Source organism: Coloeus monedula (genome assembly GCF_965178545.1).
Source record: "Coloeus monedula genome assembly, chromosome: 1".
Lineage (NCBI taxonomy): Eukaryota > Metazoa > Chordata > Aves > Passeriformes > Corvidae > Coloeus > Coloeus monedula.
The window spans coordinates 153102735-153246913 of NC_138781.1; the positions used below are offsets into that span (position 1 = coordinate 153102735).

At 38.9% G+C, this 144179-nt stretch overlaps 1 protein-coding gene across 1 annotated transcript; it reads left to right on the top strand.

Annotated features, from left to right (window-relative positions):
• Positions 1-6021: 6021 nt before the first annotated feature.
• KHDRBS3 (KH RNA binding domain containing, signal transduction associated 3) lies at positions 6022-94523 on the top strand. The gene is made up of 9 exons (XM_082278455.1): positions 6022-6153; positions 33137-33255; positions 44396-44512; positions 46615-46761; positions 52922-53061; positions 63533-63725; positions 75703-75785; positions 90598-90656; positions 94009-94523. The coding sequence occupies exons 1-9, from the start codon at positions 6066-6068 to the stop codon at positions 94098-94100; spliced, it is 1038 nt and encodes a 345-aa protein (XP_082134581.1). The 5' UTR covers positions 6022-6065; the 3' UTR covers positions 94101-94523.
• The last annotated feature ends 49656 nt before the right edge of the window (positions 94524-144179 follow it).

A 144179-nucleotide genomic window follows, 5' to 3' on the forward strand; every position in this document is an offset into this window, starting at 1 on the left:
ACCATCACCAAATGGCCTCTATTATATAATAACTTTAATTTACTCTGACTCTCTGAGGATCTGAGCAGTCTGAATAATGTTATTTTCTGATATATTATCAGAAGAAAAGAAACTGTGGTTTTCATGCAGAATAATGAAAGAAATGGGCCATGGGTAAATCAGAAATGAAATATCGCAGAAAACAGTGGTATATAGGAGATATTAATGCAGCAGATTTATTTCAGGGTTGGAGTAGCTAATATCCTTCACCTTGGTTCCACCAGGTGACAAGGAAAATGGCATTGGTATTTTCAAAGATCAAGTATCCAGTAAACTCATACAAGCAGACAGAAAAACACAGATTGTAATTGTGAATGGAGTTCTGTTTCTTTTTCAAGAAAACATCACCATACAAAGATAAATGTTGTGAGACACATCATGGTCTTACCAAGACAACTGATAACTTATGGCTGATGAAGCCTTGGTAGTTAGGAAAGACAGTCTGTGAAAGACAAGTTTTTAATGGATTGAATATAAGAGGAAAAAATTAGCAACAAACAATTTCACTCTGTAAAAAGCTGTCTTAAGAACAAAAGAGAACATTCATTAGCACACAACACAATGTGCTAAAAGATGTGAAAGCAGGAAGAGGACAGGTGCAACAGAGATAAGGGTATACGGATTTGGCATCACCCACGTTCAGAGCAATAAAAGAGGCATGTGGGAGGACCAGATGCATCAAGGTTTGTAATACACATTGATTGTCCCAGCACTAGAGAAGGCAGTCACAAAGTACTCAAAGCAAACCACTTTTGTAAGCATACTAGGCAGGAATATAGGAAATTAAAGAGCATACAATTTTGCAAAAGCTCCTAGCAGAGGAATTTAGCAATAGTACAACATTCCTTTATAGCTACAATGTAAGGTCAAGAAAGGAGTACTAAAAAGTTATTTATATTCAAATATGACACAAGAGAAAAAGAATAACCAGAAAAAGTTTTTTGCCATGATAATATCTTTTGCATCATTGGAACTATAGGAAGTGTGTATTAGCAAGTACATAATAGAAATTACAAAATCTAGATTTTTAACAAATACTTGTACAAAGCAAATAACAGGCTATAAAATCATTGTGCCTTATTCAAAACAAGATTAGAAAAGACTCTTTTAATATGAAAAAATGCTTCAGAGCAGAGAATACAAAGTTCATCAAGATGCCTACAGGCACATCATATGACCGAGGCACATGTGTGTGCAGCTCCAGGACTGTGCACACTGCAACAACTGCCATTAGCAAAATGCCTACAGGAAAGAAAAAAACCCTTCAGATCATGGCATACATGAATATAGTGACAAAGGTGGTGAGTTCACTGCAATGTATTGCCTCAATTACTGCACTAGAAATGGGAGAGACTGTTCTGATACAGTGTGTTAGCCTTTAAGACCTAGAAAGAAAATAAAGTGGAATAAAGTGGATAAAATTTACCTGCTACAGATGATGTACTCATTTTGTTTTACAGGTCTTGTACATTCTATGTACTATGTTCTACCTTAACTTGCCTGATTACCTTGATTAGGTCCAAAAAGAGCCTAAACTTTGAACTATGAGGCAAAAGGTATAAAAGAGAAAGCTGGGAATTTTTAGAGAAAAGCTTTTGAAAACAATTTCTTATGGACATCTTGTATGACAGTATACTCTTATCTATTTTTTTTTTTTCATATTTTAAAACACATGCATGTTAAAAAAAAAAAGAAAAATAAAAAGCCAGAGGAGTATTGGAGAAAAGAGCACAATGTTACTTTCGTCATGCCTAATAGAACTTGGCAAGTAACACACTTATATTAGGGAAGCCAGAACCTACTTAGCAACATGCTAGTCAGAACTGTGGTGAGTCACATCAATCACTAGATGTGGTATTTGTGACAAACTATTTCCCAAACAGACCCTGCTTCTACAGGTCTTCAGCTATGTGCATTTTAATGAGTTGAAGTCTGAAATAAATAACGATTCTGTAACAGTCTGTTGTGGTTTGAGATTTAAGTCAGGAGCCCAGGAGTTAATCAGAGGAAAGAACTACATTAGAGGCATGTAAAGTCTACCACAGAATTGTAAATAACCCCAGCAGGATGACAGCCTGTGAGTGTGATGCCTTCTGTATCTGGAGTGAGGGTGCTGTGTCAACAGACTTGTCTTGATCGGGTGCCTTGTTGTAGATCCCAACCACAAGGTTGATTTTGCCTAAATTACCATCCACTCAGCTGGGTTCTTCTCCTGTGACCAGTGTTCCATCTATTCAATGATCACACCAAGCTGCCACTGACTGTGGTGCACTTGTATCCCACAAACCCAACCCTTCCCTGGGCAAAGCCCCGTGGGCAGCAGGTCTAGGGAGGGAATTCTGCCCCTCTGCTCTGCTCTCGTGAGAGCCCACCTGCAGTGCTTCATCCAGCTTTGGGGCCCACAGCACAGGAAAGACATGGATCTATTGGAGCAGGTCCAGAGGAGGCCACAAAGATGGTCAGAGGTCTGAAACACCTTGCCTTTGATGACAGGCTCAGTGAGTTGGGGCAGTTCAGCCTGCAGGAGAGAAGGCTCTGGGGAGACCTTATAGCAGCATTTTGGTACTTAAAGAAAAGAACAAACATTTTAGCAGAACATATTGTGATAAGACAATAATGGTTTTTAAGTAAAAGAGAGTAGACTCAGACTAGATTTAAAGAAGAAATTCTTTACAATGAGGCTAGACCAGGTTGCCCAGAGATGTGGTAGATGCCCCACCCCTGAAAACATTCAAGGTCAGTTTTGATGGGGCTCTGAGCTACCTGATCTAGTTGAAGATGTCCCTGCTCATTGCAGTGACAGAGTTAAACTGGATGACTTTTAAGGCCCCTTTCAACTCAAACCATTTGATGGGTCAATGGAAATGACAAATATTTAGCTGTAATTACAGTATTAGGAACAAAGACTTAATGGTGAAATTACTGCTTGTTACATTGATCCAACAAATAAATAAAATGTAAGTTCATTAATTTGTACAGAACCCATATTCCAGTGAGAGGACATAGCTCAGTTTCTGCCTCTTTACACATGGTCCCCTCACATCCTGTTGGCACAAGAAAATGAATCTCACTCCTGAGAGTGAAGATACCAACACAGCCTAATGGTTCTAACACATATGAGTATTAATTTTGGCACCTACAATTTTAGCTTATAGATATGCGGGCACACTGTCAGGTCAGATAACTGGTGCCTTAAAAGGAGCAATGGATATTAGTCTGACATGGTTCCTGACTGATGTCCACCTAACAAACCAACTTCCTGAGGCTACCACATGCATTAAACAGCAAAGCAGACGTGTACTGTTAGAGAGCAAACACATTTAAGTCATGAGTTTTAGAAGTTTAGAGTCATGGCTTTTCAATATTCATGAATCCTACAGCTAATACTTACTGGGCAGCTCCTTGAGCAAGCTGCTTTTCAAGCTTTGTATAGATTTTGGCAGTAAAAAAGCAATCAATCCTTAAGAAGATGGTGTTTCCTGCCTTTCCTGGACAGTAAAAATGATGCTCAGCAGACTTTTCCCAGCTAACCACATCCTGGGCTGCTTTCTAGGGCCCAATGCTCGTCATTTCCCATCCTTTCTGCCCTCCTCTTGTTTTATTGCATTGTAGTGAATTTCATTGGAGAAAACAATATCCTGCACTTGTTATGTGCAGGTTTGAGTTTGAACAATAGGGTACAATGTGGATAATTTTATAATTCCTATATTATTACAGACCTGGAGAGAACCAAGTCTTCAGACTTCCAGTAAGTCTTTCTCTGTTGAAAGCCAGAGGGAATTGGTATAATTTGGGAAGAAATACTGTGGTTTCTTGAAACACCAAATGTTTATTTAATCAGTTACCAGGGAAAATATGACTCTTTCCAAGAAAGGTACATTGTGTTTTACACAATTTGTAATAACAGAGCTACCTTTCTGTCTGAGGTCCGTGATGCTTTAGTGGGACTTTAAGTACATTTAGGCTTTAGCGGCAAACATAGGGATTATTTTGCTCCAGGTCATTCAATAAAGATTACACTCCTACACATTGTTCTGTGTCAGAGTTGTGTGTGCCTGCCTGTTTCACAACAGATGGCTGCATTTCAGTACTTTTATATAGAAGATGTATATGGAAGGTTGAAAAAAAACATTTGTTTTTAATTCAACTTCTTCCAGCTGCTTGTATGGTTTAGTTGTATCCATCAAGCTTGATGTCATGCAAGAGAATTTTTTAAATAGAACTTTGCAAATTTGTTTCTGCTCATTCTGGATCAAGATTTATTTGGAATGGTTGTACAGAGAGTGTACATCGAGTATGTTTCATGTTGTAGCATACCAGGCATTGTTTCATGGGATATTGCAATCTGTGAAATACAACAAGGAGTAAGATACCTTAAAATATGGTCTTTTGGTTTTCAGGGTGAAAGAGCACTTGCAGTTCTGAGAAGGGAGCCTTAACCTCTGCTTCCAGGCTTTGAGTGAGCATTTCTCATGCTGGTTTACCTTTTCAGAGCTTTTTTCCTCCCTGTATTGCAAGGATATCAGTAAGATACATTGCAGGTTTTTTTTTTCTAATACAAAAGTAAATGTATGGCTGTTCAATTTACAGATAGAAGAGTGTTTTCAGTGGCCTTTTAAGTCTAGATCATCAAAGTTTCTTACTGGATTTTCCAGTAAATGTTGATTTAAAATGCTACTTTACGGGTTCAGCTTCAGTGATTTAGTAATTTTCCTCTGCTTTGCCCTTGTGCTCTGTGACAGAGAAGAGCTGGTCTGGCTTCCTCCGGGCTTTTGTCACCCAAGATTCATTGATGAGACACCTAAGGACGAATAAGGAACCGATGTAAAGTCTCAAAGCTAAATATCAGAGTGAATCATGATCTAGTATAACAAATGCATCCCCTGAAAAAATAGGAAAATAGGCTAGAGCAAGGTCTTCTAAACTTTGCTTCTCTTTCCTGTTTTAGAACAGGGTGAACCCCAAATCCACTTACAGCCGCACATCAGGGCAACTCATCAGAAATATGGTTTTCTGACTGGTATTTATGAAGTGGCTTGTATTACTAGAGGTGCAAGTACAGAACGCGGGATAGAGGATACCGCTGTTTGGGGCAGTGGAAAAAAAAAAACAAACCCTTTGCACTCCTTTCAACACAGTACTTGTCTTTCTCCGCAAGCTCTGACAGGGACGAAGAGGACCCCGTCCTGGATCTCCAACCCCTCTCACAGATCCTACACCCCGGGGAAGGCCCCGAAGGGAATCGTGTGTCGGAAGGGTCGCTGTGGGGTAGGAGGGGGGTGTTCTACGATCCTCGCTGGCCCGCACACAGCGCCGCTCCCGGCACAGAGCCGCTCTGGGAGCGCTCCCTCAGACCGGCCCCGCACCGACCGCGGGGAGGCGGGGCCAGCAGCACCCACCAATGAGAAGCTGCAGTCCGGCACTGACTGACAGGCCACGCCATCCAATAGGAGCCTGCACTTTGGCAAGGGAGCGGCGCTAGGGGAGCTGTGCTGTCCCCGCCCATTGGAAGGGGTCGGGGTGGGGCATCGCTCCTGGGCGGGGCTCAGTGCCGGCGGGGGCGGGCTCTAAGGCCCGTATATAAGCCTGGCGCGGCGCAGCTCCCCCGGTCAGTCGGCGCAGCGTCGCCGCGAGGGTTGTGCGTGCTGCGGGTCTGTGCGCCGCGCCCGCCGCCACCGCCTTACGGTTCCCCTTTTATTGTGTGCGGGGCCGCCGTCCTGCGTGGGTCAGCGGCTCCCGGGACGCCTCTCTTCCCCCTTTCCTCCTTGTGCGCCTCCGCAGAGTGATTTCTCAGAGCCCCTTCCCCGCTGAGGGGGGGTGTCTCCCCGGCCCGCGCCCCTTTTCTCCCCGCTCCTGGCCGGGGGCTTGCGGCGCTTCCTTCTGGATGCGTCCCCGCAGCCCCGGGCGGGAGGCGGCCAGGGGGAAGCGCTGCCTCCGAGGATTTACCGCCGCCTGGGACTCGGACCTGCTCCTTCCCCGCGGGTGCGCCCGGCACCCCGGCTCCGTTGCCGCTCCGGGCCGCTGCCATGGACGAGAAGTACCTGCCCGAGCTGATGGCGGAGAAGGACTCGCTGGACCCGTCCTTCACCCACGCCTTGCGGCTGGTCAACCAAGGTGAGGGGCGGCGGGGCACAGCGGGGCGGAGCGGGGTCGCCTCATCCCGCGGTGGGGTCCGGCCGGAGTGAGCGGCGGCCACCGAGGGTGCTCAGCCGGAGGTTCACCCCTCCCATTGCACCGCTTGGAGGGGTTTGTTGTTCTCAGGCTGTCGGTGTTTGTCGGCGCCCGGCGCCTTCCCCTTTCTCTGCCGGGCAGCATCGCCCCGGGCAGCCGCGCACGCTGGATGCCTTCTCTCATTGCTCCTCTTCCATCGGTGTTTTCTCTGCTCGAGTTACAGATTATTCCGAGTTGAATGGCCGTGTAGGACCGCTGGGTCTGCTGTCCTCTGCTCGGGCTGCGCGTCATTTAAAACCCCAGAAGGTCTTGTGTTTTACCCCGTTTCTGAACAATGAACAGCCGATTGTTTACATGTGCGTGAGCCTTCTTAAGGATGAGCCGACTACCGATGTTCTTCCTGAGAAACTTTGGGCTCTGCAGCTAAAATATTAAGGAACCAACAATACATTTTAGTAAACCTTTAAAAAAGCCACAAAGCATATTTTGTTTTGCAATTATATAACTCCAACTAATAAATTACTCTCACCCCTTCTGCATCTGTCATGTCAGATGTGCTTTAAAGTGCTAGCTTTTTGTTTCAGTGATGCAATACTGGCTAGAAGAGTCATTCTGTGTGAATTAAAGTATGAATTACTGTACATTTGGAGATACAGTATAATTGGCAGGTGACTTTCAAGTACAGCTCTGGAGAGCTAAATGCTTGATCCAGTGCTTAGGATGCTGAAGTGAAATAAGTTATGAAGCGATCCTCTTAATATAACACAGTGACAGCTAAAATTATTTTCTGCTTCAATTGCAGTGATTACAAAGCTGTGCTTGATGTACTTTACATCCTATAACAGGAACAGGTTTAAATTGATGTGGCTTCTTCTAATGTGTTGTAGATTTTGATGTGTAATAGATGCAAATGCCCGTTGCAGAATCGGGAGAATTACTATTGTCTGAAATACTCTGGAGTTAGGGGTTGCTGTCACAGCTTCAGCTGTGGAATACATATGCCAAGTGCGTTGTAGCTGCATGTCCATGGGTGGTTGAGATTTTGCATATTTTTCCTAACTTTGAATCCATAAAAATGCCACTGTTGATAATGGGAAAAGGAGAATTATGTTAAAAACCAATTATTTGTTCTGTTTGCTGTAAATAAAAAAACTTAGAGAAATTCAACTTGATGGCTGCGTATAATGAAGTTCCTCTCTAGGTAGTGAAGAATCTTCTTGCATGTGTAAATTATTCCAGGGAGTTAGAGAAGTATGTGATTTACTATTTTGTAAACAGTGTTAAAGGAAGTATACCTGACTTTTTGACTTCTATGAAAATAGTGCTTTTTTGAATTTGATACTTTTTGAGGTTCTCATTGAAGTGAGAAATTGGAGGACTGAAACTTTTGCCTTTCATCATGGTATCTGCATGCATACATTCAGCTCAAAAAAACCATTGTCAGTGAAAAAACGTAAAAGTATGTGAATCTAATCTCTGTAGTCTAGTAGGTATCTTGATTTTTTTGTTTACTTTGAAAGTGAAGTGTCTCACATGTTAGAGATGGGAAAAAGAAAGATTGAGGGTGACTTACCAACTGGTTAACTCTAGTTGAAAATGGAAATTTGTATAATACCTATGTAAAATAGATACTTTAGTTGTAGAATCACCAAAAAGCCAAATAAAATGAAGTAACTGTGTAATACAGGTGGGAAATGTGACTTCAGGAGGGGGTGTTTTGCAAACCCATTCTGCCATGACACTAACTTTATCAGGGACTGTTGTTTTTTTTCCTCAATTGTAATAATTCTGTGCACTTAAGCGAATGGAAATTACTACTGGAAACATATATGTAATGGTTCTGGCTTGGATTTTGTGTACCACGTCCACTGAGTATTTTCTATGTTAGTTCATCTGGAGGCGAATGAAATCACTTGTCTAGTTTTTTTAACTGGATTTGTTTATCTTTTAATTTTAGAATGAAACAGGTTTCCAAGTTTGGCTTCTTTTTGGTGTCTTTGAGAATGTCTTAGCAGAGGTTTTAAGTGCTTTAAATAACCATCTTAATTATGTAATAGCATTTTGGTGTCTTAGTAGTATTAAATTTGCTATCTGTATTTACTTGAACTGAAATACTGTACATCAGCCAGATTTCTTCAGAAACTCAAGATTAATTTGTAAGAGTTGTATGGATGAAGCAGAATCTTTCTGAGATCCTGAAGTAATTCAGGTGTGTTTATTGCTCAGACAGAAGAGCCAAATTGCTAACAAATTCCCAGGCATATTGAAATTTGGTTTCTAGGGAAAATCCTGGGTCTAGACTTCTGAAATCTGGTAATTATAATTTTCAAATGGAAGTGGACAAATTTGCATATTGTGCTTATAATTACACATTTACACAAATTACATAATTTTAAATTTAAAAAGTGGAGCTTGACCTGCTTCAAGTTCCTGGGTAACATTTCAGTTAAAAAAGAACAGTGTGGAAGTAATTAAGGTGCTGTAGGAATACTTTATTGAGCAGTATTATTAACCTGTCTTTCTAAATTAAGATATGACAGAAATTTCTCTGCCTTGAAACCTTGTTTTGAAAGCACTAAAATCAAATATCAATATCCTTCAATGTTCCTGCATAGTATCTATAAGTGCTGATTTTTCTTGTTGAGAACTCTGCTCAAGGATTTGATGCTTTGTCTCCTTGGGACACAAATACAATACCCATTGGTTAAATATTGTTTTAAAGAGTCATTGAAACATTTAGCTGCTGCTTAAATTTTAGAACAGTGGGAGTCTTTTCCAGGAGACTAGACTTTATCCGCTTGATCTAATTAAGAAGATTTATTTGTATACCTGAAGATTAAGCCATCCTAAAAAGGGGATTTTTTTTTTGCCTGTAAACCATTAAACACGTTATAGATTGGAAACAGACTTATTTGCATGTGTAGTAAGATGACCATGCTAATAAGATTAATTTGTAGCTGGTACCAGACAGTGGGAACTGGAACATTTTGTCCAGTTATTAGCTTATAGTAAGTTCTGTAAATGAAGAACCTTGAGAAAGATGAGGTTCTGTGAAGAAGCAAGAGCTTAATACATTTGTATTTGTGTTTTTCCTATTTTCAACTCTCATGTGCTCATCTTTATACAAAATCTGAAAAATATTTCTGTCTGTGGAAGTGATGCTAGTCATGAAATCAAGCCTTATTTCGAAGGCTGACTTTGCAGTGGTGGTTGTATGTAAATGTTGGTAAATGTGCAAGTGTAGTGTTGATTGTCAGAACTTGGTTCACGAGTGATGCTCTAAAAATACTGAAAGACCTGTGAGAAAGTTACCTTTTTTCACATATATTTATAGTAGTGATTCAAGACGAGTGGTTAGTGAATGTTGAATGAAGTATGTGAAACTGCAGATGGAAGAAGCTAACTGTAAATAAAACATGTTGATACCAGACTCATTTTGTAACAGGGGAGACATGGAAGTGTGCTTGGCAGTTGCTTGGTTTGTGTAAAAATGTGTAGGTAATGAAAGTTAGGGCTGCTGAAATCCTTATGTCAGAAGGTGATGAGTCCTGCTGCAGTTGCTGAAAGACAACTCTCTTGTGCAGACTGGAGCTCTGGAATTCTTCCTTACAAGCTCATTTTGGTGTCTTTGAGATTTGGGGTAATGTCAGAAGTTGGCAAGGCTTCCTTTAAAATGTCAATGAGATGATGTACAGGAATAGCAAGCCTTCCTATCAGTAGATGGCTGTATGTGCTAACTGTATGTTGAATGGTCTCCCTGAGCCACATGTCTAGTAGTGATCAGCAGGAGCTTGCTGTTTGTGTCAAATTTTGCTTAGGAGTTCAATAATCAGAGCAGTATCTCCCTAAATTTCAGGGAGAATGGAGTGTGAGGAAGTGTACTCACTTTCTGCTTTGTAGAGGATACTAGTGGTCTAATTTTTTTTTTCAGCAGGTAAGGGATGGCTTTGTAAAAATGGTTGAAGTAGGAGCTTAGTAATAAATTAGGGTTCCATATATATTACTGACTTTTCATGCTTTAAGCTCAGCTTGGTTGGTAGGTACTGTGCAGCCACTTGTTTCCTGTCCCCCGGTGGAATGTGGGGGGAATTGAATAAAGGTACTACCTGTGGGTTTAATGACTGAAATAATGTAAAATATAATATTTGTATTGAAAAGGAAAAAGACAAATAAAACCCAAGAGAAATAAGTGGTGCAAAATACAGTTGTTCTTCATCTGCTGACTGATGCCAGGCTGTCCCTGAGCTGCGATCAGTAGCTCTGAGTCAACTCCCCCCAGTTTATATACTGGGCATGCATCCTGTGGTGTAGAATATTCCTTTGTCCAGTTCAGGTCACCTCTCCTGGCCGTGCTCCCTCTGGGCTTCTTGTGCACCTGCTCCCCGGCAGAGCATGAGACACTGCAAAGTCCTTGATTTAGAGTAAGCACTACTTAGCAACAGCCGAAACATCAGTCTGTTACCAACTCTCATACTGAATCTGAAGCACAGCACTGTACCAGGCACTAAGAAGAAAATTAACTCTATTCCGGAGAAAACCAGAACAACTTCCAATAAATCCATCTAGGGTATGCCAGGGGTTTTGTGCTTTTCTTTAATATATCAAAAATAAAGTTGATTATTTGTAGTGACATACATATGCTGTAATGTAAGCAAGCATTTTGCTGCTGAAGCATCCACTTTCCTGTGTGGACAAGTTTCATGGCATGGCACAGACACATGGTGCTGTTCGTTCCCAGTTCCTGATGGTGTTAAGTGTACTCCATCAGTGCAACCTCAGACACTCCTTTTTCCGATTGTAGTATCAATTGCAGGAACAATAATTGTTTCAAGTGTCCTACTCTTTGAGGATTTCAAAGCACTTCATGAAGGTCATAGGTGTTTTGAAAATGAGATATAACTGTAGGAAGCTGACAGCATTTTAAAATTACTTGGAGCATACTATTAAATATAGTAAATTTTGTGCTCCTCATATTTTTTTCCAGACAGCAGGTCACTTTTAGTTGTTGTTCTTAGAGGTTAACCAGAAATAAATTATTCTGGTTTTAGTCTGATTACTAGAAGACAGCAGTGTAAGAAAAACATGTTGGTGGAATTGGATATTTTCCAGGCCAAGTGTGATGAGAAATTTAAGTGACAGTACTGGGAATGGATATGATACAATGGTTGCACCATCAAACCAGGGAAGGCTGACTTAGGTTCTATTTCTGTCTTATTAAAGCAGCATGAAAAGTAGTAAGTCTTAGAGGGGAGAAGGGATATAGCAGAGTCTGTCCCTTATCTCAGCTATCTGTATTTGGTAAAATTTCAGAAGTTCACATTTTTGTCATAGTTGCTCTTTGCTTTTACTGCAGTGAAACCATTTTGGGACAGTCATAGGGCTAACTAAAAATTAGATTTCAGTCTTGCTCTCTTAAAAGGCTGAGGAAGTGATTTATCAGATATTCCAGTCATGTTAACAAGGCTTCTGTGAAATGCAGCTCAATATAATCATACTTTCTTCAGCCCTGGGCTCATCTGCTCTGAAGCCTGACTGAGCCTAGAGCCACTCACCGCGATCACAGTTAGTCTAAAGCTGACTCCTAATTCACTGTGCACTCACTTTGGCAGTCAATGAGAGAGATCGAACTAAAAGGTTTCAAATGCAGGCTGACATGGTTTGTCACTTTCAATCCTTTTTGACACCAGCCATGCAAATTAAAACTGTAACCTTCTGAGTACTTATTTACTGGAGGAATCAGAAAGGAGGTCGCAGCACTGTTCTTCTGGCCTGTGGCTTGTTTGACTTTACTTGCATGTACTTAAAATTTATGTATATGACCTTTCTGCCCTCTGACTTTATTCCCCTCTCTGTCTTCAAATATAATTAAGAAACAAAAGAATTTAGGATGTGCTTTTGTTTGAAAGAATTGGGTATCAAAGTTCAGAGTTGAAAAGCCTCTGCAAAGTATTCAGTGTAGCGCTGCATGAGTTTTTAATTACTATTTAGCAGGGTTCAGTGAAAAGCATGTTTAAATAGATTACCTGGTAACTGACACGCCTAATATTTTATGGTGAATTAACTGACTGTTCTTAGCTGAACTCTGCAGGAATCTTGCAAGCTTAATGTTTACATTATTAATACCCTTTTTCAAATAGAAGATGATGAAGAACAGGGCTTTTATACTGGGCATGTGGAATATCTTCACAAAGTGGGATTGTCTGCCCCTGAATCCTGGGAAGGCAAGTCTCACCCATGCCATGGGAGCTGCTTGGTAGGGGTGGTGGTAGTTCTGGGAATTATTTTAGAGCCGTATATTTCTAGCCAAGTGTGATTTTGTTTTTTTTTTTTTTTTCCCTAAGTATAACACTAGCTAGAAAATGAGTATCTTCATGGCCTTAAGCTAAGGCCATAAGGGCATATGGACTCGGGAATTTAATTTGCTTGTGACTTTCTAGATACAGAAGTCTGTATGTCTTAATCTTTGAGGAAATCATGGAAAGAAATACAATGCTTTGGAAGCTTGAGATGGTCTGTAGGCTTCTTGCTAGTCTGATTGGTTTGTGAAAGTGATCTTCAGCTTGTGATTTGAGAGCTTGACTGCCTTCAGGGATGAATAAAGGTGTTAAGAAGCCCTTTAAAGTGGGATGGTGGAATGTATGGCCAAGAAGTAAAAATGAAAAAATGCACAGTGCTTTAACAATGGATGATTAACTCTTAAACCAAGTATAAGGACTGGTAGATTTGAGTGTCTTGACATCTTTGATTCAAAATGAGGTGCATTTATGGACATTTGGTCTCTGCTAAATTGTAGAGCTCTTTGACGTGTCAATGACTTGGGCGTACAGTAGCTGTAGGTTGGCTGTTTATGACGAGGAACAAATTAAAGAGCAGTGACTGGAGAGGTATCACAAAGAAGCATTGTTTGACTGACTGATGCATTTTTGTGCCTCAACAGCTGAGCAGTGCATGTTTTATTCTTTGTGTGTTTATCCTATCTTAAAATTTTCCTTTGCTTGAGCTCACCTTTGTCATGTTTATCACTTATTGTTCTTCTATGTTGTGTTGTTGTTTTTCAGCATTTTACCTTATTGTCAAGGTAAACTTATTAAGAAACTAGGCAGTTAAATGGATTTCCTTTCTATTCTCCATCTCTAGTTGCTATTTGCTGGATGCCTTTCATTTCTTATTTTGATGTGTTTATCAGACTTTTGGCTTCAGGTAGCAGCTCAACTTCAACAAAGTTGCAAGGCAGCAAAAAAATGTCAGCTTAATTCTTGTAGATGGTAAATCTTTCACTTTTTTGGCTTGTATAGGTGTTCTTTTATAGATCTTTATTTTCTAGGAAGAATTTGTTGACAAAGTGGTTGGAAACCTAAAAGATTAGAAATCATTTCAGTAAACCCATTGTACTTGATCCAACAGAAAATTTGATGTAACAACTGCTGCTGTGCTGTTCTTGGTATAATACAGTGGCAGTAAAAACCTGAAGTTGCAAATCCTTTGAGGATTTACTGATATTCTTTGACTTTAATAATCCATCAGGATTGTTCAGTAGCAATAGTCCTAGGAAGATGCCTTTATGTGGACAAGACAGACAATATAGGAAAATGTCTTTAGTATTGGGTGCGGTTTCAGACACCACAATATAAATCACAATATAAGAAAGAATTAAAACTATTAGAGTTTTGGTGTCCAAAGGAGGACTATGAAGATGAAGGGTCTGGAGGAGAAGCGTTATGAGATGCAGGTGAGGTCACTTGGTGTGTTCAGCCTGGAGAAGAAGAGACTGAGGAGAACTCATTGCAGTCTGCAACATCCTTGTGAGGGGAAGAGGAGGGGCAGGTGCTGATCTCTTCTCTCTGGTGACCAGTGACGGGACCCAAGGGAATGGCCTAAAGCTGTGTCAGGGGAGGTTTAGATTGGATATTGGCAAATCCAGTCCCAGAGGGTGTTTGGGCACTGGAACAGGCTCCCCAGGGAAGTGGCCACAGCACCAAGCTTGACACAGCTCAAGAAGCATTTGGACGATGCTTTCAGCCACATAGTGGGATTCTTGAGCTCATCTTGTGCAGGGCCAGGAGCTGGACTTGAGTCCTTGTGGATCCCTTCCAACTCAGGATATTCTATGATTCTATAAATTGAAATTGCTTCTCCTCTAACTGCTACTGCATTTGTTGAATGCTTGGAGAGTGAATATATCTGTAGCCTTTTGCTGCCTCAGATTATTCAGTAGCAGTACTCTGGGAAGCAGATGTGTTTGAAAGCAAAAGGTTTTAGATGTTCTCAGCCAATTTATCCACTGCTTTGGGATAAAAATGATGGTTTTCAGATGTAGAAATGGAAGGACTGCTTTTAATGTGGTCATTCTTCCTTTCATGTGTGCTTTCCTGGTTGCTGGTAGTGGACAAAGGTTTTTATTACTGGTTCATTTTGATCCATGTCCTAATTAACTAGAGGTGGTCAAGTACCAATCCTGATGTCTCTGGTCAGCAGCCCAGTTTCTGCTCCCTGCAATCACATCCACAGTATCTGAGTCTGAGGGTTAAGGAGATTTTTGTTGCCTTACTTCTGCTACCAGGCACAAATGCTGTGGTGCCCTGTATGCAGACTTCAGTGATACAGCTCCATGGGGTAAAAAATTCACCCTTTCCTTCTCTACCCCACCATCCAGACTAATGCTAAATGATAAATTTCACTTTTGTGAAAGGGACTATGGTTCCTCATGTCTGTTTGGTTGTTTGACTTTTTATTGTGCTTAACTGTCCCCTGTCTCCCTTTCTGAGCTTGAAGGAAAGCAAATTTTTCTCAGCGAAACACAGTTTGGGTATGATGTTCCTGATCCATTTGTTGAGTCATGAAAGTTCAGAAAACATTTTTGCACTTCACTAGGTATTAAACTGCTTCATGACCACTTCTAGCCTGTTATTTTAGGCTGAAGAAGTCCTAATTTTGAGTAAACTTCGTCACAGATCAGTTTTCTGCCTTCCTTAAAAGGGTTCCCCAAAATCTTTGTGGTAGTTGGAGGTGTTTCTCAAAGCAAAACAGTTTGTTCTTACTGATTGATTCAGTTTCTCCATGTAAAGCCTGGTGTGTCTGGGGGAGCTAAGCTGCTTCGCAGCAGATAGGCTGCAGTGATACCTTTAGCCCTAGTTAACACTTGCTCCTTATCTAGAGTTATCCCAGTAATATCCTAGGCTGGATAGTCTGCAAGGTGAAGTGCAGCATCTTTGTACTACATCTTAAGGACTTAGGGTCCAATTTGTCTTGTGTTACTCAAATGGGTCCTAAAGATTCTCTTCACTTATCATATACCCTTGACCTTTTTATTACACCATGTATCCATGGTCTGGAAAAATGATTAGGTTTTTATTGGCCTACTGTATAAAAGCATACAACAAAAGATTTATCATGTTTTTAAGGCTTACTGTATCTGTTCTTTAGACCTTTTTGTTTCTGCAGGCACCTGAGTCTTCACAGAAGCCTGTTAACACTATGTGAAACATGCTGGGAATGATGTAAGTGTAGTCATTTAAAGTGCTTGTGGGGGATGTGGTGTTTTTGGCTGGGGTTAATTTTTGTGTTCCTAGTAGCCAGTGTGGGCTTGTGTTTTAGATTTGTGATGAAAGCGGTGTTGATAACACAGGGATGTTTTCATTACTGCTTAGCAGAGCTTACATGGAGACTCTACTGATGAGGAGGCTGAGGCTGGAACAAGAAGTGAGAGAAGTCACAGCTGGGACAGCTGACCCCAGCTGACCCCAGCTGACCCAAGAGATGTTCCAGACCATATGGCATCATGCCTGCCATATAAAGCTGGGGTGAAGAAGGAAGAGAGAGGAAGTTTGGAGTGATTGTGTTTGTTTTCCCAAGTCACCATTATTATGTGTGATGGAACTCTGCTTTCCTGGGAATGTCTGAGCACCTGCCTGGGCATGGCAAGTGGTGAATGAATTCCTTGTTTTGCTTTGCTTAGGTGTGTGGATTTTGCTTTACGTACTATTAAACATTCTTTATCTCAATCCACGAAGTTTCTTAATTTTGCCTTGACGATTCTCTCCCACATATGCCTGGGGGAAGGGCCCACCTATGTGGGGCTCAGCTGCAAGCTGGGGTTAAACCATGACAGAATTAATGACCTCTGAAGACTTCTTCCCAGCCTTATATCTTCTGTGAATTTGAGGATCTCGGGCTATTAAGAACTAATAATATGGGCACTTTGGAAAGAGCGGAAGTCTCCCACAGTGGGTTTTTCTACAAGAGTCTAATACAGCATCTTACATGTAGTGATGCAGAAAGCCTGACGATGTAGCCTGTGCAGGAACGTTTTTGAATGCATCTTTGTCAGGCAACTCAATTATTATTAGGACACTGGATGTTAGAGAAGGCATTAGGCATGTTTCATTTTTGGGGGAGCTGTCTCGGTAGGGCTTTAGAGCGTTTCGGGAATTACTTCGGGAGCCGTGCCGCAGCGCCGCGCGGTGCCAGGAGGGGGCGACAGCGGCCCGGCCCTGCGGGGCTCCCGGGATCGGGTGTGAGCCCCCGGGAGAGCCGGGACCGGGGCTCCCGGGATCGGGTGTGAGCCCCCGGGAGAGCCGGGACCGGGGCTCCCGGGATCTCCCCGCGGGACAGCGGGGATCGGGAGCGGGTGTCATCCCCCGGGAGAGCATCGGGATTGGGGCTCCCAGGATCGGGTCTGAGCCCCCGGGAGAGCCGGGATCTGGGACCGTCGGGATAGGGTTCCTGGGAACGTTGTGAGTCCGCCGGGAGCGACTGTCAGCCCCGCGGGAGAGCGGAATCAGGGCCGCGTGGGCACATGCGGGTGCTGGGTGCCGTCGGTGTTCGCCTGTCACAGCAGCTCTCGCAGCCAGATGTGTTCCGTCTGTTCTGCGTCTCCAGGTGTGTCCCTGTCCTGCTGTAACCCCAGCCCGCAGCTCAGCCCCCGCAGTCGCTCGCTCCCTCCCCCGCGAGGGGATGGGGGAGGGAATCGGAAGGGTAAAAACTACAAAACTCCGGGTTAAGATAGAACACTTTGATAAGCAAGGTAAAAGCTGTGCACACAAGCAAAGGAAAACAAGGAATCTGTTCACCACTTCCCATGAGCTGGCAGATGTTCAGCTGTCTCCAGCAAGGCAGGATTCCATCTTGCCTGATTGTGGCTTGGGGAGACAAATGCCTCTACTTTGAGCATCCTCCCCCTTCCTTCTTTCTCCCGCTCTGAATGTCCACCTCTTCTGTCTGCCCCACACTTTGTATATTGAGGATGACACCATATCATACACGGGGATGATTTTAAACTAAGAGGAGAAATTTAGATTAGATATTAGGAAGAAATTCTCCGTGAGTGTGCTGAGGCACTGCCATAGGTTGCCCAGAGAAGCTGTGGAAGCCCCATTCTTGGAGTGTTCAAGGTCAGGTTGGATGGGGTTTGGAGCAACCTGGTCTAGGGGAAGATGTCCCTGCCCATGGCAGGGGGTATGGAACTGGATGATCTTTAAGGTTGCTTCCACTCCAAACCCTTCCATGACCTGAAGTAGCTTTGGCCTGTGCTGTTTTCTTCATGTATGCTTGAACTAGTCAGACTTCTGTCAGTCAAATTTGATAATGTTGGATGAAAATTTAGAAGAAACTTTCCCAGACTTTTAAACTTCAAGCTTTGAATATTCCTTTATTATCAGCTGATTAAATGGTGAGTACAGGGAAATTACCATAATGTTATTTATAAATTATTTATTTATAGATGCACTTATATAGTTTGCAGACCTGAAATATTAGGCCTTGTTTGGAACCCTAAGTAATAGTTCATATAGTTCAATATAAGGTTAATTAAAAATGCTGATGTGTATTTCATTATGGCATAAGTGGCAAGTAGCTGGATGTGGGATCAGCTCTATAAAGAACTCTAGGCAAATTATCTTTTAGATTAATGCCCTGGCAGTGGAAAATGGATGTGATTTGCTTTCTTAACTGGTAGATCATAGTTTCTTTAGACTTCAGTGGTGTGCTGAGCATTGTGCTAACATAATGTATTTTCTGCCTCTGAGTAGGTTGTAGGTCCTGAAGGCACCAATCCCTTATTCCTGTTCATGTGTTCAAAGCAATGACCAAAGCTTCCAATGACTGCCTGGGCGAAGGCTGCCTGCTATGATGCCTTGCATGAGGTTGATGCTGAGTATTTATTTGCTTATAAATCTGGGCAATAGCTAAAGTACTCAGCTTGCTGGATAGCCACCTGCTTGGTCCTTTTTCTATGGAAAGCAGTAAAATGGATAGGAAATAATTGAATCCAAAGTTTCTTTCTCACTTGGATAAAGTATAAGGTAAAACTGTAGGCTTAATTCTTTAAAGTCCTTTCAGAATATTTTATACTATTGCACTGGAGTAGTAACTGACTAGAGCTCAATGCTGTAGCTTGTGTTTCAATAAATTTTTTCAGCAGTAACTATTCATGATTTCTGAGTCTGTGCAAATGATGCTCATCTTGTAGGTATGTCTTGTCAGCATCTGTATGAGGTATTTTTTGGCCCCTCATTTGGAAGGTTTTGTTGCTGTTATCAAAGCTGAGATTTGAAGCTTTTCTGCAGAGTCATCGGAAAAGAGCTGAGTGTAGGGAACGCAGAAAGCAAGCATAATTCCTTTATTCCAGTTTAGTACCTTAAACATGGCTGTGCATACTGTTAGTAATGGATGTCAAGCTGTGCTGTAATAAAACAAATGTTAGCATTATTTTTCTTTCATTTTATTGATGACTAATCAGCTGTTTGAGCTGTATCAATTATAGTCAATCAGTTTTTGGTAATAACCCTTTTTCCCCATACAGTATTTCATTCTCAAGACAACCATCCTGACATGAGAGAAATTTTTTACATGTACCTAATTGAAATACTAACAGAATAGTGAATGCAATTTCAAGCTAAGCCACAAAATGAAGAAGCGAGAGCAGATGGCCCCTTCAGAAAAATAGATTAAAGAGAATAGATGCTCCTGGCCAGCTACATAGTTAATCTCATGCTTCTTGTCAAGGGGTACTGCCAATAGATAGTTATTATGCAAGAGTAAAGTAAAAGCTGTATGAATTTAGTGAAAAAAGCTTTTCTTCATTCCCAGCTCTTTCTGATAATTTAGTGTTATGTTTGTATTTTTTAAGTTACAGTTATAGCAAGTATGAATAGTAACTTATTAAATTAGTTTTGTCTTGCCTTAGAAAGGGATCCTGCAAAAAGAGTGGCTCTGGGAATGTAGTTCCATTTATGATCAACCAAGACGCATTGTAGCATTTCTGGTATTTTCTGTCTCTGTGACACACTGGTGATTGGGTCTTTAAAATCAGATGTCAGATTTGGTAGAGGGATTTGTGAGTGTGTTTCTCTGTCGGCATGAGGAAGAGCTTACCTTCCCTGTGGCTAAATGTTCTTTTCAGATTTATTAGCCCATAGTCAGATTTTTCGGATCAGTGAAGCACCTTTATTTCTTGGGTGTATGCAAAATAACCCCTTCCAGCCTTTTAGGTGGTTATTCTGTTTGGAGCTGGACATGTCATTCCTGTGCTTGCTCTGAGGTCAGTGAATCGAGAAGGGGAAGTGAGATTTGAAACTTAGTAACATGTGAGAGTTTCTTTAGGAAGACTTCTTTATGGGTGCACAAGTATCCATTGTGACTGGTTGGGTTTCTTGTTTCTCCAAAATGCACTTTTCTGCTTTGTTTCTCTCTAGCAGCAAGGAGCAATAGAAAAATCTACTATATTAGTTGGTTATTGTTGTCTCAGCTGTCCTTCATCTTTTAGGCACACAGACTCCAAATTTCTAAAGCAGCTGTATTTTTTAAAATGCATTGCCTTTGTCCTCTGCCACAGCTAGAAGGTAACTTCATTCTGTAATTTTGGAAAGTGGAGCATCAACATTTTCTTTCCCATATAAAAGCAATTTAAACATCACTGAATCAAGAAGTAATGGCACCTCAGGTAGTTTGCATTGGCACTTTTCTTACTGTTTCTTGGCAGACAGAAGTGATGAAGGAGCAGAAACTTGAATATATGGGGCTGTGAAGGCAGGTGGGGGGGACAGGCAGGGCAGGTGTCTGGTTAGAAGGAGCTTCTGCAGGTTCCCAGCACTACTGTTATAAATATGACCACTTTTGTTTTTGCTGTCTCACCTTAAATGTAGGTGAACTTCCCTTGGCTGTGAATTGTTCCACTGCACTTAAATGTGTCAGCTGCCTTGTGCCTGTGACACTTCGTAATAGTTGATTTTCTGTATATAATCTGTAGAAATGTACTGAAATCTGCTATTTAAACTATTGAATGTAGGGATTACTCCCCTAAGAAAGTTCGTAACAGGCATGCAGTCTGTCACTGGGAAAAAGTTGTGTTCAGTGAAAGTTGGCATTTTGAAATTAGCTGGATTAAAACTAAAACAGTAACATGTCTAAGGTTAATTCATCACATAACTACATGACATAATGTGGTTGCAGTAAAATTCGGGCATCACATTTTCAATTTCTATGTATGCATTTGATTTTAAACTGTCTTCAAAACAAATTAGTAAGACAAATGAATTTGAAATATCTTGACTGCTGAGTGGTTTCACAGAACATGCTGTTTTCCTGCTTCTTACAGCTATACCATAACCATGTCTGTTGGAAAGAAACTTGGACATTTAAAAATATTTTTTACTGAAGAAAGATGCTTTTTGTAAACAAATTTACTAACCCAAAGTATAACTTACTCAGCAGGAACTCCTTAGTTCTGTTTAAGGAAAACATGAAGATACTTTCTTTAGAGAAAGGTTTTGAGTCAGAGTTGTTTCTTATGGCAAGTAAAACCATACCATAAATGCTGCTAAACCTGTAGTATATTTTAGCTTTGTAAGGTGTGTTTCAGCAAAAGCTTACTGGCATAATTTGGTAGTTGCTTCACATATTTATGCAGGTATAGAACGTGGTCTGTTTCATTTTTTTTAAGTTTGGAAAGATGAGTAGTGTTCTATTAGGTGAATGCTAGAAATACTAACTTAAGAAAAAAACCTTTCTTCGAGAGATGCCATGAAGGTTGGAAGATTACCTTCCTCAGGGAAGGTGCTACGTGGACAGGCACATGGTCTAACAGAGCAGAGGTCTATTGCAGCTGTAGATGTGGCTGCTCTCCTGCAGAAGCTGGTCTGTTGAAAGATGTTTGGTCCTTTCCTTGTGAGTTGCAGCTGGAAGGAGTCCATAAGCTGGGCTTTCAAGTTTTATAACACTTCTAGGGAAGTCTGATCTGGATCTACAGTTCTGTGAAGTGATTCAACTAATTTCATGGGAATAAGTTTAACAGCATCATATTTGGAAAAAAAAATTGAATGTTGTAGCAATATGCATTAATTCTGTGTAATATGTGTCTTCATACACAGAAGATAATTTGGATTCACCTGCTATTGAGCATGTGGAAGGGATTGTAATTAATGTTATCCCTCTGCTAGTTAATTTTTGACTTGGATGCTAAAGGTTTTTAACATCCAATTTATGCTGAAGCTCATACATAAAATTACCATACAAATTTCTTTAAGCTGCACTTTCCCATAGGACAGTAGATATACAAGCTGCCTCTGTATATTTTCCCTGCCAAGGTACATTACTGCAACCAAGGATTGTAATGGGTGACGAAAAAGAAAAGTACTGCCCACAATAGTTTTGTCAAAAGTGGTGCTTTGCCTCTTTTCTGAAGAGATCATGAAGTGGTTTGGGTTGGAAGGACTTTAAAGGTCATCTAGTTCTGTAGTTCTGACCCCCCCTGCTGTGGGCTGGGACACCTTCCACAGGACCAGCTTTCTCAAAGCCCATCCAACCTGGTTTTGAGATTAGAGGATTAGAGATTAGGGTTGTGTTAACCTAATCCAGGATGGTGTGTTGGAATTAGTCCCTTTTCTTTACATGTGCCAACTAATATCTATATGTTTGTTTTCTACATCTGTAGATCAGAATGCACAAGTGCTTTACGTTGTTACCTTCTTCATAAATATTCTGAAAGCATTTTTTTAGATTTGTGATATTTTTTTTTTGTTTTACAGATTAATGGACAACCCATCCATGTTATGACCTGGGACATCCACCTGTTTTTGTGGTTTTGTGTTCTTTCTGTACAAGATTACCTTTTCACACCTTAATTGCACATCAATAGTTTGTGCTTTAGTAAACAAAGTTTCAGACATGGAAGTCTCAGGATTCTGAGAAATTTGCATCAAAGGACGAGGAGGCTTGTGTTAAAATCAGCAAGATGAGAAAATCATGAACAGTGGATTGAAACGAGATTATGAATGAAGCATGTACTGTTTTCAGTGGCTGATGTTTTAGAGGCTCTAAGCAGTGATTACATTCACTTTCCTAGTTCATTTGATCAGTGCAATGCCACAGAATGCATAGATGTTTATATCAGTTCTGTAGTAAGATTGAGGTTATACTTCTTGGTAGAGGTTATGTAGAATCAGTGGGTATGAGTTTAAGTCATAGCAGTGTCTGTTGTTAACTCTGAATTTCACTGAATTAAGTATAAGAATTTAGAAACGTTATAGATACTTGCAGTAGCTTCATCTTTCCCTAACTCTGTGTGAAATATGGACAACGACAAGTTTTTATTGGACAGAAAATGCATTTTGGACAATGTGGTGTTCTGGGAAGCAGTGGGAAGAGCTGCCTGCTGTGTGCATTGTCAGCCATGCAGAGTAGGGTAATGGTGGGACAATAGAAAGAGAAAACAGAGGACTACTGTAACCTGGGTCTGTCTATATCTGTTTCTCTGGATTGTCTTAGCATTCCTATGATGAATGAATAACATTAATTTCTAGCATGCTTTCAGGTAACAAATCATGGCTTTCTCTGCTCCCATATTTCATGACAAATAAATCTTGGGCTGGGGGAAGAATTTTTAAGAACTAGTATTTTTTTAAAAGTACCAAAGATGGAACAAATCTTTCCTTAAAAAAGTAATTTCAAAACTCTTCAGCAAAACAGCAGAAATCAAGATGCTTGCTGAAACTTGCATGAGTGCTGAGAGGAAGTATCACCAAAGTGCTGGCAGTGCTGTTCTGGTGCAGCCCAGGTGCTGGTGGCCTTTGCAAGTGCACCTTCCTGGCTGATGTTCAGCTTGTTTGAGCTTCAGGTCCTGTTCTGCAAAGCTGCTTTTCTGGCTGTTTCATTTCCAGGCTGTTCTCTTTTATGGGGTTATTCCTTCACAGGCACAGGACTTAGCACTTCCCTTTGAACTGCATGAGACTGCTGTCAGCCCATTCCTCCACCTCTTTGAGGTACTTCTGAGTGTTACCACAACCCTCTGGTATTTGAATTGCTCCCAGTTTTCTGTTATGTGTGAACCTGCTTAAACTGCTCTCTGTGCCATCAGCCAGGACAGTGATGAAGATGTTAAACATCGAGTGTTCCACTGATGTCTGGCCCCTGGCTGGCCTGGTTGTGATGCCACTGACAGAACCCTTTGAGCCAGGCAGGTCAGTTTTCAGTCCTCCTCATGGTCCATGTCTCTATCCTGTGCCTCATCAGTCTACATGAGGATGGTGTGGGAGGCTTATCAAAAACCCTTTTTCCGATGGGGTGGACACATCAGTTCTTGTCTCATCTCATATTGTTGATGGCTCTGTTTAGTACAGTGTGACTTCCCTGCCATAAATTTGTTCGAACTGCTCTCATCTTGTCCTTCTATGCCTGGAAAAGGTGTTTACTATATCACCTTCCAAGAGATCATGGTGAGTTTTACTATCCTGTGATGCCCCAGATCCTCCTCCCTGCTCTTGAAGATAGGACTGATATTTGCTTTGCCTCAGTCATCAGTGATGTTTCCTGATGACCATGACCTTACAAAACAGTGGCCTGTCGATGACATCAGCCAGCTCCCTCAGTATGTGTGGATGTTTCCTGAAACTTCTGCTTTAGTGATGATTTCAAGTAAATTGCGACTTACAGAAGGTGTTAGTTGTGTTTTATTGGTATTTATCAGTGGGATATGACACATTACTGAATTAAGGATTGCCAGACTGTGAGGTTCTACCCTGGCCTTCTGTTAGTGGAATGGAGGGTGCTGGCAAAGCTCTAGTTGCCTAAAAATGATTTTTAGCGAAGTAGAAGATAACACTACTTTGTCTTGCTGATGGCTACATAAATCTTGCATAATGCTAAGTAAACAGCTGTACACGTATTTGTGTAACTATCAATTATACAAAACACAGCGATGTGTTTTGTTAGCACAGCTATCTTCCAGTATTAAATATGGTTTGTTTCAATCTGCTGGCAGATTTTTAGACTGCAGTCTTTGCCAGTGCCTTAAAGTGTGGTCTTTAATAGTGCTCAAGTCTGTCTGTTTTAAGGGTCAACAACTGGATGTGCTATGGCTACTTCTTTACCTTGGCAATGGTTTAAAATGTAACATTTGTATATTAAGAACTGTAGGTTGTATCCATATTTCGATTGAGATCTGACTTACGCTTTTTTTTGTGAAAGTTGTCAAAGGAGCCATAGAAAGTTTGGAGTACTATGCAGTGCTATGTACATGATAAGGAAGAAAGATTATAGACCCTTCCTGATGACTCACCAAAATGTCAAGTGAAATCTTTTGTAAGAGCTACCTGGCTGTGTTTGTTTGCATAAATGAAAAAGGTGGAACAGCTGCTTGTAAAGGACTCTTGATAGAGAATATTAACTTCATTTTGCCTGAGTCCTATGCTCCTAGTAGTGTAAGATGTTCTGTATACTGGATTTTATTTTTAAGTAACAGAACAAATGAGTTGACTTTTTGTGGTTAGTGGATGCCTGACATTGCTAATTTAAAAATATTCATACCTAAAGAAAGCTGTAAGCAATAGGTAAATCATACAGCTGATTTTAGCATTTTGTTATAAGTTATCTTCACAATGAGATAAATAATTTTCAGTGAAGTAGGTTGGGTATATGGGACTATGTCTAAGTCTATGTCTACATCTTGTTTTCTTCCAGAGCAAGACTGACTAAACATCTATTAATACCTTATACGTGATTTTGACAGTTCCTACTGTGGTACTTCCTGCATTACTGCTAGTATTAATCAGTCTAAACAGATTTTAGTGGAGTCATTTTTGATGTGAAGGTAATGGGTGTTCAATCAGTTTTTAATTGCTTAGATAAAAAAGCCCATTCAAAATATTTGTCATATTGGTGACTGAAATGTGTTTTCATGTCAGTGCAGACAGTAGTACTTAGACTGTAAAGTAGAACTAATAATGCCTGTGAATTCAATTTAAATATAGATTGGTTTGAGTCCTTCAACAGGGATATTATTATTAATTTGAGGATTCTGAATGTTGTAGACATCATTCTAGCATGAACTGCTTATTTTATTGTAAATTGAAATTAGATTCATTGTCAGTTGCTTTTACAAAATTAAGGTGGCATGTGAAAGACAGTTATTCGGAATTCAACTATTGTAATAATGCACATTAGTTGAAACAAATTACTGTGTTTTTTTATGCACAATTCACTCTCTTAATGCTTTACTTTCTATGCCAGCTCAGAATTAGGACGTATTATGGATGCAAAACTTGTGATTTTTAAAAAGACTTTTTAAAGGATTAAAATGTTGGCTAAGGAGGGTAGGTGAAGTTTTCTGAGGTTCTTAAAGGAATGGAGTTGGATGCAGTAATAGAGCAGCAGCATTAAAAATTGAAAATTCTGTTGCATTTTTTATTTGTGTTTTAGGCCCATTCATGATGAGTCTAAATGTTGCCATTCCACATATATTTAGTTTCCTTTTTTAAAATATTTTGATGCTGTTTTTGTTTGCTTGATTACTTTAGTTCTCTAATTTGCCTTTTTTTTCTAATAAAGATACACTAATTAGTATTTACTTTGGAAATATCTTGGAGGGTCGAAAAGGGGATATGTGTCTAAGCATTTACTCATATCAGAAAATGTTTAGTTGCTGAACTTAATTGTGTGTGTTTCTGGGAGATTGGGATGCTACATACAGTGGAAATTGGGAAATTCTGCATTTTTTTGTGAATGTCTACACGGAGAAATTGCTTTGAAGCAAACTAGACTATGCTAGACATGTTTTAAGATACTCAAAAGTAGGAGGCTAAGGTTGCCTCTTCTGTTTAGTGCAAAAATTGGGAGGGTTGTCCAGCTTCATGCTGATCAAGAGAACAGGGAGTGAGTAGTAGATCTCTCAGAGGCTGTTGTGAGGAAATCTGTGGGGTTTATTTCAGCAAGCCTTTTGAAATGTATTAAAGCCTTAGTGTGGTGATTCTAGTTCGTGTTCATGCTGTGCAGTACTGTTTTCAGCTCAAAAGATGAGAAATATTGGTTGGAGAGGTGCTGATTCAAAGAACTTTTAATCATTTCCTAGTAGGGCAGGGAATAAAGGAGTCCAGGGTAAAAACTGTATAATCTGAAGCAGAATCAAGACCATTTTACTACAACAATAATGAGATTAAGCTCTCATCAGTTTAATCAAAACTAGACTTGTAATTGGGTTCACCATCCTGTGTTAATGTACTCTGGATTTACACAACTCATGGAAGGACTCTGGGCATGAAGTCAGCATCCGGCACAGCAGACTTCCTATGACTTGGCTCCATTGGGAAAACTGTAATTTTTTTTTTTTAAGAATTGGGAAAGTTGTAATTTTTTTTTTTTTTAAGAATAGGTATTCTTAAAATGTGTCTTCTGAGATAAATTATGGGTTTTGCCACAGTGAAAATTTTAAAATAAACAGTATGGAATGCTGATATTGTCAGTTTTTTGTCCGTTAAGGAAAAACAATTTTTTTTTCTGAAATTCTGCTACAGCTGACTTGGAGTCCCCTTTTTCCACTGGGAGCTTGTTGCTTACCAAAGCTTGAATGTGTTCCTTAAACAGGGTCTTGATAAAATGCAAACTAATAAATCAAGGTCTGTTTTACGTACTACCATCACTTTGATTTTTTCTGATGTGAAGCCAAAAGGAATCATGCTGTCAGAGGAGATGGCCATCCAGCTCAGTGTTCTGTCTCCAGAAATGGTCAATAGCAGGGATTTTTCAAGAACTAAAAGGACTGGGGAAGTATGTAAAGATACTTAAGCTTCAGTTTGATGTAAGAGCTTTCTGAATTGAGGAGGGTGTGATTTTTCTAAGTCAACTGTGAAGTCTTGAGAATCCACTGATAAATACTATTGCTACTGGGCTATGCTTCAGTATATGTTGTGTAACATGCTTGACTGAGTCAGTCTAAATGTTGGTGTTTACTTAGAAATTCAATAAAATTGCCCAAATAAAGCAAAATCTATTGCTTTTATTGTATAATGTTAGTAATTTTCAAAACTACTTGATTTAGGAGTGTTAAAGGATAATGTGATTCTTAGAATATTTTCACTTTCAAAATGAATGTGGAAACTACTTCTAGTGCAATTTCAGTGCAATTCTATCAATGCCCTGTTCTTGGAAGGCATGATCATGTGGATACCCTAGAATGTGCCTTGCATTTTTCACTTGTTCTTCCATCCAAAGTAGGAAAAAATTAGTATGAAATTATTTGGGTATAATGGGGTGTTTGGTAAGACATCTGAATCTAAGGAAATACAGTGAAAGTTTCTTAAGGATTTGAAGGTAAAGTGACCTGGTTTCTGTTTTTCCTGTTCTTGTGTAAAGGAAATATTGCTTAAAGGACAAATGCAGTAATTTCTGTTTACTTTGAGTTTGACATTTGATCTTATATTTATTATATTGATTTACTGCAGACAAATAGGGCATCACTTTGCTCAGCATTTAACACAAGTATTTATATTGGCTTAGCAGAGGCAGCTGGAATCCTGGATTGTAGTTTCTCCCCAGGAAGATTAATTCTCACTGAAGAATAATGTGAAACAATTCTACTTAGTCATTATCTGATGTATCTACCACTGTTATTTGGAGAATTAACTGAGGACTAATCGTTGCTTAGATGTCTGCTATGATTAAATGTAAAGAAAAAAATCCATGCAGTTATTACTGCATGCAGTTTAAATTCCTGTTGCATTAGCTGCATCCTTGGTCTGAGAACATGAGATTTTTATCTCTAGCATTATGGGAAGCTTTAATCACATGTTTATTTACTGTTAGTGATCTAGGAAATGGCATTGCTTCATATAGCTAAGCAGTGCAGAATGTAATCTAAGGATTAAGAAAAGGCAAATCTTCCTATCCATTTGACCTTGAAAATTTTATTGGATTTCCTGTGTGATCTGGCATGATTTTTCCCTAATTATCTAAAGCTTGATGTATGTGAATGATATTGCAAGAGCTGTGCAGATATGGATAAAATTCTAATGCTTAGCTGTATTTCCCATTAATCTTCAATTTCAAGTGCAAAGAAATAAAAAAAGCAAAATCTGAGATAAAATGTGATCAGTGGACTGGACTTTGTTCATTCAAAACTAAAGTCTTTTACAATAGCAATGAACAGGCAGAAAGTCTTGAATCAGTTTGATTAACTTTAGACCATAACAGGAAAAAAAATTTAATCTTACTTTGTACTGCTGTGGCAGTGGGCTATGGCTGTTTGTTAGTAAAGTCATTTGTCTTTAAAACAAATGGGGAAAATGGTGATCCATTTTGCTGAGAGCTGATTTGCAGCCTCTTAACAGGTTTCAGTAGTTTCTTCAAGCAAAAAGAAAGTTGTTTAAACAGTGCAAGTAAAAGAATAAAGGGTGTTTGCTTAAAATGGTCAATAAAGTATGTAGATATTTGGGGTAGGAAAACTGATTTTCTGAGTAATCAATGTGTTCCTTTTAATAATTACTTTAGCAACTTGAAGTTCAATATCTACTACAGAAAGAAGAGAATGGTCTTTTTATGTTTTTTATTAGCTCAAAGTAGTCCCAAATTATGAACATATTTAGCATTAATCTCATGGTTGCAACCAAGCCCTTCAAATAGCTAATTCAAATAACTTTTCTAAGCTAAAGTATTTAGGAAATACTATTAGCAATGTATTGATCTCTTAAGGAATTTATGCAGCTGGCTCAGCTGAAGAATGTTACTGAGGTGGAACTCTGTGCCTAACTCTTCAAGTACATTTTAACTTCATCTGAGGTGTCTGAATGTTCCTGAAACAACTCATTTCCAGGTGTAATATTTCTTGGCAATTTCGAGGAAGTTCCTTAAACCACTGTTGATTCATAAACTTGTGGTTCTCGTTTTCAGGTGGGCAGGGGGATTGCAGTGTGTGCCATGCTGTGCATTTGGGAATAACAGTATATGACTCAACAAGAGAAAACAAATTTTTAGCTTTACCAGTTTATAAAAACTTGGTGGGCTTTAACATTGAAAGTACTTTTATTTTGCAAGTTTAGATTCTTCAGGAAAAAGACATTTACTGTAACAGTAATTACAACGACTGAGGACTCCTAAAAGTCTTGTATTAGGCCAGTATCAATTTAACTACCTGGGGCTCTTGGTGCACTGCTCTGTCACAAAAAATACAGCACAGTGCATTAATTTAATTTTAATATTATTGTAGCGGGTTGAGTTCGAAACCAGGCAGAAACACCAATTAAATGTAGTGGTTTTGGTTCAAAATATTCATTACTTACTTGTTTTCCTTCTGTGAGATAAGAATTAGGAGAAAAGCAAAGCAGGCACAAACCTTAAACAGTTGCAGTACAATGAAAGAGTTTTATTACTAATAGAATTAAAAGTAAAGAGACAATAACAAAACGAAAACAAATTCCCCCCCCCCCCCCTCCAGCCAGCACTTCTCTCCTTTTACCTAGCTCACACAAGGGATAACAGAACATGGGATGTTAGTCAGCGTTCCAGTTCTTGAAAAGTCTCTCTCTTATGCTTAAGGGAAAAAAGGGTTTTTCCTTCAGTTGCACGTGGTTCCCAAACTGCCACCAACAGCAGATCCGCCCGGAAACAAACAATCTGCTGTGTGTAGAACATCTCTCCCATGAAAAATCTCACAGTTTCCTTCACACTGCAAAACATGGGCCATCACATGGGGTTATTCATCTTTTTAAGGATAAGTTCTTTTGGCCTGCACACAAAGGCTCTTCTTCGCCACAAGTCTCTAGCAGCCTCTTACTACTATAAAGCCTGGCATTGGCATTCTTCACAATCTTCACAGGCACACGAAGATACTCCATCCCCCCATGTTCTTCAAATGGATTAAAGAGACAAACAGTTTGTGGTATTACAATTTCTTACCACGGCATGCAAGAAGGTTTCTTTTAAGCTGCGCGCCAGAATCGTGGCACCGCCCTCTTTTCTCCCGCCGCCGTGCTCAGCTCCGTCCCATGTGACTCACTTCTCTTTCTCTCTGACTGACGCCGCCATGCTGAAGAGTGTTTTTGTTCAGGCTTTACGGTGGGGAAAGCCTCGCTCCCTTTGTGCTGCTGGCTGCGTGGTGTCTTCTTCAGTTCAGCACGAAGTGTGCTGGCTGCAGACAGGAGGCTCTGCCGGCTCCCGTTGACTCCGCCGGCTCCGCATGGAGAAGAGAGGGACCCGCCGGTCCCCAGAAGCCGCGCTGGATGGGTTTAGCTGTGAGCAGTCCATGGCTGGTTTTAGCTGCCTGTGGCTCTGAGGCAGTCCCCCCCAGCCACCCAGGGTCCGTGCCACAGCGTTGGGAGAGGGGGAAAGGGGCAGTGGCCCCGGCCCGGCCCGGCGGGGCCGGGAGGCTCCGGAGCCCCCACCTCCCAGCAGGCGAGCTCCGACCAAAAGGGGAAGTCCCGCCTTTCTGTGCGGTTTAAATATGTAAATTGTGAGAAGCGTAATTGGTCTTAAAGACTGTCTATCAACTCAGGGTCAACCCAATACAATTATATAACTGTATATATAACTGTACTTTTCTGACTTCGAACAAATTTTAGTCCTAACATTTAAAATCAATATTAAATCAAATCATATAAATTTTTTTGTGACTGCATTTGCTTCAGTCATAAAAAATGGATGTATTTTTATTACAATTTTAATGATCAGCATTTTGTGGTGTAAAATATTGCTAAAGAAGAGCAGATTTCTGGTCAGTTTTAAGCTTTGAGTGTTTGTACTAATAGTGTAATACCAACGGCAGCCTTAAAAATTAGTGTTGTGTTCTTACTTTTAAAACATAAAAACTTCTAAGAATCTAATCTTGTTTTTCAAGAGAAATCAAAGAGCTTTGTCACTCCTTGTTGTATGAGGTGCGAGGGGTGTTAGATGTATATCTGTATTTGAATGCTGTGATAGTACCATGCTTTTACATCTGAATGTGATACTTGGAAACTTTGACTTCTAAAAGATACCAGTCAATTTGTGAGTGGGAACATCACACCCTATAAAATTTTAGTCTTAATTTCACCAGGAAATAAGTTCCAAATCAAACTGATGTAACTTTACATCTGTTTAATTGCCCATAATTTCCTCATCTATAATGTGGCATTTCCAAATTTCCATTTTTACCTGGATTTTGACTACTGAAATATTCTTCATTAGCTGTTAGCTGGTGAGATAATGGTGCTGGAGGCTTTTTTTTTACTGAGCATGCTGAAACAAAGGACATTCTGGAGCAAGGTTTTTTTGATAGGGATCCTCCAGAATGTTTGCATTGCTACAATCAATAGGAATCAAAAACTTCCTAGAGACTTGACAAGAAGTTTTGGAAGTACAGCTGGGGAAGGCTTTTCCTTCAAGAAGCCTTCATAGAGTCTGAGGTTTCAAACTGATAGTCTTGTTTGACTTTCTTAGTTTTCAGCCACAGTTCAGTAACTTGGGTAAATTGTGTTTACTTCCTGTTTTGTGTTAGTGAAGTTAAAACTTGCATGGAAGACAGGTTTCAGTTATTAAAAAAGAATTTGGCATCTTCATTTCTGTAGTGGTAAATGGAAATGGACGGGTATTCATTGAACAAATCTGCTAACAATGCATGGATTTTTTTCTGTAGCTAGAAATGTATTGGTGTTTTCTGTTTTTATTGGACCTTATTTCAAACTAGATTGTCTTTGAAAGTGTACTAGAGGGTGGTTTCTCCTATATTTTTGGTTGGTTTCTTTGCATTCAAGTTTTTATCGCTGTCTCCTGTTGGCATAAGATCACATTCCCATTAAAGAAACTGGGAGGTCTAGATAAATGTCCTTAACTTCTACTGGTCGAGTAGAGTGGAAGAGTGTTGTGAAGAATTAACAAGATACATGGAGATGCTTGTGGAGGACAAGTGCTATATTCCTACAAAAGAACTTCTGTGGCACTTTTGAAATGGATTGGATTTTGGTGTGTGCTAACATGTTTAACACTGCAGCCCCCATCATGATGGACCCTATCCAGCAAATACCTCGAGCAGTGCTTCACTTTGTCTCCCAGTATGTTCCTCATGAATCCTCTCTAATGAAATGAAATCTGTAGTTTTTCATTAGCACACTGGAGAAGTCAATATTTGGAGAAATTTGTAATCAAGAGTCAGTTTGTGTGTATCTCTGGAATGAATAGAGTCACGCAAGCCAGGGTTTGAACTTCTAAATCCCATTCCTTATAATGTCATTGTTAGTATAACCCTAATCTCAGATTTTTGGGTATGATCTATGTGCCTCAATTACATTCTGAAATTCTGAAAGATTAACTTGACATTTGTTCCTAAGTGCAGTGTAGAAAGCCACCGTTAAAACTGCATACTTTATTTCTAGAAGTGAGTATTAAACTATGCTGTGTGTTTTTTAATTTGAGCATGCTCAAAGGTATCTAGGAATAATGTTCACTTCTTAAGCCATATAAAAACTGTAAGTGTTAAGTGAGTACAGTGTTTGCAATGCTTATTCAAGGTGCTGATATAAACATGAATATAAAACGGCAAAACATGCTTTACCCTATTGGCCTTGTATAACCAGTTACATGTGTTAATTACACAACATGACATATGTATTAGCTCTGAAATTTATTTATACTGAAGATTCTCAGCTTTTAGATTGTTGTATTAAACTGATAAAATAACTTTTTTCTTTAACAGAAATTGAAAAATTCCAAAAAGGGGAAGGAAAGGAAGAAGAAAAGTATATTGATGTGGTCATCAATAAGAATATGAAGTTGGGACAAAAAGTTCTGATTCCAGTAAAACAATTCCCTAAGGTAAGACAAATTTTCATATTTGATAAATTTAAGTTCTTCTAAAAGATATTTCACTAGTATCTTCTCTGGGTTTTTTTATGTAACATTTAAAACTATTACCAGTCACTACTGTTGCTGTTCTGCAATCTGTTCTGTAGGAACTCTAAGGTAGAAATTATTCTTGTTGGAATAAATGTGCAGGAAAGTGGTGCTGGTCACACAAAACAGTATGTTGAGAGCAAATAATTGAACCATATTTTTGGGATAGCAGGATCCTCCTCTTCAGAATATCAAAAGGAAAAACAAATGTTGAAGTTGAATCTGATGCCAGGCTTTGAAACTTTCTTATTGTAGCTAGAAGTGCAGCTTAAAATGCACCATTAAGGAACTAATTGTGTAAATTTTCTTCTCATCCTCCTAAGTTTCAGCCACTGTTATTCTTGAATGAATTATAGCTTGACTGCTAAATTATGCAGTCTGTTCTGGAGGGGTAGAGACTGTTTCATTAATATCTTTGCCCACCATGAATTCTTAACACTTCTTTACTGCCGAGTATTATCCTGCACTAAAATATTGCTGCCTGGAAGCATTTATGCAACATTCAGTAGGCTGTGGAACTTTATTATTTTGGTACTGCTTAAAATTTTAAGGTTAATGTTATGACAATCAAATTAGCATTTTTTTAATTTGTTTGAAATGGCTTTTTCTTCCTATTAGAAATTTCAAGACTTTCTATTCATGGAGGAAAAAATTCACCATTCTTTCCTCCTTCTGTTTAGGAAAACCTTTTGAAATTTTTTTTTTTCTGCTCAGTATCAGTGTTTTTCTCACAGGCCTGTGCTGGGTGACTTGCAGGGATGTCTTTGCTGCTGTTCCAAGTTTCATGAAATACTTCTTGAGTGAATGCAAGGCTGCACATCATGTGGGCACCTCTTTGGAACTCTGACTTAAGTTATCTTTATGACTAAGTAGAGCTATATACAAGCCTACAGACACAAAGATTGGTAAAATATAGGGACCGCTTACTCCACGGTCAGTGTTTGTAAACAGGATGTTTTTCTTCTAAATGTTGAGATGTAGATACTTGGGCTCAGGGGCAAGAAAGGCAAAATGGCTATTAAAAAGGGAAACACTGCCTTCTGAAAGACACTTCTGCTTCTTTATCTAGTGTCAACTTTCTTTATAGGACTAAACACTGAAATTATTTAGGATAGCTAGTAGGGAAAAGCCCTTGCCATATTTTGAATGGCTAGAGATGCTCTGCTGTTTGATCAGTACTTCTGACCCATAGAGACACTGAACTGGAATAAGTCTGGCGTGTGATACGGAAAGAAGCCTGAACTTCGATCCAGGGGTGCAAATTAAAACAGACATGTCCTGTGAGTTCCTGCATTTCCACTAGGACTGCTCCACAGAAAGCAAAATACTGGTGTCTCTATTCACATAAATCTCTCCTGCCAGAGTGAATAAAATCCTAGATACTTAATATTTAAGAATATTTTTACCCCAGTATTTGGGGGCTCAACTTCCCTTAAAAATTTCCATTTTATTACATACAGATGGATATTTGTTAAAGGTTACTCATTAAAGATTCTGTACAGTCAAAATGAATTAAAATTTCTCATTAATAGGAGTAGTCTGGGAGGTGAGTATCAATTCAGAATTATAATAGGTACTCTTGATATTCTCTGAAAAGCACCTGCTCTAAACCACAAGCAGTTACTGCAATTTGCTCTCACTTGGTTACTATAACCAGGCTCTTGGTTTGATTTCTGAGATCTAGTAAATTATGGTACATTTTATGAAGTGACACAGCTTGAACATGGCAAACTAAGAACCTTATTCTGGCATATTGTAGTCTGCAGTAAGTGACACAAGTTTTAAGTGCCTGTGTGTAGGAGAACAAAGCCTTTTTGCATCATAATTTTTGAAGTGCTAATCCTATTTATATTTCACGTGTTCAGAGAAGGGCTCAGAAGTTAGAGATGCTTTGTCAAGATTTTTGGGATAGATGTGGGGTTGTTCCAGTCATCTTGGTTCCTCTGAGCTGTATGTAGAATGTATGTGTTGAATATTTATCTGTATTGTCTGATTGGTGACAGCCAAGATGGCTTCACTAAGGGCAAGCTGTGCCTGAAAAAACTGGTGTAGTCCTTTGACAGGGTTACAGGGTTGGTAGATAAGGGAAAAGCAGCTGACGTCATCTACCTGGACTTGTGCAAAGCATTTGACACTGTCCCATGTGCCACTCCTGTCTCTCAACTGGAGAGACATGGACTTGATGGATGGACCATGTGGTGGATAAGGAATTGTCTGGATGGTAGCAGTCAGAGTTGTGGTCAACAGCTCAATGTCCAAGTGGTAACCAGTGACAAGTGCTATTCCTTGGAGGCTGGTACTGGGACCAGCAATGTTTGACATCTTTGTAGGTGACATGGACAGTGGCATTGAGGGCACCCTCAGCAAGTTCACTGACCCCCAGCTCTGTTGTGCAGTTGACACAGGCTGGAGGGACGGGATGGCATCATGGGACCTTGAGAGATTAAAGAGGTGGGGCTGTGCAATCCTCATGAAGTTCAGCAGGGCCACGTGCAAGGTGATCCCTGTGGGTTGGGGCAAGCACGAATACAGGCTGGTCAGAGGATGGATTAAGAGCAGCCCTGAGGAGGACAGCTTGGGGTGTTGGTTGACAAGAAGCTCAACATGACCCCTAAATGTGCTCTCACAGCCCAGAAACCAAATGTGTCCTGGGCTGCATCCAAAGCCCCGTGGGCAGCAGGTGAGGGAGGGGATTCTTCCTCTGTGGTCTGGTGAGATCCTACCTGCAGTGCTGCATCCAGCTCTGGGGTCCCCAACATAAGGACATGGACCTGTTGGAATGAGTTAGTGGAGGCCATGAGGATGACCGGAGCTGGAGCCCCTCTGCTAGGAAGATGGGATGAGAGAGTTGGAGAAAAGAAGGCTCCAGGGAGACCTTCCAGTACCTAAAGGGGGTTTACAAGAGAGCTGGAAAGAGGCTTCTTAAAAGGGCATGGAGTGATTGGACAAGTGGGGATGGCTTAAATTGAAAGAGGAGAGATTTAGATTAGATAGTAGGAAGAAATTCTTTACTGTAAGAGTAGTGAGGCATTTGGCAGATTGCCCAGAGAAGCTGTGGGTGCTCCATCCCTGGAAGTGTTCAAGACAAGGCTGGATGGGGCTTTGGGCAACGTGATCTAGTGGAAGGTGTCCCTGCCCATGGCAGGGGTGTTGGAACTGGATGATCTTCAAGGTCTCTTCCATCCTGTACTTTCTGTGATTCTCTTCTGCAGAACTTACAAAATAATATTGTGATCCTCATAAAAACTTGAAATGGTGTTTCACATAAATGCTTTGTGCCTCTGCACTGCTGTTCTCTGTGCATGTGTGCAGTTTCCTCGACCGTTTTACCTGTGGTAGGTGTTAGTATTGCAGCAAATATGTTGGTAGAAAATACCAAGGGAGAATTCCTTAGAAAAGTGGTTAAAAGAATTGTTTCTCATTTTTGAATTTTCTTTCCTGCTGATCAGTGTTGGTGACAAATGCTTCAGAAGAATGAAATTTAAGACTTAAATATGGATTAAATCTGTGCAAAAAGATCTTCTGCATGTTAATATTGAATTTAGAGTTCTCCTATCAAGCTGGCCTGTTTGCCTGCAGTCCACACTAATGCTATTACCTGTTGTGCAAAATCCTGGACAGAGATACCTCCATTTTTTCATGAGATGCCGTCTTTATGGGGTTATTGACCTGAGAATCTGCTGTTTGAAGCTGACAGAATCATTACAGTAATTTATAAATCTGTCAAACGAGCATTGCATTACCAGTTTTGGTTTAATCTAGCTAACTTCGGTAATCAGGATATAGTGAGAAAAAATAAGTTTGCTTCAACTCCATCGACACCATAGTCCCCTAAATAAACAATCATGATTTTAAACTGGATCAAAAAAAACCCCAAGTTATTAAAATTGTTTATCCCTAACAGGGTTAAATATCTGTAAATGAAACTAACCACAGATATAAGTGATTTTGTCAGCAGAAACTATTCCTTTGTTTATACTTGCCAGGGGTGACTCTGGGAAGGAAAGATGCCTCTGCTATTCAGGTATATTGATATGTCATTAATCCTATCTTAATTTTTTCTTAAAAAAGACGTCCATGAACTGAAACAGCCCATCAGTGCCCTGCCCCATTCAGACAGCTTGCTAAGCCTGAAATGTGTATTATATTGCCTTCTCCTTCTTTAAAACTTTTCTGTAACTCTGACTCCTTGAGTAAGTCATAATAGCCTCAACACAGGTCAGGCAGTCCAGGCTCTGATCAGACCAGCCTGGCATGGTAATGCTTGCTCACATTTCCTGTCCTGTCAGATACATTCTCATGAGCCCAGAGCTGGGTCCTGTGCAATTACCTCTGACAGCCCCGGAAGGTTACAGGTTAAGTGCAGGAGAAGCTCTTCAACTAAAGTGCAGAGCAGCTGGGTTTCTGTTGGAAGAGAATCTGGTAGACCTCACATTCAAAAGTATGTATTGCACTTTTTTGGGCTTCTTTGCTCACCCTGGAAAGCCTTATGAGTTTCTGGTCTTTCGTTTAGTGCACAAATAGTTGAGTGTTCCTGGTGATGTATTTAGCTGGCCTCCTACCTAAGAGCTCTTAGTTCCTTCTGTGGTACTCTCTAATTATATCCTTTAACTGGGAACTTTTGACTTGCTCAGCCCTTGGTAGTGTTAGTTAACAGGTTTAATCTCATGCTACAGATAGCTGGTCTAAATATTTTTGGTTGTTTTTTTTTTTTTTTTTTAATATCTGGATCTTGATAGAATGTGATAGAATAACCAAGACAACCTGAATTTTGTCTGTGCTTTGAAATAATTCAAGATGGTTAGTCCCAGGAGTTATGTTCAGCTTCTCCTTGAGGCTGGTTATGCATTTGAATAAATTTCTTTGTGTTATCTACAGACTCCTGTAAAAAAAAGCCCCTGAATTAATATGTCTTGATATGGTGACAGCTAGTTTTACCAGGTAAGACAAAACCTCTACAGATTGCAGGCTCAGTCACATCTTTTCAAACATATGATTGTGCAGAGTCTTACAGTTTTTCGGTTTGGTCCAGCTCTGCAGATTTCTCCAAGAGGTCTGAATTGCTGTGGTACAGAAATTAATCTGAGGTATTTAGGTGAAGCTTGAATAAGCTTTGGTAATGCTGTCTGCAATCCTGTTGTAACTGGGGCATCCACTACAAGTAAGGATTAGAGAGGTTAGGCTTTTATGCAACCTTATAGGAAAAAGGGCCAACTTTTTGAGGTAGCATTGAGTTCTAAATCAAGTTACCTATAGTTGGGAGTCCATGTGGATGCTGGATGTCTAAACTGCAGGTAGTAAAATGAGATCTTGTCAGCTTAGGACACTGAGATTAGGGCGACTTGCTGTTCGATCAGCTGAATACCTCAACTGACTCTGGGTTGTGTGTGAAAATGTGACCCTTTGTCTCAGTTTGACACATGACACCCTTAAACCTGTATTTCTCTTGTGTTTCATGCTTGAAAATAATCTTCAAACTTGCACAGACTTAAAGGCAGAAAAGATGAGCTGGCCACTCAAGGAAGGTCCTGATGTGGTTGTGTTGGTGAAGGGACTCTGTGGATCTGTCCTGACTCTGCTATGAGGAGCCATCACATGTGAAAGGTGTTTTAGAGCTTTGTTGTGCACTGTGAGGCAGGAAGGTGTTATCCCCCGCTCATACATCTAATGAATATGCATTGTGAAGTAGTTTAGTCTCAGAAATCTGATTTTGCTTTGACAGTTTGCTGAACTTGGGTGTTCTGAATTAGGTGAAAAAAATAGCTTCCATGGATGGTAAATGGAACCGTGATGGTTTTCCATGAGATGGAGCAAAACTGTGGGGAACAATTATTTCCGTTTTGACAGGTTACCATTTTAAAAATTGCTCATAGATCTACAGTTAAATACTGGGTAAATCTCAGATTTCAGGCAGAAATGGTCTGTTGTTCCCTGAAGTGATACTTTAAATATATTTTCTCAAAAGTTACTGACTTGCAGAACTGGTATCCATTTAAGCCTTTTAGCTCAACTTTTAAAGAGACAATATCTGTTTCAAAATGTTGCATTCATATACAATATATCTGCCGTTGTTATATAAAGTCATAGAGAGATTAGTATTTTAATCACATGACTAGTTAGAAAGCAATTTTTCATAATAACTAAGCTCTAAGGATTTCTTAGAGTAGAAATGAGAAAATGTGGTTGCGTAACCAGAAACGATGTGGAGGAACAAGCATCAATTGTAATACCAAGGATAACTTTTGAGCAACTTTATAGTAAAATGGACCAAGCTTTCTGCTGTGAATAAATGTTTAAAGACCTCTTACCACGTTACCTGAAGGAGAGTAGTTTGTGGTGTAACACAGATGCTTAAAGCACTTACCTTTCTATAGAAACTTTATCTTTCTGAGATGATTGGGAAAACCTTGAAGTTTTCCTTTTTTCAGGTCATTCTAAGGGAAAGTGCTCTGAATCTTAAATTAACTTTTTTTTTTTTTTTCTAGTGACCCTGTCACAGAGGAGCCATTGCAGAAAACTAAAATGTCAAGAAAGATTTCTATGGCTTTAATAACAATGGAGTGCTTAAAGCTTTACAGGAAAGCATTTGGTCAAGAATTTATACTTTCACTAAGTATTTTAAGCTGGATGAACCATTCTTAGCAGTCTTGCCTTGGCTGGGGATAAACAAGGATTACTTTTTCTATTATATCCCCTTTTCTGTAATATATACATTTTAAAAATGCAGTATCACTGGCATTAATTCTTTTTTTTTTTTTTTTTGTTATAATTCATATAGTAGATCAAATGGTTCTGAAGAGAATATCCTGTTCTTTAAATGTTCTTCGTAACTGTGTTTCTCTGGAAATGTTTTCAGGGAATAGTTTCAAGCAGTGATTTGGTAAGAAAACAAATCTCTAGATAACTGTTCAAGTCATGTTTTGATTCGGTGATTCTGAAGAAATAGGTGCTATGCAGTGATGCCCATAATCTCCATTGTATGATAACTGAAAAAATGCTTCTTAAAATGAGGATTTTTGAACATCTAAGAAAGGAAACAATTTTCAAGCAAAAACCTTATAATCAATTTTATTTTGTTGCTTCTATTGTGAAAGATATTTTCTATTTAAGATGTATTTTAAATTGGAGATTTTTGTTACACACTTTAGGGTAATCTGTAAAAGGGGAACAGATACACTCTTTCAGTACAGTAAACCAGTACTTGCCAGCTAATAGGCACCATGGTCAAGAGAAAACCCCATATCCCAGGAATTTGAGGAAAGGCTGTTGCACTGCATAGTATCTTTACCCACAAAGTAAACCAGAGGTCCAGGAGGATGTGCTTTCAATGATCAGAGATTTTAGGAATAAGAACACCCCTCAAATCTTGCATACTTTTGCTCAAACTGATGTATTATCTGATGATATTTTGTTCAGAGGGTACCATTTATCAATAGCAGAGTATTATTTGGTTAGAAATGTAGCTGAGGTGCTTATTTTTCCCATTTTATCAAATTGTTTCCTCCCAGGTCTGTTAATCTGAATCTTGATACTGTTTTTGCAAAGATGCCTGAAGTTTTGCTGTAATTTTGCTTGAGATGCCGTATTTGTATACTCTTCAGAGCTGGCCTAGAAGCAAATTTGAGTTGGGGACTTATCTCTTTTATATGCCATTGTCCATAGTCTACTGATACTTACCTAATACATTAGAATCTGTCTTAATGCAGAGACAATTCATGATTTGACAAAAGTGATCCAGTGTAGAGTAACATTTATGGTTGGCTCTTTAGAGTTCATCTATCATGTAGAACTGAAAAGTTCACCAGCTTGCACTGGAAAGCAGTGTGACTGCTTTAATACAGTGTTAAACTGAAGCTGGTGAAGGTGAGGATTGTTTTTGGTATTTACACCAGTTTGGAGGTGATTGTGCTGTACTTGAGAGGGGCAAGTAAAGAGAGGAGTCAGGCATGTCTGAATCTGAGCCAAAACTAGTGATTGTGACTGGTCTGACTTGGGCAGAGCTGCTCTGATGTCTTTTTGTTACTATCCAATGTGTCTAATTCAGAGATAGTTTATAAGCTTGAGTTCAGTAATGGACCTGAATTTTTTCTTTGTTCTTGTGCTCTTGGGGCAAATAAACCCTAAATGTGGAACATGGGAAGCACCTATGCAACTTGTGAGCAATTTTGTGTAAGGGCTAACCTGGATCTGCCAGGCTTACTTGCTTCTGTTACACCAGCAGATAAACAGGATTTGCTAGTTTTATAAGTAAAATTTGTTTTACTGTGTGCTGGTTTTGTACCTCTAGGTTTGAGTCCTACTATTTGATTGAAAGCAGTATATAAGTAATAATAGTAACTTAGTGACTGATACTTTGAGTGTTTCTATATCTATGAAATATTTCAAAATAAACCTTTGATCAGATGTTTCCAATTTGATGTAAAAGGAAGATAAACCAATAGTTTGAAAAAAATGCAGTACCTGTTCAAAGTAAATAATCTGTTTTCTACTGAAAGGATTCCTTCAATATCATAAATGGATCTTATTTATGGAATAATCAACTGAAGTGTTCCAAAGCCTTTAGCTTTGTTATGTGGGAGCAAAAATGCTTTGTGACTACATTGTAAGCCATTTTTTACTAACCTTTGTTTGTGCTTTTAAGCTACACCTAGAAGTACTGTGCTTTCAAATCAGCAGAATTTCAGACTTGTAACACAAGTTTCTTATGCTTCAGACTTGTCAAATCGAATATTTGGAGCCTCAGTGCACAGAAAAGAATAGTTCAGTGGATATCAGGATGCAGACAATGCATTTTCATGTTCATTAAATGTGTCTAGAACATGTCATCTGTGCAGTCCTTGTATAGCTGGTGCGATGTCTGGCTTTGGCACTAGAGATTTCATGGTTTTGAAAAGATGACAACTTTTGGAGGTATTGAAGTTTTGTTTGACAAGTTTTAAGTTTACACAACATTAAACTGTTTGGTTTTAACTAAAAGAATACATCTGCAGTCAAGAGTTAGTGCTTGTTTTTATTTCTAGTAGCATAAAAGGCTATTATAAACAGATATAAGTAATCTTAAGTAATGCTTGAGAAACTGAGGTGGTTCTCTACATGAAAGCTTTGCTTTGAGCTTAACTATGAACTTCCTTTAAGGAAACTCTTGAAAAGGAGTAATTGACTTCTGGAAGTTCAAATTTGTTGCAAATTGTTTCAATTTTTTTGCTTTTTTTAGTTATACCTTCAGAAACAGTAAAATCAGAAGTCTGAGTTAAAAGGAACCTCTAGAGAACATCTGTGCCTTCAGATGTTCAACCTTCTGTTGAAATAATGATTGTAAATTAAATTGCACAGGACCCCATCAGTGGCCCTGGGTCCTGAATATTCTCAGCAAGGGAGATTTCTACCTTTATCTGTTCAATCTTTGTGATTAATATTTTCCTTGATTGTATCTTAGGACCTATATGAAAACAAATGGACCTCTCTAATAAAAAAAAAAAAATTAAAGAAACTGCCTGAGAATTTCTTGATGTGGCCTGATAATTTCAGAAAAGACCGGTTCATTCAAGGCCTTAAATTAAATAGGTTGTGTGGACTGTAGCCATGCATAAGCTATTTTCTCAATAGCATTATGTCAGGTCTACATTGGGAATTGAACTTGCAGCTAGTAAGGGGAATAAACTTACATTTTCATATTTAGTTGACTTTTAATACTTGCTTTCCTTTTTGTCTAAAGCTGAAAGAAATAAGCTGGAGCTGTAGACTTTCTGCACAGTAGGGTGAGTGCAGCTGCACCTTTCTTCCACAGCACTTCCAGTGTAGCAACAAGAGATTTGGGACTGCCACTGCCCCATTGCCAAGTCCTTTCAAATTACTTCAGATGAACAGGGAGATCAGTGCTGCCCATCTTGGCTCTTCAGTGACTCAGTAGTAGAGGGACAAGCAAAGAACTTACAAACTGTTTCATAAATTTGAGGCCACAAAGCTTAAGCCCATTTGTTGTTCAGCATCACTATATTTTATTTCTACCTAAAACTATCTTTTTAACATGATTGTGTCACTTCAGTTGTTGAGTACCTCAACCTTCTTATCTGCTGTGACCAGTTTTCCATCATGGTTTATTGGTGGGAGTGGGGGATAACACCTTCTTTAATCTTCCTTTTCTGTTTGGGATACCTGGAGAAGCCCTTTCTGTTACTCTTTGTGTCTTTTGCCAGTTTCAGCTTCACTTGGGCCTTCCTCACCCCAGCTCTTCACAACCAGACTTGATCTCTATACTCTTTCCCAGGTCACCTGTCTTAACTTCCTCTGTCTATGCATTTGTTTCTTGCCCTTTAGTTTGACCCGCTGGTCCCTACTCAGCCATGCTGGTCTCTTGCCTGAACTCTTGCTCCTGGAAATCTCTAGCTCTTGTGTTCAATGGAAGACTTCCTTAATGATCTGCCAGCTCTGTTCCACTCGCCTGTCCCTGAGGGCAGTCTCTTGGGATCCCACTGACTAGCTCCCCAAAGAGCTGGAAGTCTGCTTTGCTAAAGTTCAGCAGCCCAACTTTACTCCTTACCTGATCCATATTCAATGCATGCTCGCTGCCTTCAATCTTGATGTCCCCAGTGAGCTCATTTGCGTTGGTGGGAGTAACGCCTCCCCTCTGGCAGGTCTGTCTATTACCTGGGTCAGGAAGTTATCCCACATGCATTCCAGGAGTCTCCAGGGTTACCTGCAGCTCACCGTGCCACTTCTCCAGCAGATGTTGGGGTGGTTGGAGTCCCTCAGCAGGACAAAAGCCTTGGGCACAATGCCTCCTGTAGCTGGAGCAAGAAGGCTTTGTCAACAGGCTCCTCTTGATCTGGTAACCTGTAGTGGACACCAGGTTATCCTTGAGTTCAGATACTTCTGTGTTGCTGGAGCCACTGACATTCTAGTAATTGTACTATATGGTTGTACTTAATGTTTTTTAATTTATGCTCTAATCATTGTTTGCACCTAGGACTAAAAGTTGTTCCAGCAAAATATCCCACTGTGCTCACTAGTTTATGATTAAAAATCCAATGAGGTTAATGGGAGTTTTTTTGTTTTCTTACAGTTCAACTTTGTGGGAAAACTTTTGGGTCCACGTGGTAATTCCCTAAAGCGTTTACAGGAAGAAACACTGACAAAAATGTCTATTTTGGGAAAAGGCTCTATGAGGGACAAGACAAAGGTAAGGCCTGAGTATATCAGTGGAGTTTTGTTACTTTAAATTTCTGAGGAGGGGCGTAAACCTTGTAACAAAAATTGGGACAAATAAAAAGCGTGGGAGATCCTAATACTGGTTTTAGGTTAATGAATCTCCTTGGCTAACCAAGCCAAGAATCCACATGCACTGGGCAAACCAAGCCAACAGATGTCAAGTAATGGAAGACAGAGAGGATTTCATGGGAGCCAAATTGCTGTCAAAGAGGGATACTGGAATGAGAACAAGCTGTAGCTTTTGTGTTGGTCTTCATGGGAAATGAAAAAAAAAGCCTGAAATGCTTAATGTATGCCCAAGGTTGGAAAATGTGGGCCAGTGAGTGAGCTTATTTTCATTTGTGTGCTGTTGTAAGAGTTTTAGTGTGTAGTGTTTTCTTAGAATCACAGAATATGCCAAGTTAGAAGGCACCTACATGGATCATCGAAGTCCAACTCCTGGCCCTCCAAGTAATGGAGAAAGTAATGGAAGCATTGCCAAGTCATGTTACAGAAGTAAAATAAAATACAATAATGAAAATGAACTTTGCAAAAAAAAGCATAGAGTAACTTCAAAAGCTTGTTTATGGGAATGATCTTAGAAAAACCTGCATTGAAATTCTGTATGTTTTGTTAAAGGTGCTGATTGAAATGCTTTTTTACCAGGTAGTACACAGAAAATTGTGACTTTTCTATTGCTTGTTGCTGTTACCAGCCAACTTGATTGATAAACACAAAAAGCAAGATTCTTAGCACTCTATTTTCTGCGTAAACTAGCTGCACAGTGATTATTTTTCCTCTTTAGGAAAAAGGGACGGGGAATGCTTTATGCCAGTGTATACTAAAAGCCAAAGTATATGGGGAACTCAACTAGCTTCCAGTGCTAGTGATGGCTCATACATTTTGAGTAACTGTGCTTAAAGTATTTAACTGAGAAACAGTTCCTATTAAAACTAAATATTTGAGCTGTGATGTTTATATTAGGTTAATTCTTATTTTCAAGATCTCTTATTTATATTGACAAAATAATGATTTTGCTGACAGTCTTATCCTGCTGAGTGACCTCTTAATATTCTTGCTGTGGGTGCTCTGACAGTGATCTAGACTATTTTTTTTGTTTTTCTTTTAAACATCCTCGTAGTTAAACACAAATCATGTAGATAAGAATGTTACTCAGGAGAAGCAGAAATGGATTGTCACATATAAACCTCAACCCATAATTGAGGGGTGTGCAGGGGAGGAGATTTCAGCTATCATTGCAACTTACAATTTTAGTAATCTAAACAGTGAAGTGCTTGCCTGCTGCTTGCCAAGGACAGGAAGCTGCAGGGGAGCTTTAGTGTTTTAGACAGCCGAACTGCTAAGTATTTGATAAAATGTTATCTGGTAAAGCAGTGAAATTATTTCTAGTGCTGGTTTCATCCCTTGGACCTGTCAGATACACACGGGTGGGGGGCAGCCTGAGAAAAGCAAGTGCTGCCCTTTAGGTCTGTGAATATTTTGCATGTGAATGTCAGTTTTTGAGAACTGAGCTCTGCTTCACTACATTGAACTCAGCTTTGCAGTCATTGAAGTGGGTTGGGTGAAGGAGGATGAAAGACAAGCTTGCTTCTGAAATAGCTAGTGAACTCTTTTGGTTGATGTTCTCTTCCCTCATCTCAAATGCTGTTAGCTTTATGTCCAAATAGCACAGTTCTGTGAAGGATGCACTCATTGGATACAAACTTCAGTGAGAACAGAAAATAAGTATCAAAGCGGTGTAGTAATACCAAGATTGAACTAGTATTGGTAAAAAAATCTAGCTCTTGTGGAATACTAGATCAAACCTGTTTCTGTAGACTTTACTTTCAAGGAAAGAGTGTCTTCTTCATGAAACTGGTGCACCTGGGAAAACTCTTGGAAGCATTCCCCCTTGTGCTACAGTTTCTGTATGTGAGCAGAAGCTGTTGGCTCTTATTTCATGTTACTTTCTTAGTTGCAGACATCTGAACATGAGTAAACAGTGTCTGCAGATTCCTCTGGAGAAACTTCAACACTTGCACTACAATGTTTAAAACAAGAATGTGTAAAACCAATCTTTTTCTTATCTCCTAGGAAGAAGAGTTGAGAAAAAGTGGAGAGGCAAAGTATTTCCACCTAAACGATGACCTGCATGTTTTAATTGAAGTATTTGCTCCGCCTGCAGAAGCATATGCCAGAATGGGACATGCATTGGAAGAAATAAAGAAGTTCCTCATCCCTGTTAGTATTTTATTTTTTTTATGAGAATTCTGGTAGTCTTGAGTGAGAAATGTTATCTCTAAAACTGAGTAAGCTGGTTTAGTGGAGGGTGTCCTTGCCCATTTTAGGGAGTTTGGAACCAGATGATGTTCAAGGTCCCTTCCAGCCCAAACTGTTCTGTGATTCTGAACAGCGCACAGTATTGGTCAGGTCATGTTCCTTAATTTACTTTGTGAAAGAAATGATGATGTTGTCAAATACTTTGCATTTTGATACAGGCAGTAATTAGGTGAGTCTTTAACTGTCCACACAAATCTCATGATCTGACCTACAGTAAAAGCTAAACTTATTCTTGCTTAACTAGTCATGTGCAAAGTATCACAACAACTACAAACAGTTGTAAAAATCTGCAAAATGTGTGTCTTGTCTGTTTTCTTGGTATACGTGAAACATTAGTTTTGTTTAAGAATAAATACATTTGAAGTTGTATTATTTCTCTCACCTCCAATCCTGGTTTAGTGTTGAGTGCTGAGAATCAATACAGGTTCATCTTGTATCTTTATTTTCATCACAATACTAGTGATACATGAGCTATACTTGTCTTCTGGTGTATACTTCAGCTTCCATTATATGGATATATAAAAAGAGATCTGGTTTCCAGTACAAGTTTGTACTCCAGGTTTGGGATACATCTAGGCAATGGGTTTCTAGTGTCTTCTGTAGAGAGACAGCTTTATTTGCTCGTCATGTAAGGACCAACCTTACTGCTTTACAATATTAAACTCTCTTAGGAAGCTGGGGCACTTGAGGTGATGTTTCTGTGTGTGAAGTTCCCAGCTGTTTTAGCTCTTGAGTGAACATTCTTCAATCTTTATTGGTAATCAAAGGAATGATTATAGAAAGCAAAGCATCGCCAAGGTGCACTGACTTCTGTTTATTTTTACTGCTAAAAATGCTACCCAAGTGTTAGTCTTTATTTGTGTCAGATCTGGGAAGTGTGGGGGCCTGGTTAAGGAAACTTTCCTGAGGCATGTATCTGCATGACAGTAGCTTGTAAATGTTTGAGTGGAGCCAGCGTGGCTGTATTGGGGACCAGTTGGGGATGTCTCTTGTATACCAGTTGTTGCTGATGACCTGTCAGTGCTCCTGTATGTATTTTGGGGATTATAGTTGGTACCAAACCTAATCCACATCCATGAAATCACCCAGAGAGTGGTTGGGCATGGGAGCAGGCTCTCCAGGGAAGTGGTCACAGCACCAAGCCTGACAGAGTTAAAGAAGTGAACAGCACTCTCGGGCATGTGGTGGGATTCTTGGGGTGTCCTGTGCAGGGTGAGGATTCAGACTTAATGATCCCTGTGGGTCCTCTCCAGCTCAGGATATTTTATGAATCTAAGTCCCCAGGTGACTGGAGCTGTGTACTTCTTGAGTATTTCTTCTGGCCTGGATTTGTTTGAATGGAGTGAGTTCATGTGCCCCAATAATGCACCATGGCATGAACCAAAACATGATAAACAACAGTCGTCAGGAGGTTTATTAGGAATATGTCCTGATGTGAAATAACCCTAATGTAGATGCATCTTAAGGCTGTTAAAAAACAAGGAGATGTCCTGGGCATTATGTTCTTGTGTTACAAAGATCAAGCATCACATAAATTTGCATGCAGGTTCCAAATGGCTTTTTCTTGATGTATATGAAAAGAGGTGAATGAGCATACTGCTGTTCAGGCATCCAAACTGATCAGACAGGGGATACTCAACAGAATATTTGTGGGAATTCTGGGCTGTCATAATGTCGAAAGTTACTGTATTTACGTGATTCATGATTTAATGGTGTGAAGAGATAAGGGAGAATTAAGTTCTTGGGTATTCTAGACAGTAAACAGCTGCCTTCTTTTAGATGGGAATATGTTCAATTTGATAAATGCTTCTGGCATGTCCTGGAAGGAAGGATGTCTGATCCCTGTGCACCCTCCATCAGAGGTCTTGTTTTTCTTCACTGAGCTTGATTTCCCTAATGTTGCCATAAATGAAGTAAGCTTGTCAAAACCTGGTCATTAGTGTGTTAAGCCAGTAGAATTACAGACTGATAATGAGCAATTCGGTTGACTGGTGGTTATACACTTTTCCATCTTGATTTTTGATCATTGCATCTTTATTATACTGAGCTGAACCGCTGCTACATAATCTTTCTTGAACTGTGGGATCAAGCCAACACTGTCTTAATTTCCCTTTGGCTTTTCAAATGTAATCTTATCAGAATTGCTCTAAATGCTGTAATCTCTTTTGCCTGCCCTCCCCTTGCAGCAGCCACTGAAGGAATAAGGAGCAGCTTTTTCTGCTCTACAACTAGTGTTTGGTTCACTGCTGCAAATGCAACTTGGTTTTTATTTTCTTCAAGGTCGGTTGTGGCTTTCTTAAGAAATGGTCTGTTTTATTTCAGGAAAGATTTCCTGCTATGAGTATATGATTATGATCATAATTTGCATTCTCCTTACAATGTAAGGTAACTAGGCCTTCCTACAGTTTTAGATGCTGAACCCAATTTATGAATATGATTATTGTTCATTTTTCAGATCAGTGCTGAACATAAGATCACATTTGGTGCTAGAATGCAGAATACAAAATATCCTTGTGGTAGTTGACTGTAGCAAAAATACCTCAGCCTCTCTTATTGGATCTTCAAATCCATGGGCAAGAATCCTTGAATGCAAGGATATTTAACCTCAAGCAGCTGTAGTGGTGTAATTTTATTTAAACTATTGGCATAACTCAAACCAAAGCATAAAAACTGGTCTCGAGGGTATTTTTGGCTGTGCTTACATTGCCTTGACTCTTACCTTCTTTTGCAGTTAGAATTGTGGCTTCTGACTTTAAGTATATTCTTTTATCTTCCTTTAAATTAGCCAGCCCCTTTATTCTGGCCATACTCTCTGGTCAGCACTCTGAGTATTAGATTGGTGGGTGTTGTGCTTGATAATAATTGTCTCAGAATTACCTGTGTCAGGTCAAAAAGCCAGGTACTTCGAACCTCACCTGCCCCTGGTTGCTGTATTATACTGTGGTTTCAAGGCCAGGCTGGATGGGACCCTGAGCTACCTGGTCTAGTGGAAGGTGTCCCTGCCCATGGCTGAAGAGTTGGAACAAGATGGTCTTTAAGGTCCTTTCTATCCCAAACCACTCTGTGATTCTATGGTTATGGCAGTTTTAGCCATTAGAACTTAGTCTGTTTTGCTTAATTTTTGAGTAGCGGCAGTCATTTGTCTTCTAACAGATACAGCACTAATTACCCTTTGCCATTGCTTACCAGAGTTTCTTGTTTTCCTTGTCTTTAAAGCAAAGTATAGAAATGTCTTCAAGAGAACAATCTATAGCAGTTATATGACGACGTGAGCAGAATTCATAACCTTTTCCTGTAGCCTGTCTTACCTTCTGCATATTTGGTTTGTAAGATGTGGTGATGAAATAGCATTTAATGGCATTTGGAAGAGCTTGGTGGCCTTTGGAAACTCTCAGACTTTTCCTTAAGTAAGCTGGGAAATAGCTGTAAGGTGTAAAAAAGTGGCTGGAAACATGAAAATAATGGATTGCTCACTGCCAGGATAAAGATCTACTTGAGTGCTTTGCAAAGCTGCAAAGGGTTTTGTAGGGATCCGTCCTAACATTATATAAATAAATAGCTTTGGTAATAGTTTGAGTGATAAATTGAAATAAGGTCTTAAGTCAGAGTGATCCCAAGAAGAGATGCTGCTAATGTGTTGTTCTGGCTGGATGAAAATCATAGATAAGATTTAAAAGAATGTTTAGTTAGATCATTTAAGTATGGGGACTTGTGGGGTGAAAATCTCTTGCATGGATCTTGATGTAAATGGACCCTCCATGTTTGGATAAGACTGTAGTTAGTCAGGATAGGGAATTTATTCATAAAATGAGAGTACATCTGTTAAATTGAAATTCAGCAGCAGCATTTGACTGAATTTCAAGTGCTGCCACTGCCTAAGCTGTTCAGAGGAGGGATGCAGTCTAAAGGGCTTCCGTGTCCATCTTCTAGGTGAGGAAAAGATTATTGTCTGCTTAATTTGACTTGAAGTGTGCTGTTTCCAGCAGTGAGTATTCATACATTGACCATCTGCTACTTTTAATTGAGGAATCCATTTCAGAGTCTCATAGATTTAACACTGCAGCTTATCGTGGCTGCCTTGTACTGCCCCTTCACTCTATCCTCCAGCTGCCTCTGGCATGTGTGATAAGGGCCGTGTTTTCTGTTCTGTGCTGTGCACAGTGGAGCCCTTGTCTGTGACCTAAGGCTGCTGCTGTGTCTGGTAATGTGCTGCAGGAAAGGGAGAAGGCATCAAGGAGAAAAGAAAAGGGACTCAACATACACAGTGGCAACCAAGCACATCTTTGCTAAGGAATTAAATGAATTGAGTATAAAATGATCAAAGGTATTTTTCCAGGGGCCCAGTTCTGAAAATGATGTTTTATGAAGAAATTATAAAGGGCATCTGATACAGGCTGTCAGAACTTTGATATTGTGTGTTGGTGTTACAGTTTCTTGGCATTTTGTGTGAAGATTGAAGTTTTATTCTACACAGTACATAGAATTTTGCATTTGTAGCCAGTTCTGATCCAGCAACAAATAAATATAAAGTGGGTTTCTGTCTAATAGCTGGCCAGAATAGTGTTCAGTTTCCTGTTTCTAGTCTACTCCCTGTGATGGATTGGTTATGTATTGGGTCTTGGCTGTTTAATAATGGAATCTGTTTCTCAAAAGCTTCATTTATGCCATTTGAAACAGTTATTTCAGTCTTCTAGACCTTTTTCATATTTGCTGTTTGGTTTCTGCTGATAAACAGAGGATGGTCTCAGGTGGGCAGTTGGGAGTTAAATTTCAGAACCTATTTAAGTCAGTTTGGACAAAATGCTGGTATGATGCTTCTTTTAACACTAGTAACTTCAGCAATGGCATGTAAAAGAAAACTTTTTTATTTCCATTTGTAGAAGTCTAGGAGAAGCAGAATGTTTCAAGGATAATTGAGATATTTGAATTCTTGGAAGTTTTAATCTCCTTTCAATGCAAGGTTATGTTCCAAAGTCTGTAAGACTGCCTGATAATCTTTTGGTCCCTGTCTAGTGAATAAATGTAATAAATTCAGATTTGCAGTGAGAAGCCGATTCTTTGTTTTGTCATTGAATTGTAAAATGGTTGATATTAGAACAAACCTTCCTTCTTGAAATGGGAGGATTTGCAGCTGTTGTATCAGAAGTATGCCTTTGTTCCTATGGGAGGACCTATTAATATTTTGATACTCAGTTTGTACTTATGCACCTTGGGTAAAATAGTTATCTTTAATTCACCTTTATGGCTGCCTTCTGCTCAGCTCACTTTAAGTGGAGGAGAAATGATAGAAAAATACCTCAAGAGTTCAGTGCTGGCTCTGTTTTATTCCGGTGTACTCTGCTTGTTTTGGAGGTTGACTCAAGGTCCCTGAAAATGGTGCTTGAGAAGTACCATATTAATTCCATGTACAGAAACCTGAGCTTTCTTTTTGCTAGACCTTGAGAGTAGAGGATTTGTGCAGACAGAACTAAGCCATATGTCCTTGGCATTTTTACCATTGCATATTATCAAATTTAATTTTTTGAGCTCTTCTTATTAGATAACAGTGTATGTGAGTATTGAAAGAATTCCTGTGTTTATTCTATAATTTCTGATTTTAAAAGTGAGGATTCCTAATCTATTCCTTCATTTTCATGTCTTGCTCTCAACAGTGTATTTATTCTCTACTTGTTTGCAACTCTCTCTCTCTCTCCTCTTTGTCCTGTTTTTAATACACAATCATTCTACAGCTGGAACTAAAAACTGGATCTTAGCTCAGAATATGGGACCTTGATTTTTTTTTCTGGTTTCCTCCTATCTCTGCAGCATTTTAGCACTGGCAATGTTCTATGGCTAAACCTATGTGGAAATAATATGCAAAGGGAAAGAAAAACATGCCTGAGTAAAAATGGCAGTTATTAGATAGAATTTTAAAATAATTTTTGGACTGAATATTATTATGCATGTTAAACTTTTTCAGTGGAATGTTCAACTTTTTAAAAGGAAATTTTCAGGAGCAGTGTTTGCTGAGAGCAGTGGATAAACAGTTTGATTTCTCTCTTATGCCTCCCCGCTGTTTCAGGACTACAATGATGAAATCAGACAGGCACAGCTTCAAGAATTAACATATTTAAATGGTGGCTCAGAAACTGCAGAAGTTCCAGTTGTCCGTGGAAAAGCATCGATTCGAGCAAGAGGAGTACCTGTTCCTGCTTTGTCCAGGTACATGGAATTTCATTTGAATGTACATATTTCAAGCTTCTCCCTTCAAACACAATTTCCCTCCAGAGTACAGCAGTAAAATACATGAAGGATTCCCAAAAGAAGAGCAAAAGATCGGGGAAACAACTTTCATTTATTGATGAAAGTTTAGTTCATTTGGACTGAATTAACAATGGTGCTGAATTTTGTCTTGTGGAACTTGAATGCTGCCTTTGTAAAGAAGCAATGCACACCATAGGAGATGTTTAGTCCTACTGTGAGCAACTTGATTTCTAGCTGTGAGTTGCACCTTAGGTGCAGTCTGTGTTTGGGCCCTGTGGAGTTCACAGCTTTGCAAAACTGGTAAATCTGTCTTTCCTCGATTGATGTGAATTTCAGGCAGTATCTCCAATTTACACAGTATGTTTTTCTTTTTTTTATGGTACTACTAAGTTTTCGTAGTCATGATTAAATGATACAGAAGTGCTCTGGAAGTAGAATTTGGATTTTCTTGTCTGAGTGGCACTTGCATTGTGAAAAGTGGCTTTTGTTTGATTTGGGAGTAGGCAAAGTCTACTGCTTTTGCTCTTTTTCTTTGTCACAGAAGATGTTTGATTTTACTCTAGCATCCCCTGTCTTCCTTGCAGTACTGAGATGACAGTTTCAACTCCTTCAAGTTCTGAAGTGTGAAAACAAAACCTAAATAAAGTTCATAACTGTTTATGTTAGAGTACAGAGATTGTGGCTGCAGCACCTAAGTGTGACTGTTTACTGTGGTAAATTGTTTTCTTCTGTTTTATCCACAGTTCTTTTTAATGCAACTTGAAACTTGTATTTAACTTGTAAAATAATTTCAGAATAAGACTCTGAAGCATTTTACCTCAGATGATAAAGCATGTTTGAAGAAGCAGCACTAAGGAAATACTCAATTTATATAGATCTTCTTAGTTACATGTATCCTGATAATGATTGCAAATGCAATACAGAGTGAATCTTAATTTAAAGAAATTATGTGGGTTGTGCCCTGTGAGGAAAAAAAAAAAAATCTCAATCATCACATTGTTGTTCTTGTATTTTGTAATATTGTGTAAAAAATATATATTCTGCTTTTCTTGATTTAAATGTTCTGAGTAGTGGTTATTATATACCAAGGTTCACCCCTTGGCACTGTAATCAGCCATACAAGAATTCTTTCAAATTGGAGACCTCATTTGATTTTGGAGATTATTTATTTTTTGCAAATTTTATTTCGGTTTTTAAACAGTTGTTTGTAACTTTGCCACAGATGCCTGTAATTATTCTGCTACAGATGCTCAGTACAGATACATTTGCAGTACTATTTCCACTTTATTTCATTTTCCATGTCCTTTAGTTAATATTTCTGGGATACAGAAGCTGTTGTTTGGTCAGATCCTATCATCAAAGTTTGATAACTAATTTACACTGTTAGTACCTCGTATGTGCATATGTAAATAGTTTTTTATAGTACTGCTTTCTAACATCACTAGTTCTATCCTCTGGATATTGGTAAATTATTTTTTCAAATCTGGATTTTATTCAAGAGATACACTGTTACACAGCTCACAGAATCCTGTATAATCGTTCTACAACTATTGAAGTGTCTTCAGGGTAAATTGAAATGTTATTAGTGTTTGATTTGGAGGTGACAGTAAAAGGTTGTGTTTTTGTCATCGCCATTTTTCACATATATTCTAAGGAAATAGATTCTAAGGAAATAGTCTGTTTGACTTGTCCTTACTTTAAGGCTTGTCTTAAACTCCAAGACTTTGTTGTCTCAAATTGAAGTGCTCTGTTAGCATATTCCTTAAGTGAAATTCAATTCTATTGCTGCTGAGATTCTACAGCCATTGAGCTGAAGATCTCAAACTCAGTTATAATGCTCTGTTTCTTTTTTAGCAGAAATGGATTTCCATGAATAATACTTTTGTTGAAGCAAAGCTTTAAAGGCTTTGTCTCAGTGTTGGATAAAACAGTTTCAATAGGTAGCATCCCTGAGATACCCAGAAGAAGTTGAAGCAAAGCCTCAAAAGACTTGTAAAATGAAGTCTAAAACCTTGATCCTAACCTTCCTTTGTAATCTGCAGAATGGTTTTATGATTCCAGCCTTGATACATGAAACCTCCTTTTGGGTGTGTTTAAGTTCCCACTTTTGAAACCTTTATTACTCCTGAATAGTTTCAGTTAAAAAAAAAAAGTACTAATTTATGCCTTTTTTGCTCCTTATGAGATATGTGGGAACTGGATATAATACATCTTATCAAATCTACTTTTAGCTCTATAACAAAATTTTATTTTGTAGAAACCAATACATTTGCATAAAAAAGTCCTAGCTTATGTACAGGCATTCCTGTATGTGATAAGTAATTTCCTAATAGTTGTGGTTTGGTAACTTTCTACTCTTTTTCTGGATTGTTCCAGCTTTTCTTAAGTGAATTTTTGTTACTCTAGAGCGAAGTAAGGTTTTGTGGTTGACTGGATGGAATTTGTTCTGGAAGAGTTGTGTGTGCATTGTAAGCTTTGCCTTCAGGAATGTTCTTTTCTCATCATTGATCTTGGAGGATATAGCTGCTTCCTATAGCTGCTTCTTTCTCCCCCACTTTTCTCCCAGGTTTTGTCCCTAATACTGTTAAAGACAACCTTCAGAGGTAATCAGAGCACTTCTATTTTCTGTAGTGTTCATGCTGAGCACTTAAACTATTTTGTCATAACCCCTCTTCTGTACGAAGTCTGCCTTTCATTCCTTTGTTTTTATTATGATGTTCTTAAATTCTTTTTTGAAAACAACTATATAAAATGATCATACCAGTTGCTTTCTAATTTATTGTGCTGGCAAGCTTAGAGGATCCATGGTGTTTAATGTGATGCTGTTATGGTGAGAAGCTAGAATATGTAACTCTTTAGGAATCGATGTTTCTTCAGTGCATTTGTATTCCCATCCTGAATCAGTGCATCATAAATTATACCAACCAAAATGTGAATTTTGGCTTCTGATTAACTAAAAATAAATTAAAAAATTAACTAAAAACTTAAAATATACATATGTTAACATTCTAGTGGAAGGTGTCCCTGCCCATGGCAGCTGGGTTGGAATTAGATGTTCTTTAAGGTCCCTTCCAACCCAAACCTGTCTATGACTCTGTACATGTTAATGTACACCTCTAAGGAGGTTTTGCAACTAAAGCAGCATTTCCTCTCTAAAACCTCACACTATTTTAAGAATAAAAATAAGATTCAAAGATCGCTCAATTGTGACTCCAACTAAGATGTTTTAGAAAAGTGAAATTCTAGAGGATGATGATAGTAAGTCTAAGAACATGGCTCAAAGTTCCTTGATACCTTGTGGTGGCATAGGTGGAACCACTTCATGTGGTTATGGTTAGAGCAGAAAATCAGTGCTAGAATCACAGAATGCTTTACATGGGGACCTTTAAAGACCATCTTATTTCACCCCCTGCCATGGGCAGGACACCTTCCACTAGACCAGGTTGTTCAAAGTCCCAGCCGGGCCTTGAACACTTCCAGGGATGCGGCATCTGCAACTTCTTTGGGCAACCTGTTCCAGTGTTGTCTCAGCACCCTCCTCATAGATTTCTTCCTTACATCCAATCTCAACCTGCCCTCTTCAATTGAAAGCTGTTGTCCCTTATCCTATCAGTACAGACCCTGATAAAATTACTCTCCTTTTCTTATAAGCACCTCCACTTAGGTATTGAAAGGCCACAGTAAGGGAGGGCTAGCTGAGTTCACACCCCAGATTGAGAGATTGTATTTGAAAACAGGTATTTGGTTTCATTAAGGTGAGGGAAGAAAAAACGTAATTTGTCATAAAGCCAATATCTATCAATAGTCTCGTTAAAGAAATGGCAGATTTCTGGTTTATGCTTTCAAGAGGATGTGGAGGTTTTTTTTTTTACTTTTCACATTTATTATTCATATTTCAGTCTACGCATGGTTGAGATCCTAATGGTTGAATGATTGTCACTCTGTCTGGGGAAAGGTAAAACTGCTACAGAAGTTGAGTTAGAACTTGTTCTCTTATATGTTAGAAGTAAAATGAGCTGATGTGGATCACTGCTGCAGTGTGTTCACAACTTCCAGCTGTTTTCCTACCGTATATCTGGAATCAACTAGATTTCTTTTTTTGAAGAATAACTTTCTGTTGAAAGCATGTAGGTAGTGATGTGCGGAAGATTCTATAGCACAAAAGAAATATTTGACAAAGCCAGTTCAGGATCCAGGCCAAAGGCAGGTATAATTAATGTTCATTGTGTTTTGTTTTAGTTTTGTGATCTCCCATTTTTCACAAAATTGAAACATGAACATATATATTACTGTTCTAAAATGGAAATACAAACCAAAGCTTGTGTAAGAGTGTTAACTCAATGGTGACTTTCTGTTTTTTCAAAAAGGATGAAAAGGCAGAAATCTCAGTTCTGAGTTGTATCCAGATATGAGTGTTTTAGTATTTTAAAATGTCACCACCAAAATAACAGGTCTGTTATTTTTCAGATGTCTAATATAAAACAAAAATACTTACTGTTTGAGGAACATTGAGTGTAGCTGGCTGTGCTCAAATGAAGAAAATATATCAACATCTGGTAAACAAATTTGTTTCATCTGTATATTGAACATTGTAAATCCCTGCAGATATATAGAACTGTGAATGCTAAAATTAAATAATTCCAGGTGTTTCCTCATTGAATAATATAGTGTTTGAGAACTGGTCCTAAATTTTACAAGTATTTTTATTTTAAAACTATTCTTCCATTTAATGTTTTTGGGGGGAGATAAGGAAAAAGATCTCCATACCATAAACTGTTTTAATTTTTGTGTTACTAAAAGTGAAGGAAAGCTGTAAACTGACTCTAGTTGTGATTTCATGATCAGAATAATTTTACTGACTCAGACATCCAGTGATGGGTGAAACTTGAAATAAAAATCAGTGTGATTCTAGAGCAGAGAAAGTTCTAAATGAAATTATGAAAGTGGCTATTGCCGAGGGCAGCTGGAGATGAGTGTAAGTGAGATGCTGTGCCTGCTACTGTGGTCAAGGGCAGTAACTTAGTTTGCTGGAAATAAATCCTAGAAACACTAAGGGACTACTGTAAAGTAGAAAGGTCAAATATTATTGCTAACAAAGGCCAAAGAGGAAGCATCTAAGTTGTATGAGCTCGTAAAATACTATTTTAGTGGGAATCAATTATTACATTAGTGCCTATGAATTCCTTCTGAACATTCATGAATGTTTTGAGTCTAACATTGTGTAGTGTAGCTCTAAGTGGTATTAGATTTTCTTGAGAATGTTTTTACACATATTAAAGCCTTGATTAAATTAATGAGATTTTAATCATAAAATTCAGTACTTTAGTAATACTGCAACTGGACACAGTAAGGTAGACTGTACATTTTTAGACATTAACCATCTTCTGTCTTTACTCCACAGTGTTTACAAATCACCTTAGCACCTTCTGACACTTCTGTTAGACACTTTTTCCCCCCTTCTCTAGTGTGTTTATAGTTTTATAGAAATTGTGCTTCACGTTGTATTTTCTTTTTCCTCATATACTGAATTGCAAGTATAAGTAATGAGATCACATCATGGGAGGAGAGTTAGATTCCAAGAAAAACAGCTTTCATGACAGTATCTTCAAGAGATGATGTGATATGTGAGTTAAATTAGATTATTCCTCCCATTCTGTAGTGAAACAAAAGATACTAAATTTTCTTTACTTAGTCTAGTCCATGGTACCCAGATTTAAAAGCCTTTTTAAAGCAAAGCCTACAAGTTAATTGCCCAGCTTCGGGAGTAAAATTATTCAGAATTTAATGATCTAAATTACTTCTGTGTTTAATGGGGAAGGGTTAACTTCCTTCACTGGATTTACTACTGCCAGATTAATAAATTTAGGAAAATCAAACCCAAAGTGACTATAAAGATGAAACAAATATTTCAGATTTTCTGAAGCAATAATTATCTGGCAATAAAGTGTTTCTTTGAGAGCAGGGCACAATGGACTCAAGTTCATAGATGATCATTTTGTTGCTAAAGCCTGTCTAGAAGTGACAATAACAGCACCTGGCTAGGAGGTGGGATTTGCTGAGTATGTTTACTGCCAATAATTAAGTACGAGTGTGTGTTTGATAGAAATTACACTTAATAGGTACTTGAGTTTTTCTTAAAAATGTACCAAAAAGGAGACCAAACACTAGTGTCCTGTGTGATGCTCACTTGTGTACTGTAGTGTCATCCTCTGAGGGGGTTGCTAGCAAGGACCTTTTTATTTCACCTTTCCTGAACATAAGACACTTGAACCCTGCTTTAAAGTATTTGCATAATCAAAGTACTCAGAAAGTTTGGAGATAGATCTGTGGGAGGTTCAGGGCTTACTTGTGTGCACCATCAGCCTGGATATATGGACTCAACATCGTAAGAAGTTTTTACGTGTTCTTATTCATAAGGGGTTCTTACTGAGAACATTCAAAAGATTTCTCACAGGGACAGAAGTGACACCATGGCAGAGAGGAGGGAAAATAAAAAAATAGCTTTCTTGTACTTCAGAATATAAGCTGGTAGTCAAAGCTGACAATGGGCTGACAAGTTTTGATAATGTGTAACTTGTTACAAAGGTTTTATAAAGAAAATAAAACTAATCAGCAGAGTGTTAGCAAAGACTGGGAGAGTTAGTGGCACTTGAAATTGGGCCTGCAGAATGAGGTCCTTGGGAAAAGAAGCAAGCAGTGTAAGTGGTCCAGGAGCCATAAGAAGTTTGATTTGATTGTAAGCTATCTCTGAGTGCAATAGCACAGAGCTGAGATGTCTTGATTTGGATGAATTATGCAGAAGAATTATTGTAATTATTAGCAGTTGCACAAAGGTTTTTTAATTAATAAGTGAGATAGTTGTAGAAGAGAAGAGATAGAGAACACACCCTCTGTGTAGATTCTTCAGAGGCCTTGGAAGCAGAGGGATACCCCTCAAAAGCAGTTGATTAGGAGACGGAAAGCCCAGGAAAGTGAAAGAACAAAATTTTAAAATCACCTCAATTCAGTTTTTTTTGGTCCTGTTGCTGGTCGCCAGAGAGGAGCCCAGCACCTCCTGTTGCACGGCTCTCCTTGAGGAAGGTGTGGACTGTGCTGAGGGCACCCCTCAACCTTCTCCATTCCTTTGATGCATCTGTTGGATCCATCAGATAAGCCTCAGTTGTCACTGGTAGTATGAAGTGCCTTAATCTACTTAATTGTTCTTGGTATGTGAATGGTTCTAGACTGCTTGTCATCTTGACATAGTTTCTGATGCACTTCCAGTTACTTTATGTTTGGGTTTTTTTTAATTAGGAAAGAAGTTGAATTAGGAAACAAGTCTGTGAATACACACAGTTGAGTAGCAAAGTTTTGTATGTACTCTTATGTTTTCTAAAATTATTTTTTTTAGTATCCTTACCTCTGGACCAGTCTTAATTCTAGGTGTTCTATAGGCAGTCATAGTGCAGAACCCGTTGGTTTGTGTAATGGTAGGATATATAAATTTATATGTGTGTATGTATTAACTCCCACATGTCCCCTCCTGTAAGCTGGATTTTTTTAGCTATTTTCTTTTCTAAAACGTTCAGGTTGGGATTCAGCTACAGATTAGAGTAGGCATCTGATCCTCTGTTGCAGTTCATAGAAAAATAGTGCATGTACTTCTATTTGTCCCTTCTGTTCTGTAATTTGTCTCTAAAGCATTGGCAGCAGTATCCAGTGGATTACTGTAAGAACAGCTCTACCGTGAGAAACTTCCTCAGTCTTTCTTGATTGTGTAGCAAAAAACTTAATATGCATGTACATGTATACGTTCATATATATAAATTGGTCTGCACTGGTGATTGAGGCTCACTCTGGGAGGTTTCCTGATTCTGGGAGGATTGAAGGGCTTCAGTTATTGTGGACCTGCTTTTCTGAGTATTTTGTTTTATTAGGATTTTTCCTTTGAGGTTAGAGTTGGGTTCAGCCTTTCAAGTGATACCTCTTTTAAAATCTGTTCTAGCCTTACTGAGCTCCTAGTGCCCTTTCTCAAGTTTTTTCTTTTTTTGATGATTGTTGTGTATTTGTCTGCCTTCCTGTAGAATTTCTGTCTTCCCATATCATGTGTATATGTACCTTTTACTCTTTTAAGCATTTTCAAACACAATTTGTATAGCTGCCCTTTTCAAATTAAGCAATACCTGAACAGAGCTGTTGTTTTTGCAAAGGTGTGCAAAGGTTCTTGTTCAAGTTGTCCCTCAGTATTTTGAGTCTGTTCAGTGTAAATGTCCATCAAGCTTCTTTAGGTCCCTGATAACTTCTTAAAGAAATAACAATTTACAGTTTCTAAAAATTTCCTCTTAGCATCATAACCAGATACAACTCAAATCTGTGTGGTGGTGATTGAACTCTCCTGTCACTGGGTTTTCTATCTTGGTGCCTTTCCAGTCTCATCCAGCCTGGTGCAGTAACCATGAGAACCATATATCTCACATTAAGAGTTCCTGTAGGAGGAATGGACAAAGTTATGAAAAGTTAAGATCATAAATGATCTCGTAATACAAGAGAAATACTATTTCCCACTCATCACCATTCCATTCCTATAAACTGTTTTTTGAAATGCAGAAAAGACCTCATCACATGGATCTGCTGTTCTAATTCCTTCTCAAGAATAAATCCGTGCTAGCTTGAAAAGCTGTACCTTTTTTCTTCTCTTAAATGTTTTTCCATGTTTTTCAGAATGTCCCATTTCCTGCTTTCACTTGCACCCTGCCTGAAGGATGCTGTCATGATTATGCCTAGTGATTCTTGAATCTTTTTACTGATGTTTTTGTTTTTCTTTTTTTTTTTTTTCTTTTTTTTTTTTTTCTTTTTTTTCTGACTTGGTGTTGACTATCATCTGTGCCACTAGGTTCATTTCCCTTTCTCTGGCTTCTCTTGGAAAGTATCACATTTGCTATTTCTTTATATTACTTCAGCAGGCTGTGTCTGGGAACTTCACTGCTCACCCCTGCCCCCACTACAATGAAGTCAAATAAGCAGCTGGTACCCTGTCCTGAGGAGACATTCTACAGATTAGCCAAAACCAAGTAATAAGCACAGTTTTAAATCACTTACTGTCTAGGCTTGTTTAAAATACTTTGTGACTGTGTTTTCATCAGTAATTAAAATTAATAAAATCTATCCTGGTTGTATCTTTACATTTTTTGCATTCCTCGTTCAGTGATGCAGTTTTTGAAATACTACTTATTTGTGATAAACTGATTGTCTTGTTTTCTGATTAGTTTATTGACGTGAAGTTACCTGACTTGTATGAAATAGGATAGAAAATCTTAAGGCCAAATCTGGATTTTTATAATACTGTTCAAGTTGGAAATTTCTACTGAAATCAGGACAGAGTATTTCTACTCCATTACTACTCTTGAAATTAATTAGATAATGGCTTGATAGGTAGAAAGATAGGGTAGTGCTTGTGCCTTGTTTCCTTCTATGTATCTGTTAGAGTGTATGATAAGGGTTTGCCTTCTTTGGAACAATTCTATTTGCCCACAGCAGTCATTCAGACTCAGCTATAGTCTATGGGGTGAAATGATGTCCTTTAAAAAGGAGATGTCTATTAGAAGTGTTTTAGATGTCATCTTTAAAAGAGTAAATGATGCAAATTTCTCATAGATTGTACCTCTAAGTCTCTCCCTTTACTACAGGGAGGCAGGAGGAAAAGCCACCTCTAAATGGATCAATTGGTTTTTGAAAACTGGTTCAACTGAAGTCTCATATTTTTCATCCATATGTTAAGTGTCCAGAGTAATGGAATGCAAGTTAATGCTTATCACACTTTCAGAATTTTTAGACCAAATATACTGTTATTTGGTTTTCTTAAATACATGCAGGACGTCAGGTTATATCCTATAATCACCCTGCACGTTTTATTATGTTTGGATGTTTCCTGAAACAGATGGAAATCTCTTCAGAAGCAGAAGAAAATGTCTATCTTGTGACCCAATCAGTATATCACACACAGTGTGATTTTTGGGGTGTGTTCAGAAGCTTTCACAGGATCACAAGGGAGTGGCAACTGATTCCTTGGTGCAGGATTTGAGTACGATATAGCCTGACACCTTCAAATGAAGCTGTTGTTCTGTGGTTGTGATCTCACATACTAAAAGTCACATTCTGGTGAAGCTGACTGATTCCAGCAGATTGTTTTGGGTGTGTCTGCATATGTGAGAATGACTCAAGTCAGTGCAAGGTTCATCACTGAATCCCATGTCTTGTTTGTATCTTCCAGCTTTTTTTTGCATAATACGTGTAATCAGATTTAAGTTTACAGAGAAATTACGAACTTTAAATCTCCTTTAGATTTTTTCTGACTGTAGCAAAGCAAAACTGTCATGATGTGGGAGAGGGAGGTGTTGGAAGGGAGGCGCTGGGTATAGTGTTTAATGGTGAGTGATCCGTGTGTTCACAGGGGCCGTGGGGGAGTGCCTCCACCACCAGCAGGAGTGCCCAGAGGGGCACCAGCTCCCAGGGGAGTCCCTCCCAGCAGAGGTCCAGTCAGTCGGAGCCGGGGACTTCTGGCACCCAGAGCACGAGGAGTTCCTCCCCCTGCAGGGTACCGGCCCCTGCCACCGCCCCCGGCACAGGAGACCTATGGGGAATATGTAAGTGGAGCTGTGGATGTGCTGTGCATGCAGTGTGTGTCATTCTGGAGAGGTGACATCCCTTCAGAACTCTGTACAGTCTCTGTAATTAGCACCTAATTAAGTCCTACACCCAGCAAGTATGAAATTGTGGTCATCTCTCTTTACCCATTTAGACTTGAACTGCTTAATTTAAAAAAAAAAATTCAGCATATATGTATGCACCACCATAAAGACATTTACAGTGCATTTGGCAAAGTAGTTATGTACCTCTTAAATGTTTTATATTAGGTTTTTGCTTTCCAAAAAATCTGAAAAATCACAATGTTGTAGACTTTTAATTCTCAGTTAAAACAGAATAATATTCTAATCTTCCTTCCTAAGCCTATCTTTGTGGTCATGTAGTTGTTTAATGATTAGACAAGTAAAATATTTTTATGAAGGCTTCAGAACTAATCCTAAAATTTTAACAATGCACAGTGTATCTCAATAAGCCATGCATATTCATCTTGATTTTATTGTATTAAACATTAGAATCATATCAAAATACTTTCTATGTTGTATATGACAAAATTACGCAGTTATGAATTGTTAGGGAAAACTTAAATTGAACTTACAAAGCAGTAAGATAGAGAAAAAAGATCATTAAATCAAAACTATAGTGATAAAAATGAATTTAGTCTTATAGAAAAATAATACCTTCAAGGACAATGCTTTTAATGCCTTATATATACTAAAGCTTTTAGTGTACCCTCTTTACAGCCAAATGTAACACAGACTTTGTCTGTGTTGTTTAGATAAGCAAAAAAAAGAAGATCCTGCATTTCTGAAAATGGTTTTTCTATTTAGAGCTTTTTTGCTTTTCTCTTAACCCTTCTTTCACCTACTTTCTCCTCTCTTCTTCCAAAGATTCCCACCAAAACCCGCTAAATCAAATACCAGCTTTTGTTCTTTTGATAGAAATCCAGTTTTCTGTATAATACTACAGCTTTATTCAGAAAGAAGTTTAGTGTTGTTAATGTCAACATTTATGCATATAACTGAACAATTCAGAAGAAGTTTATGTACCTCATTAATTTTGAGGAAGAATACTTAACAACATGCCTAAATTTCCCCTGGCTATACTTGACTAGTCAGAGTGGGCACTGCAAATAAGTGGATCTGTCACAATGCTTTCAAAGGCATCAGTCCTCATTGAACAGCCTGTTTCCAGGACATACATTCTCGAACACATAGAGAGATGGTAGAATATAAACCTCTTTGAGTAACTTCATATTTATATATAATCTGCTATTTACAGCATGTGTCTATAAAAGTGGCATGGAAGTAGCTGTTTGACTCAGTATCCTGATGTATGCTTCACTTCTGAGAGAATAATTAGAAAATAGCACTGTACAGAAAAATAGTGCTGTGCTAAATAACTTCTAAAAAGAATGTTCTTTAGAAATGGATTGCTTATCTTCTAAACAAGATACCTTAACTGGGATAGATATAGATAGATAGATATAGTACTTAAAGCTGTAGTTGATAAAGCGCAGCTAGATGGATCATTTCTTCTTCAGGAGAATGTTTAGCAGGGACATGAGCCATTGGTGTATTGCATGTTCAGTACTAAATTTGATGCTTGGTATTTTTTTACCTGTCCATTTGTGGTACGTTATCAAAGTGCCTTAACTGTGTCTTTTACTGGTTAAGGGAGCACAGTAGGAGCCATGAGCAGTATTTCTGCCCCTTCTTTACTAATTCCTGTTTAGTTATATCTAATATTAAAGCATTAGTTTGCCAACCTGAGCAGAATAAGGTCTTGTTGATTGGGAAGTGTCTGTAGAATGAGAATGTCAGAAAGTCTGGTGGTTACCGTAAGTTATTTTAAGCACCATCAAAGCTTTGGAGACTGAGCTATCCAGAGAGGTTACAGTGCAGCCTTTGTGAGTGTATTGGGTTTGTGTGGCCAGGTTTTGGTACCAGAGGGGTGCTGGGGTGGCTTCTGTGAGAAGCTTCTGGCAGCTTCCCTCATGTCCAGCAGAGCTAGTGCCAGCCAGCTCCAAATGGACCTGCTGCTGGCCAAGGCAAAGCCCAGCAGCAATGGTGGTACTGCCTCGGGGGTAATGTATTTAAGAGGGGAGAAAAAGCCCAGTCTGGAGCAGTCTGTTCCTAAAGGGCTTCACCCCATGGAAGGGACCCACACTGAAGCAGTTCATGAAGAGCTGCAGCCAAGGGAAGGGCTCACATTGGAGAAGTTTGCATTGGTCTGTCTCCGTGGGAGGGAACTGATGCTGGAGCAGGTGAAGAGTGTGAGGTGTCCTGTCCCTGGAGAGAAATGAGCAGAGACAACGTGTGGGGAACTTAGCACAGCCCCCATTTCCATCCCCCTGCATTGGTGTGAGGAAGGAAGTAGAGAATTTTGGAGTGAAGTTGAGACTGAGAAAGAAGGGAAGAGTGCAGGGGAAGGTGTGCCAAATTTAGTTTTTATCTCTCATCATCCTACTCTGATTTAATTGGTAATAAGATCATTTCCCCCAGATGGGTCTGTTTTGCCTGTGTCAGTAACTGGTGAGTGATCTCTCTGCTCTTATCTTGAGCCGTAAGACTTCTTTGGCATGGTTTCTCTCCCCTGTCTGCCTGAGGAAGGGAGTGGTACAGAACAGCTTTGGTGGGCGCCTGGTGTCCAGTCAGGGTCAACCCATCACAAGAAGGCTTTCCATTGAGAATTGGAAAGTCCTAAGGATTCATGGGGCTTTTCATTCCCTTAGGTTTGCAAGCCTTTGCTGTATACTCATTAAACTAATGTCAGACTGCAGGTTCAGGAGGAAGCAAACCGTGTGCAAATGGAAGCTTTGAACCACTCACTCCTGTAACTCCGTGAATATCTCAAAGGTGATTTAGGGCTTTCAGTGTGTAATGTCCTTGCCTATTTCCTCTGTTGAGTGCTATTAAATCTACCTTGTTACAGACAATGAATTACAGACAGCTTCCCTTTTTCTTCACTCCCTTTGCTAACTCTGTGTAGTCCTTGACACAAATGAATTTTTAACACTTGTGAGTAACTCAGTTCTGCCTCCTGCTTATCCTGATATCTCTCCTTCCTCTTCTTGATTAAGTAGCTGTGGTTTGTTTGGTTTTTTTAATAGTTATCATTAAAATGGGAAGGGGAATGGCTACTTCATTCTGCAGAATTGGAAAGATTACTTCTGGAGGCAGTATTTCACATGGGAAAAATATCATAGGCAAAAAAGTAATTAATTTGAGATGCATTTTAATGTGGGCTCAAGATCAAGAAAACTGTGAACGTTGCTGTTCTGTGTTTAGAGCCCACAGGGAAGTGTTCCAGAACCTTGCCCATTACAGAAAGCTCTACTCAGTGCGAGCTGCCTCTGTCTTCTGTCATCTTTCTGGGGTCTTTGCATTGGTGGCCTTTGAATACTTTGCCTTTCTCTGCAGCAGTCACACAACATACTGGACTAATAGCAGTATTTGCACATTTCCCCAGTTCAATATGAGCAGTTTTCCCACTCCACTGTTGCCAGTCTCACTTACTTATGAGTCTCAGCCCCAGAACTCATTCCTCCTGAGACCCCACACTGTTAGTACCATGATTGAGCTCTTGAAGCCAGTAAATAACGGTTCCTTATCATTTTCTCTGAAGACTGACTCTTTAATAGCTCTGGTTGCTGTGATAAACTTTCTCTGAAGACTAACAGGGCTCTCATTTTTATTTCCTCAACTGCTCAGGTCAGGAGAAATCCTTTTGTGACATGTGAAGCATGGCCAGGTTTAGTTTTGTAATAGTTGGCTAAGGGAAACCATACTAGGTAGAGGCTACATTTATTGAAGCACTTACAGATGGTTTCAGGAAATTTTTTCTCATAATTAAATGTGAATTTTTCTCTACTTATTGAACTATATTGTGTAATAGATAAAAATATTTTTATTTGTTTTTAAGCTGACAACTTACTCCACTAAGATAAGAAATAGAAACTTTATTTAACTACTAGCTGAAAATTTTAAGCTTTTCCACAATTTTCCAATAGGCAGGAAATTAGTAACAGTGTAAGGTCAATTCCTCAGTGAATGTTCAGTCAAACATAGGTTAGAACAGAACTGCTTAGCCTCAGTTACTGTCTTGTAATGTTTGCTGCTCTTGGCCTTGTCCTGCTGTCATCTTCTTAGCAGCTTCCAACCTCTGAGGCTTTTTTCCAAATTAGCAACACAGCAGTGGGGCTGAATCTTTTTCAGAGTATATTTTTATTTGATGCTATTTTCATTTTACAAAGGCAGATATTTTGCAAATATTCTGCCAGTATTTCATTTCTGTACTTTGCGTGAATGTATTTGTGATGATGCCATGTCAAGTCCTGTTTTGGCTGCTTAAGTGTGTTAAATGCAAAGTGAGTTTTATCTGAGTTCATAATCAGATTTTGAGGCATTACGAACTTTAAACATGGATTTAAAACCTGTTGCTCTGGCAGTGTGGAATGTCTACATTGAAAAAATAACTCATCAGTCTAGCATGTTATGGCCCAGACTTACTTCAACACTACTTTGAAAGGCAGTCAGATCTAAATATTCCTCCCAGTTGTGGGGAAAATTTGTGGCAGAGCCTTATTTCTTTTTGTGGCTGTTTATTGATGTTTTCTGGTCTTCAGACAGGGGTTAACTCAGTGGCAGAGTTTTCTAATGCACTGACCACATGTATAATTTCTAGCAGCTAATGCTTCGATGACATTGCTTTGTGTGTTAAGAAATGGAACAAAGATGAAATGTCTACCAGTAAGAGACCAAGGGAGCCTTTCTAATGTTAAGTAAATTGTAACTTGAAAAAGAGCATTGTGAATTACTTCCAATTAGATGTCAACTTTATTTTAACTTGGATACAGATACAGGCTACTCAGAAGGATGTACAGAACAGCTGGATACAAAAAAGTTTCTGATAACAACAAACTTCAAAATCTACTTCTTAAAATCTATGTTTAGTTATTTCTGCTTTCTGCAAAACCATTAATGTTAGGGATGTTTTAAAGCTTCATCATTCCTGAAGCATTAATTTCTGGATATTTCCAGAAACACATTGCTTTAACTGATCAACAAAGCAGACTTCAGATTTAAGATTGTAATTCTCACACTAAGTCTGTATTGTGAGACTATAATTAACACTATATGTGTACTGTGAAGTACATGTGTATTACAGATATTACAACAGCATGAGATTGTGCTTGTTCTGTGTCCCATGAGAAATGGGGATGACCCAAAACATTACCATAACCTGCTGTCTAACAAGACCTCTCCCAAAATAAAGAGCAGATGATGTGTTGCTCTGTCTCTTTTTGTAAAGTGAAATCTCAGTATTTTTCTGGTAGTGGAAGGCCTGTGGTTTGAATTCCTGTTGCAGGTATTCATTTTCCCTTGGTTCTCTCTGGAGATGATGTGCTGAGCACCAGGGTACTGTCCCAGCATATGCAGTGCTTTCTGTCCTTTTGGTTTTGCAAGAAATCCTACAAGTTTGTGTTAAGCCTTAGGGAAAGTGGATTCGCAAATAATATTTGGCTGGATGGCTAAGAAATTAATTTCATAATCAAGTGATTATTACAAAATATGAATGTAGGTATCAATTAGCGAAAAGAATGATTGCAAAGTCTTACTGTTTACAGGGGAGAGCCCATTCATTGAAAAACCTATAGCCTGTTATTTAGTTCACTTTCTTAGAAAGCCAGTGCAAATTCTGTTTTAATCTCTGGCCTTGAGCTTGAATTCCTTGTCTCCCTATTGAGGTCATAATTAATTTAGATTTTGAAAAACTGAAAGTTAGGATTAATGTGGAAGCAATTTCTTGGAGCTATTCATACACTGCTGGTTTGGTGTGGTGAACTGTTTTTAGAGTTTTCTCATTAATATTCACTTGCTGTTTGGGGTTGAAAAAGGTAAGACCTGTAGGAAAAAAGGAGAAAAAACTCTGTATACCATATAGAAAAATTCAATTTTTTTATTTACAAATAAAGGCTTCTTGAAGTTGAGGTGGCAAAATATTAGTGAAAGTAAGGGCTAGTCCAAATGACATGCAGTTTGCAAAGAATTTAAATTCTTGAATGGAGTTCAAGTATAATTTCAGTGTCACTTTGCAGGATTTACACCATGTTTTAATTTACTTTGGTCTTGTGAGTATTGATAGCTTTCTAATGACATGCAGCATTTTAAATCAGTGGTTTTATTTGCTTAGTTGTTTTGAATGTGAAGCTTTTTGTTTGGGTTCCTAGAAAAGGGCTTGAATTAGCTTCAGTCTCTAACAAGTAGTGAAATTATCTTTTGTCCTTTCTGTCCCTGTTCCCTTTTGTGGAAAGTGTTGTAGTTTCCATTTAGGTATCCCACCATTTTTTGAGCAGTTTGTTTACTGAGTTCTGGCTTTTCAGAAGTGCTAACACTATGCTTAAATCAGGGGAAATTCGAGTAAGATTATGGAAAGCAAGTTCATAACATGAAAACATTTCTTGGTTTTTCCTTCCCAATCCAATGTTCTTTTACATAATAAATAGGACAAGCAAGAAGAGATAAATGTAAAAAAAAGGTTTCAAATTTGAAGCCCTTCAAATAATTGTTTTGTTTAATTTTGAGTCTCTTATCTTCTCTGGGGTTTTCAGGATGAGATGGAGAGAGAATGCAAAATGCTTCCATTTTCCCAGGAATTCGATGACATTGGCTGTGAAACAGTGGAGTGTTTTGGAGAAAAGGCTGAAAAGGTTTTCCCCTTGCCTATCTCAAATTTCATGTATAAAGTTCCTATAAAATTCTTTCAAAGTGTTTTAGTTTAAGCTGCTTATCTAAAGATTGATATTACTGAATGAGCCTGAGTCTTCCTGATTCTGACACTGCTCCCTGCTGTTGTGTGTAGAAAACCAGACTTGTTTTGGTCTGATAGTAATTTGGTTTAAATGTTGCTGTCTGTATTCATTAGCAACTCCTCAGGGCTTTTTTGAGGTGCATGAAAAACAATCCGCTCCTGTATCTCTTATTCCAGGAATACCTTATTTATTCTGGTTGGATATGCATTAGGCTCCTTCTGGATGAAAACAGATAAAAATCTCCAAAATAAGAGCTTACAGTCTGTGCATGCTTGCTGCTAATGTCCTTGATGTTGGTACTCAGACTTTAGATGGTTGTAGCTACCCATATTTGTTTTGATTGCCCCATATTCCCTGTTGATTAAATGAAGGGGGGATGTTATTCCCGCGTAACAAAATGTTTCTCCCTTCCCTTTACAGTTCTAATTTGCCGAGAAAAGTTCATTTGCACTGCACTGATGTTGTTTTGTGTTTTCTCCTTCAAGTTAATCTCTGCACAAACGTTTTTTTTTTATTTGATAGTTTTTATCTAAAAGGAATATGTTCCTCCAGTATTCTGGGATAAAGTAGTTGTGTAAGTATTAATTTCAGAGACTGATAAGGAAAAAAACCACAGTCTTTTACCTGTAGTGGTAATGGCCCTTATTTTTTTCCCTTGGATGGATTTCTGTAGATGAGAACAGCTGGAAAATTGATTTCTTATTGATTTCATGATTTTTTTTTTCCCCCAGTGCTGCAAATGGCCTTTTTGTTAAAGGCCACTTTTACCCTGTTCTTTCTTCCTGTTTCTCTGTCTTGTTCTTTGAAATGTTGTTCATTTTCCTTAAAGAGGATCCAAACAGTAGTCTGTCATTGTCACTGCCAGCAGATTACAATTTAAAACCACCATTTCCTGTTCTCCACTACCAGGGGTTTGTTTAGAATACTGTTGTAATTAAAAAGCACTGATGAGCAAGGCTTAGCATGATTTATAATGTTTTGGGGAGTGCAGAGGTTTTGGCAAAGATTGCTTTTATAATTTTTTGACCCATTATAGTAACTTAATATATTTGAAGGATGCATATTTACACTTTGCCTTTGATTCTATTAATGAAAAATGTCTGTACTTTACGCAAACCAATTAGAGCTACCAGTGCTGCTCTTTGGATTTATATCACCTGTGGGCACTATCACTGAGACCACTGCAGGCAGGAGCTTTTTTAAGTAGAAGTGCTTACAAGTTGGCTTAATAAAGGACTATTAATAAGCTTTGAGATTTTAGAGTAATTTCATATTCTTTTTGGATGATCTGTGTTGTAACTCCAGCTGTTCTGTTACTTTGGGGGAAGATTCTTAAGGCTGAAATCAAGACAGTTGTACCTTCCTGGTGGATACCTCAAATGTTGAGTGATAAATACCTGTAGTTTAGGAGGACTTCAGCATTTTCAGCTCTTTTTTGCCTGCATTTCTGTTGTAAGCACAGACTGTTCATCACAATTGCTGCCTTTTGATCAGACTAAATCTGTTAGGACAAGCTAGAAAACTTAACTCTTGAAAAGTAGAATAATGAATAACAAAGAAAAGGCTTCTGTTCATGGAATCAAGACATGATCTGGTGTGGGTTTTTCTGTTTTGTTGTGGGAGATGAACTGTGGGTTTTCCAGTAAACTTTCTGATATCTGAGTACATTTAGGAAAAGCTATTTATAGACATATGTAGTATGAATACAGAGGGAAGTCCATTGTATTACATTTAGTAGGTAGAAGGAATGCAGACACTGTCATCCATGTGAAGAAGAATAATGGCTTTAAATATAAAAGTGAATGCTTTTATAAGTACCTGAAAGATGCCCTAAAATCAGCAGGAAAAATGTAATGAGAAGATACTTACGGAGGTGTAATTCTTTTGTTATTGCATAGAAAGAAATATGTATAGCAATGCTTGGGCTTAGTAGAATGTATTTAGTACAAAGATGTACTTTAGTACAGGATTTCTGTGCATATAAGTTCAGTCCTGTCCATTTTCGTTCTATATGTGTAAAAATGATAGTTACTTTCATTTAAGTTAGCATGGTATTTTATAGTGCTGAAACATGCCAGATGGTCAAGGGTATTTCACCTAAATACTAAATAAAGTTAAAGAAAACATTTGCTGAAGCCACTAGAGGTCTGATTCAGAAAGAAAATACTCAAGTAGTGTGGATTTAATTTAAAATGTAAAAATTTCTGTCTTGGTTGACCTTATTTGTAACCTCCTGAAAGAGAAAGTTTTCAAATACTGACTAAGAGCAAATACTGTCAGACCTAGTTCAGGGAAAGCTCTGAGACATACTTCAGCTGCTCCTGCCTAATTGCAACTTCAAAGGAGTCACACAGAGCAAACACATATTTTGGAATTTGAATCTCTTCAGGCTATTGAGAGCAAACCCGTTCTATTTTTTTAGCATGTTGCACGTGTTTATCTTGTTTTTAGTGTAAACTTCGAGGTTTATAACTGTAAATATTAGGGAAAATTTCTTTACTGTGAGGGTGGTGAGGCACTGGCACAGGCTGCCCAGAGAAGTTGTGGATGCCCCATCCCTGGAAGTGTTCAAGGCCAGGTTGGACAGGGCTTGGAGCAACCTGGTCTAGTTTGGACACATGGAAGATGGTGTCCCTGTCCATGACAGGGAATGGAACAAGATGATCATTAAGGTCCCTTCCGACCCAAACCATACTGTGATTCTATGAAAGACATCAATAAAAGATAATTGTTCTATTTAAGCAGATTGTAGTAATTTCAAAAGCACAGGTTGATGATTTTAATTCTAAGTGATAGGAGTCCCACATACAAACCACAAATCAGGTATCTTTCCATACAAGGCTTCTAGGAGCCACCTTCAACATCATAATGCAGGGCTTAATTTCAGGAGTTGTCAACTTACTAATGCACAAAGTGGTGAACAGTAATGAATCCTGGGCAAAAATTCTCTGGAAGACAAATTCTAATAAAAGAAATAATGCAGTCTGATACAGAATGGATCTCCCACAAATTTTCCTTCCATTCTGTTAAACATCTTATGAAGGATCTTTTCATTTCAAATTTACTTCGTTCGTCTGTTTTCAAGAAGTCATAGAAACACGATAACTTCAGAGTAGTCTTTTATCACCTTTTCTTCATGATCCATTTTTTCAGTAAAATAGTTAACATAAATGAGAATGAGAAGACTTAATTGCTCAAGAGGTCTCTAATGATTCCTTAGTGGCAAAGCTTTCCCATCATGTTAAAAGGTTAATTTCAGTTCTCTGCTTTCATTTGTTGCCACTGCTGGATGTGCCTGGTTTGAAGTTTGAAGCACATCTTAGGGATGGCTGGTTCACAGCTGGGAGAGTATATGTGAGGAGACCAAATGTCGTGTAAATGTTCTGGAACAAAGCAAATAAATTGGCTCAGGCAGCTTCTGCTGTTGGTCAGGGTCCGTATTGTTAACAGATGTCTGTGTATTGCATCAATAAGTAATAAAATGCCTGTTTGAAATAACTGCCAGGAGGCAGTAGGGTTGGGGGTTAGTCTGTGGCTTATCAAGAAAAATCCATACCTGATGGGCAAGACAATCCTAAGAGTCTGGTTTAGTTTTTAGTTTCAGGGCAGTGAATTACTGAAAGAGAAAATGCATTTCCTTTTAACTGTGATTATTTATCCATGGATCTCCACACAACTGACAGATGAAAGAATCCTGGTTTCTTCTTCCAAACCAACGGATAAACTTACTCAACTGTGCTGGCAAATATGCAGAGACACCCTTCTAATCACTGCTGAGAAACAATCACGTGCACTGTTCTAGCAGTGGTGAAGTTCTATTGATGGACAGGTTGCCTGTTTTCCATAGAAGCAATTTCAAAAGACTGGAAAACTTGCTAAAAACTCATAGGAAATTAGGTTTCCTATCAGTTGTTTTGAGGATGTCACTAACTTCTGCTATAGAAAGCTGTCAGATTCCCATCATTGGAGATGTTCTCTACTTGAGTTGGACAATCCATCCATCATTTGTCATCCCTATCTAATTGATGCTGCTTGTTGCTTTTCTTTTGTCATTGCTGAAAGATCCTTAAACATTCTTTTTTGTAAAAATGTTGGTTCTTTCATGAGGCTTTATCCTTTGGTTGCCAGGGTTGGATACACACTTATCCAGAAAACACCATTTTTATTTATTTGTACACACACATATATACGTATTTATATTAAACATGATCCCCCAGTCTTCACAGTGTCTTGTCGTTAGGTCTTTCTCATCTGACAAGCCTGGACAAGATACTCCTAAATATCCATCGAGGTCTTTGACGTATTTAGATAGGATTTAGATATTAGGATTTCCTAGGAATCAATGCAGTGGATGCGCCATTTCTACTTTTACTGTGTTTAGTTCAGATAGGTGTATTACTGGACAAAACAGTAAATTGATGACAGTTCTTCAGATTTCTATAGCTCATCCCTCTCTGTGAAAACACAACATCACTGTCACTTGTTTTTATCTTAAACTTCTGTATGGCTGGGGTTAGTTCAAATTGGTATTCAAATACAGTGTTGTTTTGAGAAGAGTGTTACAGTGTGTATTTAAATCATGTGTATAATGTGGAGAGGAGTAAGAAGTCCTTACTTCTAGTTTCTTGTTCACTGCTAAACTCCCACAGGTTGAAGAGTATTCACAGGACATTCAGAGGAGTAAAACTGTCATTGTTACTAGTCTTAGCTCTAGGAAAGTTCTTTCCTATCCAAATTCTACACAGAATATTGAATTTATTGTTCAGAAATAAGTCAGATACCTAAGTCAATTGCACAATATTTATTCAGATGTTTTGATTCCTGAGATGCCTCCTAGAGGTTTCCTGAAGATCAGTAGCTCACTCAAACTCAAGAACATGGAGACATGAAATGTTTGTACTCTCTTTGCACAAGCCAATGTTAACTAAAAAAAGAAATCTTTTTGAAGTGCATTGCCAATAGCTCAAAGTACCTTTAAAGGAATTATGGTCTAAAATTTGTAGGTAGAATTGGTCTCTATTAATACTAAGATCTTGCCACTCCATTGTGTACATATGTTATACATACATTTCAGGAGAGTGTTCTCTCTCACATATAGAACTAGGTTAGTGCTCTCTTTCTGGGGTGTGCTTGAAGTTAATATTGCATCTTATATATCATTTCAGGAGTATGATGATGGCTATGGAGCTGCTTATGATGAACAAAGCTATGATTCCTATGATAACAGCTATAGCACTCAAGCACAAAGGTAAGCCTCCAAATCAGCTGTAACAACAATTGAAAAATTCTGTGGTTGGCCAGTTAGTTCTGCTTAGAGTTTTTCAATTTCATCTTAAACAGCAAAAAGTTTATGAGAGGATTTTAGAAATAACCCCCATGTTACTTGTCTTTACTATCACATAAGTATAAAAGTTAAATTTCTGAGTGACTGAAAAGAAACAGAACTGAGAACTTGTAACAGTTTTAGTGATGCCAAACCTTAAATCAAAGTTCTCAAGAGTTCAGGGAGTTCAGGAAAATTTTATTCAGATTCATTGTGTGAGGGAGGAGTGGGTAAGGAGGGGAGAGGAGAAAAAAGACAACTTTATAAAAGGTATTAAATTGTCTGAAACACAACTGATTAATTTTTCTTACAATGTTAACAAAGTTATATTCCAGTATTTTACCTGTATTTGACTGTAAGAAAAGTATGCCCTTCTGTTTGTTTTACTCCTCTGTGGAATTCCTTGTGACAAATTTGATTCTCTTGCCATTTGTTTTCCTTCTCTTGCTTCATTTTCAGCAGTATTTTTAAGCACTTTTGATATTTTTTTTTCTTTTTAAATTTTGCTTTCTTTGGAGGAGTCAGTATTTGGAAACTCCATGAATAACACTGGGTCACAGTGTGACCCAATAATGGGAAATATGCTGTGAAGTACAAACTGCTTCCTTTAAGTGGTAGTTTGAACTTCATGGCAAAAATCCCATTACAAATTTAGCAGCTTGGCTGATGATCTCCACTTCTGGGTATTTTCAATGTGCCTGTCTGGAAAGAGAACTTCTGTGCATTTTTCACTGAGTTGTAATTTATTTTCACTCTTTTTCTCTCAGACCAAGCATTCATAATTTGCTCAGTAGTAGATGTTTAAGTGTATTTGACAATGTCTTGAAATTTTATGGCAAAGTTATGACCTGCCTCGGAGGTAGGGTTACTGAGGTTCCTGTTAATAAATCTCATGTGGGGAATTGGAGTTAAACTGAATATATATGAGGCAGATTTGGTCTATCTTCTGCTAAATATGTAAGATTTACAATGCAGCTTTATCTGAAATAATACAGAACTGTTCACAGCAAAGTTGAGAACAAGCTGTTTACCCCTGGCATCTGCTTTGCTGTAGTGTTGTCACACCTAACTTCAGTTTTGTTGTGTAAATGAATATTTTTCTGTGCTCAACAACTTAGTCAATGTGAAAAAGCATAGTGGAAAGCTCAAGTGTCATTATTGTTGAGAACTAAAATAATGAAATTGCCTTTGTGTCTGATACTTGGCTCCTACAGACTCTAAGCTTGATAAAAATATGACTTAAGAAATCAGCAGTGTAGAATCTTCAAAATATGAGACTCTGTAGAGGGTTACATTTTGAGAGCAGTTACTAGTAATGGATTTTTTTTTCCCAAAAGACAATTGCCAAAGTAGTCCTCAACTTTTATGTTTGTAATTTTGTTCTGGCTTCCTGCTTGTAGTGTTGGTAAATGGGTTTATTGCACACAAACGTTTAGACTTCATTACAAAGTCATTTGCCTGAGCCAAAATTAAACATTACTTGGATTTGGGTTTTTTTCCACATTAAGGTTTTCATTGAGATTTTCTTCCTTTGAACTAAAATTAGGAAAAAAGCAAATCTCCCAAGGAATGAAATTGCTCCTGTAAAGGATTAATACATAAGAATATGTATAATATTCTTAGATACACGTGCACGTGCTTAGTTGTCTAGAATGAAATACTTCATAAAATGATTGTTCTACTGTCTACTTTTTATTTTCCCTGTAGTCTCACAATACATATATTGTTAGATTTTAATGAATTTGTTATCTTTTTAATGATTGCTTGACTTTTTTCCCCTAATTTTATTAAGTGCTCTGTGGTAAGACAAAACAAGAAATTATTCACTTGCACGTTTCTCACAGGATATCAACACTCATTTTCTGGCATATTTTCTGGCTTGACAGAAAGATTTTTAGGATAGTATTGGCAGGAAAAAAGTAATAACTATAAACAGCCATCTGAGCTACCTAGACCAGCATTCCTGTCTTTAATCTGAATATCAAGTAGTAGCCCATATTGCAAAATCATTGTGTAACCACTATAAGATACTTACCATATTTAGGTGCATTACAATGCTGTTACTATGAAGGAAATTAGAGCAAAGTGCATTGTTTTCATAGTTTAGCCTTATTTCATTCTTGATATTTTTTGCCCTCATAAAACATGGAAAGAAACTGCATTTGCACATGGAGAGCAGTCATGTGTTTAAAATTCATCATTTAGTGACCAGTATATGGAAGTACTCTTTCCTTTTCTAAGACGAAAATAGTAATCTTGAAATAATAGCATTTCTAGTAAGTCTTCTGATACTGATTTCTCTAGAAATATTGTGATATTAATGATACTGTATAATAAGAGGAAATTTGAGAAATACCGAGTTAACTGCAACTGAGTTCTCTCATTAAATTACTTGCAGTAGTTTTTAGCATATGGCTAAGTTTGAGTGCAAGAACAGGGCTTAATGCTCACAAGTGTACATTGTGTGATACGGTGGAAATAGTGAAAATGCTCATTTTTGTTTTAAACATTTTGCTTATTTAGTGATTCCTTTGTTAAAGATGGAAACTTTCAGTAGAGTTTTAAAAATCTTTAGGAATTTTGGAGATCTGTAAGAGGTTGCATGACAGCAGATCTTCTGGTATAGGTGCACAGGAGTGCATTCTCCAGATTCAACCTTCAGCACTACACAGTGTGACTCTCCTTTATTGCTCTTTTAATTCGGATATTTCAAGTGTATTTCCCAGAAATGGCAAAATCTGAGAGGGGTTAGGATGGATGACATGTTTAGATATGAAGAATAGGACACTGTGTATTTCTGTGTGCATTAAGGTAGTTGAGACTTCGTTTGTTCCGCAGATAAATTATTCCTTTCTATATACTAACTGCTTGCTGATAGCAAATTGTGAGTGGTTAGAAGTTTAATGGTATTTTATTTGACATTGTGTGAGACTGTATCCTTCCTTGTGCCGGGCAATCTGAAGTTTGAGTTAAAACCTGCCACAGTACTATCAGAGAGAGAAACGTGAGAGTTTTCTGATAGTTTCATCTATCTTAATGCCCTGTAATCCTATAAAAAAATGTTGTTTTCCTTTAGAACATTTTATTATCCACTCTTGATTGTTCATGCAACAAAGCCCCAAATAGTGCTTCAGGATGTCCTTTAACAGAATTATTTTTTATGGTCAAAATGACTTAAAATATCCCTTGAAGCTGTACTGTGCTTTGCTAGATCCTTAATTGATTTTTAGAAGATTAAATTATATGTATAGTTTTTGCAGAGGGATTGTTACATGATATTTTTATCAGTATAAACTGGAATGTTTAATCAACTGGACTGCTTAGTCTTGTTATAAAAAACCAAAACAATCTAAAATTTAAAAAAAATAGTTGCAATTTCTGAAAATCAGAGGATAGCAAGTATTTCATAGAATCATAGAATGGTTTGGGTTGGAATGGACCCCAAAAATCATTTTGTTCCAAGCTTCCTGCCATGGGCTGGGACACCTTCCACCAGACCAAGTTGTTTCAAGCCCCATCCAACCTGGCCTTGAACACTTCCAGAGATGGAGCATTCACAAATTTTCTGGGCAGCTTGTGCCAGTGCCTCACCACGTTCACAGTAAAGAATTTCTTTATAATATCTAATCTAAATCTCTCCTCTTTTAGTTTAAAGCCATAACCTCTTTTCCTATCACTACATACCCCATATGCAATCAGGCCTTAGGGTTGTAAGATATGCAGTCAAGGGCATGTTATGCAGTCAGGAATTCCTTCATAGAATTTTTTCTATATATTAGAAATTTATTAATTTTTTCTATATATTAGAAATTTACTCACGTCACATGTGCAGTGGTGTGCCAAAAACCTTTTCAGGATCTTATGGTAAATGTTAATTGTAATTTGGAAAGCCAAACTCATGACTTCTGGTGCTGATTGCCTATGTCAGAGACATGGAGACTTGTCACCAGCATGTATGAATCCTTACACAACTTAGCTCACTCTAAAAGGACTTCCCCAGCCTGTCTAGAATTGTATTTATTTCCTTGGATTTATTGCAGAAAGCAGTGGGTGCTTTGATGGCCTGGTGTTAATGCTAGACCAATTTTATTATGAAAATTCACCTAATAGTGTTGTGGAGGAATCATGAGGATTTAGTTGAATCTTCATTTAAAATTGTAGTTTAAACATTTTCAGCATGAAAAAATCTAGTTATTTTAAATCTCTGAAAGAGATTTCAAATTGAGCCAAAGTGCTTTTGGTCCCTCAGTGACTCCATACATGATCTGCACAAGTGCTTGCGAGGACAATAATATGGCAAAGGGAAATGGATGCTAATAAATCAATTGTCACTGTCAACTCACTGTTTAATGTTCTCTAGAATACATAAGATTTATCACTGAGGAATTGTGGAATAATGGTGGTGTATGGAAACAAAGTCCACCAGGGAGATGTACTACATCATTTGGATTTAGCACTGCCATCTGCTTAATGGCATTGAGATGACTACAGAGGTACTTATGATCAACCATTCATAGCAGTGACAGATGCTGCAGAGAGTTAACATGCCAGGGAACGAGGTTTGGTGCTGAAGTCCAGATTATGTGGCAAGGTTGCTGAGAAAGGGGGCTGGGTTTGTTACCTTCCCAGTAGCGTTAGAGGGTTTACTGTGTGCTTTTAAGTTTACTGTCGAGAGAGAATGGCTAACACAGTTACTGTAGTGCAAAAAACCGAAAAAGTGGAAAAACCCCATCTGTGTGCTTCAGGCACTCAGAAGTTTCAAAGAATTTCTTTAGGCTTGTCAGGTAGCATTTAAAATGGGATACTTTTCCTAGGGGAAAAAGAAAAGCTTTTGTCTAGCTTTATTTTTCAGCCTACAACAGAGATCAGCAGCCTAAACTATGGGAGGAACACTTTGTTTAGCTGTATGCCAGTGTCTGCTGAGGGACAAGAATGAGTCATTTATGTAGTAATGTCATTTTATGTTTAATTATAATTTATAATTTTGTAAGTATTTTAGATCTTCAGTCGAGGTGATCTCACCTTCACTCTGTTGTAGAATTTAATCTAAACCCATGCATAAAAGTGGAAAAATTAGGACTCGGAGAAATTGCTGGCTTTGTTTACAGTTTTCTGCATTGTTTTCTGGTTTCCACTTTTACCTAACAATGCTATAGATTTCTCTTGGCAGCAGTCATTTTGCCATTGGCTTAAATAGCATTTCTCAATTGCTCTTTGTGCATATCTAACAGTAATTACTATCACTTCAAATCATACCATAATGTGATAAAATCAAATCCCTGCAAGTTCCCTGTGAGCCTTGGAGCCACCCAGTTAACCCAATCTGAGCTGAGAGAATTGGCATATTCTCTTTAGTACACCTACATTTATTCAGTGCCACTAAATCATTCTGTGGTTGTTGTTTATGTGTTGGGAAGTAAGAATTACATGCTGAAACTTAGATCATTTGCTTAAATGCATAAAAACATAACTGCCTCTATGGTCAGTCCTAGGCACATTAAAAACATGATGTTATGAATCATGTAATTGTTAAGGTTGGAAAAGACCTCCAAGATCAAATCCAGTTGTTAACCCAACTCTACCATGTTCACCACCAAACCATGTCCCCAGTTGCCACATCCACACATTTTTTAAGCCTTTCAGGGTGGTGTTTCTTGGGCAGTGTGTTCCAGTGCCTGACCACCCTTTCAGTGAAGAAATTTTTCCCAATATCTAGTATTTCTCACAGGGGAGACCTTTCCACATCCTCCTTTCAGGTCATTATAGGGAATGATAAGGTTCCCCCTGAGCCTCCTTTATCATCCATTACATTCTTTACCATTGATTTCAAAAGTGACTGAGTCAAGACAGAAAATTTCTTTGTAATAGGGAATACTATGCACAAAGACCCTGTGGGGTGAAAGGTTTGAGGAATTTTGTGTTGGTAGCTTGTGGTAGTTACTTAAGAACGGAGAAACTGGATGTTTGGTTGAAAAGGACTGAAAAAAACACCTTAAAGTCCGGCAGTGGTCATTGTTAAACTGATGCCTGAAGAATACAACTAAATTGATTTGGTAAAATCCTTCAAATCTCTCAATACTGCTTTTTATGTTATTCCAGAGGCACTTCAGTTACAAGAGAAGCTGATTCCTAGTATGTAGCTCTCAGAAATACCCTCCTCATTTTCCACTAGGAACTCAAATTTTCAGGTGTTTTTTGGAACTGTGCTTAGTAGTCACAAAAGATGATGACATTCCTGTTTAATAGGAGGATTTTCATGAAGAACTGAGCATATGGATTTGAAATTGGCTTATGGAGATGTTGCTATTGGTATTTGAAAGTTAATTGCTAGCAGTTTGTTTGTGATGCTCAGTGTTTTAAATTTACATTGTTGAGTTTGTCAGCAATCATGCATTTCCAGGATGTATAAATATGCATTATATGCAAACGAGTGTCTGTTACTGTAGTTTTCCAAGATGTAATTCTCTCCATTTTAATGCTTGTAGCTGTACATGAAATTTGTATTTCATGCTTTGGCTTATAAATCAAATCAATCCACAGCAGTTTGATATTTGGGGATTGTGCAAAGGGTTGGCATCTTGTGTTGCTGTTGCTTATGAACCCCTGGTATGTACCAGAGTGTACTGGAGGTTATAATTCTGCAAAATAAAGCCTTAAGGCATTAGCATAAATAAGCTAATGTAGCTTTTAACTGAAAATCCTGCCATGTGTTTTCTTGCTTAATTTTTGCACTTATATTATTGAATTACTGCAGTTTTTCAGATCTAATTTTTCTGGTTTAGATAGATGTTTTTTTATTACATGTTGAGATGTGACAAGGTAAACTATTCAGAAGTGCCTCAGTAGCATAGATAGTTTTAATTGTGATCTGGTGTATTTCAATTTTTTTAAATTGATTTACAGAAATCTGGTCTGAAATGACAGTAAAAAGGAATAAGACTAAGATCATTCAACTGTAGGGCTGGAAAAAACAAGCATATCTCATGGTGCACTCAAACTGGAAAAGATTTTTTTGAGTCCTCATGGTGATATTGGTAGATGGCTTCACTGTTTAATAAACGTTAGGTTTACTCTTCATCTGTACTAATTAATTTACTCAGTAAAATTCATTTGGTTCTCTTCATGATTTTTCTATTAAATTTAACTGTGACTGTGCCTCCATATTTAGGAAACAAGTAAAAATGCATTTGAAAATAAATTTAGAAAGCTGCTACAGGAAACTAATATGCAGGTGTTATAGTAGTACAGAAAGTAGTAACATCAAATTAAAAGTATTGAGGAATCAAGAAAAAAGTAATTATTTCATAAAATTATATCAATTTTGCATGATTGGTTTAATTTTACTTAGGTGATTTTACAGCACCTTAAACTGGGTGGTTGAATTCCACAATGCAATTAAAGAGGATTAGTATTTGATAGGATTTTGATTTTTTTTCCTTTGACTGATTACACAAGTGAAAACATGAGGGAAGGGAAGGTCAAAATGGATCTTCCAAGTCCAAAATAGGGAAAAAATTAATTAACAGGGAATATTTTTTAAATATTAAGTGCTGTTTTGTAGTTATTAGTGGTAACTTGTGGAATTAATCATAGTTAAAAAAAAATCTTAGTTACATGAAGGCTTCACATGAATTACAGGGTGCTTTTTTTTATTTTAAATAAGGTGTTTTAAGCTTGGAGGATGGAAATAACAAAGAGGAGTGGAGAGTTTCCAGTTGTCAGGCGTCAGCAGGATGCTGTAGAAATGGTGCTGGATATACAGGCTTTGGAGACAGAACATGGATAATCAATCTTACAAATTAAAGTTATTCATTTAGAAAGGACTTCTCAAATGTCTCACATTATAATTAACTTTCCACCAGTTTGATTAAGAGATACAAGGAAGAAAGACTACATAGTCCCTCTAGACTAGAGGAAGGACATCTTAAATTTACATTTGCAGTAGACAGAGAATGACATATATAGAGAGAGAGAGATACATATAGGGAAGACTTTTTTTCCCTGGTGTGAGGTAAAGAAGGAATGTCACTGGTAACTCACACTTGGAAGCCAGTGCCTATTAGTTGAAAGAGAAATCAGGTTGCATCAGCTCAGAGCATATTTTTGTCACAGAACATGTTTTTGTAGATGAAGATTTGACACTGTTTTGCTGGTAGATAGTCAACACACTTTGTCTGCTTACTAGCAGTAATTGAAAGTTGCAGTTTTCTCTTTGACTACCCTGTTGTATTCAGTTTGCTTCCAAGGGAAGAAAAATGTTCCTTCTTTCTGTTGGTAAGGAAATACTTACTTAATTGGGCAACTTAAAAATGGGAGATGGTTGCAGGAAAACTTTATAATGGCTTTATTGTTTCTCCTTGTATTTTATTTCAGTAGAAATATTGAGGGCTGTAAATTGTGCTTTTAAGCACAATTCTGATATAGTCCAGGTATAGATGGTGAAAAATATTGTATTAGTAACCATTGCAACCACATTTATCTTAGTGTAATTGTATCATGAGTGCTGTATGTGAACCACCTGAAACACATACATGGATAGAAGTAGTGGAGCTCAGATGAGGCCAGGAAACGAGTCTTTGCACTTAAATGGGTTGAATTGTCCTTAGGAGGAAGAGTCCTGCCTTACTCTACTTGGAGGGGCAAGGTTTGGATCCTGCTGGTACAAAGGACATTAGGGAAGTACTGGAAAGATCTTGAACATGGTAAAGCTTATGATTATGCACCCCTGAAAACAATTAATCTTTCTTTTACTAAATGTATGCCTTGATGGCACACTCATTATTTTTGAAGTACATAAAGCCAGGATGGACTGATACCTTTTTTCTCAAATGTTCTTCAATTTCAACAGGGGAGTAAGGCCTCACATTTTTAGAAAGGTGTTGAAAGTTGTACTGTTCCTTCAGTAAATTAAAAAGATAAGAAGGTATGGTGTGTTATCTTCTGGAGCAATATTTGTGATGATGGAATGGTGACAAACTGCCTGTGCAGTTTTTGGGGATGGTGTTTTCGAGGCAGTGTTGTCTTGTACTCCACTCTGTGACAAGTGACATCATTTTGGATCTCTGACAACAACATATGCAAGACTTGGGGGATAACCAAGAATTCGCTGGAATAATACCCAGATCTTTCCAGTATCGTGATGAATAGTCTAAGGATTTTTTGACGGATATCCCTCAGATCTTCACTGTTCTCTGCTGCTTCCACTGTCCAGGGTAATCTTGTCTGTTTGGAGAGAGGGGGAAGAAAACGCATCTTTTTCTGATGTTAATGTTGTTTCATGTCTTTTTTCTCCATTTAGCAGCTGGAATATGATTGGTACACACCTGGATAGTTAAAGAGTTCAAGTTTAGCTTCCTCTGGTAGCAGTTCACACCCTGCCTTGCAAACCAGACAGATGTGGTGTGGGGTGGCTGGGGCTTGGTTCTAATTCACCAGCCAAAATGCTGAATTTATGCAACCTTAGCTTTTAGTTTTTCTGCTGGTGCTTTATTTGATGCAGCAAATTTTTGACATTAATATGGTTAGCATTTCTCATGTTCGGGGATGTATTGTTGCTGTATTCTATTCATAGTTTCAAGGTAAAGCTGTAGCTCCTGCTGCTGCTGCGGTTCCCAAAAGGCCTTGTTTGAACCATGTGCTCCAGTCACCTCTTTTAATTGCCATTTTCCTTTCCTTTTTGAGAGGTGGGACATGAGAATGTAGTGGGCCTGGGGGGAAAGACTAATTGAGACAGCAGTAACTGGACATTTCAGATGGTAAAACTGTTTTAGGCAACTGTACAGTTCTGCGAGAAATACCTAGATCGTTCCATGCCTGGTAGGTAGCACCAGAATGCAGGTACCTCTGAGGATATTTCACTATTCAGAACTGAAGTTTCTCACCATTTCTGCCATAAAAAGTAATTCCTAAATAGTGATAGCTAAGGGGATCCTTGAGAGGGCACTCTGGTCACCTTTTAGGTAACAGATAACAGATCTGACCAGTAACAGATCTGCTGTTTGTAGGTTCCATTTGAGAGTACGATAGACTATAATTCAAGGAAGATTGCATCATTTTTCTGTATTTTATAAAACTTTCACATAGGGGTCTAAATTGTTTTCTGAGATCATTATCTGTTTTACAGACATAAACTGAGCTGCAGGGATAATAATATGTACTAAAGAAATCTTTACTAAGTAGCAGCAGAACTGGGTATTAACTAAAAATTTATCTACAAGATGCAAGCAAAGATGTGGGTCTCCTCTTGATATCCTGGGTTTCTGCTGCCCTGCTGTAAGCTGGGTTCCAGAATAGGGCATTCTAGTGATTTACAGAAGCATTGAGAACAGCTACTCAATGTTCAAGACAATTACAGAGTTATGAGAAGCTTCACTGCAGTGATTGTTGTCTTGGACACTCTTCTGTTGACAGATGTTTTTTGTTATCAAAAGTAGCTGAGCGTGAAGATCTGACAGGAATGATGGAAAGAGGCCTATCCTTATGGAAGAGTTCTCTTCACATGTGATCATATCAGTCAGGGTCTATCATATAAGAACTCTGGCTAGAGAGATCCTCATTTGTTTTCTCTGCTTTGCTATTCTGTTCAACTCTGTAGAAGCACAAAGGGTGGTGCTTGTGGAGCTTCCCTTGGCACAAAAGGAAACCGTAGTTCTTCTAAGGGTTTTATTGTCACCTTCTGAAACTGTCCTGGTTTCTGTCTAAAGGGATCAAAGTTACTTGTGATGCTCATGTAAAAAAAGAAAAAGCAGAAATTTTGGTCAGTTTTTTCCCTAATAAGCATTACTGGAAGCAGAACTGTGTTGCAAAGGCTGTTTTTCATCAGACGCCAAAGTTTCAGATCACTCAGTTCTTATACCAGGGTTGTCAGTGCTTAAGTCTGGGATTTTCAGTAAACTGGAAGCTTTCAGTCAGAGACCTTTTAATCTTTCCTGAGCAGCCAGGCTCCCTGCCACACGGCTTCTCTTTCAAGCACAGAAATGTGTTAATGACCATTCTAAAAGATGTCTGTATCACATATAAAGAGCTGTGGCCATCACATGAATTAATTGCAATATATTTTTGCTACCTTTGTGCATTTTTGGAAGTAGACTCGGATTGTGTGGTTGATCTGCCTCTTTTAGGATTGTCCCAAAATAGCCTGGTGAGCTCTTCTGATACGGAGCCACAGAATCATTGAGGTTGGAAAAGACCTCCAAGTCAAGTCCAACCTTTGACCAAACACCACCATGTCAACTAAACCACAGCACTCAGTGGTTCATCAAGATATTTTCAGCAACAAATCTGCTTAGTAGAAAAGCCTGAGAAATTGAGGTCGTTTTTCATAGAGCCTTTGAAGGCTTATGTTGAATACCTCTAAATTAAAGTATTTAAGATACTTCTCATAGTGATTCTAGAGGAATGGCAGGAAGCTTCCCAGTCCTCTAGTTTACTAAATAAAGTCTTAGAGAAGCATTTCTACTTCATCAGTGATGCTGTGCTAAAATCTGAGCTTGCTCCTTTCTGTGTGAAGCTTTTTCTCTTAACACAGAAAACAGGCACTTCCCCCAGCCTTATTTAAACTATTTAAGCCTCACTTCACACTTCCTCTGAACATTGTAGGATTACTGCCCAGCCCTCAGCAATTAGAAACAAAATACTTAAATTTATTGTTGTTTTCTAATCCTTCCATAGTATTAAGTGGTTCCAATTTTTTATGCTGACATGGAAAATCAAAGCATTTTTTATTTGCTATCTCTGTCTTCTCTCTTGTCAGTCCAAAGCCATTACTCTGGAACGGGAATACAAAAGAAGTTAAAAAGAGAGGGACATAAACAAAGTGTCTGTGTGTACAAAAGATCTAAATCACATCTAATACTCCAGTGTTAATTGAACTTGTACCATTTACTTGATGGTTACGAAGATGCTTGAAAACTCAGCTGGCTATAGCATGTAATTTTAATTATTTACTTAGAAAGAAGAGCCATAGGAAATGAGGAAAAATAAAGAAAGTGGTTTTATGAAGACAATTGACATCTGGAAACAAAAGAACTCCAAGCAGAGTCATGTGTTTTAGTCTTGCTGGGTTAAAAAGGAAAGAATCTATGGCATATTTTATCCTTTTTTTGTGAAAGGAGGGAGTCACATGAGGTAAAGAAGAAAATGACCTGGGATCGTGGATGGTTTTTTTTTCCTTTCTATGAGACAAAATGAAAGGAAGAGGAGCAACCTGAGCTACCTGGTCCTAGGGAAGGTGTCCCTGCCCATGGAGTTAAGTGATGTTTAAGGTCCTTTCCAACTCAAGTCTTTCTGTGATTTTATGAAAAGGCCTTTCTTTGCAGAATAAATCCATTATGGGAAATAAAAAGTATAATAGCCTTCAGTCAGAATGCTAAGATGTCAGAGAATATATAAAGTCTAAATGTAAAGGATTATTTTGAAGCAAAAATGTGTATCATATCTTCTGTCCAAAGGAAGAATTATTTAATATAGCTACTTTAGTCCTCAAGCAGAATTGACCTCAGCTATCTCAGTTATCTCAGTTGATGAGTTAAAATGTACAATTTAGAAATTTGGTATCGTTGCAGGCTGTTTTGACTAGGTTTCCTTTTGCAGGCAATTGCTTTGAAACAAAATACAATTCTATAAGCTGTAAGTTCATATACAGTACTAGGTTTTTCTGTAATTCTAAAAAAACTCAAAAAAACCCATTACCGTCGGTCTTGATTGATAACGCCATGGAACATTCAGACTCTGTAATTTTTTTTTTTTTTTTTTTCACCCAGAACTCCTTACAACCATCTGTATGTCCCCTTTTCTTTGGGTCTTTAGGTTTTCTCATCTGAAGCTTTGGGTTTGTTTAACACAGAGTTGACTGGAGAACGTTGGCATTGTTCATAGAACATGAATGAAATAAAGCTGGGAATGCTGAATTGCACTGGGCATGGTTACTTCCCGTTATAGTTGTGCTTTTCAGACAGATTATTAATTTTGAAGGGTTTGTCTGTTAATAAAGATGAGTTGTGATACACTTGCAGTGTAAGTGAAAGGTTCCTTCCTTTCTGATGTTTGTTTTGCAGTATGTGTGCTGTAAAATCAGTCATTTTTTTTGTTTAATAGATATATTAGATCTATGAAATGAGAGCCCACAAAGTCATTCTGACAGGATTGACAGATACAGGGATGGGGCTCAGCTGCTTTAGGCTTCTATTCTAAACTTGATGACAGCCTTAAAATAAATAAGTGCTGTGTGGAAGGATAGTGAATGTCAGTTTTCAGTTCATTGTCAGAATAAAGACTTTTATTACTGGCTGCTGCAGAGAAAAAATATTTCTTATTCAAACTTTACCCTTATTCTAGGGTCCTCATCACATGAGAAACCATAAAGAACAGGTTTTTTCAGTGATACTTTTTTGTGGGTCTTCACAGTGCATTCTGGTTAAGTTTTTGTTTAGGAAGCATTATACCAGCAATTAAAAATACTCACCCAGACTTTTTAGATATGCATTTGCACACACCAAAACTGTATTTTTTTCTGGCCTGGTTATTTTGTGGGATTTAAAAATTTTTAGTTTGGGAAAAAAAAAAAGAAACCCAAACTAAAACACAAACAACCCAAGCACAACAAATTATTTTGTCAGTTCGGAAGTAATTGTGATGTGTTGTTTGTTTTGTGTAAATGCTTTACCTGCTAATTTGTGTTAAGGCTATAAATTGTTTATTTTCTCTCTGTTGTTTATTTTGTTAGCAATCAATCTAATGTTAGGAACATTTTGTCAATATCAGTAATTACTTGCTAGTGATCATATATTAGTGATTTCCTTTTCACTCAGAAGGTAATGACTTGGTAGCATCAGTTTGTAGAGTATTTTCTGAATATTGTCAGCCCTGAGTCTGGCTATGGTTAGAAAGAAAAGGAAAAAAAAATTATTTAGGCACTTGATTTTCATGTCCTACAAATTGTGTAAAATACTACACATAGCTAGACTTACATGAAATCTGGAAGCATAATGGAATAGTGTGTACTAAGGATTGCTCTTCAATTTCCATTCAAGGGTCTGAATACCAGTAAGATACCAAATATACATACCATTATATACCAAATATAAATACCATTATGAAATGGAAGACTGGTTTAGGCCATGGTTATGGTATTCATACACACTTTTGAATCCTAACAACTACAGATTTCAGCTTTTTACATAGTTCCTACTGTAATTTCTTATCTTCCTGTTAAAATGATAGCATTTATATTTGTGTTCTTCTGTTTTGTTTTGAAGACACTGGAAGTTGTACACACACAACAGCTGTATAACCCTCCCGTCAGCAAACTGTTTGCCTTTTATTGCAATCTTATCAGTGAATTTGAAGATACAAAGGCAAAATACTAGGCAGCAGTAGGTAATGAAAAAAGTTTATAAGACAAATTAATTGGTTCAGTACCTACATCTCCAGTTTTTTCATTAACACTTTTAAGATCTTTAACCTTCCCAACTGTAATTTTAAATGAAAAATTCCCACATCTGCATTTACAACGTGGATGAGTAGCTGAGTGATGAAAAAAAATCCTAAATGGAATTCAATATAGTTTCTAATTAATAAACAAGCAGGACCTCAGTTGTCACTGACACATGGATGCTCACCATTCTCAGGCCATGTCCTATATCATTCAAGCTTTCTTTTCAAGGATAGAATAAGTAATAAGTATTTCTTCTCATAACTGTTTCTTTCTTGTTCTCTCCACGTCCCTCCTGCCCCGCAGTGGAGCGGATTACTATGACTATGGCCACGGACTGAGTGAAGACACCTACGACTCCTACGGTGAGTGGCTTTATCAGCTCAATGATTGCAGTAGCAGACTCTTGAAAAAAAAACCTAATGAAAGGATAATTTCCATGAGGCAAGGCTCAGTCCTGCAGCAGGTAACGGCTGCTCAGGGATTCCTGAGCTGTCACAGAGCTCCTTGTGTGCTTATTGAGAAAAATGCCCTCTGTGGTCTGTTAGCTAATGCAGTCATGGGAAACTAAAACCAAAGAAGTAGAGAAAATAGAACTTAAATCATGATGCACGCAGCCTTTCCATGTCACATTCAATGAGTTTTAAGGAAAAAAAATGGGGGTGTAGGATCTTTTTCCGGGAACTTTTGTCTGCCAAAAGCAAATGCTTCTGGTGTGGCACAGCTGGCACTGAGACTTGGTACAAGGTAAGAATATGGTGAAGCTCCCAGCTGAATTAGGGCCTAATTGAGTGTGTTTTAGCTTTGTATGGTCTTTTTGTATTAGTTCATTTTCTTGCATCAGTCTTGGGAAATCAAGCAGAGAGTCATTATGTAAAGGTTAGGGAAGTGCTTTAGGTAGCTAATAGACATGAGGGCAGTGGGTTACTCTGTATAGAGACAAAACAGTGCATAATGAAGCAAAAAACATACACCAGTGGTAAAGATCACTTTTTTTTATATATAGAAGTGTGGTAGTGACAGGTTTAATTAAAGAAATCTGTTACGGTTAGAAGCATAAAACATATTAAAAGGCACCTTTGCTTAAGGGATAAATGTTAAGTCTCTGGCTAGAGATCAGAGAAATACAGTCTAGGTCTCTCAAATCTCAGACATTTGAGGTTTGTTAGTAACCTGTGTAAAAGTTGTGATTCTGAGTATTGAATACTTCAATGATTTTAGAGCTCTACTTAAAATTCTCCAAGGTCTGTTTCTTTAGCTCCACTTGGAAGTGCTTCCTGATGAAAACTAAAATGACCTTAACCAAATTGTGATAAATGCACCTCATGCTGTAGTTTGCCCAACATATCTGCTTAAACTGATTATTTTGCTTAAGGGAAGAGTCAGTTCATCAAAAGAAGAGGTCACTTGAAATTCCTCTGTCCCCCAGCATTTCCAGTTGCTGTTGATAGATACATAGCTTAAATCTTTATTTCAGCATTAAAATAAACTGTTTGCCATTATAAACCTTCTATTTCTAAGACTATTTCATTAATGCAAAATTGATGGGGGAAAAAATGTATGAAACTGCTTAATGTAGATGGATTGATGGGGAGAGATATTGATTGTAGTATTTAAGCTTGAAAATATGGATTTTTCATTGCTTTTGCATTTAAAATTGGTTTTCTATTTATCAAAGCACAGCCACTCAGAATATTAAGTGATGTATTTATTCAGGTTGAGAGAAAGACTATAAATACCTTAGAAGAATGATTATGGGTTGCAGCCACTGTAGTTTTTACACATATAAACATGTATACACTTTATTTCTTAAGTATATCCCTTTAAAGCAGAGTTAGTTTAATAACCATCTTCACTATATGTAAAGAACATTAGGTGCCTCAAAACTAAGTAGGACTGCCTAGTAAGCAGGTAGTTGTCAAGTGCTGGGCAGGAGGAAATTCAGATTCCCAGGAGGTATCTGAACTTTGCCTCTGAGAAACTCAGGTGACAATCCAGAGGATGTAGGAAGAATATCAGTGTTTTTAGGATTTGGAGCCCTGAACAGCACCAAATGAAAGCTGAGAAACAGTAAGGTAACTCTTTACCCTGCTGATTTGATCAGCTGCTTGAAAAAGAGGAAGTATTCCCCTGAAACTGTAACCAAGACTGCTCTTTTCATTTAAACAGTTCTTGCAGCAGTGTAAAAGCTTGGATATTTTTAGTTCCTACCCTTCAGTCACCTGCCCATACTCTTAGGCATTAGGCTCAGGGTCTTTTTTTAACGCAAGTCTTGCTGTCTGTGTGATGAAGAAGCACAAGAGGCTGTTACCATATACCCATGGAACTTGCCTGAGGTGCAAGTTTAATTCTTTCAGCCTTACACGGAATTGAACTTGTTCCTTTTACCTCCTAGGCAAATGTCCTGACCACCTGGGTATGATTTATAGCCTGGACTCTGTAGACAGCCACCTACCACCTACATTATTAAAAAGTTGTTAGGATGAGGCTTCTGCAAAGGGATTGTGAAACTGAACCCTTGACATATGGGATTCTTGTCATCTAATTTCAGATATCTCATGTCAGAGCAAGTTACCTCAGTATTCAAAGTGCAGGGGTTCTTTGGGTTTGTTTTATTTTTTTTAATGGACTAGAAAGACAAAGGGATGTTTACATTTTTTTTCTACCATAGATTTGGATTCCACCTTTAGTTTCTGATTGCATTGGGTTCACTGGGGTGCCTGTCTGTTTAGGGCTATTCTGCAAAAATAGATATGGAAATACATACACTGTTTTAAGGTGGTTTTGCTTTTTGGTTTGTTTTTTTGTTTGTTTGTTTGGGTTTTTTTGTTTGTTTTTTTGTTTTTTTTTTTTTTTTTTTTTTTTTTTTGGTGCTCCTTTTTAAAGTTTTTTTCTCACAGATGTGACATAGTATTCTGATTTTTTTACATCATTAAAGTGTACTCAAGTACTGTTTCATTACACTGCATTTTAATCCTGTATGTTCCCTGGCATAGTAGGTCTGACTCTCATTTAAAATAATAAATTTTTGCTACTTTTTAAAAATATTTATTACCATTAGAAGGTGGTAGGATCATGAATCATTAAATATAGCATGAGCTTTTTTTACAAATTTATTTTATAGCCAAAATTCAAGCAACCAACGTTTCTTATCCTTTTAACTTTTTTTTTTTTATAATCTGCCCTCCTATTTATTACATTTCAGGGGAGGTGTATGTTTACCTCCAGAAAAATGGAATATTTGCTCTAGGATGTTAAAAACCACAGGTACTGGTAGTGATACTTGAGGCTTGGTTTGCGTGTTTGAATTAGGCCTAAATTGGTACTGATGCAGAGAAACTTATTTTTGAGGGCATTTTATTTCACTATACATAATTCATACCCTCCATTCAATTCATCCCATTGCAATTATTGGTGTGTCTGCTACTGGAGCTGAAATTTCTGGCCATGTCCAACAAGCAGGTCCAGCTGAACTTCCACAGTCCTAAATATTTTTGCCATTAGCCTGTCACAGTTCCTGCTCTTACATGCTGAGAAATCACCATGGGATAGCTCAGATAGATGTGTTGTACCCAGATTTTTTGTTTCAAGTGTTAGACCTCACTTTGTAAACCTTGGTTTCTGTAAACAGAATGTGTCTGATTCACAGATAAGAAAAATTAAGTTCAGCATCTGAGAATGTTGGAAGGGCTCTGACCATATTTTCTTTTCTTGTAGGGCAAGAAGAATGGACCAACTCACGACACAAGACACCTTCTGCAAGGACAACAAAAGGAGTCTACAGAGACCAGCCATATGCCAGATACTGATTGTACTGTCTGATGTTGTGAAATATCCAATCTCCACCAGTCCTGTATACTGTTCAAAGTAATTTTTTCTATGAACAATCCCTTTTTATTAACTCAAAGTGCATAAAAAATCTGAATGGATGGACTGAACTTAAAACATTTTGTTGAAAGAACAACCTGGACAGAAAGATATGTAAAAAAAGGAACTTTGTTATTTCCAAACTGTGTTTGAAAAAATAGGTGATCAAAAAATAACCCTTGATTAACTAGTGTTAAACAAAAAATAGGTTTACTAAATACATTAGTCCATTCTTTTTAACATAAGCGTAACCTTTTATTTTAAAGGTTTTCAACAATTTAGTTTTTAGCTTTTATTTTCAGCCATTTGCTAGATTTTCTCTTTGCAAACATGAGTAAAAAGGGAAGCAAACTACAAATGCGAATAATGTGGTATTTTGTAACTCAAGTCTTGAAATGTTCTGTAGTGTTAAGCAAAGTTTTACCCTTGCTTGATACTAAATAAACTTTTGAAAGAAAATCAGTGTGTGTGAGATTAATTTTATGCTTTATCTTATAATAAAACTTCATAAATAGTAGTAAACAGGGAGAAATGTTTAACAGTGATCAGCATAAAAGGCTCATATTAAACATTGTGCAACTTCTTTTAAAACAAAATGGTTTAAACCTAAATGTATCTCTCTATATACTCACAGTAGATATAAATGCTGTTTAAAATATCCAAATGGTATGGATCTGCTTGAGTGCCACATTAAATCAAAATACTTTTTGTTAAAAAATGGTTTAAAATAGCTAATGAATTTTCTGGAAAAAAATGTGACTAGTTTTCACCTTGTTGAGCATTTTTTCACTAGTGCAACTTTGGAATTTTTATGAGAATTTTGGTACGTTAATGACCACCTCGCTCCGTGCTGGAAGCAATAAACACAAAGCTTTTAAAGACTTTCTGACTTGACTAATTGAGGTCGCTTTCGTCAGAGGCAGAGGATGTGTAACCCTTAAAACGGTCTTCATTTGCAAAGGTAAATAAATCAAATAAGATTTTAATCTCACTTAAGTTATCTTAATATAACCAATAAAAACAGGGAGGCTACAACTTAGAAAGTTTCATTTTAGAATGTAGGAAAGACTTGTGAGGACACCTAAATTCTCATTTTAAAACGTTTAATTTGTGTTAGTCATCTAAAAAGCCTTAGCCTAGCTAGTTAAATTTGGACAAACTATTCCCTATTAAACAACTGTAAAACCTCATAACCAATAGTTTGTAATATATTATTTTTCCATAAATTCTAGTAACTTAAACATTGCAAATGTTATCTAATGCTTTTTTTTAAGCATTGTTTCTATAGTTTGATTTACTTTGTTTTCTTTAGTTGTTTTAAATTCTTCGAAATTTAGTAATAATACCTTTTTTTTTTTTCCCTCTTGTCAGGAAACTCACCTCCTTGGACAGCCAAGAGAACAAAAACCCTAATCTTCTGATGCTTTGGTAAGTATGTTTACTCATCTGTGAAATTATTAGATAAATAATGGAACTTTTGATCAGGTCCTTAATTCTACACAAGGCTTTAATTTAGGTGTCACTGTCTGTGTTCAATTCTGATTAGAAAAGTAATAGTTTTGAATTATCATTAATCAGGACCTTAAACTGTCACAATGTATGGACACTCCCCTGGCAGTTTATTGAAAGGTGTGCATAGCTTTGAGAGCATCTCAACCCATTGGGTATTTGATTGGACAGCGGTAGCTGAAGAAACTGAATGTAATTTGATGCTTGTAGTTTTCAAAAGGGAATTTAAAACCCTAATCTGGTCAACAAAAATGTCTAAAGTTGAAAAATACATTTTGCAGACTGATTTTCAAAGTTAAGCATTTTTGCACAAGTAGCAGACTGACTTCTGGCATTAATTGAAGGAGAACAAATCCATTAAGAAGCATTAGCTGAAGAATAGCTGGCTTTACTGTTTCTGGTCAATTCAATATATGAAATAAGAAATAACTTAATTGTATTTATGCTCAGATGGTGTATATTTTAAACAAAACAGATTTTTTTTCTACTAGGAATGGTAATTCTTCCTGCTAACCTCATGATCTCAGTGCCTTTAGTTGACAAGGCTCAGATAAATAGAGCTCTGTACTGTGAAATACTGCATAAGTTGCACTGCCTCTGTGTACTGCAGTAAATTTAAGAGGCTGCTGTCACTGGCTAAAGGAACCTTTTGTACATATAAAATGGCTTTAGAACAGCTTTGAGCATTTTAAGGGCTTAAATCAAAGTACTATTTAAGAGTAGGAGAGCTTGAAGAAGATTTCTCCCATTTGGGGCTCAGAGGGCAGAGATTTAATACCAGCTGCTAGAATTGTTATGGCAAAACTGAATATATAAATATCTTTTAAAAATATTTATAACAATTGGCCAAATCTCTCCTTCTGTTCACATCTTAAATCACATAATATGATGAATTACATAGGAAGTGTTCATCTGCAAACATCATGTATTATATTAAACAGACAGAATGAAACTTGAAGGGTTGAAACTAAAATATCTAGGAGCAAGGGTGGCTTGTAGATAAATAAGTGAATCAGAAGTGGATTCAGTGTTCTGTAGTGTTTATCCAGCTCTCTTTTATTTAATGCCTTATTTTCTTAGTGTCTCCAGTATGGAGGATGAATGTGTGATCAGCATGTGTGATTTGTGCCACTTGTCTGCTACTCTGCCCTGAAGTCCTAGAGAATCTTGAGTTGTTTCAGGTTCCCTTTGGGGTGGAAAAATGTGACTCCCTGATAATAGAGGCTCTTTAAGTGCACCATTGAATGATTACCATATGAATTAAGTCTTCCTTCTTCCAATGCTCCACATTGATACATCTTACTTCTCCTAAGAAAATGTTTCCATGCCTCTTAAAAAAATTCTGTATCAATTCTTACTGCTATGTCTGCACAATAAATTACATCCAATCAAACAACTGGTATTAGATATTCTTCAAAACTGTATTCTTGCAGTGCAAAACTTCTCTTGATATTTCCTAAAATAACATGCATTAGCATTGTTCTGCTATTGCATTTCTCTTGGGGGTATTTTTTTTTCTGTGGAGTAATCTCTTAAATTAAATCCATTAGATTTTGAGCAGAAGGAAAAATAATCTAAGAAGGTCTCTACATGAAAGAAAACCAATGTAGAATGCAGCCTTTCTTCCATTATGACAAACAACTTAGAAGTGTTTTTCCATTCTAGTAGAGTTTTGTACTCTGACACTGTTACTGTATGTTACCAGTCAAACAAGTAATTTTAATCATATCAACAATTGGCCTTTACTGAATCTTCTTACAACATTTTCACTGAATTTCAATGATAGCAGTTACTGCAATGCTTGCCTAGACCTACATACATTTTTTATATACGTAATTGTCTGATTCCCCTACTTACAGTCTGACAGGCTTCAGAAAATTCATGATCTCTCCTCTCAAGATACATACAAATGAAGTGTGTTTTGCTCTTTTTCAGGAACTTCTGCCATGTTAATTATGGACTGCTTAGAGCATTGTACTTACCCGTGTGCTCAGATACTGATGAGACGGAGTATGAAAATCTTGCTCAGCATTTCTTGTATGAAAGCCTTAAAGTGTATAACAGCATACACTTTTTAAAATAATTGTATATTGAAACTCTTAATTGTATAGTGATGCAACAATGTTTTATTTGGAGCTCAATAAAGAATTTCCATCCTAAGTTTCTGTTACAAAGCAATAACACAACCTCCCGTTCTTTAGTGACTCTTTTTAGCCTTATGCAGCAAGTGTAAGAGAGTGTGTGAAGTCTCATGACTAGAACTTAAATGCTTTTGGAAATAGTTTGTCTAATGTATGAACAACATGGATAAGTTAAAATGAAGATTGGTGTTTTCTGCTGAAGCTTTTTTTAATAGCTAATTGTAAACAAGTCTGCTTCAAACAAGACTCTTGGGTAGAAATAATGCTCCAACTTTCCATTTCCTTAAAAAACTTGTATAACAAGGTGTTTAATCCCTGTCAATTATACTATGCTGCTTATTCTCTTTCACTTGGTGTTTGATGCATAGAAATCTTTTCCCTAATACACAGTCACAAGTTTTCTAGTAGTACAGTCTTGGATGAGGCTTTTACACCTTGATAAATCTTGTATCCAACTGTCATGTTTCCTCAGTGCTTTCTGTTTTATATTAATTGTGTTTGTGATAATTTGTAACAGAAATAAAGTTCTGATAATTTATTTTCTTGTGTTCTTTTTCATAAATAGTGCTTGCAAAGCATGTGTGTCCCATTCCTCAGTTACGGTTCCATCAGATGCATTTTTCTTCACTGAATCTCAATTTATTGCCAACAAAAGCATTATTTGGTTCTGTGTTGTTGCTATTTTGAACATAAACAATACCAGTTGATAGTTCCACACCAAAATGCTGCCTCTTCAACAGGTTTTCATAACTTCTAATTCCATATACTGACTACTGAAATACAGCTTTGAAGTTGTGGGGATGTGGATAAAAATAAGATTTCCTATTAACTGTGGCACTGGACAAATTGAGTGAGACAGTTTTTAATAGATTTAAACAACTAACCATAAAAAAAGTCTGTATTTTTAACCTCTGAATATTTAAGGTGATTTTCTCAGTTAATCTCACAATATGGAGAGGTTTTCCCTGCCTTCATCTCTCACTGTGCTAAAACTGCATTTCTAAAATGTTTTCTACAGCCAGCAATAGTAATTATTTAAATAAGTGAAAGCAAAATTAAGAAAAAAAACCCTTTGAATAAGCACAAGAGATGTATAATAATGATTCCTTCAGACTGACTGGCAGGAGCCTCTGGTGTGGAACAGCACCTGACATCCTAAATGCAGGCCAAGTATAAGAACTTTATATAGATACTGTGTGGGGAATTTAGATAAGCAGAATGCAGTTTCACTTTCTGTAATTTGGACACCAGGATTACCAACACAAGCTCATTTGAGGAGTGCTATGAACTGCTCAAGGAGTATCACCTTCCACTCTGGAGGCATGAACAACAGGGCTGCTTAATGGCAATACTGAAATATTTTGCTAGTATGACTTATGTGACTATCAAATCTATCTAGAAAATGTGATTTTCCTGGTGTCTTGTCTGGTTGCTGAGTGGCCTAACAGGAACCACTGGGGTCCGGTCAAAGTGGGCTGACTGTGGCCGTCCAGCTGTTGGGGTTACAAGTACTTTGCTTTGTTTCACTAAAAACTTAGACTGGCTGGCTGTGGCCTCTGCAGCCTGGACTTCAGGCCCTTCCAACCCAAACCATACTCTGACTGTGGCTTCATTCCTGCTGGGTTTTATCATCACTAGGGAAAAATTTAAGTTCTTATGACTGTGTTTTGAGTGAAATTCTGGTCTCATTTGTCACTTCAAAAGCACACATGTACAGGGCTGTGCTGCCTCAGTGGTGTTACGCTGTGGGACAGTCCTGATGCTCTGTTCCCAGGTGCCAGTTCTAGGTGATGTCAGTTTACTTCAAAGGTTTTGAGCAAGGACGTGAGCCTGCTGCTTCAAACGAGTTGTCCAGTCAGCATCACAGCCTTTCCAGTTGTGTCTGCTCGTTTGGGGATGACCCCATCTTGAGGTCCTACATAATAAATGTATGAAAAGCTGTTCCATGGCTATGAATTAGAATGTACTTTGGCGTCAGACATCTTTCTAAATGATGTTGCAGAACATACATTTCGTGTTGGAACTTAATCCTTCTCGTAACAAAAGAACTGAAAACTTAAGGATCAAAATTCAAAGTTAAAATGTATATATAATGATTTGGGATAAATAAAACCAAATCTGTTCTTGAGTGGTTCTGCTGCAATTTCCCCCCACAGAATTTTCCAGTCTTTTTAAGACTATTTTAGCTGTTAGAATTGGATTTTTGTAGTACGTTCACAAATCTGTGCTAAAAGGCCAAAGTTGTAGTAGAATTTCCAGGTTACCAATGCCCAAGAACACCAGTACTGTTGGCAGCTGTAGTAAATGCACACCAAGAATCCAAATATCTTTGACTTTTTAACTTTATGAAAAAGACTAATTGGATGAAAGGGCTGAGAATTACTTTCACAAGCTCAGCAGTTTTGTCCAAGACAGCTGCATTTGTTTAATGGGGAGAAAAACCCCTTTGGTAATGGAAATTATTGAAAGTGTTTAGTATTAAAGCAGATATTGTGAAGATAAATGTTTGTGTAGCCTCAGATGCTTCATTGTGCATTGACCCTTGTCTTCAAGCAGGCTTTCTACACAATTGCAAGTCAAGAGAACATCTCTGGCAAACCTGGATTTTAAAGATGTTTAAGCTGTAGCCAAGGGCCAAAATAAATCTGCTTTGCTGCATAGGGTTTTTTTAGGTCTTTTTTCCATCATTGGGAAAGTATTAAAAAGTGTGAGATGTCTAAACTCCTAAAAATAGCAAATTAGGAAATTGGCTTAATGGAAACTTCCTCTTTTTCATCAAAGATATACTTGAAAAATATGAAATTAGTTTATATTTAATAAAGGTTTATGACAAAACTTCTCAGGAATCTATATATCTGCTAACCAGAATAACTCATGCTCTTTCAAGATAGCCACTGAGCCAGAATTCCTGACTAAACAAGATGCTGGTCTTATTACCCAGAGAAAAATCAAATCTAAATCGGTCCTTGGAGTATAGTTTCTGCTTTTGCAAAGCTAAATACTAAACCCATTCTTTATGCTTAGAACCATTTGGTATGAAATAGCATAAATGGTTTAATCTTTGTTATTACTGAAATTTAGAATAAAAAAAGTTTTCACCTGAAGTGAAATACTGGCCCCTTTGTGAAGACAATGGGAAGTTGTGGGGTTTTTTACTGACCTCCACAGAGTGATATTTTTTTGTCTCTCTTAGACAAAATGTAGTGAACTGTCCCAAATCCTTACTCAAGCAGTAACCCAGGAACTCAAGTTATTTGTCTTCTGTGGCAAACGAGTCAGTGGTGACTTGTGCTATTGCTGTTGATCTGGTTGTGAAAGACCTGATGTCCTAAACATCTCAGGAGGGTGAAACACTTTTTAGTCATTTGAATACTTGTCCTGGTTTTTTTTTTTTCCTTCTTCTATTAAGAGTTTAAGTTTTTTAGTGTGGAGGTATTTGTTTGTTGTCTTTCTTACTGAAAGAAAATATGTAGACTCCATCTCAGAATTAACTCTTATTAGGATATTTTAAAAGAAAGGAAATCACATTTGTCCTTAAGTTAATTCTTCTAGCAGTGCAATTACTGGTTCAAAAATCCATGGATGAAGATGCTCTTGCTTCAGACAGTGAGATTGCTACAGGATTACACTGCTAAACCTGCATTCCTGGACTTTGGGCTTTTTGCTGAATCATTGTGCAATGTTTATATTACAATACAAATATTTAGAAAGTTTGAAAGACCTTCGAGGATAGGTAATTACAGTTTGAAATCAAATGAGAATGCTATATAGACTTCTGCCTGCATGTATATTGGAAATCATCTGACTGATGGTGATTTGCAGAATTACCCACATGTGGAAATTGACCTTAATCTGTTTAGTAGAAGTTTAGAGATTCATAGAATATTCTGAGTTGGAAGGGACCCACAAGAATCATGGAGTCCAGTGGCCCACACAAGGACTGAACCCACAACTTTGGTGTTATCAGCACCATGCTCTGACCAACTGAGCCAATCTCAGTTATAAGCAACTAACAAGACTGCACAAACCTGCTTTCAATATTCAAAATTAGAGCATATACCATGCACAGTTTCACTTTTTTATAGCACTTGAGGCTCTAACTTCAAATGGTTTGAATAGAAAATTTCCTTAGATATTTAAAATATTTCAGTGATGATTTCCTCATACAGCTTACTAGTAAGAAAAGTGTGTGTGGTTTTTTTTCATTATTAAGATTTTTTTTTTTTTTTACATCAGAAATAGGGTCCCTCTAAGATTGACAGAATTAATAAGTCAAGAAAGCGGAGGTAATCCTGAGGCAGTTCTCCTGAGAGAACTGCAGGATGAATGCATAAGGGATTTGGGTAAAGTTTTGTGGTGTGTTTGATGGTGGTGACCATGAAATGCATTTACCTTATTACACTAATTGCAGGCTTGAGGAAATGAAAATGTAAAAAAATAATACAAGCATATTATACAACAGGAGACTGAGGAGTGGTTGTTAAAAGGCAGGCTAAATTGTAAAAGATATTTTGAATTTCAAATTCTGGAATAGAGGAGGAAAACCTCCACGTTCCAGAGCATATCCTCCCCAAGCTAGTTTACAGAGCCATGTTACATTGGTTTGTTTGTTTGTTTTTTGTCTAGACTATTCCAGGTACTTTTCCCTGGAGCTCACTCTCAGTTAGATGTATTTGATGGTAGGAAGCTGAAGTGATGTATCCTAGTCCAGAGGGGCAGGGTAAACACAGGTCCCAGTTATAGTCTCTGATAACTGATTTTTTTTTTTTTTTTTTTACCTATGCATGTAACTGGTCTGACATTGAAATTCCTCACATAGTAGGAACAGCAGCACTAATTTTTGGTGATATACTTCAAAGATACAAGCATATAACTTTCATAAATGCCACAATCAATATTCCTTTGAAAGGTCACTTTGTGTACTGAATAATATTTATATGCATGTGTACATAATTTAACGGTTTTGGTAAAGGCCCTTCAGAAGAATAATTCAAAGGACAGAAGATGATATCTTACTGTGAGAGACTTAAAAAGCTTGATTATGGTTTATAATTGCTCGCACAGGGAGAAAATAACAAGTACTGAATGACTCTAATCTAGTAGTGAAAAAAGTAAGAACTAATGCTGAGTAAAAACCCTGCAGTCTTAAATGAGAAATTAGGCTCTAATGAGAGTGATTAACCACAGCAGCAAGCTACATGCAAAAGAATGGGCTTCTCTTGGTTTTCCTATGTAGCAGGTAGATCAGATGATCTAATAACTGTGTCTGAGCTTGAGAGTCATGGATCAATGACTGTTGTATTATAATTCTCACTTCCTTTAACTGATTTTCAGACTAGTAATATGTGAGAGTGAGGATGATCAAAATTCCTTTCATTATCAAGGATGAATTCTCCAATTCTGTGTGTTATCTATGTATTGCACATCCTACTGCCTTTGCAAACTGAAATGGATATGAGTTGGTATTTACCAGAGTACCAACACAACTCTTGTTCCTCATGCAGGCTGCACCTAGAAATTTTGGGTATTGCTGTGGTTTCCTCACAAATTAGGCTTTTTGAAAAACACCATCTACTTTTTAAATTAACAGAAGGCTCTAAATTTTGTTAAAGAAATGGGCTGGATGTTTTTAGTTCTGGCTTATGTATGTACGACTCAGATGACAAACTCTTGACTGTTTGGCCAGGCTTCCCTTATCATCGACCAAGAGAAACAAGCTCAAAGGATAAATCAACTTTTTGTGAGACAAGTGCACTAAGCTCAGGGGACTGACCCTCTGAAAGCACCTGGCTCTTCCCCCTTGATTCATGTGGGTAATTAAACTTGTTTGGATGTTTAAACCTTAGATGTCTGAAGTAAAGCATGATAAATCCCACTCATATTTCTGTTCCAAAACCAGTTTTATTGATAACTTAAAAAAAACGCGAAGAACAAAGAAAGGTAGACTCTTTTTTGATGGCTTCTGCTCCAAATATTTCTCTAACAGCCTTCTTAGCATATGCATTGATCAGGAGGTTTTCACACTCAGTGTTTATTTCCAGAGCCTTCTGTTGAACACAGCCACATGCTTTTGTTTGTAAGCATCTGAAATATCAGGATTAGGTAGAATATTGGCTGAGATGACTTGTAGAAGAGGGAATTTCCCTTCTAATTCAGGATATTCTATGCGTCTTTATTCTTGGGGCTATCCTGTGCAGGGGCAGGAGTTGGACTTTGGTGATCCTTGTGAGTCTCTTCCAGCTCTGGATATTCAATGATTCTATGAATTTATGGTTATGCTGTAAATGTTAGTTGTTGCTTAAGAGAAAGCTTTAAATTCTGAAGGAAAGCTTAGAGATTAATTTCTGTGCATAATTACTTAGAACAATGTGAAGTAAAAGTTTTCCTGTTTCAGTCTAGTGTTTGAAATATTAGTATCCAGTCCCCACTAATAACCATTAGATGTTACACAGAAGGAAAATAAAAACCTTCAGTGTACTTATCCAGTTATTGAGAGCTGTTTAAATAGCATTATCTATCCTTTGGAATATGTGCAGGTTATCTTTTAACTAGGAAACAGAAAATATGCAACACTTCTGCTAATGAAAATCTAAGACTTTATACCTCTGTGGTTCATAACACTTAAGAAATTCACTAACTTTCAAACACTGTTATGTTAAGGGAGTGGTGATGCAGGTAGATAATTTTGCACTGTACAGAGAAAGAGCCAAAGCAAGCCTGAAGTTCAGCATTGGTGAAATATTCCTTGGAAGCTGAAATTTTCTCAGAAAAACATAGGTTTGCACAAAAACATGTATTGGGAGCAGAGATACTATTTAATTTTAAAATAAGTTATTTCAAAAAATGTATGTTTTTAAAGGATGACTTTCTTTCAGGACAGTGTACAAGTCAGTATTTACCCAACACCCAAATGAAGGTATTTGAGAGGAACCTAAACCTATACAGGTCCTTCCTTCTTCCCCTTCTGTAAAAAAAATGCATGAGGAGGAGGTTAAAAATACTGTGCATGCTTTCTTACTGTTACTTTTTCTTCACAAGTCCATCAAGGTAAAAGAAACATGTTTGCATATCTTTATTTCTCTCTCAGCCAGCAGACCTTAGGACCATTACAAGTTTCATGCAGTAGTTTGGAAGCATCTGCACAGCGTTGGTGTCTGTTGAGTTTCATGTGTGTTGGACCCAAAAATGTGACCCTAAGTCTGGCCTGTAGCTGTTGTAGGCTCCTTTATAGCCACTGGTAGAAAGCCATTGAAGAGAGGGGGGAGCAGAGTGCCAGGTATGATTTGGTTACCCTGGGAAACATCAGTCACTCTGCTCCTAGGCCAGAAGCCTCGTTTGGTTGCCTCAGGTTCTCTCACACCTCCTTACTGACTCACAAGAATGGCTTTTGAAATAATTGCAGTCGGTAATAGAGTTATAGGATTAATTTAATAATGAATGAACACACTAAATATGAAGTCTGTGCTCCCTCCTCTGTCTTCTGTAGTGTGCAAACACAGGCTTTAAGTGAGCTGATTAGAAATAAGTTCACAGTGATCAGCAGGATAGAGTTGACTTCCTTATGCTTCTCTACCACCAGCCCTGTTATTGTCCTTCACTGCTGAAACCCTGTTCTGGTAATTCCAGTGAAGGACTGTGTAAGTGGAAATGCTGTTAATCAGATGGTGCTTGAGGAACAGTGCTACTGATTAATTATCCCTGTAGATCTTTTGTTCTACTACAGGTACATCTAGAGAACAGGCAAAATTTTCAATTATATGTAGGCATTTATTTTTCAAGGAGCTTCTCAGTATTAACGCATCAGAAAATCTAGCAGACTGCAATTTATTATTTATTTTCTTCTCAGCACCTTCTGAGTATTTCAGGTCTAGTGAGCAGAACACAACTCTGCATTAGTCTGTGTATCTGTGAATGTCTTTTTCCTATTAGCTCCATGTAAGAAGCATTCAAATTTAAAAAGCCTAAAATTTAAAAAGTATAGTTTATTACATGCCTCCTGATCGATTGGTATCTTTCAAAAGAACAATCAGAATTTCAATTCCCTGGCCACAATATATTTGGTTAGAATGGAGCAAGCCTTGAAAGGTTTACAGCTTTGATTTAGACAGCTACTCACAAGTAGTACAAGCCACTGGCCTTTAAGCAAAGAGAGTTCAAAATTTTGTCATTAGGGTCACATTTGCAAATCAGGGCTTCTATGGTTGTGTGTGTATATATATATTTTTTAAAAAGTGTATTTCTTAAGCTCATGGCTCAAGTGAAACATGGGCAGATGACTGGGGTGGGTTGGCCTTGGCTGACCACGAGGTGCCCACCAAGCTGCACCATCAGTCCCCCTCTTAACTGGGCAGGGGGAGAAAATGTACTGAAAGGCTCCTTTTGTGGGTGGAGATGTGGAGAGGGAGAGATCACTCAGCAATTACTACCACGGTGTTGATTGAGGTAGATATGCATTGCTTACCACGAAAAGCTCCAGATGGATGGTGTGAATGCCTCAGTGCTTAGGGCTGATGGACCCTGGGTCCATATACGGTGAAGAGGAGGAGCAGATCTGACTCACAAATTGCTGGAAATGGTGTTGTGGGTATAGATCAGGCCCCCAGTGGGTCTTGGGAGCATCTGTTCAGCTGTGTCTCCATCCTTCACTTCAAACTTAACTGGATATTAGGAAAAGTTTCTTCACTGGTGGTCAAGCATTGGAACAGGCTGCCCAGGGGAGTGGTGGAATCACTGTCCCTGGAAATGTTCAGAAAACGTGTAGATGTGGGCATTTGGGGACATGGTTTAGGGCTGGACCTGGCAGTGCTGGCTTAACGGTTGGACTCAATGACCTTGGAAGTCTTTTCAACCTTTATGTTTTGATGATTCTTACTCTCCTGACCAGGCCTGTAGGTTGGTGACAGGGTGCCACACTCCTGCACCCAGTTGTGCAAAACAGGCACCTCTGATGACTTAAAACCAAAGGAAGGTTCTAACAGATCACCTGCTCTCCTCCTGGTTAGAGCAGCGATTTGTGAGCAGCACAAGAACTGCCTCAGTGTTCCTCCTTTGGGTGCCTTTTACATTTACCAGTGCTTTAATTAGGTGTAGCAAAATTCCTTTAAGGGCAAATCCATCCCCACCTCCTAAGGCTCTGGTGAAGCTTGTAAAATATTTATCTCTTAGATTTCCAGCTACTGTGTTAATTTTCACCCGGCACTTCCCCCTTCAAGAAGCGAGTAAACCATATTGATGAGCTTCTAACATTCATCCAGAGCCAGGTATTTATTATCCCATTTCAGTTTCCCATTGACCCAGTAGGTGGTACAGCTTTTGATTTATATTTGGATTGCTGCCTTTCCTGTTTTCAGGGTGTTTTTTCTGGTTTTTTTTGTTTTTTATTTCTTTTTCCTTTTTTTCCCCCCACCCCCTTTTTGAAAACAGCCAAAGTTATTTGCACCAGCAAACTCTGTCTGTAACCAGAGATTGCTCATGAATGAACTCATATCTGCTGTTGTGACACCAGAACAGCACTCTCAGCAGCAGCAGCAGAGCAAAGGGCCCTGTGAGGTGGTGGTTGCCAGGCTTCAAATAAGATATCAGACTTCAGGCTTTGCCACAGAGGAGTGTTTAAAAGCTCTGTGCTACAGGAAGCCTAATTTCCATCTCTGTCCCGATAATCTGAAAGGGTAATGACTGCATGGTTTGTCTAGCGAGGTTCTTGGTGCTGCTGTGCTTTCACGTGCAATTTTTCCTTTCCCGTCAAGTTCCTGTGTGGCATCACTGTGTGTTATTACACAGCTGCTTCTCTTTACCCCAGAGAGAGAGAGGCATTTCAGCAGAAGACAAAGCAATTGCTGTTCTTCAAGCATGTGAAATTCCCTGGGAGTAAAGAGCTCCTAATCTTCTGCCTTATTTGACTTTAAAATCTTTTTCAAACATCTGCAGACTTAAGATCCGCTGTTCAGATATTGGTAGGGTTGCATCCTTAAATTATTATATCCTTGCAGATGACTACTTCTTTTCACCTCCCCCCACCCAGAAAAAATATTTTACTGATCTCTTCTAGAAGAAACAGACTTTCAGGCTTACTAAATCAGACTAAATATTTGCAATTAATCAGTGTACTAGAGGTCATTTGTATTTGAAACTGGAAAAAAAAAAATAGCCTTAAGATTCTACCAGATGTGCTCCTTCTGCCTGTTCTTGGAATGATTTATATTTAATTTGTGTTTATTCCTACTGTAGTTTTTCAGCTGACTTCCTCCATTTATACCAGAAGATCTGACATAAGTGTTTTGGTAAAATTAGATAATAAGTAAACAATCTGTTACGCAAACAAGATGCTAAAAAACCCCACCACAAAACACATCCATACACCAAGAACCTATTTTTTTTTCAAGAAGGAAGATGGATCATCTTGGCAATTTCACATAACACAGAATGAGGACCGTGGAGTGACCCTGATGAAGCTCATTCAGATTAGCCATGTGTGGTGTGCAGGCTCCTTCCTGTCACAGAAAAAGTCTAGTCATGAGCTGCTTCTGGTTTTCAGTATCAGCCAAGCGAGGCTTAGAAATAGCTCCTTCAAGGATATTAATTTTTCCAGATCCTGAGGATTGGTCTCTGTGTACAGAGACCTAAAAATAGTCTTCACACAAAGGTTCTCTGTGCATATATGAAATTCACTTTCCTGCTGCTCAAGCTCTGTAGCCTACCTTCATTTCAGCAACTTTACCTTTTTTAAATTTGAGGGTTGAAAGAATTTCCAGAATGTAGAATAAGTATTTTGCACGTTAAAAGGTTTGTGTGTCATGAACAGGACAAGTCATTGCCACACTGGCTGGGACGATGAGTTGGAGTGCTTCCCTAAATGGTGGACATCAGATAATGAATGCAAATGAAGCAAAGACATAAATTTAAATAGGTTAATTAAAAGTCATTAAGTTTTTTATGACATTCTCTGGTTCATAGAATCACAAAATGGTTTGTATTGGAAGGTACCTTAAAGATCATCTCATTCCAACACCCCTGCCATGGGCAGGGACACCTTCCACTAGACCAGGTTGCTCCAAGCCCATCCAACCTGGCCTTGGACACTTCCAGGGATAGGGCAGCCACAACCTCCCTGGGCAAAAGAGCTGAACAGGCTGTAAAGAAGTGGTGCTTCTCATGTGGGCATCTAACAAAGTTTCTTTTGGTTCTGATTCTCAATGGTTGATTCCACAAACCTCAGTTTCATACCTGGATATCAGCTTCTAAATCTCAGTGAGATGGTGCCTGGTTTGGACACTGAGCTTGACTTGGAGTGAGAGTATTTTAGCTAGGAAAATTTAACAGTGACAACCCAAGCCAATTGCTTGTAGCAGCACTTCCATCCTATTTCCCACCTCTCATATTAAGTATGTTGCTATGGGACATGCTATTGAATGTGTATGTCTGCAGTGTGTTCACCTATGTTCAGAGAGACATATCCTAGGTTTGTTTCCTCTCTAATAAAAGTTTAAAAGGTAATTCTAACTCCCATTTGGGCCAAGAGTAATTGCACTTTGCTCATTACCAACGGTAACAAACAAACACTGAAGGCAAGGGCCACACCAAGTGGAGCATAGAATACCTAAATCTGATGCCTTTTTTCTTCATATTTTATGTATGTAGTGAAATCCCTCTGGACATTATAAGTGATAATCTGATAACATTAAATTGTCCTGCAAGAAATTATTAAGCCTTAGCTAAATTACTGTGCTATGATTGCATTGAGTACAGCACAAGGAATCCCAGTCTTGATGCTGGTGCTTGTATTCATTCAGCAGAATAGGCTCAAATGTCCTTTCCCCCTCAAAAAATGCAAATTCAACAATTTTTTTCTGGATAAAAGGATCTCAAGCCTTGTTTAAAAGGCCAAGGAAGACATTTCCTGCCTTTCCTTTCCCTGTGTAAGTATTGTGCTTGTTCCAGCTCTTAACAATATTATTTCTAGGGAATCATCACGGATTTTAAGTTTGAATTTTGTAGTCTCCAGCTTACAGCTCTTGTTAACAATACAAAAATAAATGTTAGGGTGTTTGCATGCAATCCTGTGGAGTGAATTAGCCCAGACCTGCTACCAAGTATTTTTATTTTACACTAGAAAAGCATAGGTGATGAGAATATTACATTCTGTTTGACTAGGAGATGCAAGTCTAGAAGGTGGAACAGTGATATCTTTTCTAAAGTTTCATATCATGTCACTTCACAAGCGCCAGAACACAGCAGAGAAAGTCTGAGGAAGGCAAGTAGAATCTGTCCCCAACAACACAAACACCACAGGGAGAATGGCTATTAGGAGAGTACACTGTTGGGATAATACATAGGAAGGCTTCAGGGGGAAAAAAACAAACAACAAACCAGTCAAAACCCCCCAACAAAAACCTATCAAAACCCAAAGAGTGATATTCAGATTATAGATGTCTTGGAATGTAAAATTCCCTGCCCTATTCATTAGCCAGCACGTTCACAGAGCTGCCTGTGCAGACAGATGCAAATGCTGTGTTCCATCACAGAGAACAGCGTGGGGAAAGAGGGAGCAGCTCCACTGCTCTGGTGGGACTGAGAGATGTGCTTAGCAAAGCCAGAGCTTTTGGTCCTTTTAATAAAATGACAGTAATTTGACAGTAATAAACATTAGGCTGTCACTGTAATGTAGCAGTTTGCAAATAATGCTGACATTATCTTATGCTTCATGTCAGAATGTGGGTCTTCTGTATCAGCTGATTAATAGGGAAATTGGATGAAATTCTTTAAATCTGACAAAAAGGAGCTTGGATTGTGCTGGGAATGAATTTTGTTTTCACCTGTTCCTTTTAAGCACTCGTAGTGCTTTTTCATCTGCTTTTTGGGGTTTTTTTGGTTGGTTTTTTTTTTTTTCCTAATTTTGAGCATTTGTGCAAAGTTGTGACAAGTTCTACATAAATGGTAATGTTGTCTAAACTATTGAAAGTGCCATTTAAAGAGGTCCTGGAAGTGATTTTTTTTTTCTAGAAATAAACAGTTCTGAAGTAGTGAAGTTTTGCTTTTTGTAAATAGATCTTTTGGGGGGGGTTTATTGGTTGGTTTCTGTGTTTTTTTGGGGTTTTTTAAAGTGCTTTCATCATTAACTTCTGTCTCCCTGCTGTCACAGATTGTTGCTGTTCCTCCATAGTAGTGATCTAATACAAATGATGATCAGCTTTCCAGAATTCATTTTAGAACTGAGGGAATTATGGACACAGAAATTTGCCAATGCCTTGCCAGGGATTCCCTTTGTCACAGCAGCCAATCATTGTGAGCCAGGCAATCTGTCACAGCACAGCCCTCCTAACCACCTATTTCCAAATCTTATACTTCTCTTTCTTTCAGGATTTCCTAGAAATGAATCTGACTCTAACTGACAGGCACCAGGAAGATTTGATCTTTGCATTCATAACTGTGTACAGCTCAAATGCATTTCTTGCCACTGAAGATGAGGGTCAGGAGCTGGCTAATGGACATTTATACAGATACCAGACAAAATTATCAGTTGTCTTCTTTTCAAAGAAGGCAAACTATCACCATGTAATATCCCCCTTCAGAGGTGTTTGAGCTCTGTGCTGGAAGCACATTTGGCTCATACTGGTTGCTGTGTGTGCTGAATGTGGAGAATGATGGATTCCCACCTGTCCATTCTCTCAGATCACTCCCCAAAATGGAATATCCAGCACCAGTGTGCCCATTTCATGGGGTCAACAGGTTAAATGGGACCCCAGGAGACCTCTATTGAAACTTCCTTCTCGAAATAAGGTCAGATGTGGGATCCTGTAACACTGCTCAGTTTGATCCATTTGGGTCTTGAAAAGCTCTAAAGATGAGAAGGCACAAGGTAGCTGGACAATCTGCTCCACTGCCTGGCCATTCTCATAGGGAGAAAACCCTCTTTCTATTCAATGTGGGACTCTGATATCCTTCCAGCACACACCACTGAGAAAAGCCTGGCTCCGTCTTCCTGAGGAGCTTCCCATGGGAGCTGCTGTAAGGTCCCCCAAGGCCACCTCTTCTCCACGTTGGACACTGCCCATCCCTCAGACTCTCCTCTAGAGCATTCCACCCCTGATCACCTCAGAGTCTTCCACAGAACTTGTTCTGGATTGGTGATGTGTTTTCTGTACTGATCTATTCAACTCTTAGTTAAGTCAGAGGAAATATGAATTAATCACTTAAATCCCTGTGAACCTGATACCAAGTGCTCAGACCTGTTCTGTGAATGGTGATAACCTGCCCTTTCCATCTCTGAATCCCATGGGCAAGAGGACAGGATTATCTTGCTTTCAGGATGAGGGATACAAACATATTACTCAAGCTGCACAGAGGTGGTCTAGTCATTCAGTGACAGAGTCACTTAGTCCTTTCCTAGCTTTGCTGGACTGGACTCCAAAAATCCATTTGTTTTTGCTGGCATGAGATGACAATGATGATTGAATTTGGAATGAAGTGCCTCCCAAGAGTCACTTGACATCCTCTACAGGAAAGTCAGCAGCCAGTATTAAAAATCAATTAGAATTTTCACAGCACAACCTTTGCCATACAATGTACAATGACCTTTATAGGCCAGAGAAGAGCCATTTTAATGTACTATATAATGCCAGGTGGTAATGTCTTCCCTCACTTAGGTGGATCATGATTAAACTCAATTATCTCAGCCACCAAATGACCTTTATCCATCTCCCACAATTTAGTGAATAGAAGTTGGTAAAAGCTAACAGGGTAGATACCTCATGTTATGACAACTTCTCCTTACAAGTGGGAGTAAGGCACTTCTGATATGCAGTGGCTTCAAGCAAATTTTGTATCCTTCCAGATAAAGGAGAACTTGTTGAGATGCAACCAGGTTACTTTTGCATCCTACGTGTACATTTTCCATTCCTCTTTTCACTGTCATGCTGTGTTGGAGGTGCTCAGTAGATAAATATTTTCCATTTAACAAGAGTAGGAAGAGACATTTATCATACCCAGCTGGTAGTCCAGTAAACAAGGGGGAAATTTATCCTCCTTATTCACCTTTGGAGGCTTTATTCAAAGGACATCCAGTAGTCGATACTATGCAGAGCCACAGTGCAAGAAATGGCCTTTGCAGTAGTTGTTTATCTCCTTGCTGATGCAGTAGCTTTCCATGATCCAGACATTTGCTAGCTCTGGAGGTCTGACAAAAAATGTTCTGAGGTTAGTAGTAAAGTGAAATATCACAGTACAGTCTCCTCTCATGTGCAAGTAGATTACTTCATCTCATTTACCCCACGTTTAAATCCATGCCGGGGGAAGACTAGTTGATAATTCTAAAACACATATATTTTTCAAACCTCTTCAGTTCAACCTGAGGAGGGATTTATCATTTACAATTGCATTTTTACTGGGAAAGTTTGAATTTTACAAGGCCCTAGCACATATCATCCTGATAAGACTTCTTGACAAAGTGTTTCTGTTTCTTGCAAATGTTCCTCACATTACTGTGTCCAGGATACCAGAGTTTGAAATCTGGTTTAAATGAAAGCTGATTTGAGCTCTGCCTGTGGAACAGGGTGTGGTTAACTCTGCACTCCAGTAAAGCAAACACAGCATTTAGAGTATTTTTTTTTTTTTTTTTAAGGAAACAGCACAACTTTGTAGTAATTGAGTATTTTGCTTCTCTGGTTCTTCACTATGTTTCCTTTCTATTGAAATACTCTGGAAGTAAGGGAAGGGCAGTTTTATCATACCCTGTTCCTATGGGCTCATCTTTTCTTCTCTTGCTGATTTTCGCTCTGCTCACAGTTTGGCAATGCCTAATAGTTTTTCTCTATTGCAATTGTCATTTGGAGCTCTCATTTGGCAAAGCTCTCCTTAAGATGTTTTCATTTCCTCTCCAGACCCCAAAGATGCCAGCATATGGCCGTGAAACACTGTCACTGAATTACTGTCTCTTTTCATGGTAATTACTTTAGACTTTTGGACTACAACTATCCTGGTTAATTGAATGGCACCAGGGGATGTTCCCAGCAAGGGGAACTTGATAGACTGTCCTGTTAAATGGCTCCTGCTATGATTTTGGCCCCATCCAGTTGGCACTCTCCCAAATGCAGCCTGGACACAGTTGGGGAATCAGCACAGACCCGGGACCATTCCCAGAAAGCAGTTTGGATGCCCACCCTGTTTCCAAGGCTGGGAGAGTTTAACAGTACAGATATAGGCAAATCTGTGCCAAAGAGTGATCCCAGACATGTAGCATAATTGTCTAGCCATATTGTAACCCAAAAGCTGGTTTGGAGTCTTCCTTTCTGTCTTTACCTAAAAAGAATCACGATTAAGGACCTTAAAAAAAACCTACATGTTTTTTTAACATGTATAAGACATAGCTTGGGAATCACTAGAACTGTCATTTTCTGTGACGGCTGAATTGGTGCTGCTCATGAGTATCGCTGACTTTCCAGCCATTGATTGTACAAATACACACACATATTGCATCTGTGCATTGGACCTGCTCCACAGATAAATCAGGACTGAGCAGTGAAAGGGCTCCACTGCCCAGGCACGTGGCTTGTTGCAGCAATTAGGTGTTGTATGATGGATAAGATACAGAATATGGGGAAGGAAGAGAGGATTTCTTGCTTATCATGGTTGAATACTGAACTGAAGAACTAGATACTGTCCCTCCACCCAGTGCAGAGCTCCCAAGAGATGCTCCACAAGAGACTCAGAGCCAGTAGATTAGCCCAAGGTAGAAACTTTTATTTATGACAGCTCAGAAAAGTGGCCATTGTCTGTATCTGCTGGTTGTCGAAAAATTCAGAGTGGGCTACAAAGAGGCAGCCATGACCTTTTTTCTTCCTTAGTCAAATGTGAGGAGGAGAAAGAGGCAGGAATTATGTTTTTTTGAAACAATCATATATGGCAGTATCTAGATTGATCTTTTGGGGTATTCAAATAGATCTTGTGGGATTTTCTGACTAATCAGATAGCAGATGTTTTCATGCCAAGACCTTTCCTTCTCTCAGAAGACCTTGAGGCAGCTCTTTTCCCATGGTTACAGCTCCACATATTGCTTTTCTAGGTGACCACATACTCCCTTGAATAGTGATCTCTTGCAGTAAAAGCCTTCCTGTGGTATGCATCAACCACACATCAACCACAGATGTTGTGGCCTTGACACCAAAAGTTGGTGTTGGCTTGGAATGATCTTAAGCTGATTGCAAACTATTCCATCTGCAGTAGCCTGACAGGAGATTTGCAACAATACCTGGAATTTCACATCAGAATTAGAATGATCCTGAAAATAATTCGCTTTTCATGGAATGTGCAGTTCCCTTTTACACCAAATGAAGAGAAATTCTTCTATCATTAAAAATAGTTTTTCAATTCAACCTGCTATTAATATTAAAACATTGTAAGAGCAGCCCTGTGCTCCAGAGATGTACAATTCAGTGTCCCCAGAATGTAATATCAAGGATAGCAAGTATTATTGATTAATTTCATTATACAGGGTACAGTGTTCACTTTGGAGAGTCACTCAATACTAGTTATCAAAATATATGCAGAGGACAGGTAAAGGTTACAAAACTGCCTGGAGAACAGAGCTAACAAACTGAACTCTCAGCTGTGAGTCCTGTGCATGACTTAGTACTACTAATAGCCCAAGTATGTGCATATTAGAAGCCCTATTGATCATCAGGAGCTACTCTTCAAGTCAGAAAGAACAAAGGTAGGAAGACAAACACAGAAAATAACAGCCCATTAATCTGGGTAACAGAAGTGAACTGTGAAGTTTGAAAGTCACTGGTAGAGCATTTTTATTCTACTCATGTAGTAGCTACAGAGTGAAGAAGAAGGAAAAGTGGTATGTTTCTTATATGTCTGAGATTAGTACTGCAACAGGTACAACTGCAAACCCACATATTTACTTTTTAATGCTATTATTATTTTTCCCGATGTCCTTAACATCTCTATACACATAGGGTTTTTTTCACCAATGGACAGTAACTTCCACTAAAAGCAATTTACTGACTGGAAGGCAAATATAAGGGTTCTTTCTCTGAAACAAAGATGCTCTCAAACCACAGGCCATTTGATTAATCCTTCTCTGCTTTTACCACCTTTCCATTGCATTAGAAACCTTTATCTGGAATGGTTACTTACCTCATCTTGCTCCAGCTGATCTTCCCACTACAGCTGCAAGCTCTAATGATGAGCAATACAAATGAATAATAGCTCTTACACACCAACTAAGAATTTAAGATTAACTTCTGTTTTGATAAAAAACAAGCCCCACCCTTAACAAACAACAAATAAATAAATAACAAAAACCATCCCTTCCCAAAAAATCTTAGTATCAGTACCTAATTTTTAAAGTTTCATACTTATGAAACTGCACAGAAAAAACAGACTATCTGGAAACTTTTTTATACACTGTAATTTTAATCTGAACTATAGCAATTTCACTGACTTTGCATGGCCATTTTCAGTTATTTGAGGTGATGGGGACAGTGAGGGAGGTGAACTGTGTCACCTGGGTGATGAACATGTTGGACATCATTCAAGCTTCCCCTTGCCAGCTGAAATGAGAATCCCCTCCCCTCCCCATATGGATGTGGTCAGCCAGCCCCCTGCAGCTGAGGGCTGTTGCACCCACCCAATCACACCAACTTGCACTACCCGTGAAGAATTAGAATTCCTTTTTTTATTGCTAAAGAGGAAAGGTAAGGAAAGACGGCCTAGGAAATGAAATGAGCACACTCAACTCTGTGGCCACCTGTGTCTGGGAGGCTTGCAGGTTCATTTAGCTGGTGGAAACACATGATGCACTTGATTACAGTGAGAAGATGGAAACTTGAACCCACCTGAATCCTGTAAAATTACTTTTCCTCATGATGTGGCAGCTTTGTCATCTTTTACAGTGACTTACAGGAGATAACAAACACCCTCTACAGGGAGGCTACTCTAACTCTCCTATTGATTTTTGCCAGTCCTGTGTGCTTGTTTAATAAGAAAAATGTTGCTCAAAACTGAGTCTGATAATCTTAAATATGTTATTTACTTTTTGAAAGGTGAGCTGGATTATGATTAATATGGTAAATAGCTCAAACCTAATAGAGTCAATGCTTCTTTATAGCTCACAGTGGTCCAGTCCTGGTGCAGAGGAGAAAGTAACAGTCAAGCCTGAATTAAACACTCTCAGCTTTCATGTTTGTGCAAGAGGTTTTGATTTATTTGTTGATATCTATATATAGGCCTTCATTCAATCACAGGAACTAATGTCATCCTGCTGCATAGCTGGGGATAAAAACTCATCTATCTGCCAGGCACAACCTCCTTTCCCACTTTCCCTGCCCCTTTCTGGGATCAGTCTCAGCACTGGAACCCCTCCCTTTTGATGATCAGCTGAGAAACACCTATCTTGGTACATGTTCTCCTGTGATAGCATCAGACACACCTTTTACAGGGAATATGTGACAGTTCCTGTCTCTTGTTCCCAGTGTGAGGCTGTGACAGGCACTCACGGCAGCAGCATAGCCCAGGAGGAAGGGCACAGGTGAACCACACCAACCTGGACTGATCCCTGTCCCTCTCTCCTCTTCATTCCTTCTTCCTGCCCTTTTTAGCTGAAATCACGTCTCACCAGTACACCAAGACCGTCAGCAACTCCCTTAGGAGTCACCCCAGGATGTGACCAGGCCCCCATCAAATACCTCTTGCCTACCTCCACTGGAAATGGGGGATCTTTTATCACGAGTCTGCTGAAGATGTAGCTTCTCTTTGGCAGGGGAGGCACGATGGATCCCAGCCTGGCAGTCCTGCCCTTCCTTGCTGGTTCTCAGAAGGGTCTCCAAGGCCCCTGTCAGCCATGAACCTGTCGTAGGAGGCTTGTGTGGTGTCTCTCCTGTGGAATATACAGGAACAGGAGTTCCCTTTGCTATTGATCAGACACAGCTCAATATAAAAATGTTTTAGGGAGCAGAGCTTTACTGGAACTGCAGTTGCTCCTGGTGCTGCAGAGTCCCAAAGACAGAGCACTGCTCATTACACTCCTCCTGAGCTCATCTTCCTTTCTCTTTAGATCACAATGCACATTTGTCATGTTGTGCAGGAGCCTACAAACACCCGTGCTTGCTTTGATTTTCCTCTTGGCATCCCAGATGGGCAGTGATAAGTTGTCTTGTCATGCTGAACTACCACTTTGTTCTGATATTTTTTTACACAGTGACACAATATTTTCCAACATCTTGCCTTGAAACTGGAGCTGAGCCTAAACGGATGAAAAAAAAAAAAAAGGTAAAACTTTCTTGTTACAATGGAAAAATAAATAAAAATAAGATATTGAATAAGACTTTACGTGTTAATTCTCATAATGGAATTTATCTACAATGCCGTGTGGTTTAAAGTTACAATTTTAAACTGGTGGTAACTTTTTACTGTCAAGATATAAAAAGTTACCTGCCAACATTACTTTAGTAACCATCTACTCAGAATAGCAACATTTATACCATGTTCAAAATAGGATTGGAAAGAAAAAACCTCAGTCAGTCTAAAATACCATTCAGTATTTTTTTTTTTTTAAATTGATGCTGGGAGGGAATTCTGACGTGTTTTGTGAATTTGTACAAGAAATGTTTGGTTCTTCATTCAGGAGTCATTCTGTGGAAGGAAACAAGCACAATTAAGTTAGTAAGACACCAGTGACACTGTGTTGAAGTCATGAAGAATAATGGAAACCTAAAATAATTCAAGATTACTGGTCAACCTTCCCAGAAAACTGTGATTAAAAACATCAGATGCAGGGGTTTTTTTCTTTGCTTCAGTTATTTTGCTTTTCTGCTTTAAAAGGAATAAAATATACATAAAGGCACCAATGCAAAATGAAACTGAGGAATGTTTTCAGTAATTGACTATTGGTTTAGCAAGTGCTGCTGTGAGCAGTGAAATGTGTGTGGTGAAACTTACATTTTGGCTCTCATGTCAACACAATTGTTCTCATTAAGCGTGTTTCTATGGATGGAGAATCCACACCATGCCCTTCCATATGGATTATCTGGTGCCTAAATTACAGTTGAGGCTGAGGTTCACCATTCCTTGGAGATGACACTAACTTGGGTTCTTTCATGTATTTCATCACAACATGAAGAAATCTGGTAATTTAAATTTAGGTTCCTTCCACCAGTCTGAGAGGTAGAAAAAATTAATCCACTTCCCTACTCTGTCTTTTCTTACCCCAGTGATGTTCCCATGTTGCAAGTATTTACCCTTTGACCTATTCGCTCCTTATCTCACATATCTTCAAAGAAAAAAAGGAAAAGGAAAATTAAATATAAACATGGATAAAAAAGCTATTTTCCTTCTCAATTTCTGCTGCTTGTCCATCTCCTGCTCTTACTAATGTCACTGCCTAAAATCCCAGTCTGAAATGTTTTGCTACAGATAATGCCACTGTTCTGTTGAGCTTTCAGTTCTTTAGCAATGTTCACATATAAGTCTCACTCTTTCCCAAATTAAAGGCCTTTGCAGCCATTCTGACATTCCTGCCCAGGTTTTGATCAGCCCTTGTTTTCATAAGCAAGAAACTTCCCTGTCACCCCAGCCATGTACAAGCTGACCTTCCTCATCTCTGTGTAAGTCACTGCTATCAGGAGTGATCTCCCAGGCTACTGAGACCACATCATCCCACCATGACGTCTTTCAGTTCTTCCCTCAGGATTCTCTTTTCTTATTACAAGAAAACCAAAACAAAGCACCTATTTGCCTGAACTGAACCAAATGAACTGAACTGAACTATCTCCCCAGCCTCTTTCAATCAGCATCACAATGTCAGCTCCTGCCTCTGCTCCACCCACGATCTGCCAGCTTCCACTAGTTGCCCTCTTCCTTAATGCTGTTTGTTTCCCATAACAAATGGCAAAATTCATGGGTTCATCCTCCTTAAATGCCCTCAAAGTCCATCCTCATCATGAACCCTACAAAGAATTTAACTATGCAGCCATCCCCTCTGCAACTTGGATTTTTGCCTTTGTTTTCTTGGTTTCCCCACTTTTACCCAGGTGTTCAGTTTCAACTTCATTGGAAGCAGCTTTGAGGTAGAGCCTTCATTGGCTACCTCATTGGAAAGCAGTCTTTACTTCTCAGTGCGAGAATTTTTTTCCCCAAGTGTCCCAAGTCTAACTTGTGGCTTTGCATTTTATATTTTACAATGTTTTGTTGTATGAATTTAATTTCAGAACACTTAGCTTCAAAATAAATAGACTATAAAACTTCACAATCACCCAACAGGCTGTTCTAGAAGTCTAACAGAAGCAGCCCCACATTCATGTTTCTCTTGGACTCTTCCTCAAGCTCACTGGTGCTTTTCCATAACTCCCACCTTTGTGAGAAACTGCCTTGTCAAGACTCACAAGCCTTTTTCTTTTGACCTTCATTCTTTCTGTTATCAGATCCATTCAGCTGGTGCATTTTCTTCTTATCCCTCCCTCTTCTGCCTGAATGACTCATCTGTTGTATCCCTTCTGGCATTTAACTTCAGAGGTGTCTGGGCAGGGACTCTGTTGCTGTGATTTAACTTTATAGCATCCAGTCCTAAGGGACTCAGATCCCCAGTGATGGTCTGACAGCACTCCTGTTTTCCCACAGATTCTGTCTCCTATAGCAGGCAGCTCAAGAAGTACCTGAAAATATATCAAGCATATAGCACAATGACATATCCCAAAAGAATCTGATTTAAGGCCAAATCTTTGTATTTACTGTACATTTTCTTATTGAACAGTTCAATTTAAGGACAAAGTGTCAGCCTAAATTTACCATCTTTGGTTATCTCCTGTCACAGTCTTCATCTTATTTTAATGCAGCTTTCTTAGACATGCAACAAATAAAGGTCATTTCCTTCTACTTAGAAGAATTTGTATTTCTTTATTTTTAAGAATGACCTTATTGCTACTGAAGAGACAGACAGGCAGCTGAGGATTCTGGAATAGTTTCCGGAGTTTATCAAGCATGGTGAGTGTGTCCTTGACAGCGCTCACACAAATGCAAAAGGGTCAAGGCACCTGGTGGTTTCTTCAGAGAGGTGTATCTGAGCTGAGGGTATGTGTGCTTCTCTCTAAGGATCTGCTTGGTCATTAGCTGTTAAGGCACAAATTGGTGATGTAAATGCAGAGGAAGCATTGGGATAGGAGTGATGGTTGCATGATGTTCATGAAGATGTAGCTCTGTGTTCTTCATGGTGAGGGGCTTGGACTTAGGGCATAGAGTTTTGCTATATGGAAAACGAATGAGGGTGCAGAAATAGAGGGATGACTCAGATGTGCAAATTATCCAGAACAGAGCTCAAAATGGACCTAGAGCTGTGCTGGTGTCCAGGCAAGCCAGTTCTGAGAAACCCTTGTTTATGTGCATGTCATAGGTTAGCAAGCTGAGTCTCGGAAGTGATATTCTCCTTACAGCTTCCTCTATGACCTGATAGAACCTATCAGCTGGCCAGTTTGAATATGGACAATTCTTTAAGCCACTTAAAGTTGTGACCGCCTCTGTGATCCACATTTAAGAATAGGCAAACTCCCCCTCCAAGCTCTCTCTCGTTTCCGGCGCTGGCACAGGTGGCTGCGGGCCCCGTGTGGGGGCCAGCGGGCCCGGCCAGGCCCTGCTTGGGCCAGGCCGGGCCAGGCCACGGCCATCCTGGAGCCATGGACCTGTTCCAGCCATGGAACCCCCCCCACTGCCTTGCCGTGGGCAGCCGGAGCGGCTCGGCTCTCCCCCCTCTCCACTGCGATAAGAAAAATTCAACATTCCAGCTGCAAAGCTGCAAGGCCGAGGTGAGATTAACCCTTTTACTGCTGTGAAGAGCTGAAAACCTGAGGGAAGAGAAAGAGGAGATGCTTAAAGCTGAAAGTCTGTTGTGAAGCTATGATATATCAGAGTATCCTGTTGTAATTTCATGAAGATCTGGGGGGTGGAGTGTTCAACTCGTAAGCAAAAGCACCTGCGCCGAGATAGGCAGATGCTGACGCAGCTGTAATTTCATGAGAAGTTTGGACAGGGAGAGATGGACCAGATGAGGACTTTTGCTCCAAATGGGAAAGGAGAAACCCTCAGTTCCTAGAGATGCTCCCAGAGACAGTCTTAACGATGAAGATGATGAAGACCCTTTGCTCCCAGGGAAGGAGAAGGGTCTCTGGTTTTGTTTCTGAATGGCTCAACCTTAAAATTGTACCCCAAAACCTTCAAGAGTGGACCCTTGAAAGCAGTTGTGGGAAAAGCTGCAAGTCGGGGGAAGGGACTCACATGCGAGCAGAGAGATTCCTCTTCCTAAATGGACTGAACAATATTTGGAAGTGGGCAGCTGTCTCGTTGTGATAATGTTTTCATAGCACAAGCAAGAAGAGACTTCTCTTTCTAAATGGACTGAACAAGGTTATTATGGAAGTGGTAAACAGACTGAACATCTTAAGGGTTGTTTTTTCACATTGTCAGTGGGAGAAGGGAGGAAGGTGGGGGGAGAAGGAGAGTTCTGAAGGTGTGGTATAATTTTTTTTTTTCCCTCTTTTAGGTCCGTTAATAAATTTCTTTATATTCTTTCAAGTTCGGTGCCTGCTTTGCTTTTGTCCTAATTCTTATCTCACAGAAGATAAACAGTAATGTGTATCTTGGACCAAACCACTACAGTGCACTATTCCTTCAGACTACACCACACTCTCCAGTGTGCCTGGAGAGTTCAAGGTCATTTATCCCCCAGCCTCTCTGTGCTGGCTTCACCAAGGTCCTGTTCTCTACCTTGCACAAGAGATGATGCTACTGCACAAGAATTTAGGGGAAGGCTGCTATCTGTCCCTGTACCATGAAGGTGGCATTACATTAATTCCAGGAAGGTAAACAAGAAGAGGGGGAGTTGTCACTGGGGAATTATAAGGCAATCTGGCACGAAAGCTGCCTCTCACTCCTGCAGGAAGTAGTTCTTCAGAAGTGCCAGAAGAATTTAAATAAGAGTGAGACAGAACAGCTAAAATATTTAACTCTAGACAACTTTTAAAAATAAGGAAAAAAGTATAGTCAAAGAAATGTTATGAAGACACACAAAAAGACAGCTATTTTTAAATATCCTTAGGAGCATGTGGGACAGTGAGTTTCATATAATGATATTTTTCAGTGTCAAAACCAAAATGGAATGAATTAACTATTCAATGTCAGAAATTACCTCTTCTATCTTAGGTTTTTTTGACTTTGAAAGCTTTTTCTAAATAGCCTTTTTGAGATTGTAGTCTTTCCTCCCTCTAAAGCAGAGTTACATATAAAAGTTTGTTCTGCAGTTGTTCCCTTCAGCCCCAGCACTGTATCGGTGTATCCTGTAAAGACTGGCTCACTGTGTAATATCTGAAGTGCGTTGAAATCAAAGTAAGGCAAAGGATGGGTTAGAGAAATTTACATCAAGGTTTTCATGTCCCCCAGGTCACCATCTGTGTGCTTGGTGACAGATTCAATGACTGCACCAGAAATGCATCACTTGCTATTTAATACCTGCACCATTGGCAGGGAAATTTCCTCTTTGTCTTTAGGGATTAGCCAGAATAATGGAATTACTATAACAGGATGAATCTTCACAAGACAAAGTAAGGATGTGTTTCCCAAGTTATTACTTTTTAAAGTGGAAAATAGAAGTAATAATATTATTATTAATAATAATAATACTGTTTGCACAATAAGACTCTAGTGAATTATGCAAGATGTGACCCCTTTATTAAAAGGCTCATATGAACCTTCTCAAAAAAAAAAAAAAAAGCCAAAAACCACCAAAACCCAAAACAAACCCAAACCAAACAGAAGTAAAGAAAAAGCCCAATGTATTTCAAAATAATTATTCTGGAGTCAAGTGACATAACCTGCTGAACGGAAGCCTGGAAATGTCAGTGTAGTGTGAAAAGTGACACAATCCATACAAAGAAGTGTTACAATCAAATTGCTCTGCTCTGGTCATAGGCACATTCAAATTTGTTCTACAAGATACAGTAGAGGAGGTCCTGCAAAGCAGAATTTCTTTGCAATTTCCATGGCATTGAACCCAGCAGAGTGATGACTTAAACAAGCTATCTAGATTTCCAACTAGATATGCAATCAGAATGTGAATGCACTGGAAATTTTTTTATTCATGCTACACTGGATTTATCTCTCCATGAAGACACTTTGCAATGTCCTTTTCTCAGGATCAGTGCTGAAATGTCATTCTTGCTAATGCTTTGCATAAAAAAGGGATATTCTACAAAATGTGAAGCTGGGTCCCCTAGCAGGTAAAAGAATCAGCCCTGATGGAGGATAAAATAATAAAGGATACAACACTGGAAATATCAATAATGTCTTTTGCTTTGTGTGTGTGAAAAGGAGTGGGAGAAGGAAGCTATTTTAAAATTACTTAATTAAACATAAAAAATGGACATGCTGGCAGCAGCTGTGAGGCAAGGATGTCATGTATGGGATTGCCTACTAATCTCAGTTCCTGCTCATACTGCATTTTGAGAACTATTGCCTTATAATGGCTAAGATCATAGAATCACAGAACGTTTTTGGGTTGGAAGGTACCTTAAAGATCACCAAGTTCCAAGCCCCCTGCCATGGGCAGGGACACCCTCCACTAGAGCTGATTGCTGAAGGATGGTATCTTGTAATTTCTGCTAGTAATTAGAGAAAGATTGCAGATGAAAAATATGCTGAAATTACAACAAGAGTAATATCGGGGGGTTTTGCCTTATCTTACCCCTAGGTGCCCTCTTGCAGTACTTGCAGCTATTGTTTAAGTGAAAGAGTGATGTCAATCAACATAACAAAAGTACCGCAAATCCCTACCTTGACAGTCCTACATCAGTTTCAATCAAACTTATTTTGCACTCAGGCAGCTAGGAATAGTATCTGGTGAGATGCTAAAGCTGCTACTTTGCAGTCCACAGAGAACTCTATGGGAGTTTGCACTGACTCAGCACCATCAGGTGATGGGTGGTGCCAGATCTGTGCAGGGACTCCCACCTCAGCGGGGTGGGACAGTAGTGCCTGTTGGCTACAGGTTGGGGCCCTTTTACCTGAGATCTGTAATTCATTCTATGAAACCTCTGTGACTGTTACAGGGCAGAATAAACTAACAAACAAATAAATTACACACATACAGACAGCCCCTGGTTTAGTCCAACCCACTTTATACTGTATAGAAATGGACCTGATAGAGCAGTAATTGGAAATTAAGAAATAACCATGTATGAGATCATGAGATGACACTGGTCTGGTAACATCCACAACAAAGTGATACCTGTATGCCAAAGCTGGTTCACCCTGGCCCCATGTTTGGGATTGAAGAGTCTGAGCAGGGAAGTCGGTCACCTAAGATCTGATATACAGAAATTTTGTTTCACTGCTTCTCAGGGGAAAATTAACAATTGAAAAGTATCTGTTGCAGGGTATTGAGCCCTGCCTCTGGAGCTGTGGAAATCGTGGAGGGCCCGAGAGCACAGTGGTCTTGTAGTTATCAGAGAAGAAGTTTTGGTCCCTGAGGATCCATCAAGCAGCTCTGTGCTCAGATCTTGTCCTCTCTGGCAGGTAAACTGTCAAGAAATTATCAGAAACTTTGGTAACCTGGTGGACAAGGAAGTGGGCTGAAAGGTTAGAATTAGAAAAACTTGTAGGGTACCTATGAGAAGCCTGGAAAATTAACAATCTCCTCAAAATTGCACAATTTTGAGCAATTTCTAAATTCTGATAAGACAGAAATCTTCAGCCTTGCTTTGGTTGTATTCTTTTTTATCGATATTTCTACAGAAGGAAAAAAAAAAAAAAAAAGAATTCTTCTCCTTTTCTCCAGACATTGCCAAAGAAATAATATTAAATACCATTATTGCTCAGACTGGTGTCTTTGGTGTTAATGGAATAAAGCATCCATTGGCTTTAATGGAAGTAAGTTTGGATTCATCTGCCATTTTCCAATTTCTGTTCACTGATGTATCACCCACAGGAATTGCTAAAATGTTGCTAAGAGGAAGATTAGCAGAAGGGAAATGGAGATGAGATCCCATATGGGTGAGCTTGACTCACCAGAATACATAATCAAGTGTTTATCTGCTTTTCCTGGCTACAGACCTTTTCCTGAGTCTTTAAAAGGTTCACCTAGGTCCTGATTAATCAAGGTAATCAAGGAAGATAAATCAATTAATCTATCAGATTTTTGTCGATGGCGATATTAATGGAAAAGAGGAATTGAAGGCATGAATCTTACTGACATAATTCTAATTTGGCCATAGATGTGTTTCAAACATCCTGACCCTGAGAAGATGCAAGAAATACCACTACTGCTTGTTACATACCAACTCTGAAAAGAGAGCTTTTGTCCTTCCCCCTAGAGACAGCTATGGCTCACTATTGACCATGAAATTTTATGGCCTTTGTACTTTTGTTCCCCTTTGCTTTTGCATCCAGATTACAGCCAAACTTCAAGGGCATGTAGGCAGATCGAATACAAACACTAGAATTTCTTTTCCTTTACATATGCAGTATCATAATAGAGCATAGCAGAGTGCTCAATTCTGCACACCTGATTTTGAAGAAAATAGGAATGCCTGCAGAAGTTGGTGGTATTTTTTATAGTTTTATGGACACTCTCTGCAGGAGGCTCCACCTCTGCTGTTAGTTATGTTCAACTTTGATGATTCTCCACATTCTCCATGTACAAGATTAATTAGTTATCCCACAGAAGGTTCCTGTTTTCTTTAATTTGGTAATACATCCATCTGTCAATGCAGACTTTCTCTGAAATCCTCTGCATCTGTGAACTGTCCATCTTCAAATAACCTTTTTAACTGTGGATTATCAATCACTTTGTATTTTACTTCAGACACAGACTAAGACCTGATATCTTCCTTTTTTTTTTTTTTTTTTTTCTTTTTTTAAATCAAGTGTGGTTCAGGATAATCTAAAGATATTTCTAATCACACTTATGTTCTTTAAGTTTCCAAGATTTCTCAGCATTCCTAGAAATCCAAGTTACTTAGATATAGTAAGAGAATATGTTTGTATGTATACATGTATGTGTATATGTAACAACTTCTATATAATTACAACAACATTGTTGGTATTTATCAAACTTGTTTAATGAAATTTGCTCACATCTCTTTACACTTCAGGCTGGCATGAGTCAAAGCGATCTCCTAACCCCTTCCTTTTGTCCAGAGAAAACCTCTCTGGTAGAATTTGCTGTGTTGCCTCACCTCCCCCTGCATGGGGAGAGGCTGAGGAGGCTGAGGGGCTGCTGATGGAGGCTCTGCGCAGCGGTACCCGGCCTTCCATCTGCTCAGGGTTGTTGCTAAGGAACGTTTGCTGCAAATAACAGCAGCACCTTCCCCCACCTGCTCCCACGCCAGCTCCAAGGGCTCTGCTCTCTCTCCTTGACTCCACAGACCGGGAAGCACCAGCTCCTGCAGGATTACGTGGAAGTTTTCCTCTCACTTTTCCCCCCTCCCCAATCACTCCTTAAAACCTCCAGAACTGAAGCACCTGCTGCCAGCCCAAGAGGAAGCCTTCCAGCCTGCTCCTTCCCAGCCATGCCAGTACTTACAGAGCTTTCCCTTGAGCTCCCTTTCTTGCCTACTTTTCCATGGTGTGGTGAAGCACATCACGATTCAGGCCTTCAGACTCAAATGCTTTGTGCGTGGATTTACAGTGAAAAGGTGAGAATTCATGCAGCAAGTTCCCTCCTCTCCACAAGTGCATGAACTAGTCCCTTACAAGAGCTGTGACTTGCATCTCATAATTCATATGTGCTTGGAGGGAAATAAAAAAGCATATCTTTGGCTATCCTCATATTTTAATGGTTATCAGTTTGAATTAATTATACCCTTTTTGGTATTTTCTGAAAGGTCTGTGGCTGATGGTGTGAGATATGATTTTATAAGAACAGAAGAGCCAACCACTCGTGATTATGAAATGATATACAGTTGAACAAATATTCTTTATCTCTACTGAGAGCTAAGAAAAAGTTCATAGGCAGAGCACCCTACTATGAATAATCTTCTTATTTCTAATGCTACCCAGCCATGCAGACTTAAAGATAAGTACAGATGAACTAAGAGAGGCTGAAGTTATTAAATGTAATGGAAATGGACTTCAAATTTGGCGAATCAAAATTTTGGATTAACTTTTTCCTTTAATGCACTTAAAATGCCACCACAGCAGTTCCATTTTCCTCATCAAATTAGTTAAGTGGGAGATGAAGTGATGCAAGTTCTGTTCTATCAAGGAATCACAGCCTCCAAGAAGAAACAATTGAAATATGGAAATAGCTGTTGCAAAGCCAGGCCTCGTGCCAGGGTGAAATGGAGGCTTTTATTCTTTAGAAATTCTTTTGAAAGGAGGTTTTTACTCCCAGTGAAATAGTATTACCTACCATAATCTGACATTTCTTTCAGTTTCAGGTCCTCCAGGCCATTTTATCTTTAAGTTTGGGCAGTGCAAAAGAGGTCTTGAGGCATCCAACAGCTGAGAGAGGAAGAGGTTTGGAGGGAGCATGATCTAGGTCAGAGCTATTGCAAGAAACTTCCCACAGCTGCTGATGTTTAAAGCAGCCCATTGTTTGGAGGGAGTGGGAAGGCTGGGAAGCTGCTTCTAAGGGATTCTGGGAAACCTGTGGACAACATGGACTTTGCATGAAAAGATGGTCTTGGGAGAGCCTGCCAGGTATCTGCCTGCTCCCCTGCCAGGGCTGGGGAGGCTGCAGCTCTGTCCTGGAGTTGGTGGTCTTTGTAGCCAGGATTGTGTCCAGAGACTCACAGCTCATGAGCAGCACCACACAGAGTGAGGGGAAATATGGGAGATCCCTGGCTAGGATGGATAACTCCATCCTGATCTTACACCTATCTGTGACACACGTGTTCATGAAAATCTTTTTTCTTTTTTTTTTTATACAGTTTTCAGTACATTGGCAGTAACAAAAGAAACCAAACCAAACCACACAAAACACAACGTGTTTCCATCCAGCCACAAACCGATAATGTGCAAATTGCAATAATTCAAAATCAAATCATCTTCATGATACAGTCTCCACTAGAGGAATTACAAAGGTTGTTGTTTTTTTTTTTTTTTAATTTCATTCCCATTTAATTTCCTTTCATTTTCAGTAATACTTCTGTTAAAAATATTCCCAATTAACATGGCAGTGCAAATTTAAATTATCATTGAAATCAGCAAAATTATCTGAAAGTTTTGGCCTTATATAAAAATGCTTCTCTATTTAAAATCAATTTGGTCTCATCTGTGCTGTCCAGAGTTATGACTCCATGATAAATAAAGTGTGTGAATAGCTTGCCTCTGGTTACTATCCTCATGAGTCAGATGTCCTCATGTATAAGCACGATTGGGAGCTATAAACACTGTGATTCTTCCCTTAATTGAATCAATGGGAGTTCTGCTAGTAATTTCTGTGGGAAACGTTTTTTTCTAATGAAATGTTTTATATTTTTAGGGCCTCTCCAAGTCTGGATGAGGATTCTTTTCATCTTGGGTATAAGTTGAGCACAGCTTTAGACTAGATAGGAGTAACAAGTCTCCTCTGTATGCAAATCCCTCAAGAAAGCTGATACTGTGTAGAACATCTCAGTTTAGCCACTAAAAAAAGAGAAACAACCAAAGTGAAGAATCTCTGCCAAAGATTATGTCATGGGGTCAGCCCACCTGCCCCCAAAGGGCTGAGACATTGATCCAGGGCTCTGGAGAATACTGTGAGGGGACCTCCAGGCTGGTTTGTACAGGTCATTTTTGCTCCCAGAGAAAGACAACAGCGTTTGTGGTGCTGAGCCAAAGCAATTTTGCTTTCTTGGTCTCTGCCCCACACCATGAGGGTGCACTGCAGTCAGAGCAGCTTTCCAAATTCTCACCCTATTGCTTTGGGAAGGTCTGTGCTTTCTTAGTCACTGGGGACATGCTTTTTCTTCTTTCCTGTTTTGCTTATTACAGCTTCTGTTATTTGATGTTATCAGAGAATGGGGGATCGGGGTGTTTGAGTTCATTATAATTTTTTATTTATTTCCAATTTTTTTTTTCTTTAGGATACATTGATTGTTGATATGGCAAAAAGACTTGTCTATTTCACCCATTTGTTCATCAGTTAAACTTCCAGGTGCCCAGAGATATTTGTGTCTGAGAAAAAAAGGGAATCCCAACCACAATCACACAGAAATGTGAAAAGTGCAGCTAAAATATCAGTCTAGGTGGATGATGAGGATTATGTCACTGTTCCACAACAAAGCAGGGCTGTGCCTTTTGCCTCTAGTTGCTCTGCTCCCTCTTCCTCTGTTGCAAAGATACAAAACAAAATAATTGTGTGTTAAGGCTGCCAACTCTTTATTCCCTAGCCCTGAATCTCCCTAATATTCATGCTCAGGAACTGATTATAGGGTGTACTGTTGGTTGGTGGCTTTTTCCCCCTTTTTACCATCTGTCTGCTGTGAATCCATCTGAAATCCCTGGCTTCACCAGCTAAAATGTTCTCAGCAACGCAATTTTTTTTCTCTTCTAATTATCCTTTTAATTTTCTTCTGCTCAACTCCCACACCTCCTCCCCCTTACCAGATTGTTTATATTTTTTCCAAAGAGCTTCTGAGAATTGCTTATCCTGCTCTTTTCACCCTTTCCCTGCTCCTTATTCCAGAAATTATTCTCTTGTACCCTCCCTTGCTGTGATCTTGCAGGAGTGAATGTGGATCACAACCTTCACGACTGTTTCTGAAAAATTGCCCCATGGAGAAAAAGTCTGTGATATTAAGAGTATGTTCCTGTTACTCAGACCTCTCTACTCTGCTTTAGCAAGTGGGAAAGATTCCAGTGATTATGAAGAGGTTTGGTACAAACCAATAGTACTTTATTTCTGGAGAGAGATACTTCACCCAATGACATCACCAAGCTCCACAATCAGCTGCTAACTGAGAATTGACTCAAAACATGTCTATAAAGAAATACTTGAGCGGCTCGAAAAGTGCAGCCCGGAAAGAAATGATGGGGCGGGTCCTGGGAGCAGTATACACATGAAAAATGTAGGAATGAAACTATCTGTCATCTTCCCAGCCTGGGCACTTGATCTGGGCATGGATGTAGACAACTAGCACAAGGAGTAAGTGAGACTGAGGTGTCTGGCTCCAAAATCTCATTGCCACAACTTGTTTTTAGGTGTCATTCAAGACAGGTGACATTTGAACTCTCTTGCCTCTTCAAATTTCCTCAGCCTCAGCACAGCCCTGGCTGAGCCCCTACCTCTTGTTTAAATGTAATCAGGGAGAAGGAAGGAGGCAGCATGAGGCTGGTGTCTCCTGAGGAGATCCATGCAGTTTTCAGATCTTCCCTAACATGCAGTGACAGAACTGGGATCCTCAAGAAGCTGTTGCTGGTGGTTTTATGTAATAGCCAACTCCATAAACACATTTGTAGATATCTATAAAAAGCCTTTGCTGTAGTGTCTGCATATGAACTGCTAAGCACTTCATGTAACATGTATAGAACACAGCACATGCGAGGTATTGACAACAAATACACTGTCAGTTGTACAAAAATAACCATATTAATATAGTATAATAATATATTTTGTATAATACTGTTAGGTTTAACCCCAGATGGCAACTAGGTACCACGCAACCACTCACTCCAGTCCTCCCCTGCTCCCTGTGGGATGGGAAAGAGAAAGAGAAGAGTAAAAGTGAGAAAAGTCTGGTTGAGACAAGGACACATAAATAAGTAAAGCAAAAGCCATGCACACAAGCAGAACAGAGCAAGGAATTCATTCACCACTGCCCATGTTCAGGCAAGTGTTCAGCCATGCCCAGGGAAGCAGCTCTCCCTCACTTGCAGCAGTTACTTGGGAAGACAAACACCATCACTCCAAATCACACAAGATCATTGAGTTCAACCATTAACCCAACACTGCCAAGTCCACCACTAAATCATGTCCCCAGGTAGCACATCTACAGTGATTCCACCACTTCCCTGGGCCTTTCAGAAACAATGGCAAGGATCTTGGCAATGGCATCAGTCAACTCTCAGCACCATAATTTGCATACCCTGTGATGCCACGGACTTGAATGTGTTCAGTGGGTTTAAGTGCTTCCTACCCACATCTTCCTCTGGTGAGGTCAATGTTGCCTTCCCACAAAATCTGGTGGTGGGATCAGGGAGCTTGGAGGCCAGGAACAGACCTTTTGAGTAAATTTGGCAGAGTAGAAATAGAACTTAACCTTTCAAGTCCATCCACCTCGCATCCAAGTATTTAATTCTAACAAACATTCAAATTTTTGCAGTTCAGAGGTATTTCACAGAATCACAGAATCATTAAGGTTGGAAAAGACCTCTAAGATCATTGAATCCAATCACTAACCCAGCATCACCACCATGTTCACCATTAAACCACATCTTCAACTGCCAAACCCACAAGTTTTTTGAACACTTCCAGGGATGGTGACTCCACCACTTCCCTGACAGCTTGTTCCAATTCTTGACAACCCTTTCCATGAAGAAATTTTTTCCTAATATCTAATCTAAATCTCCCCTGGGAAAACTTGAGGCCATTTCCTCTCATCCTGTCACTTGTTACCTGGGAAAAGAGATCGACACCCACCTCACCACAACCTCCTTTCAGGCTTGACATTGACTTATGTCTCTCTAAGCTGCTGTGGTGAATCATGAAAAGATAGCCCAGAGCTTTTCACTCTTCCTCAGGCTGTTGTCCTCACCTCTATTTCCTTTCCCTTTAGGCACCCTGGTTCCCTTGATATCTGAGCTGTCCCCGTGATTCATGTGTCACTTATTTTGAACAGTAACTTTTACTGTTTGAAAAACAGAAAGGATATAACTTTTCCAGACAGTTTTCTTTCATCAAAAACCAAACAAATCAACAGAAGTAGATCAGCTCTCACTGGTGATATTTTCACTGTTTATTATGTTCAAGCTCAGGGATTTTCTCTGAGGTTAAATTCACTCCTGTGGAAACAGAGCAATGCAACAGAGACCTTGTTCTTGGTCAGCCAGCTGGAGACAAGAGGCCACAGGAATTCTTGCAGCTGCCAGGGGACAGGCTGGCCTGAGCAGAAGAAGAAGGAAGCCCCCAGACCTGGACTTCTTACATGAACAATGAAAGGCAGCTGAGGGGGAGAGATAGGCAAGATACAAGACACCAGCTCTACAGTGATGCAGAGTTTTTATTATAATACAGCTACTGACCCTGAATCCTCCTGCCAGCCAGGGATGCTGCAGTTTTGACTGTGCAGTCAGGTTTGCAGCAGAGCAAGGACCCTGACTGCACAGCTGATCAAATGAGCCATCAATCAAGTGACTCACTTTGTGTACTTAAACCTCCTGCTCAAAGTCAGGTTATAATTCATACAGCTGAACACCTCCCAGAGCAGCTGCCTGAAACTTAAGGCAAAAGATGCTAAAGGAGGTAAAGCAGCTGAAAAATTAAATCGCCAGTTACTAATAATAAACACGAGAACTCCTTTTCCTGACCTCCTTCAAATGGCATCTCATAAAATTATAGAAATGAGGTTTTTTAACTCATTGGGAATTACCTTTATAGCAATGCAAGGAGGAACATTAGAAGATTACTGGAGTAGGAAATTGCTGATCAGGCAAAGAGTGGGCAGTGAACATGGCTTTAAAAAGGACAGGACTAGCCATGTGTGAAAGAGAGGCATTGTTTCCTTGTGTGACTCTGCACAAACTAAAGGCACTGGAGCTGGCTGGATCCAAGATGGATCTTGATTTGTTTGCCTACAAACAGATTTCTAGTGCCACATGAGATGGCTTAAGGTGTCTGAACAACTGCATAAGGAAGTCTGAAATGAGACAGTACTTCACAGACTGACAGTCTTCAAGATCAGATGCTAAAAGCCAGATTGTGAGACTCTAGGAGATCTCAAATGGCACTGTCATGATCAGACATAGAACACATCTATAGTACAGATCACTCAAGTTAGCTCAGGTGACTCCTTCCCCTTTCATAGACTAGCAGAGGGGAAACCTGTGATGCAACACTACTCTTGTGCACAGAGCATCTGCTGCTACGTTAGTTTAAGCAAATTTGGTTTAATGGAATAGGCAAGGAAATTAAAGTAGTGTAGCAATTTAAATTCTGGAGCGTGATTTACGTCTGGGGCACAGACTTTGCATGTAAGTCATTGCAGTGTTTCTGTGCTCACCTCCTGTGCACAAAATGAGCATAACTGCATTTTCCCTTTTTTATAAAAGAGACCTGAAGTAGAATGTATTAATCAGGAGGAGAAGCTCTGACAGCCAAATAGAAGGCATTGCCATAGACATGGGGCTGATGTGCAGTAATAGCTATTTTTGTCAGGTCAGCTGTGTTAGGGTCTTAAATGAAATACAGTTATTATGAATAACACTGTAATATTCAGACAGCTCCCTAATGTTGCATTCAGTAGGAACAAGGAAATAATGGCTTTGTGGAAAGAGCTTTTTACTTTCTTAAAAGACAAAAGGCCTAAATGTTTTGTCCAGATATCCTTGTTTTCCTAGTTACAAATATTTTTTTGGCAGAGCTGATGTGCTGAAGCACCTGAAAAAATATGATAGGACTATGCCAAGGCCTCTGCAAAGGTAGCATAAGCTACTTGTTAACAGCTCCTTAAATAGACATCCTGGTGCAGATTGGGCTAGTGAAATAATGTGGAAAATATTTGGTCTTTATGTCCCAAAAGTGAGCAGAAGGGAACAATTAGATATCAGGATGTTGGTTTTAATTGTTGTACATATATCAATGTAGAAGTCAAATTTACAGAAGTAGTTTATCTGCTGACATCATTGCCATGAACAGTACAGAACTGAAGTGTCAGAGTATAAGTCAGACCCCAGAAAATGGTCCTAACTGCTGCTCCTAGGAATATACATCTTTGTGTCTCTCTAAAGCCAAAGCTACTCTGGAAGCTGATGAAGCAGATCTTTGAACATTGTTCAAAATTTTGTTCAGTATTTGGGGACTTCTCCTGTGGCATGGCATAGTCCAGGGATATTCAGGGATGCCTTTGTTATTTCCTCAGATGTCTCCTTTCTTCGTAAGATTTCTCTCTGGTACAGAGGCTGTGAAGGGGAAGGCTTAGAATTGGGTCAGTCCTTAAGATCCCATGCCATGGAATCACAGAATTATTTGTTTGGAAAAGCCCTCTAAGATCACTGAGTCCAACCACCAGCACAGCATTGCCAAGCCCACCACTAAACCAGGTCCCTCAGGGACACATCCACACATCTTTTAGATATCCCCAGGGATGGTGATTCCACCACTGCTTTGGGCAGCCTCTTCCAATGCTTGACAACCCTTTCAGTGAAGAAAATGTCCTAATGTCCAATAAAAACATTTTGAGGCTGTTTCCTCTTGCTTTTGGAACATGAAGGATTGTCTTGAACATATCTCTGTTCAGTCATATGGTTTCTTTGTGTTCCATGAGGACCACAAACCATTAGGACCAGGAGCTGGAAGACAATGCACTTCACGCATGGCTTCTGCTTTGTCTGGCCAGAGCCCCTGCTACTGTGCAACACCCCAAAACTCTCTGTGTGACCCCACTGATATCCTTCCCAGCTGTGCTGCAACACCTGCTGCCTGTATTCCTATGGTACCACTGGGAAAATGCATAAATAAACACAAAGGAAAGAGACAAAAAGAAAGTTGCTCCCTTGGGGACTTTTATTCAAGGGAAAACAAGACAGATTTTGGTGTCTCACCTCTCACCATATTTTGCTCCCATACAAGAAAGGTATAATATATCAGGACTGCATGTCTGTTTAAAGTGTTGGCAGCTATTGCTTCCAAAAAAAAGTTGGCTTTTAAGTATTGGGGGTCATATCAAATCCTATCACTATGTCAACACTGGATTGCCTACTGTCATGAAATATTGAAACCTGGCAGAAAAGAGAAGCTATCAAAATTGGCTGTCAATAAAATCAGTGAAGAAAAGAAAATGAATATCAGTAAAGGCTTTAACATAGTTTCAGAGAAAAAGAGAATGTTTTTCCTCTTTATCTGGTCTTAGTTCCTAAACTCAATTCATGTTTTAATATGTAATTTGGATTTATTGGCTTTTTAATATTTTGTACAATAGATTCAGCACAAACAAGCTATTCAGTGCTCCATTGTAAAGACAGGTGGTAATCCAAAATTGCTTTAAGAACATAATTTCCTGATATGCAGAAGCATTTGTAATGTGCTATCTGTATTTATTGTGCTTTTATAGTCTGAAGTTTCATTAAGAAAAAAGTTGGGTGAGTGAAAAACAAAATGCAAATTTTACCCATAGTTTTGTTGTTGCTGTTTGATTTTCTAGGCCTGAATCTTCTTTCTTGCTACTGTAAGCAGATCAGCAAAACTCAGTGGAGATGCATAGGTGTAACGCCAGTGCAAATATTTTCTGTACTATGCTATGTGATGATCTGGTCTCTCACCTCTTTTTCTTATAAAAACCTAAGAATTTAAAGTAAAATCTAAAAGCTGTTCAGCAATAATTATATTTTGCTTTTACATCATGCTTTCCTCAAGGTTCTTTCTGTGACAGCCTCCATTTCATGACAGGACAGTTCTCCTAGGAAGACCAAGGGATTTTTCAGACATGCCTAGAGGATCTGAGAGCAAAATTTTTATGAAAAGTGCACTAGTCATTCGCCTCTTGTGCTGTTAGGAATCGCAGGTCATTTTTGGAAAGGGTTTTTTCTCCCAAATGTGAGTTCCAAGAAGCCCTTCCCTCATGGGGAAATCTTTTTTGGCTGTCAAAATTAGGCAGCAGCATTCCTAGAATGCTTTAAGGATGCAATTCAAAATTCAAGCCAGGTGAAATACGGAAGTCTATGTCTCTGACGTGGGGAGAGCTCGCATACTGCAGATTGTGCATGTGTGGCTAAATTCCCTTCCCCAAAACACGCGTCTGCATCCAAACTGCTTCTTGATTCACACTGTTCCCTGGACCAGTCTGACCATTTTCTTTGAAAGTGGAGTATGCAGGGAAATAAAAGTTTGTGTTTCAAACAACACTGGGGCCCCAGTCCTGTGGTGTTCTGGTCCTGTTTATTTCATTAATCAGGATGTAGCCAAAGAGACACATTGGGAATTAAGAGCACAGACAGGGATCAGATGTTTCAAATTTCATCTCCTAAAATGTCAAGAAGCCTACTGAGCTCTGACCAGGCACCTTGTGCATAAATCAGCAGGGAAAAACTAGGAACCATTTTCAGTTAGCGGAGAATTTTTTACTTTCACTCCCAGAAAAAGACTCTGTTAGAAGATGAGGATACTTTGGGTATAAAAGAAAAGTTCAGTGCTTGTGTGTAGTCCGAAACCCCTCCATCATGAGGAACACTGCAGCATATGAGAAGGACAGGGTGATGCAAGACCTAGAGCAAACATAGATGCTCTGATCCAGCTATGTTGTAGTAATCTGGATCTCAGATCAAAGCCAGACCTGCTGTAAATCCTTGGAGCTACCACAACTCTGTTGATCACACAGCAAAATAGAAAACTAAAGAAGCCAGAATTATGGAATTGTAGAATCACAAAATGGTTGGAGTTGGAAAGGACCTTACAGATCATCCAGTTCCAACTCCCTTCCATGAGCAGGAATGCCTTCCACTAGACCAGGTTGCTCAGAGCCCCAATCAGCCTGGCCTTGGACACCTCCAGGGATGGGAAGTCCACAGCCTCTCTGGAAAACATGCTCAGAGGGATAAAATAATTTATTCAAGGTCTAATCCCAAGTCACTAGCAGAATAAGAAAAATAATTCTGATCTGCTGTTTCCAGATGATCATGTTGCTAGCTGACTTTATTCATAGCATGCAATAGCATGCTGTTAGAGGCAGATCAAATCTCAGTGTGAATAAAAAAGCCTCTGAAAGCACCATTTTCCTTTCCTTGTCCAGGCAGGGGCCAAGCTACTACAATTGGAAAAGAAAAGCTTAAAATAATCCGCAAATCATGTTTTCAGAAATCCCCATACTTCCACCTGTGGCACATAGAGATTACAGGTGTGTCTCCTGGAGAAACTGCAATTTGGCTTATCGTTAACCAATCAGTCTACTGCAGTTCTAGGTTAGCTTTACTCTTTTTTTTTTTAGCACCTACATTGTGCTGGCTTACATCTAAGTTGAAGCAACTCTTTTGGACAGTCTAAGAAATTTGTGTTTCTTTTTCTCTAAGCCTGATTCCACCTGGCTGTGTAACTATGGGTTTCCTGTGTATGTGCTGTCTTGGTTTTCAAAAAGCATAGTCTCTCATGCTGACAATGAAGTCATCTCGAAAGGCAAGCTCACAGATAGCCTCAGGTGGGATATTCTTGAGTCTTCTTGTATACAGACCTAAAAAATCTTTTCAAACTCAATCTACTCTCCTGTCAGTTGCAGCATTCCCCCCTACCCCTAGTTCCCAATCTCAGTGTCCTAATTTCCTCCCTGACTGATTGCATGAGTCTTTTTCCCTTCTGCTGCTATTGTTGCTGTCATTGTTACCCTTGTTATTTGGGGAAGTGTTCTGCAGCTCCGTTAAGCATCCTGAAGCCAAAGAAAAATGTGTTAGAAAGTCACAACAATGAGGAGGGATTCAGTAGGGACATGTGCTGACAATCCTGTTAGGTCAGCAGCCCATGACATTGACAGCCTAAGACCTAAAAAACTGCAATACTGGAAAGCTGACAGTTTCTGCTGCCAGAAATCTGAGGGTCACTTGTCATAGCAAATACAGGTACAGCTGCTGAGCAGTCAGGGTGAAAGCTGAGCAGGGAAGGCTCTGTGTGCATTCACCTGCTGCTGTGTAAGATGCAAATTGAAAAGGATCAGGCTGCAGAAAGACTGGTTTGGTTTTTTCGTCTGAGCGCACATCTGCACTGCTGTGTCCAGCACTGGACTCCCCTTTGCAAGTAAGACATTGCAAAGTGCAGGATATCAGCAAAGCCCCACGGAGGTGGCTGGGGCTGAAGCACTTTCCTGGTGAGCAGAGGCTGAGGGGGCCCAGAGAAGCTGTGAAATCTCACCTTGGTCACTTAAAAAAATCAGATGGATGAGGTGTTGAGCAACTTGATTTTAGCTGGCCTTTCTTTGAGAAAGGCATCGAACCAGATGGTCTTCAGAGTTCATTTCCAACCTTGATTATCCTGTGGTTCTGTCTGCAGTGAGGAATTGTTATTCCAGAGTTTTATTAAAAATTCTGGCCACTGATGTGTTTTATGCTTTTGTACCAAGTTAAAAAAGAAAAAAAGGGCTTGGAAAGAGTTAATGGTTAAAGCTACTGATCAGTTAATGAAGACCATTAACAAACAAATGTTCTGTGGACAACAGAAGGGAACAAAAATTTGCCAAGTGTAAGCAAAAATGCAGTATTATTAATTTGTTTGAAAAAATAGAAGAATTTCAGGGGACTCAAAATAGCAAATGTTGATGAATAAATAAGTTAATTGAAAATTTTTGTTTCCAAAATCATCAGAGTAGGTTCTTTTTTTTTTTTTTTTTTTGTTTTGTTTTGTTTTGTTTTGTTTTGTTTTGTTTTTTTTTTTTTTCCAACTTAAAATGTGAACTTGTGACTTAGAATTCAATTTTTCAGTCTTCAGAGAGAAGGCTCCAGTTCCATTTTTTTATCTGCTTCTAATATACAATGGCAGAAAAAACCTGTATATATCAAGACATAGAAGAAAATTTTCTTGATGTCACATTACGTGACTACAGAGGGTTTGCAGGAATCTCTGAGCAAGCAGCACCAAAATCTTTTAGGGTTGTACTTTGTGAACCAGTAGAGCAAGACTTTACTCACCCAGTAGAGCTGCGCCCTTCCCTATTGCCAAAGGGTAAAGTTGCCTCTTTGTTCCACTGTTGACTGCAGCCATTTTTTATCTTCTGAATCTCCAGCCTTAGAGTGAAATTTGTCAGGTTTATCCTCTGCCAGAAGGTCACCTTCAAAGTCAGTTCAGCTATTTTTTGTATAAAATACATATTAGGTAAGAAACCTGCATTCCTACCATATTCTCTTCCTCCCACCATCATTTTTTCTTATTCAAACATTTTGATTTAATCTGCATGTGTGGCTGATTGAATAACTCTTAGATTGAAGCTGGACACTTTTTGTTTACATTTTATTGTCCTTCCTCCATTAAGCTAAGGACAACCTGACTCTATTTATGCTGCCTCTGAGCTTTTCCTTTCAGTTCTTGCTGAAATATACTTCTGATCCCTGCATGGCAATCGGGGTAGTTTAGATTTCAGAATGGACTGCTCCCAGCAGAGTCCTAAAAAACCCTCAGGGTCCAGGTATTTGTGACATCCATCACTTGTTCGTGAGGTGGCATATGCAGGACCTCAGCTAATCCGTGGGACAGGTTACTCTGGAATGGCTGAACACAGACTGCAGATGGGTCTGCCTTTATTAACAGATGCAAATGGGATCACTTTTACAGTTTGCAATAAAATGTCTATTACAGAACACTACAGCACCTACTTTTTGGTATGGCTGGCATGACCATGTCCTCTTCGTGTACAGGAACATCAGGGGCTCTTAAAGGCTGCCACTGGAAATGCTCTAAAATCCCATACCAGCTGTTCCATCTGGAGAGACAGGGCACAAAGACATGCAGTTAGATAAGCAGCATCCCAGAACTGTAGAGGACATGTCCAACTTCTAAAACAGTCACTGCACTGGAAATGCTTCACAAAAATCTCCTGCCTTTGGAGTCTTCAAGGTATCTTTGGAGTCAGACCAAGTGCTCACCCCTATAATTAATCAAGTCCTGACAGTGACGTGCTACTAGAACTTGAGAAAAAATACAGAGGGAAAAAGCCTTTCCACATGGGACCCAGAAAGTCATTGAAAGGAAGAAGGACCTGCCTTCCTCAGGGTGAACCAGCTGGAGGTCTGATGAAAGTCTGCATGAAGATTGGACTAAGGCTGAAAGAGCTGTCTTGCTTTCTTGTGTTGTTTTGGATGATGAAGTAGATGACCTTTAAAGTCCCTTCCAACCCAAACCATCCTGTGATTCTGTGAACAAAACATGCCCAGTTGCAAGCCCAGCTTTCTGTAAGCATATCTCACCTGTTTTTTTGGGCATCTAGGGGTGTGTGCCTGTGTACACATCTGCAGAGAAAGGCAGAAGGAGAATTCTTGTTGGAACAGCTGAAACACTGGCAGAAATCAGAAAGGTGGTGTGTGTAAGGGGTGTTAGCTACACTGTCACTGGAGTCTAAAGCAAGCTCAGACCAAAAGGTCAGTACAGTTTCTGAAGATGTTAAGTACTTCTAGCAGAAGTGATTGGTGCTGCAGATGCTTCTGGTTTCCAGTCTTTGCTGAAAAGGGAAACGAGCTGTTACTTTTTGTGTAACATTGAGCCAAATGGAAACGATGCAGGAAACAACAATTCTTTCCTGCAGTAAGAAAAATAACTCTGCCAGAGGAAATAGGCACATGCTGGCATTCAGATTGCCTAATGACATAAGATATGTTCAAATTCAGATCAGTGATGCTTGGTCTGAATCAGGCAGAAAAAGATACCTACCCTTGATGTCTTACCCTGTACAAGTGAGCAGCCAAATCATTTACATACTAGTCAGTGAAGTAGAGCTAACAGAGGGTTTCAAAGATGTTTTTAACCATCTCTACTATGAGTTACCACCTTCCAGACCTGCCTGGTGAATTCCTGACTCTGAAAGAGCAGTACTGTGTCCCCATCCACTGATCCAAAGGTCTGACCTTGATGTAGTGAAATGGGGATGGGGACCAATGACTTTTTTTTGTGAACTGTTTTATATAAAACACTTATCCCTGCATAATCTCTGGAGCATCTGAAGTCACTGTGGTTACTCCCTTAACTACACAATTTCATAGTAAACTGCACAAAACATAGTAAAAGAAAACTGCTTGAGACTGGACTCTTGTTAAAGAGTGATTGTGCAGTCCCATGACTTTCCTTACCTGGAATTGCTATAGATCATCCCATGAGGCAGACCAATTATTGACTTCACTTTGAAGGATTTCTTGGAAGCAGAGGCTTTTTCTTTTTGTTCTGCTTGTATGTTAGTAACCAAAAAATCCATGAAGAAAATCAATGTGAATTAAGAATGTTAACTCCCAGTTATTATAAAGGGAATGAAGAGAATACAGTGAGCTGGGTACCTTAATTGTATATCTTTCAGAGTGTTTCAAAAATATGGGTTTACTTGCTATACTTATTGCCTTTATTATCCAGTACAATTTGTAGTCAGAAATATATGAGAGTCAATTAAGGTTTTGAAGAAAAGTTTTCTTTTCTTTTCCAAACGAAAGCATCATATATCATGGAATATCAACTCCACTGTTAGACTAGAAGAAATTTACTGCACCATGTCCCTGCAGTGAAAATTTGCAGCTAGATTAATGTTCCTTTAGCTGGCATTAAATCAATTTCATACATATGCTCGTATTTTCACCAGTGACATTCTGCAATAGCTGATGTTTTGTAGGAGCTGTAAAGAAAAAAATCAGATTTTGCCCAAGCTTCATATATATGTATGTATATACAAGTGAATGACATACTTCATGCTTCACTTACTATGAAAAATCTTGAGTTTTTAAAGTTGGCCAACTCTTCATGTTTTTCATGGCATATACACTGCTTATTATCAGTACAGCTTCATGTAGTTGAGAAACATCTAGAGATACATATATCTAATCTGGATAGAATTGACATTTTCTTTTTCCCCCAGTTCATTGGAATTGCTCTTGTTATGAAACTTGCACGTCAGCAATTGACATATGGGAATAAAATTGTCACATCTTCCTACCTAACGCTCACCACGCTGTAGCTGATTTCATCCTGGCTGGTTGTCAGTGGATCCATGAGAAAACAGCACCCTCCACAACAAGACGTGAATTGCTCATGGAGGTTCTGCATGTCTGTGGGACTTTGCCTCCTGACCCGGGCACAGAAATCTCCAAACAGGCCATTTTTCTCCTGAGTGCTCCTTCTCAAGAAAGGGCACCGAGGAGAACAGTCAGCTCATTTAGGATGTTCTCATGGAGCAACCCCTGCAGCCCTGGGGAAAAAGTCAGTGTCAGCCACCCAGGGCATAAGGAGTGGTTTGTGCAGCAGTGGCATCACTGTGACATCACCGTGACAGCACTGGTAAACAAGCCACTGGAGTTTTCTCTTCTCAGTTACCTTGTGGCAGATAAAACCACACTGATTGCCTTGGTCATCAATTGCTGTAACTCCCCCTCTTGTATTGAAAGGATGTCTCACTGCTGCTTGACATGACTCCAGGCAACACGAATTTTCAGGGAAAAAGCCATTTTCTCACCTAGAGGATCTGCTCTGAAAAAGAAAATCTCGTTTTATCTCACAGTAGTAAAGGAGAGCGAGTCTAATGGGTGGAGAAACCACTGCAGGTGAAAGGAGAACCAAGCCTGAGATTTGCAAGTAGCTTTAATATGGATTTGTAATTGAGGAATTTACTGGGATTTATGGATTTTCAAGCATTTAAGTGTAGGTATATTCTGTGCTGAGACACCCTAGGATGTAGAGATAATGTAGCAAAGACAGATTAAAAATATGGGTATCTCTAAATATGACCAGGGAAAAATTGTTCCTTTTCCAGCATTATTGGGTGTAATAAGCGACCTGTGAAGGACTCTGAAGTCCCTTGGAGCGACAGTCAGTGGAAAGTGCTGATCCTGAAAGCCACCCTCAGGGTGCAAGGCAGCTGATCTAACCCCTTTATTTTTGTATGATCTCCATTCTGTAGTATCTTAGCACCTCACAGGCATCTCCAGCTCTCAGGGAGATAGGAAACACTCATTGCATTTTAGAGGAGGGAACAGAAATATAGAGATTACCAGAAAAAAACCTTGATTGGCATTAATATCCAGGGGTCCACGTGATCAGCCACAATCCTGAGGTGTTTTGACTTTCCTTATGTATCTAAATTTTATGCCAGAAGGACTCTATCTTGGGCAAGCAGCTCTTCCTGCACAGGGAAAAATTGGTGGGTAAGGTTTCCTTGTGATGCTGCTCAATGCTGATGTATTATTTGTGATGTTTTCATGTTGCTAAGATTGTGCACAAAGTCTGTCACTAACCTGGGTAACAAATTTGACCTACCTGAATGCCTGTTTTGCACATAGTTTTCCATCTTCCTCAGTCTTTTTAGAAAATCAGATCAAACTGTGTTTCTAAGAGGCATCCAGAAACAGCAGCATCCTCCAGTTTTCTTCAAAGGAGGGATTCAGTTTAATTCTCTGGTTTCATGTCCTTTGTCACTTATTTCTTAACCCTTTGTCCTGTTGTGATAAGCAAGTTTTGACAGCACAGAATAGAACTGATATCTAATACTGGAGAGAGAGGTTTGGGGTTTTTTTTCTGACATGGGAGGCAGC

Excerpts from the sequence above, each read along its gene's own strand:
- KHDRBS3 (XM_082278455.1), top strand. The coding sequence starts at position 6,066 with ATGGACGAGAAGTACCTGCCCGAGCTGATGGCGGAGAAGGACTCGCTG. Across the intron at positions 63,726-75,702 it reads AGGAGACCTATGGGGAATAT|GAGTATGATGATGGCTATGG; the intron begins GTAAGTGGAGCT and ends ATATCATTTCAG. Across the intron at positions 90,657-94,008 it reads AGACACCTACGACTCCTACG|GGCAAGAAGAATGGACCAAC; the intron begins GTGAGTGGCTTT and ends CTTTTCTTGTAG.